Below are 144,179 nucleotides of genomic sequence, written 5' to 3' on the forward strand. Positions count from 1 at the left end.
CGGAATTAAATATAAGAGAGACAATGCCGACTTAAGTACAAGAGAACTGAGTCTTCTTAGGGTCTATGCTTTGAGCGTTTCCTGTGTCACCAGTTTTACATTCCGATGGTCCTCTGCAGGTTTTCTGTGTCCCGTGGACCTCCCCATCGACGACGAAACACAGAAAATGCATCGGAATTAGATCTAAGAGACACAATGTCGACTTAAGTACAGGAAGACTGAGTCTTCCTACTGTCTATGATTTGAGCGTTTTCTGTGTCACCAGTTTTACTTTCCGATGCACCTCTGCAGGTTTACTGTATCCATTGGACCTTCCCATTGACGATGAAACACAGAAATTGCATCGGATTTAAATATAAGAGACACAATGCCTACGTAAGTACAGGTAGACTGAGTCTTCCTACTGTCTATGTTTTGAGCGTTTCCTGTGTCACCAGTTTTACATTCCGATGCACCTCTGCAGTTTTACTGTATCGATTGGAATTTCCCATTGACGATGAAACACAGAAATTACATCGGAATTAAATATAAGAGACACAATACCGACTTAAGTACTACAAAACTGAGTCTCCCTAGGTCTATGTTTTGAGCGTTCCTGTGTCACCAGTTTTACATTCCGATGGACCTGTGCAGGTTTTCTGTATCCCTTGGACCTCCCCATCGACGATGAAACACAGAAATTGCATCGGAAATAGATGTAAGCGACACAATGTCAACTTAAGTACAAGAAAACTGATTCTTCTTAGGGTCTATGTTTTGACCGTTTCCTGTGTCCCCAGTTTTACATTCCGATGGACCTGAGCAGGTTTACTGTATCCATTGGACCTTCCCATTGACGATGAAACACAGAAATTGCATCGGATTTAAATATAAGAGACACAATGTCGAATTAAGTACTGGAAGACTGAGTCTTCCTACTGTCTATGTTTGAGCTATTCCTGTGTCACCAGTTTTACATTCCGATGCACCTCTGCAGGTTTACTGTATCCATTTGACTTTCCCATTGACGATGAAACACAGAAATTGCATCGGATTTAAATATAAGAGACACAATGCCGACTTAAGTACAGGTAGACTGAGTCTTCCTACTGTCTATGTTTTGAGCGTTTCCTGTGTCACCAGTTTTACATTCCGATGCACCTCTGCAGTTTTACTGTATCGATTGGACCTTCCCATTGAGGATGAAACACAGAAATTGCATCGGAATTAAATATAAGAAACACAATGCCGACTTAAGTACAGGAAGACTGAGTCTTCCAACTGTCTACGTTTTGAGCGTTTCCTGTGTCACCAGTTTTACATTCCGATGCATCTCTGCAGGTTTACTGTATCCATTGGACCTTCCCATTGACGATCAAACACAGAAATTGCATCGGATTTAAATATAAGAGACACAATGCCGACTTAAGTACAGGAAGACTGAGTCTTCCTACTGTCTATGTTTTGAGCGTTTCCTGTGTCACCAGATTCACATTCCGATGCACCTCTGCAGGTTTACTGTATCCCTTGGACCTTCACAGTGACGATGAAACACAGATATTGCATCGGAATTTAATATAAGAGACACAATGCCGATTTAAGTACAGGAAGACTGAGTCTTTATACTGTCTATGTTTTCAGCGTTTCCTGTGTAATCAGTCTTACATTCCGATGCAACTCTGCAGGTTTACTGTATTCCTTGGACCTTCCCATTGACGATGAAACACCGAAATTGCATCGGAATTAAATATAAGAGACACAATGGCGACTTAAGTACTACAAAACTGAGTCTCCTTAGGGTCTATGTTTTGAGCGTTTCCTGTGTCACCAGTTTTACATTCCGATGCACCTCTGCAGGTTTACTGTATCCATTGGACCTTCCCAGTGGCGATGAAACTCAGAAATTGCATCGGATTTAAATATAAGAGACACAATGTCGAATTAAGTACTGGAAGACTGAGTCTTCCTACTGTCTATGTTTGAGCTATTCCTGTGTCACCAGTTTTACATTCCGATGCACCTCTGCAGGTTTACTGTATCCATTTGACTTTCCCATTGACGATGAAACACAGAAATTGCATCGGATTTAAATATAAGAGACACAATGCCGACTTAAGTACTACAAAACTGAGTCTCCTTAAGGTCTATGTTTTGAGCGTTTCCTGTGTCACCAGTTTTACATTCCGACGCTCCTCTGCAGTTTTACTGTATCCATTGAACTTTCCTAGTGACGATGAAACACAGAAATTGCATCGGAATTAAATATAAGAGAAACAATGCCGACTTAAGTACAAGAAAACTGAGTCTTCTTAGGGTCTATGTTCTGAGCGTTTCCTGTGTCACCAGTTTTACATTCCGATGGACCTCTGCAGGTGTTCTGTATCCCTTGGACCTCCCCATCCACGATGAAACACAGAAATAGCATCGGAATTAAATCTAAGAGACACAATGTCGACTTAAGTACAGGAAGACTGAGTCTTCCTACTGTCTACGTTTTGAGCGATTCCTGTGTCACCAGTTTTACATTCCGATGCACCTCTGCAGGTTTACTGTATCACTTCGACCTTCGCAGTGACGATGAAAAACAGATATTGCATCGGAATTAAATATAAGAGACACAATGCCGACTTAAGTACAAGAAAACTGAGTCTTCTTAGGCCCTATGCTTTGAGCGTTTCCTGTGTCACCAGTTTTACATTCCGATGGACCTCTGCAGGTTTACTGTATCCCTTGGAGCTTCACAGTGACGATGAAACACAGATATTGCATCGGAATAAAATCTAAGAGGCACAATGTCGACTTAAGTACAGGAAGACTGAGTCTTCCTACTGTCTACGTTTTGAGCGTTTCCTGTGTCACCAGCTTTACATTGCGATGCACCTCTGCAGGTTTACTGTATCCATTGGACCTTCCCATTGACGATGAAACACAGAAATTGCATCGGATTTAAATATAAGAGACGCAATGCCGACTTAAATACAGGAAGACTGAGTCTTCCTACTGTCTATGTTTTGAGCGTTTCCTATGTCACCAGATTTACATTCCGATGCACTTCTGCAGGTTTACTGTATCCCTTGGACCTTCACAGTGACAACGAAACACAGATATTGCATCGGAATTTAATATAAGAGACACAATGGCGATTTAAGTACAGGAAGACTGAGTCTTTATACTGTCTATGCTTTGAGCGTTTCCTGTGTCACCAGTTTTACATTCCGATGCACCTCTGCAAGTTTACTCTATCGATTGGACCTTCCCATTGACGATGAAACACAGAAATTGCATCGGAATTAAATATAAGAGACACAAATCCGACTTAAGTACAGGAAGACTGAGTCTTCCTACTGTCTACGTTTTGAGCGTTTCCTGTGTCACCAGTTTTACATTCCGATGCACCTCTGCAGGTTTACTGTATCCATTGGACCTTCCCATTGACGATGAAACACAGAAATTGCATCGGATTTAAATATAAGATACACAATGCCGACTTAAGTACAGGAAGACTGAGTCTTCCTACTGTCTATGTTTTGAGCGCTTCCTGTGTCACCAGTTTTACATTCCGATGCACCTCTGCAGGTTTACTGTATTCCTCTGACCTTCCCAGTGACGATGAAACACAGATATTGCATCGGAATTAAATATAAGAGACACAATGCCGATTTAAGTACAGGAAGACTGAGTCTTTATACTGTCTATGTTTTCAGCGTTTCCTGTGTAATAAGTCTTACTTTCCGATGCAACTCTGCAGGTTTACTGTATTCCTTGGACCTTCCCATTGACGACGAAACACAGAAATTGCATCGGAATTAAATATAAGAGACGCAATGCCGACTTAAGTACTACGAAACTGAGTCTCCTTTGGGACTATGTTTTGAGCGTTTCCTGTTAAACCAGTTTTACATTCCGATGCACCTCTGCAGGTTTACTGTATCCATTGGACCTTCCCAGTGACGATGAAACACAGAAATTGCATCGGAATTCAATATAAGAGACACAATTGCGACTTAAGTACAGGAAGACTGAGTCTTCCGACTCTCTATGTTTTGAGCGTTTCCTGTGTCACTGGTTTTTCACTCCGATGCACCTCTGCAGGTTTACTGTATCCCTTGGACCTCCCCATCGACGATGAAACACAGAAATTACATCGGAATTAAATATAAGAGGCACAATGCTGACTTAAGAACAGGAAGACTGAGTCTTCCTACTGTCTACGTTTTGAGCGTTTTCTGTGTCACCAGTTTTACTTTCCGATGCACCTCTGCAGGTTTATTGTATCCATTGGACCTTCCCATTGACGATGAAACACAGAAATTGCATCGGATTTAAATATAAGAGACACAATGCCTACTTAAGTACAGGTAGACTGAGTCTTCCTACTGTCTATGTTTTGAGCGTTTCCTGTGTCACCAGTTTTACATTCCGATACACCTCTGCAGGTTTACTGTATCCATTGGACCTTCACAGTGATGATGAAACACAGAAATTGCATCGGAATTAAACATAAGAGAGACAATGCCGACTTAAGTACAAGAGAACTGAGTCTTCTTAGGGTCTATGTTTTGAGCGTTTCCTGTGTCACCAGTTTTACATTCCGATGGTCCCCTGCAGGTTTTCTGTGTCCCGTGGACCTCCCCATCGACGACGAAACGCAGAAAATGCATCGGAATTAGATCTAAGAGACACAATGTCGACTTAAGTACAGGAAGACTGAGTCTTCCTACTGTCTACGTTTTGAGCGTTTTCTGTGTCACCAGTTTTACTTTCCGATGCACCTCTGCAGGTTTACTGTATTAATTGGACCTTCCCATTGACGATGAAACACAGAAATTGCATCGGATTTAAATATTAGAGACACAATGCCTACGTAAGTACAGGTAGACTGAGTCTTCCTACTGTCTATGTTTTGAGCGTTTCCTGTGTCACCAGTTTTACATTCCGATGCACCTCTGCAGTTTTACTGTATCGATTGGAATTTCCCATTGACGATGAAACACAGAAATTACATCGGAATTAAATATAAGAGACACAATGCCGACTTAAGTACTACAAAACTGAGTCTCCCTAGGTCTATGTTTTGAGCGTTCCTGTGTCACCAGTTTTACATTCCGATGGACCTGTGCAGGTTTTCTGTATCCCTTGGACCTCCCCATCGACGATGAAACACAGAAATTGCATCGGAATTAGATGTAAGCGACACAATGTCAACTTAAGTACAAGAAAACTGATTCTTCTTAGGGTCTATGTTTTGAGCGTTTCCTGTGTCACCAGTTTTACATTCCGATGGACCTGAGCAGGTTTACTGTATCCATTGGACCTTCCCATTGACGATGAAACACAGAAATTGCATTGGATTTAAATATAAGAGACACAATGTCGAATTAAGTACTGGAAGACTGAGTCTTCCTACTGTCTATGTTTGAGCTATTCCTGTGTCACCAGTTTTACATTCCGATGCACCTCTGCAGGTTTACTGTATCCATTTGACTTTCCCATTAACGATGAAACACAGAAATTGCATCGGATTTAAATATAAGAGACACAATGCCGACTTAAGTACTACAAAACTGAGTCTCCTTAAGGTCTATGTTTTGAGCGTTTCCTGTGTCACCAGTTTTACATTCCGACGCTCCTCTGCAGGTTTACTGTATCCATTGGACTTTCCCAGTGACGATGAAACACAGAAATTGCATCGGAATTAAATATAAGAGAAACAATGCCGACTTAAGTACAAGAAAACTGAGTCTTCTTAGGGTCTATGTTCTGAGCGTTTCCTGTGTCACCAGTTTTACATTCCGATGGACCTCTGCAGGTGTTCTGTATCCCTTGGACCTCCCCATCCACGATGAAACACAGAAATTGCATCGGAATTAAATCTAAGAGACACAATGTCGACTTAAGTACAGGAAGACTGAGTCTTCCTACTGTCTACGTTTTGAGCGATTCCTGTGTCACCAGTTTTACATTCCGATGCACCTCTGCAGGTTTACTGTATCACTTCGACCTTCGCAGTGACGATGAAAAACAGATATTGCATCGGAATTAAATATAAGAGACACAATGCCGACTTAAGTACAAGAAAACTGAGTCTTCTTAGGCCCTATGCTTTGAGCGTTTCCTGTGTCACCAGTTTTACATTCCGATGGACCTCTGCAGGTTTACTGTATCCCTTGGACCTTCACAGTGACGATGAAACACAGATATTGCATCGGAATAAAATCTAAGAGGCACAATGTCGACTTAAGTACAGGAAGACTGAGTCTTCCTACTGTCTACGTTTTGAGGGTTTCCTGTGTCACCAGTTTTACATTGCGATGCACCTCTGCAGGTTTACTGTATCCATTGGACCTTCCCATTGACGATGAAACACAGAAATTGCATCGGATTTAAATATAAGAGACACAATGCCGACTTAAGTACAAGAAAACTGAGTCTTCTTAGGGTCTATGTTTTGAGCGTTTCCTGTGTCACAGGTTTTACATTCCGATGCACCTCTGCAGTTTTACTGTATCGATTGGAATTTCCCATTGACGATGAAACACAGAAATTGCATCGGAATTAAATATAAGAGACGCAATGCCGACTTAAATACAGGAAGACTGAGTCTTCCTACTGTCTATGTTTTGAGCGTTTCCTATGTCACCAGATTTACATTCCGATGCACTTCTGCAGGTTTACTGTATCCCTTGGACCTTCACAGTGACAACGAAACACAGATATTGCATCGGAATTTAATATAAGAGACACAATGGCGATTTAAGTACAGGAAGACTGAGTCTTTATACTGTCTATGCTTTGAGCGTTTCCTGTGTCACCAGTTTTACATTCCGATGCACCTCTGCAAGTTTACTCTATCGATTGGACCTTCCCATTGACGATGAAACACAGAAATTGCATCGGAATTAAATATAAGAGACACAAATCCGACTTAAGTACAGGAAGACTGAGTCTTCCTACTGTCTACGTTTTGAGCGTTTCCTGTGTCACCAGTTTTACATTCCGATGCACCTCTGCAGGTTTACTGTATCCATTGGACCTTCCCATTGACGATGAAACACAGAAATTGCATCGGATTTAAATATAAGATACACAATGCCGACTTAAGTACAGGAAGACTGAGTCTTCCTACTGTCTATGTTTTGAGCGCTTCCTGTGTCACCAGTTTTACATTCCGATGCACCTCTGCAGGTTTACTGTATTCCTCTGACCTTCCCAGTGACGATGAAACACAGATATTGCATCGGAATTAAATATAAGAGACACAATGCCGATTTAAGTACAGGAAGACTGAGTCTTTATACTGTCTATGTTTTCAGCGTTTCCTGTGTAATAAGTCTTACTTTCCGATGCAACTCTGCAGGTTTACTGTATTCCTTGGACCTTCCCATTGACGATGAAACACAGAAATTGCATCGGAATTAAATATAAGAGACGCAATGCCGACTTAAGTACTACAAAACTGAGTCTCCTTTGGGACTATGTTTTGAGCGTTTCCTGTTAAACCAGTTTTACATTCCGATGCACCTCTGCAGGTTTACTGTATCCATTGGACCTTCCCAGTGACGATGAAACACAGAAATTGCATCGGAATTCAATATAAGAGACACAATTGCGACTTAAGTACAGGAAGACTGAGTCTTCCGACTCTCTATGTTTTGAGCGTTTCCTGTGTCACCAGTTTTTCACTCCGATGCACCTCTGCAGGTTTACTGTATCCCTTGGACCTCCCCATCGACGATGAAACACAGATATTGCATCGGAATTAAATATAAGAAGCACAATGCTGACTTAAGTACAGGAAGACTGAGTCTTCCTACTGTCTACGTTTTGAGCGTTTTCTGTGTCACCAGTTTTACTTTCCGATGCACCTCTGCAGGTTTACTGTATCCATTGGACCTTCCCATTGACGATGAGACACAGAAATTGCATCGGATTTAAATATAAGAGACACAATGCCTACTTAAGTACAGGTAGACTGAGTCTTCCTACTGTCTATGTTTTGAGCGTTTCCTGTGTCACCAGTTTTACATTCCGATACACCTCTGCAGGTTTACTGTATCCATTGGACCTTCACAGTGACGATGAAACACAGAAATTGCATCGGAATTAAATATAAGAGAGACAATGCCGACTTAAGTACAAGAGAACTGAGTCTTCTTAGGGTCTATGTTTTGAGCGTTTCCTGTGTCACCAGTTTTACATTCCGATGGTCCCCTGCAGGTTTTCTGTGTCCCGTGGACCTCCCCATCGACGACGAAACGCAGAAAATGCATCGGAATTAGATCTAAGAGACACAATGTCGACTTAAGTACAGGAAGACTGAGTCTTCCTACTGTCTACGTTTTGAGCGTTTTCTGTGTCACCAGTTTTACTTTCCGATGCACCTCTGCAGGTTTACTGTATCCATTGGACCTTCCCATTGACGATGAAACACAGAAATTGCATCGGATTTAAATATTAGAGACACAATGCCTACGTAAGTACAGGTAGACTGAGTCTTCCTACTGTCTATGTTTTGAGCGTTTCCTGTGTCACCAGTTTTACATTCCGATGCACCTCTGCAGTTTTACTGTATCGATTGGAATTTCCCATTGACGATGAAACACAGATTTTACATCGGAATTAAATATAAGAGACACAATGCCGACTTAAGTACTACAAAACTGAGTCTCCCTAGGTCTATGTTTTGAGCGTTCCTGTGTCACCAGTTTTACATTCCGATGGACCTGTGCAGGTTTTCTGTATCCCTTGGACCTCCCCATCGACGATGAAACACAGAAATTGCATCGGAATTAGATGTAAGCGACACAATGTCAACTTAAGTACAAGAAAACTGATTCTTCTTAGGGTCTATGTTTTGAGCGTTTCCTGTGTCACCAGTTTTACATTCCGATGCACCTCTGCAGTTTTACTGTATCGATTGGAATTTCCCATTGACGATGAAACACAGATATTACATCGGAATTAAATATAAGAGACACAATGCCGACTTAAGTACTACAAAACTGAGTCTCCCTAGGTCTATGTTTTGAGCGTTCATGTGTCACCAGTTTTACATTCCGATGGACCTGTGCAGGTTTTCTGTATCCCTTGGACCTCCCCATCGACGATGAAACTCAGAAATTGCATCGGAATTAGATGTAAGCGACACAATGTCAACTTAAGTACAAGAAAACTGATTCTCCTTAAGGTCTATGTTTTGAGCGTTTCCTGTGTCACCAGTTTTACATTCCGACGCTCCTCTGCAGGTTTACTGTATCCATTGGACTTTCCCAGTGACGATGAAACACAGAAATTGCATCGGAATTAAATATAAGAGAAACAATGCCGACTTAAGTACAAGAAAACTGAGTCTTCTTAGGGTCTATGTTCTGAGCGTTTCCTGTGTCACCAGTTTTACATTCCGATGGACCTCTGCAGGTGTTCTGTATCCCTTGGACCTCCGCATCCACGATGAAACACAGAAATTGCATCGGAATTAAATCTAAGAGACACAATGTCGACTTAAGTACAGGAAGACTGAGTCTTCCTACTGTCTACGTTTTGAGCGTTTCCTGTGTCACCAGTTTTACATTGCGATGCACCTCTGCAGGTTTACTGTATCCATTGGACCTTCCCATTGACGATGAAACACAGAAATTGCATCGGATTTAAATATAAGAGACACAATGCCGACTTAAGTACAAGAAAACTGAGTCTTCTTAGGGTCTATGTTTTGAGCGTTTCCTGTGTCACAGGTTTTACATTCCGATGCACCTCTGCAGTTTTACTGTATCGATTGGAATTTCCCATTGACGATGAACCACAGAAATTGCATCGGAATTAAATATAAGAGACACAATGCCGACTTAAGTACAGGAAGACTGAGTCTTCCTACTGTCTACGTTTTGAGCGTTTCCTGTGTCACCAGTTTTACATTCCGATGCATCTCTGCAGGTTTATTGTATCCATTGGACCTTCCCATTGACGATGAAAACCAGAAATTGCATCGGATTTAAATATAAGGGACACAATACCGACTTAAGTACAGGAAAACTGAGTCTTCCCACTGTCTATTTTTTGAGTGTTTCCTGTGTCACCAGTTTTACATTCCGATGCATCTCTGCAGGTTTACTGTATCCCTTGGACCTTCACAGTGACGATGAAACACAGATATTTCATCGGAATTTAATATAAGAGACACAATGCCGATTTAAGTACAGGAAGACTGAGTCTTTATACTGTCTATGTTTTCAGCTTTTCCTGTGTAATCAGTTTTACATTCCGATGCAACTCTGCAGGTTTACTGTATTCCTTCGACCTTCCGATTGACGATGAAACACAGAAATTGCATCGGAATTAAATATAAGAGACACAATGCCGACTTAAGTACTACAAAACCTGAGTCTCCCTAGGTCTATGTTTTGAGCGTTCCTGTGTCACCAGTTTTACATTCCGATGGACCTGTGCAGGTTTTCTGCATCCCTTGGACCTCCCCATCGACGATGATACACAGAAATTGCATCGGAATTTGATGTAAGAGAGACAATGTCAACTTAAGTAAAAGAAAACTGATTCTTCTTAGGGTCTATGTTTTGAGCGTTTCCTGTGTCACCAGTTTTACATTCCGATGGACCTCAGCAGGTTTACTGTATCCCTTGGACCTTCACAGTGACGAAGAAACACAGATATTGCATCGGAATTTAATATAAGAGACACAATGCCGATTTAAGTACAGAAGACTGAGTCTTCCTACTGTCTACGTTTTGAGCGTTTCCTGTGTCACCAGTTTTACATTCCGATGCACCTCTGCAGGTTTACTGTATCCCTTGGACCTTCACAGTGACGAAGAAACACAGATATTGCATCGGAATTTAATATAAGAGACACAATGCCGATTGAAGTACAGGAAGACTGAGTCTTTATACTGTCTATGTTTTCAGCGTTTCCTGTGTAATCAGTTTTACATTCCGATGCAACTCTGCAGGTTTACTGTATTCCTTCGACCTTCCCATTGACGATGAAACACAGAAATTGCATCGGAATTAAATATAAGAGACACAATGCCGACTTAAGTACTACAAAACTGAGTCTCCTTAGGGTCTATGTTTTGAGCGTTTCCTGTGTCACCAGTTTTACATTCCGATGCTCCTCTGCAGGTTTACTGTATCCATTGGACTTTCCCAGTGACGATGAAACACAGAAATTGCATCGGAATTAAATAGAAGAGAAACAATGCCGACTTAAGTACAAGAAAACTGAGTCTTCTTAGGGTCTATGTTCTGAGCGTTTCCTGTGTCACCAGTTTTACATTCCGATGGACCTCTGCAGGTTTTCTGTATCCCTTGGACCTCCCCATCGACGATGAAACACAGAAATTGCATCGGAATTAGATCTAAGAGACACAATGTCAACTTAAGTACAAGAAAACTGACTCTTCTTAGGGTCTATGTTTTGAGCGTTTCCTGTGTCACCAGTTTTACATTCCAATGCACCTCTGCAAGTTTACTGTATCGATTGGACCTTCCCATTGACGATGAAACACAGAAATTGCATCGGAATTAAATATAAGAGACACAATGCCGACTTAAGTACAGGAAGACTGAGTCTTCCTACTGTCTACGTTTTGAGCGTTTCCGGTGTCATCAGTATTACATTCCGATGCAACTCTGCAGGTTTACTGTATCCATTGGACCTTCCCATTGACGATGAAACACAGAAATTGCATCGGATTTAAATATAAGAGACACAATGCCGACTTAAGTACAAGAAAACTGAGTCTTCTTAGGGTCTATGTTTTGAGCTTTTCCTGTGTCACCAGTTTTACATTCCGATGGACCTCTGCAGGTTTTCTGTATCTCTTGGACCTCCCCATCGACGATGAAACACAGAAATTGCTTTGGAATTAAATATAAGAGATACAATGCCAACTTAATTACAGGAAGACTGTGTCTTCCTACTGTCTATGTATTGAGCGTTTCCAGTGTCACCAGGTTTACATTCCGATGCACCTCTGCAGGTTTAGTGTATCGATTAGACCTTCCCATTGACGATGAAACACAGAAATTGCATCGGAATTAAATGTAAGAGACACAATGCCGACTTAAGTACTACAAAACTGAGTCTCCTTAGGGTCTATGTTATGAGCGTTTCCTGTGTCACCAGTTTTACATTCCGATGCACCTCTGCAGGTTTACTGTATCCATTGGACCTTCCCATTGACGATAAAACACAGAAATTGCATCGGATTTAAATATAAGAGACACAATGCCGACTTAAGTACAGGAAGTCTGAGTCTTCCTAATGTCTATGTTTTGAGCGTTTCCTGTGTCACCAGTTTTACATTCCGATGCACCTCTGCAGGTTTAGTGTATCGATTAGTACTTCCCATTGACGATGAAACACAGAAATTGCATCGGAATTAAATATAAGAGACACAATGCCGACTTAAGTACTACAAAACTGAGTCTCCTTAGGGTCTATGTTTTGAGCGTTTCCTGTGTCACCAGTTTTACATTCCGATGCACCTCTGCAGGTTTACTGTATCCATTGGACCTTCCCATTGACGATAAAACACAGAAATTGCATCGGATTTAAATATAAGAGACACAATGCCGACTTAAGTACAGGAAGAATGAGTCTTCCTAATGTCTATGATTTGAGCGTTTCCTGTGTCACCAGTTTTACATTCCGATGCACCTCTGCCGGTTTAGTGTATCGATTAGTACTTCCCATTGACGATGAAACACAGAAATTGCATGGGAATTAAATATAAGAGACACAATGCCGACTTAAGTACTACAAAACTGAGTCTCCTTAGGGTCTATGTTTTGAGCGTTTCCTGTGTCACCAGTTTTACATTCCGATGCACCTCTGCAGGTTTACTGTATCCCTTGGACCTTCGCAGTGACGATGAAACACAGATATTGCATCGGAATTTAATATAAGAGACACAATGCCAATTTAAGTACAGGAAGACTGAGTCTTTATACTGTCTATGTTTTCAGCGTTTCCTGGGTAATCAGTTTTACATTCCGATGCAACTCTGCAGGTTTACTGTATTCCTTGGACCTTCCCATTGACGAAGAAACACAGAAATTACATCGGAATTAAATATAAGAGACACAATGCCCACTTAAGTACTACAAAACTGAGTATCCTTAGGGTCTATGATTTGAGCGTTTCCTGTGTCACCAGTTTTACATTCCGATGCACCTCTGCAGGTTTACTGTATCCATTGGACCTTCTCAGTGACGATGAAACACAGAAATTGCATCGGAATTAAATATAAGAGAGACAATGCCGACTTAAGTACAAGAAAACTGAGTCTACTTAAGGTCTATGCTTTGAGCGTTTCCTGTGTCAACAGTTTTACAATCCGATGGACCTGTGCAGGTTTTCTGTATCCCTTGGACCTTCCCATTAACGATGAAACACAGAAATTGCATCAGATTTAAATATAAGAGACACAATGCCGACTTAAGTACAGGTAGACTGAGTCTTCGTACTGTCTATGTTTTGAGCGTTTCCTGTGTTACCAGTTTTACATTCCGATGCACCTCTGCAAGTTTACTGTATCGATTGGACCTTCCCATTGACGATGAAACACAGAAATTGCATCGGAATTAAATATAAGAGACACAATGCCGACTTAAGTACAGGAAGACTGTGTCTTCCTACTGTCTACGTTTTGAGCGTTTCCTGTGTCATCAGTTTTACATTCCGATGCAACTCTGCAGGTTTACTGTATCCATTGGACCTTCCCATTGACGAAGAAACACAGAAATTGCATCGGATTCAAATATAAGAGACACAATGCCGACTTAAGTACAGGAGGACTGAGTCTTCCTACTGTCCATGTTTTGAGCGTTTCCTGTGTCACCAGTTTTACATTGCGATGCACCTCTGCAGGTTTACTGTATCCCTTGGACCCTCTCAGTGACGATTAAACACAGATATTGCATCGGAATTAAATATAAGAGACACAATGCCGATTTAAGTACAGGAAGACTGAGTCTTTATACTGTCTATGCTTTCAGCGTTTCCTGTGTAATCAGTCTTACATTCCGATGCAACTCTGCAAGGGTTTACTGTATTCCTTGGACCTTCCCATTGACGATGAAACACAGAAATTGCATCGGAATTAAATATAAGTGACACAATGCCGACTTAAGTACTACAAAACTGAGTCTCCTTAGGGTCTATGTTTTGAGCGTTTCCTGTGTCACCAGTTTTACATTCCGATGCACCTCTGCAGGTTTACTGTATCCATTGGACCTTCCCAGTGACGATGAAACACAGAAATTGCATCGGAATTAAATATAAGAGACACAATGCCGACTTAAGTACAAGAAAACTGAGTCTTCTTAGGGTCTATGTTTTGAGCGTTTCCTGTGTCACCAGTTTTACATTCCGATGGACCTCAGCAGGTTTACTGTATCCCTTGGACCTTCACAGTGACGAAGAAACACAGATATTGCATCGGAATTTAATATAAGAGACACAATGCCGATTTAAGTACAGAAGACTGAGTCTTCCTACTGTCTACGTTTTGAGCGTTTCCTGTGTCACCAGTTTTACATTCCGATGCACCTCTGCAGGTTTACTGTATCCCTTGGACCTTCACAGTGACGAAGAAACACAGATATTGCATCGGAATTTAATATAAGAGACACAATGCCGATTGAAGTACAGGAAGACTGAGTCTTTATACTGTCTATGTTTTCAGCGTTTCCTGTGTAATCAGTTTTACATTCCGATGCCACTCTGCAGGTTTACTGTATTCCTTCGACCTTCCCATTGACGATGAAACACAGAAATTGCATCGGAATTAAATATAAGAGACACAATGCCGACTTAAGTACTACAAAACTGAGTCTCCTTAGGGTCTATGTTTTGAGCGTTTCCTGTGTCACCAGTTTTACATTCCGATGCTCCTCTGCAGGTTTACTGTATCCATTGGACTTTCCCAGTGACGATGAAACACAGAAATTGCATCGGAATTAAATAGAAGAGAAACAATGCCGACTTAAGTACAAGAAAACTGAGTCTTCTTAGGGTCTATGTTCTGAGCGTTTCCTGTGTCACCAGTTTTACATTCCGATGGACCTCTGCAGGTTTTCTGTATCCCTTGGACCTCCCCATCGACGATGAAACACAGAAATTGCATCGGAATTAGATCTAAGAGACACAATGTCAACTTAAGTACAAGAAAACTGACTCTTCTTAGGGTCTATGTTTTGAGCGTTTCCTGTGTCACCAGTTTTACATTCCAATGCACCTCTGCAAGTTTACTGTATCGATTGGACCTTCCCATTGACGATGAAACACAGAAATTGCATCGGAATTAAATATAAGAGACACAATGCCGACTTAAGTACAGGAAGACTGAGTCTTCCTACTGTCTACGTTTTGAGCGTTTCCGGTGTCATCAGTATTACATTCCGATGCAACTCTGCAGGTTTACTGTATCCATTGGACCTTCCCATTGACGATGAAACACAGAAATTGCATCGGATTTAAATATAAGAGACACAATGCCGACTTAAGTACAAGAAAACTGAGTCTTCTTAGGGTCTATGTTTTGAGCTTTTCCTGTGTCACCAGTTTTACATTCCGATGGACCTCTGCAGGTTTTCTGTATCTCTTGGACCTCCCCATCGACGATGAAACACAGAAATTGCTTTGGAATTAAATATAAGAGATACAATGCCAACTTAATTACAGGAAGACTGTGTCTTCCTACTGTCTATGTATTGAGCGTTTCCAGTGTCACCAGGTTTACATTCCGATGCACCTCTGCAGGTTTAGTGTATCGATTAGACCTTCCCATTGACGATGAAACACAGAAATTGCATCGGAATTAAATGTAAGAGACACAATGCCGACTTAAGTACTACAAAAGTGAGTCTCCTTAGGGTCTATGTTATGAGCGTTTCCTGTGTCACCAGTTTTACATTCCGATGCACCTCTGCAGGTTTACTGTATCCATTGGACCTTCCCATTGACGAAAAAACACAGAAATTGCATCGGATTTAAATATAAGAGACACAATGCCGACTTAAGTACAGGAAGTCTGAGTCTTCCTAATGTCTATGTTTTGAGCGTTTCCTGTGTCACCAGTTTTACATTCCGATGCACCTCTGCAGGTTTAGTGTATCGATTAGTACTTCCCATTGACGATGAAACACAGAAATTGCATCGGAATTAAATATAAGAGACACAATGCCGACTTAAGTACTACAAAACTGAGTCTCCTTAGGGTCTATGTTTTGAGCGTTTCCTGTGTCACCAGTTTTACATTCCGATGCACCTCTGCAGGTTTACTGTATCCATTGGACCTTCCCATTGACGATAAAACACAGAAATTGCATCGGATTTAAATATAAGAGACACAATGCCGACTTAAGTACAGGAAGAATGAGTCTTCCTAATGTCTATGATTTGAGCGTTTCCTGTGTCACCAGTTTTACATTCCGATGCACCTCTGCAGGTTTAGTGTATCGATTAGTACTTCCCATTGACGATGAAACACAGAAATTGCATCGGAATTAAATATAAGAGACACAATGCCGACTTAAGTACTACAAAACTGAGTCTCCTTAGGGTCTATGTTTTGAGCGTTTCCTGTGTCACCAGTTTTACATTCCGATGCACCTCTGCAGGTTTACTGTATCCCTTGGACCTTCGCAGTGACGATGAAACACAGATATTGCATCGGAATTTAATATAAGAGACACAATGCCAATTTAAGTACAGGAAGACTGAGTCTTTATACTGTCTATGTTTTCAGCGTTTCCTGTGTAATCAGTTTTACATTCCGATGCAACTCTGCAGGTTTACTGTATTCCTTGGACCTTCCCATTGACGAAGAAACACAGAAATTACATCGGAATTAAATATAAGAGACACAATGCCCACTTAAGTACTACAAAACTGAGTATCCTTAGGGTCTATGATTTGAGCGTTTCCTGTGTCACCAGTTTTACATTCCGATGCACCTCTGCAGGTTTACTGTATCCATTGGACCTTCTCAGTGACGATGAAACACAGAAATTGCATCGGAATTAAATATAAGAGAGACAATGCCGACTTAAGTACAAGAAAACTGAGTCTACTTAAGGTCTATGCTTTGAGCGTTTCCTGTGTCAACAGTTTTACAATCCGATGGACCTGTGCAGGTTTTCTGTATCCCTTGGACCTTCCCATTAACGATGAAACACAGAAATTGCATCAGATTTAAATATAAGAGACACAATGCCGACTTAAGTACAGGTAGACTGAGTCTTCGTACTGTCTATGTTTTGAGCGTTTCCTGTGTTACCAGTTTTACATTCCGATGCACCTCTGCAAGTTTACTGTATCGATTGGACCTTCCCATTGACGATGAAACACAGAAATTGCATCGGAATTAAATATAAGAGACACAATGCCGACTTAAGTACAGGAAGACTGTGTCTTCCTACTGTCTACGTTTTGAGCGTTTCCTGTGTCATCAGTTTTACATTCCGATGCAACTCTGCAGGTTTACTGTATCCATTGGACCTTCCCATTGACGAAGAAACACAGAAATTGCATCGGATTCAAATATAAGAGACACAATGCCGACTTAAGTACAGGAGGACTGAGTCTTCCTACTGTCCATGTTTTGAGCGTTTCCTGTGTCACCAGTTTTACATTGCGATGCACCTCTGCAGGTTTACTGTATCCCTTGGACCCTCTCAGTGACGATTAAACACAGATATTGCATCGGAATTAAATATAAGAGACACAATGCCGATTTAAGTACAGGAAGACTGAGTCTTTATACTGTCTATGCTTTCAGCGTTTCCTGTGTAATCAGTCTTACATTCCGATGCAACTCTGCAAGGGTTTACTGTATTCCTTGGACCTTCCCATTGACGATGAAACACAGAAATTGCATCGGAATTAAATATAAGTGACACAATGCCGACTTAAGTACTACAAAACTGAGTCTCCTTAGGGTCTATGTTTTGAGCGTTTCCTGTGTCACCAGTTTTACATTCCGATGCACCTCTGCAGGTTTACTGTATCCATTGGACCTTCCCAGTGACGATGAAACACAGAAATTGCATCGGAATTAAAAATAAGAGACACAATGCCGACTTAAGTACAAGAAAACTGAGTCTTCTTAGGGTCTATGTTTTGAGCGTTTCCTGTGTCACCAGTTTTACATTCCGATGGACCTCAGCAGGTTTACTGTATCCCTTGGACCTTCACAGTGACGAAGAAACACAGATATTGCATCGGAATTTAATATAAGAGACACAATGCCGATTTAAGTACAGAAGACTGAGTCTTCCTACTGTCTACGTTTTGAGCGTTTCCTGTGTCCCCAGTTTTACATTCCGATGCACCTCTGCAGGTTTACTGTATCCCTTGGACCTTCACAGTGACGAAGAAACACAGATATTGCATCGGAATTTAATATAAGAGACACATAGCCGATTGAAGTACAGGAAGACTGAGTCTTTATACTGTCTATGTTTTCAGCGTTTCCTGTGTAATCAGTTTTACATTCCGATGCAACTCTGCAGGTTTACTGTATTCCTTCGACCTTCCCATTGACGATGAAACACAGAAATAGCATCGGAATTAAATATAAGAGACACAATGCCGACTTAAGTACTACAAAACTGAGTCTCCTTAGGGTCTATGTTTTGAGCGTTTCCTGTGTCACCAGTTTTACATTCCGATGCTCCTCTGCAGGTTTACTGTATCCATTGGACTTTCCCAGTGACGATGAAACACAGAAATTGCATCGGAATTAAATAGAAGAGAAACAATGCCGACTTAAGTACAAGAAAACTGAGTCTTCTTAGGGTCTATGTTCTGAGCGTTTCCTGTGTCACCAGTTTTACATTCCGATGGACCTCTGCAGGTTTTCTGTATCCCTTGGACCTCCCCATCGACGATGAAACACAGAAATTGCATCGGAATTAGATCTAAGAGACACAATGTCAACTTAAGTACAAGAAAACTGACTCTTCTTAGGGTCTATGTTTTGAGCGTTTCCTGTGTCACCAGTTTTACATTCCAATGCACCTCTGCAAGTTTACTGTATCGATTGGACCTTCCCATTGACGATGAAACACAGAAATTGCATCGGAATTAAATATAAGAGACACAATGCCGACTTAAGTACAGGAAGACTGAGTCTTCCTACTGTCTACGTTTTGAGCGTTTCCGGTGTCATCAGTATTACATTCCGATGCAACTCTGCAGGTTTACTGTATCCATTGGACCTTCCCATTGACGATGAAACACAGAAATTGCATCGGATTTAAATATAAGAGACACAATGCCGACTTAAGTACAAGAAAACTGAGTCTTCTTAGGGTCTATGTTTTGAGCTTTTCCTGTGTCACCAGTTTTACATTCCGATGGACCTCTGCAGGTTTTCTGTATCTCTTGGACCTCCCCATCGACGATGAAACACAGAAATTGCTTTGGAATTAAATATAAGAGATACAATGCCAACTTAATTACAGGAAGACTGTGTCTTCCTACTGTCTATGTATTGAGCGTTTCCAGTGTCACCAGGTTTACATTCCGATGCACCTCTGCAGGTTTAGTGTATCGATTAGACCTTCCCATTGACGATGAAACACAGAAATTGCATCGGAATTAAATGTAAGAGACACAATGCCGACTTAAGTACTACAAAACTGAGTCTCCTTAGGGTCTATGTTATGAGCGTTTCCTGTGTCACCAGTTTTACATTCCGATGCACCTCTGCAGGTTTACTGTATCCATTGGACCTTCCCATTGACGATAAAACACAGAAATTGCATCGGATTTAAATATAAGAGACACAATGCAGACTTAAGTACAGGAAGTCTGAGTCTTCCTAATGTCTATGTTTTGAGCGTTTCCTGTGTCACCAGTTTTACATTCCGATGCACCTCTGCAGGTTTAGTGTATCGATTAGTACTTCCCATTGACGATGAAACACAGAAATTGCATCGGAATTAAATATAAGAGACACAATGCCGACTTAAGTACTACAAAACTGAGTCTCCTTAGGGTCTATGTTTTGAGCGTTTCCTGTGTCACCAGTTTTACATTCCGATGCACCTCTGCAGGTTTACTGTATCCATTGGACCTTCCCATTGACGATAAAACACAGAAATTGCATCGGATTTAAATATAAGAGACACAATGCCGACTTAAGTACAGGAAGAATGAGTCTTCCTAATGTCTATGATTTGAGCGTTTCCTGTGTCACCAGTTTTACATTCCGATGCACCTCTGCAGGTTTAGTGTATCGATTAGTACTTCCCATTGACGATGAAACACAGAAATTGCATGGGAATTAAATATAAGAGACACAATGCCGACTTAAGTACTACAAAACTGAGTCTCCTTAGGGTCTATGTTTTGAGCGTTTCCTGTGTCACCAGTTTTACATTCCGATGCACCTCTGCAGGTTTACTGTATCCCTTGGACCTTCGCAGTGACGATGAAACACAGATATTGCATCGGAATTTAATATAAGAGACACAATGCCAATTTAAGTACAGGAAGACTGAGTCTTTATACTGTCTATGTTTTCAGCGTTTCCTGTGTAAACAGTTTTACATTCCGATGCAACTCTGCAGGTTTACTGTATTCCTTGGACCTTCCCATTGACGAAGAAACACAGAAATTACATCGGAATTAAATATAAGAGACACAATGCCCACTTAAGTACTACAAAACTGAGTATCCTTAGGGTCTATGATTTGAGCGTTTCCTGTGTCACCAGTTTTACATTCCGATGCACCTCTGCAGGTTTACTGTATCCATTGGACCTTCTCAGTGACGATGAAACACAGAAATTGCATCGGAATTAAATATAAGAGAGACAATGCCGACTTAAGTACAAGAAAACTGAGTCTACTTAAGGTCTATGCTTTGAGCGTTACCTGTGTCAACAGTTTTACAATCCGATGGACCTGTGCAGGTTTTCTGTATCCCTTGGACCTTCCCATTAACGATGAAACACAGAAATTGCATCAGATTTAAATATAAGAGACACAATGCCGACTTAAGTACAGGTAGACTGAGTCTTCGTACTGTCTATGTTTTGAGCGTTTCCTGTGTTACCAGTTTTACATTCCGATGCACCTCTACAAGTTTACTGTATCGATTGGACCTTCCCATTGACGATGAAACACAGAAATTGCATCGGAATTAAATATAAGAGACACAATGCCGACTTAAGTACAGGAAGACTGTGTCTTCCTACTGTCTACGTTTTGAGCGTTTCCTGTGTCATCAGTTTTACATTCCGATGCAACTCTGCAGGTTTACTGTATCCATTGGACCTTCCCATTGACGAAGAAACACAGAAATTGCATCGGATTCAAATATAAGAGACACAATGCCGACTTAAGTACAGGAGGACTGAGTCTTCCTACTGTCCATGTTTTGAGCGTTTCCTGTGTCACCAGTTTTACATTGCGATGCACCTCTGCAGGTTTACTGTATCCCTTGGACCCTCTCAGTGACGATTAAACACAGATATTGCATCGGAATTAAATATAAGAGACACAATGCCGATTTAAGTACAGGAAGACTGAGTCTTTATACTGTCTATGCTTTCAGCGTTTCCTGTGTAATCAGTCTTACATTCCGATGCAACTCTGCAAGGGTTTACTGTATTCCTTGGACCTTCCCATTGACGATGAAACACAGAAATTGCATCGGAATTAAATATAAGTGACACAATGCCGACTTAAGTACTACAAAACTGAGTCTCCTTAGGGTCTATGTTTTGAGCGTTTCCTGTGTCACCAGTTTTACATTCCGATGCACCTCTGCAGGTTTACTGTATCCATTGGACCTTCCCAGTGACGATGAAACACAGAAATTGCATCGGAATTAAATATAAGAGACACAATGCCGACTTAAGTACAAGAAAACTGAGTCTTCTTAGGGTCTATGTTTTGAGCGTTTCCTGTGTCACCAGTTTTACATTCCGATGGACCTCCGCAGGTTTTCTGTATCTCTAGGACCTCCCCATCGACGATGAAACACAGAAATTGCATCGGAATTAGGTCTAAGAGACACAATGTCGACTTAAGTACAGGAAGACTGAGTCTTCCTACTGTCTACGTTTTGAGCGTTTCCTGTGTCACCAGTTTTACATACCGATGCACTTCTGCAGGTTTACTGTATCCATTGGACCTTCCCATTGACGATGAAACACAGAAATTGCTTTGGAATTAAATTTAAGAGATACAATGCCGACTTAATTACAGGAAGACTGTGTCTTCCTACTGTCTACGTTTTGAGCGTTTCCTGTGTCACCAGTTTTACATTCCGATGCACCTCTGCAAGTTTACTGTATCGATTGGACCTTCCCATTGACGATGAAACACAGAAATTGCATCGGAATTAAATATAAGAGACACAATGCCGACTTAAGTACAAGAAAACTGAGTCTACTTAGGGTCTATGTTTTGAGCGTTTCCTGTGTTACCAGTTTTACATTCCGATGCACCTCTGCAGGTTTACTGTATCCATTGGACCTTCTCAGTGACGATGAAACACAGAAATTGCATCGGAATTAAATATAAGAGACACAATGCCGACTTAAGTACAAGAAAACTGAGTCTTCTTAGGGTCTATGTTTTGAGCGTTTCCTGTGTCAACAGTTTTACATTCCGATGGACCTGTGCAGGTTTTCTGTATCCCTTGGACCTCCCCATCGACGATGAAACACAGAAATTGCATCGGATTTAAATATAAGAGACACAATGCCGACTTAAGTACAGGTAGACTGAGTCTTCCTACTGTCTATGTTTGAAGCGTTTCCTGTGTCACCAGTTTTACATTCCGATGCACCTCAGCAAGTTTACTGTATCGATTGGACCTTCCCATTGACGATGAAACACAGAAATTGCATCGGAATTAAATATAAGAGACACAATGCCGACTTAAGTACAGGAAGACTGAGTCTTCCTAATGTCTACGTTTTGAGCGTTTCCTGTGTCATCAGTTTTACATTCCGATGCAACTATGCATTTTTACTGTATCCATTGGACCTTCCCATTGACGAAGAAACACAGTAATTGCATCGGATTCAAATATAAGAGACACAATGCCGACTTAAGTACCGGAGGACTGAGCCTTCCTACTGTCCATGTTTTGAGCGTTTCCTGTGTCACCAGTTTTACATTGCGATGCACCTCTGCAGGTTTACTGTATCCCTTGGACCCTCACAGTGACGATGAAACACAGATATTGCATCGGAATTAAATATAAGAGACACAATGCCGATTTAAGTACAGGAAGACTGAGTCTTTATACTGTCTATGTTTTCAGCGTTACCTGTGTAATCAGTCTTACATTCCGATGCAACTCTGCAGGTTTACTGTATTCCGTGGACCTTCCCATTGACGATGAAACACAGAAATTGCATCGGAATTAAATATAAGTGACACAGTGCCGACTTAAGTACTACAAAACTGAGTCTCCTTAGGGTCTATGTTTTGAGCGTTTCCTGTGTCACCAGTTTTACATTCCGATGCACCTCTGCAGGTTTACTGTATCCATTGGACCTTCCCATTGACGATGAAACACAGAAATTGCATCGGATTTAAATATAAGAGACACAATGCCGACTTAAGTACAGGAAGACTGAGTCTTTCTACTGTCTATGTTTTGAGCGTTTCCTGTGTCACCAGATTTACATTCCGATGCACCTCTGCAGGTTTACTGTATCGCTTGGACCTTCACAGTGACGATGAAACACAGAAATTGCATCAGAATTAAATATAAGGGACACAATGTCGACTTAAGTACAGGAAGACTGAGTCTTCCATACTGTCTACGCTTTTGAGCGTTTCCTGTGTCACCAGTTTTACATTCCGATGCACCTCTGCAGGATTACTGTATCCATTTGACCTTCCCAGTGATGATGAAACACAGTAATTGCATCGGATTTAAATATAAGAGGCACAATGCCGTCTTAAGTACAGGAAGACTGAGTCTTCCTACTGTCTATGTTTTGAGCGTTTTCTGTGTCACCAGTTTTACATTCCGATGCACCTCTGCAGGTTTACATTATCCATTTAACCTTCACAGTGACGATGAAACACAGAAATTGCTTTGGAATTAAATATAAGAGATACAATGCCGACTTAATTACAGGAAGACTGTGTCTTCCAACTGTCTATGTATTGAGCGTTTCCTGTGTCACCAGGTTTACATTCCGATGCACCTCTGCAGGTTTAGTGTATCGATTAGACCTTCCCATTGACGATGAAACACAGAAATTGCATCGGAATTAAATATAAGTGACACAATGCCGACTTAAGTACTACAAAACGGAGTCTCCTTAGGGTCTATGTTTTGAGCGTTTCCTGTGTCACCAGTTTTACATTCCGATGCACCTCTGCAGGTTTACTGTATCCATTGGACCTTCCCATTGACGATGAAACACAGAAATTGCATCCGAATTTAATATAAGAGACACAATGCCAAATTAAGTACAGGAAGACTGAGTCTTTATACTGTCTATGTTTTCAGCGTTTCCTGTGTAATCAGTCTTACATTCCGATGCAACTCTGCAGGTTTACTGTATTCCGTGGACCTTCCCATAGACGATGAAACACAGAAAGTGCATCGGAATTAAATATAAGTGACACAATGCCGACTTAAGTACTACAAAACTGAGTCTCCTTAGGGTCTATGTTTTGAGCGTTTCCTGTGTCACCAGTTTTACATTCCGATGCACTTCTGCAGGTTTACTGTATCCTTTGGACCTTCCCATTGACGATGAAACACAGAAATTGCATCGGATTTAAATATAAGACACAATGCCGTCTTAAGTACAGGAAGACTGAGTCTTCCTACTGTCTATGTTTTGAGCGTTTTCTGTGTCACCAGTTTTACATTCCGATGCACCTCTGCAGGTTTACATTATCCATTTAACCTTCACAGTGACGATGAAACACAGAAATTGCTTTGGAATTAAATATAAGAGATACAATGCCGACTTAATTACAGGAAGACTGTGTCTTCCAACTGTCTATGTATTGAGCGTTTCCTGTGTCACCAGGTTTACATTCCGATGCACCTCTGCAGGTTTAGTGTATCGATTAGACCTTCCCATTGACGATGAAACACAGAAATTGCATCGGAATTAAATATAAGAGACACAATGCCGACTTAAGTACTACAAAACGGAGTCTCCTTAGGGTCTATGTTTTGAGCGTTTCCTGTGTCACCAGTTTTACATTCCGATGCACCTCTGCAGGTTTACTGTATCCATTGGACCTTCCCATTGACGATGAAACACAGAAATTGCATCCGAATTTAATATAAGAGACACAATGCCAAATTAAGTACAGGAAGACTGAGTCTTTATACTGTCTATGTTTTCAGCGTTTCCTGTGTAATCAGTCTTACATTCCGATGCAACTCTGCAGGTTTACTGTATTCTGTGGACCTTCCCATTGACGATGAAACACAGAAAGTGCATCGGAGTTAAATATAAGTGACACAATGCCGACTTAAGTACTACAAAACTGAGTCTCCTTAGGGTCTATGTTTTGAGAGTTTCCTGTGTCACCAGTTTTACATTCCGATCCACCTCTGCAGGTTTACTGTATCCATTGGACCTTCCCATTGACGATGAAACACAGAAATTGCATCGGAATTAAATATAAGAGACACAATGCCGACTTAAGTACAAGAAAACTGAGTCTTCTTAGGGTCTATGTTTTGAGTGTTTCCTGTGTCACCAGTTTTACATTCCGATGGACCTCTGCAGGTTTTCTGTATCTCTTGGACCTCCCCATCGACGATGAAACACAGAAATTGCATCGGAATTAGATCTAAGAGACACAATGTCGACTTAAGTACAGGAAGACTGAGTCTTCCTACTGTACGTTTTGAGCGTTTCCTGTGTCACCAGTTTTACATTCCGATGCACCTCTGCAGGTTTAGTGTATCCCTTCGACCTTCACAGTGACGATGAAAAACAGATATTGCATCGGAATTAAATCTAAGGGAGACAATGTCGACTTAAGTACAGGAAGACAGAGTCTTCCTACTGTCTACGCTTTGAGCGTTTCCTGTGTCACCAGTTTTACATTCCGATGCACTTCTGCAGGTTTACTGTATCCATTTAACCTTCTCAGTGACGATGAAACACAGAAATTGCTATGGAATTAAATATAAGAGATACAATGCCGACTTAATTACAGGAAGACTGTGTCTTCCTACTGTCTATGTATTGAGCGTTTCCTGTGTCACCAGGTTTACATTCCGATGCACCTCTGCAGGTTTAGTGTAGCGATTAGACCTTGCCATTGACGATGAAACACAGAAATTGCATCGGAATTAAATATAAGAGACACAATGCCGACTTAAGTACTACAAAACTGAGTCTCCTTAGGGTCTGTGTTTTGAGCGTTTCCTGTGTCACCAGTTTTACATTCCGATGCAGCTCTGCAGGTTTACTGTATCCATTGGACCTTCCCATTGACTATGAAACACAGAAATTGCATCGGATTTAAATATAAGAGACACAATGCCGACTTAAGTACAGGAAGAGTGAGTCTTCCTACTGTCTATGTTTTGAGCGTTTCCTGTGTCACCAGATTTACATTCCGATGCACCTCTGCAGGTTTACTGTATTCCTTGGACCTTCCCATTGACGAAGAAACACAGAAATTGCATCGGATTCAAATATAAGAGACACAATGCCGACTTAAGTACAGGAAGACTGAGTCTTCCTACTGTCCATGTTTTGAGCGTTTCCTGTGTCACCAGTTTTACATTGCGATGCACCTCTGCAGGTTTACTGTATCCTTTGGACCCTCACAGTGACGTAGAAAGACAGATATTGCATCGGAATTAAATATAAGAGACACAATGCCGATTTAAGTACAGGAAGACTGAGTCTTTATACTGTCTATGTTTTCAGCGTTTCCTGTGTAATCAGTCTTACATTCCGATGCAACTCTGCAGGTTTACTGTATTCCTTGGACCTTCCCATTGACGATGAAACACAGAAATTGCATCGGAATTAAATATAAGTGACACAATGCCGACTTAAGTACTACAAAAATGAGTCTCCTTAGGGTCTATGTTTTGTGCGTTTCCTGTGTCACCAGTTTTACATTCCGGTGCACCTCAGCAGGTTTACTGTATCCATTGGACCTTCCCAGTGACGATGAAACACAGAAATTGCATCGGAATTAAATATAAGAGACACAATGCCGACTTAAGTACAAGAAAACTGAGTCTTCTTAGGGTCTATGATTTGAGCGTTTCCTGTGTCACCAGTTTTACATTCCGATGGACCTCTGCAGGTTTTCTGTATGTCTTGGACCTCCCCATCGACGATGAAACACAGAAATTGCATCGGAATTATATCTAAGAGACACAATGTCGACTTAAGTACAGGAAGACTGAGTCTTCCTACTGTCTACGATTTGAGCGTTTCCTGTGTCACCAGTTTTACATTCCGATGCACCTCTGCAGGTTTACTGTATCCCTTCGACCTTCACAGTGACGATGGAAAACAGATATTGCATCGGAATTAAATATAAGAGACACAATGATGACTTAAGTACAAGAAAACTGAGTCTTCTTAGGGTCTATGTTTTGAGCGTTTCCTGTGTCACCAGTTTTACATTCCGATGGACCTCCGCAGGTTTACTGTATCCCTTGGACCTTCCCATTGTCGATGAAACACAGAAATTGCATCGGAATTATATCTAAGGGAGACAATGTCGACTTAAGTACAGGATGACAGAGTCTTCCTACTGTCTACGCTTTGAGCGTTTCCTGTGTCACCAGTTTCACATTCCGATGCACTTCTGCAGGTTTACTGTATCCATTGGACCTTCCCATTGACGATGAATTACAGAAATTGCATCGGATTTAAATATAAGAGGCACAATGTCGACTTAAGTACAGGAAGACTGAGTCTTCCTACTGTCTATGTTTTGAGCGTTTTCTGTGTCACCAGTTTTACATTCCGATGCACCTCAGCAGGTTTACTGTATCCATTTAACCTTCACAGTGACGATGAAACACAGAAATTGCTTTGGAATTAAATATAAGAGATACAATGCCGACTTAATTACAGGAAGACTGTGTCTTCCTACTGTCTATGTATTGAGCGTTTCCTGTGTCACCAGGTTTACATTCCGATGCACCTCTGCAGGTTTAGTGTATCGATTAGACCTTCCCATTGACGATGAAACACAGAAATTGCATAGGAATTAAATATAAGAGACACAATGCCGACTTAAGTACTACAAAACTGAGTCTCCTTAGGGTCTATGTTTTGAGCGTTTCCATTGTCACCAGTTTTACATTCCGATGCAGCTCTGCAGGTTTACTGTATCCATTGGACCTTCCCATTGACGATGAAACACAGAAATTGCATCGGATTTAAATATAAGAGACACAATGCCGACTTAAGTACAGGAAGAGTGAGTCTTTCTACTGTCTATGTTTTGAGCGTTTCCTGTGTCACCAGATTTACATTCCGATGCACCTCTGCAGGTTTACTGTATCCCTTGGACCTTCACAGTGACGATGAAACACAGATATTGCATCGGAATTTAATATAAGAGACACAATGCCGATTTAAGTACAGGAAGACTGAGTCTTTATACTGTCTATGTTTTCAGCGTTTCCTGTGTAATCAGTTTTACATTCCGATGCAACTCTGCAGGTTTAGTGTATTCCTTGGACCTTCCCATTGACGAAGAAACACAGAAATTACATCGGAATTAAATATAAGAGACACAATGCCCACTTAAGTACTACAAAACTGAGTATCCTTAGGGTCTATGATTTGAGCGTTTCCTGTGTCACCAGTTTTACATTCCGATGCACCTCTGCAGGATTACTGTATCCATTTGACCTTCCCAGTGACGATGAAACACAGTAATTGCATCGGAATTAAATATAAGAGAGACAATGCCGACTTAAGTACAAGAAAACTGACTCTTCTTAGGGTCTATGTTTTGAGCGTTTCCTGTGTCACCAGTTTTACATTCCGATGGACCTCAGCAGGTTTACTGTATCCCTTGGACCTTCCCATTGACGATGAAACACAGAAATTGCATCGGAATTAAATCTAAATGACACAATGTCGACTTAAGTACAGGAAGACTGAGTCTTCCTACTGTCTACGTTTTGAGCGTTTCCTGTGTCACCAGTTTTACATTCCGATGCACCTCTGCAGGTTTACTGTATCCATTGGACCTTCCCATTGACGATGAAACACAGAAATTGCATCGGATTTAAATATAAGAGACACAATGCCGACTTAAGTACAGGTAGACTGAGTCTTCCTACTGTCTATGTTTTGAGCGTTTCCTGTGTCACCAGTTTTACATTCCGATGCACCTCTGCAGGTTTACTGTATCCATTGAACCTTCCCATTGACGATGAAACACAGAAATTGCATCGGATTTAAATATAAGAGACACAATGCCGACTTAAGTACAGGTAGACTGAGTCTTCCTACTGTCTATGTTTTGAGCGTTTCCTGTGTCACCAGTTTTACATTCCGATGCAGCTCTGCAAGTTTACTGTATCGATTGGACCTTCCCATTGACGATGAAACACAGAAATTGCATCGGAATTAAATATAAGAGACACAATGCCGACTTAAGTACAGGAAGACTGAGTCTTCCTACTGTCCATGTTTTGAGCGTTTCCTGTGTCACCAGTTTTACATTGCGATGCACCTCTGCAGGTTTACTGTATCCCTTGGACCCTCACAGTGACGATGAAACACAGATTTTGCATCGGAATTAAATATAAGAGACACAATGCCGATTTAAGTACAGGAAGATTGAGTCTTTATACTGTCTATGTTTTCAGCGTTTCCTGTGTAATCAGTCTTACATTCCGATGCAACTCTGCAGGTTTACTGTATTCCTTGGACCTTCCCATTGACGATGAAACACAGAAATTGCATCGGAATTAAATATAAGTGACACAATGCCGACTTAAGTACTACAAAACTGTGTCTCCTTAGGGTCTATGTTTTGAGCGTTTCCTGTGTCACCAGTTTTACATTCCGGTGCACCTCAGCAGGTTTACTGTATCCATTGGACCTTCCCAGTGACGATGAAACACAGATATTGCATCGGAATTAAATATAAGAGACACAATGCCGACTTAAGTACAAGAAAACTGAGTCTTCTTAGGGTCAATGTTTTGAGCGTTTCCTGTGTCACCAGTTTTATATTCCGATGGACCTCTGCAGGTTTTCTGTATCTCTTGGACCTCATCATCGACGATGAAACAGAGAAATTGCATCGGAATTAGATCTAAGAGACACAATGTCGACTTAAGTACAGGAAGACTGAGTCTTCCTACTGTGTACGTTTTGAGCGTTTCCTGTGTCACCAGTTTTACATTCCGATGCACCTATGCAGGTTTACTGTATCCCTTCGACCTTCACAGTGACGATGAAAAACAGATACTGCATCGGAATTAAATATAAGAGACACAATGCCGACTTAAGTACAAGAAAACTGAGTCTTCTTAGGGTCTATGTTTTGAGCGTTTCCCGTGTCACCAGTTTTACATTCCGATGGACCTCTGCAGGTTTACTGTATCACTTGGACCTTCACATTGACGTTGAAACACAGAAATTGCATCGGAATTAAATCTAAGGGAGACAATGTCGACTAAAGTACAGGAAGACAGAGTCTTCCTACTGTCTACGCTTTGAGCGTTTCCTGTGTCACCAGTTTTACATTCCGATGCACTTCTGCAGGTTTACTGTATCCATTGGACCTTCCCATTGACGATGAAACACAGAAATTGCATCGGATTTAAATATAAGAGGCACAATGCCGACTTAAGTACAGGAAGACTGAGTCTTCCTACTGTCTATGTTTTGAGCGTTTTCTGTGTCACCAGTTTTACATTCCGATTCACCTCTGCAGGTTTACTGTATCCATTTAACCTTCACAGTGACGATGAAACACAGAAATTGCTTTGGAATTGAATATAAGAGATACAATGCCGACTTAATTACAGGAAGACTGTGTCTTCCTACTGTCTATGTTTGAGCGTTTCCTGTGTCACCAGGTTTACATTCCGATGCACCTCTGCAGGTTTAGTGTATCGATTAGACCTTCCCATTGACGATGAAACACAGAAATTGCATCGGAATTAAATATAAGAGACACAATGCCGACTTAAGTACAGGAAGACTGAGTCTTCCTACTGTCTATGTTATGAGCGTTTCCTGTGTCACCAGTTTTACATTCCGATGCACCTCTGCAGGTTTAGTGTATCGATTAGACCTTCCCATTGACGATGAAACACAGAAATTGCATCGGAATTAAATATAAGAGACGCAATGCCGACTTCAGTACTACACAACTGAGTCTCCTTAGGGTCTATGTTTTGAGCGTTTCCTGTGTCACCAGTTTTACATTCCGATGCACCTCTGCAGGTTTACTATATCCATTGGAGCTTCCCAGTGTCGATGAAACACAGAAATTGCATCGGAATTAAATATAAGAGAGATAATGCCAACTTAAGTACAAGAAAACTGAGTCTTCTTAGGGTCTATGTTTTGAGCGTTTCCTGTGTCACCAGTTTTACATTCCGATGGACCTCTGCAGGTTTTCTGTATCCCTTGGACCTCCCCATCGACGATGAAACACGGAAATTGCATCGGAATTAGATCTAAGAGACACAATGTCGTCTTAAGTACAGGAAGACTGAGTCTTCCTACTGTCTACGTTTTGAGCGTTTCCTGTGTCACCAGTTTTACATTCCGATGCACCTCTGCAGGTTTACTGTATCCCTTCGACCTTCACAGTGACGATGAAAAACAGATATTGCATCGGAATTAAATATAAGAGTCACAATGCTGACTTAAGTACAAGAAAACTGAGTCTTCGTAGGGTCTATGTTTTGAGCGTTTCCTGTGTCACCAGTTTTACATTCCGATGGACCTCTGCGGGTTTACTGTATCCATTGGACCTTCCCATTGACGATGAAACACAGAAATTGCATCGGAATTAAATCCAGGAGACACAATGTCGACTTAAGTACAGGAAGACTGAGTCTTCCTACTGTCTACGATTTGAGCGTTTCCTGTGTCACCAGTTTTACATTCCGATGCACCTCTGCAGGTTTACTGTATCCATTGGACCTTCCCATTGACGATGAAACACAGAAATTGCATCGGATTTAAATATGAGAGACACAATGCCGACTTAAGTACAGGAAGACTGAGTCTTCCTACTGTCTATATTTTGAGCGTTTCCTGTGTCACCAGTTTTACATTCCGATGCGCCTCTGCAGGTTTTCTGTATCCATTGGACCTTCCCATTGACGATGAAACACAGAAATTGAATCGTATTTAAATATAAGAGACACAATGCCGACTTAAGTACAGGAAGACTGAGTCTTCCTACTGTCTATGTTTTGAGCGTTTCCTGTGTCACCAGTTTTTCATTCCGATGCACCTCTGCAGGTTTACTGTATCCATTCGACCATCACAGTGACGATGAAACACATAAATTGCATCGGAATTAAATATAAGAGACACTATGCCGACTTAAGTACTACAAAACTGAGTCTCCTTAGGGTCTATTTTTTGAGCGTTTCCTGTGTCACCAGTTTTACATTCCGATGCACCTCTGCAGGTTTACTGTATCCATTGGACCTTCCCAGTGACGATGTAACACAGAAATTGCATCGGAATTAAATAGAAGAGACACAATGCCGACTTAAGTACAAGAAAACTGAGTCTTCTTAGGGTCTATGTTTTGAGCGTTTCCTGTGTCACCAGTTTTACATTCCGATGGACCTCTGCAGGTTTTCTGTATCCCTTGGACCTCCCCATCGACGATGAAACACAGAAATTGCATCGGAATACGATCTAAGAGACACAATGTCGAATTAAGTACAGGAAGACTGAGTCTTTATACTGTCTACGTTTTGAGCGTTTCCTGTGTCACCAGTTTTACATTCCGATTCACCTCTGCAGGTTTACTGTATCCATTGGACCTTCCCATTGACGATGAAACACAGAAATTGCATCGGATTTAAATATAAGAGACACAATGCCGACTTAAGTACAGGAAGACTGAGTCTTCCTACTGTCTATGTTTTGAGCGTTTCCTGTAACACCAGTTTTACATTCCGATGCACCTCTGCAGGTTTACTGTATCCATTGGACCTTCCCAGTGACGATGAAACACAGAAATTGCATCGGAATTAAATATAAGAGACACAATGCCGAATTAAGTACAAGAAAACTGAGTCTACTTAGGGTCTATCTTTTGAGCGTTTCCTGTGTCAACAGTTTTACATTCCGATGGACCTGTGCAGGTTTTCTGTATCCCTTGGACCTCCCCATCGACGATGAAACACAGAAATTGCGTCGGAATTAGATCTAAGAGACACAATGTTAACTTAAGTACAAGAAAACTGACTCTTCTTAGGGTCTATGTTTTGAGCGTTTCCTGTGTCACCAGTTTTACATTCCGATGGACCTCAGCAGGTTCACTGTATCCCTTGGACCTTCCCATTGACGATGAAACACAGAAATTGCATCGGAATTAAATCTAAGGGACACAATGTCGACTTAAGTACAGGAAGACTGAGTCTTCCTACTGTCTACGTTTTGAGCGTTTCCTGTGTCACCAGTTTTACATTCCGATGCACCTCTGCAGGTTTACTGTATCCATTGGACCTTCCCATTGACGATGAAACACAGAAATTGCATCGGATTTAAATATAAGAGACACAATGCCGACTTAAGTACAGGTAGACTGAGTCTTCCTACTGTCTATGTTTTGAGCGTTTCCTGTGTCACCAGTTTTACATTCCGATGCAGCTCTGCAAGTTTACTGTATCGATTGGACCTTCCCATTGACGATGAAACACAGAAATTGCATCGGAATTAAATATAAGAGACACAATGCCGACTTAAGTACAGGAAGACTGAGTCTTCGTACTGTCTACGTTTTGAGCGTTTCCTGTGTCATCAGTTTTACATTCCGATGCACCTCTGCAGGTTTACTGTATCCATTGGACCTTCCCATTGACGATGAAACACAGAAATTGCATCGGATTCAAATATAAGAGACACAATGCCGACTTAAGTACAGGAAGACTGAGTCTTCCTACTGTCCATGTTTTGAGCGTTTCCTGTGTCACCAGTTTTACATTGCGATGCACCTCTGCAGGTTTACTGTATCCCTTGGACCCTCACAGTGACGATGAAACACAGATTTTGCATCGGAATTAAATATAAGAGACACAATGCCGATTTAAGTACAGGAAGATTGAGTCTTTATACTGTCTATGTTTTCAGCGTTTCCTGTGTAATCAGTCTTACATTCCGATGCAACTCTGCAGGTTTACTGTATTCCTTGGACCTTCCCATTGACGATGAAACACAGAAATTGCATCGGAATTAAATATAAGTGACACAATGCCGACTTAAGTACTACAAAACTGTGTCTCCTTAGGGTCTATGTTTTGAGCGTTTCCTGTGTCACCAGTTTTACATTCCGGTGCACCTCAGCAGGTTTACTGTATCCACTGGACCTTCCCAGTGACGATGAAACACAGAAATTGCATCGGAATTAAATATAAGAGAAACAATGCCGACTTAAGTACAAGAAAACTGAGTCTTCTTAGGGTCTATGATTTGAGCGTTTCCTGTGTCACCAGTTTTATATTCCGATGGACCTCTGCAGGTTTTCTGTATCTCTTGGACCTCCCCATCGACGATGAAACAGAGAAATTGCATCGGAATTAGATCTAAGAGACACAATGTCGACTTAAGTACAGGAAGACTGAGTCTTCCTACTGTGTACGTTTTGAGCGTTTCCTGTGTCACCAGTTTTACATTCCGATGCACCTATGCAGGTTTACTGTATCCCTTCGACCTTCACAGTGACGATGAAAAACAGATACTGCATCGGAATTAAATATAAGAGACACAATGAGGACTTAAGTACAAGAAAACTGAGTCTTCTTAGGGTCTATGTTTTGAGCGTTTCCCGTGTCACCAGTTTTACATTCCGATGGACCTCTGCAGGTTTACTGTATCACTTGGACCTTCCCATTGACGTTGAAACACAGAAATTGCATCGGAATTAAATCTAAGGGAGACAATGTCGACTAAAGTACAGGAAGACAGAGACTTCCTACTGTCTACGCTTTGAGCGTTTCCTGTGTCACCAGTTTTACATTCCGATGCACTTCTGCAGGTTTACTGTATCCATTGGACCTTCCCATTGACGATGAAACACAGAAATTGCATCGGATTGAAATATAAGAGGCACAATGCCGACTTAAGTACAGGAAGACTGAGTCTTCCTACTGTCTATGTTTTGAGCGTTTTCTGTGTCACCAGTTTTACATTCCGATTCACCTCTGCAGGTTTACTGTATCCATTTAACCTTCACAGTGACGATGAAACACAGAAATTGCTTTGGAATTGAATATAAGAGATACAATGCCGACTTAATTACAGGAAGACTGTGTCTTCCTACTGTCTATGTTTTGAGCGTTTCCTGTGTCACCAGGTTTACATTCCGATGCACCTCTGCAGGTTTAGTGTATCGATTAGACCTTCCCATTGACGATGAAACACAGAAATTGCATCGGAATTAAATATAAGAGACACAATGCCGACTTAAGTACAGGAAGACTGAGTCTTCCTACTGTCTATGTTATGAGCGTTTCCTGTGTCACCAGTTTTACATTCCGATGCACCTCTGCAGGTTTAGTGTATCGATTAGACCTTCCCATTGACGATGAAACACAGAAATTGCATCGGAATTAAATATAAGAGACGCAATGCCGACTTAAGTACTACACAACTGAGTCTCCTTAGGGTCTATGTTATGAGCGTTTCCTGTGTCACCAGTTTTACATTCCGATGCACCTCTGCAGGTTTACTATATCCATTGGACCTTCCCAGTGTCGATGAAACACAGAAATTGCATCGGAATTAAATATAAGAGAGACAATGCCAACTTAAGTACAAGAAAACTGAGTCTTCTTAGGGTCTATGTTTTGAGCGTTTCCTGTGTCACCAGTTTTACATTCCGATGGACCTCTGCAGGTTTTCTGTATCCCTTGGACCTCCCCATCGACGATGAAACACGGAAATTGCATCGGAATTAGATCTAAGAGTCACAATGTCGTCTTAAGTACAGGAAGACTGAGTCTACCTACTGTCTACGTTTTGAGCGTTTCCTGTGTCACCAGTTTTACATTCCGATGCACCTCTGCAGGTTTACTGTATCCCTTCGACCTTCACAGTGACGATGAAAAACAGATATTGCATCGGAATTAAATATAAGAGTCACAATGCTGACTTAAGTACAAGAAAACTGAGTCTTCGTAGGGTCTATGTTTTGAGCGTTTCCTGTGTCACCAGTTTTACATTCCGATGGACCTCTGCGGGTTTACTGTATCCATTGGACCTTCCCATTGACGATGAAACACAGAAATTGCATCGGAATTAAATCCAGGAAACACAATGTCGACTTAAGTACAGGAAGACTGAGTCTTCCTACTGTCTACGATTTGAGCGTTTCCTGTGTCACCAGTTTTACATTCCGATGCACCTCTGCAGGTTTACTGTATCCATTGGACCTTCCCAACGACGATGAAACACAGAAATTGCATCGGATTTAAATAAAAGAGACACAATGCCGACTTAAGTACAGGAAGACTGAGTCTTCCTACTGTCTATATTTTGAGCGTTTCCTGTGTCACCAGTTTTACATTCCGATGCGCCTCTGCAGGTTTTCTGTATCCATTGGACCTTCCCATTGACGATGAAACACAGAAATTGAATCGTATTTAAATATAAGAGACACAATGCCGACTTAAGTACAGGTAGACTGAGTCTTCCTACTGTCTATGTTTTGAGCGTTTCCTGTGTCACCAGTTTTTCATTCCGATGCACCTCTGCAGGTTTACTGTATCCATTCGACCATCACAGTGACGATGAAACACATAAATTGCATCGGAATTAAATATAAGAGACACTATGCCGACTTAAGTACTACAAAACTGAGTCTCCTTAGGGTCTATTTTTTGAGCGTTTCCTGTGTCACCAGTTTTACATTCCGATGCACCTCTGCAGGTTTACTGTATCCATTGGACCTTCCCAGTGACGATGTAACACAGAAATTGCATCGGAATTAAATAGAAGAGACACAATGCCGACTTAAGTACAAGAAAACTGAGTCTTCTTAGGGTCTATGTTTTGAGCGTTTCCTGTGTCACCAGTTTTACATTCCGATGGACCTCTGCAGGTTTTCTGTATCCCTTGGACCTCCCCATCGACGATGAAACACAGAAATTGCATCGGAATACGATCTAAGAGACACAATGTCGAATTAAGTACAGGAAGACTGAGTCTTCCTACTGTCTACGTTTTGAGCGTTTCCTGTGTCACCAGTTTTACATTCCGATTCACCTCTGCAGGTTTACTGTATCCATTGGACCTTCCCATTGACGAGGAAACACAGAAATTGCATCGGAATTAAATATAAGAGACACAATGCCGACTTAAGTACAGGAAGACTGAGTCTTCCTACTGTCTATGTTTTGAGCGTTTCCTGTAACACCAGTTTTACATTCCGATGCACCTCTGCAGGTTTACTGTATCCATTGGACCTTCCCAGTGACGATGAAACACAGAATTTGCATCGGAATTAAATATAAGACACAATGCCGAATTAAGTACAAGAAAACTGAGTCTTCTTAGGGTCTATGTTTTGAGCGTTTCCTGTGTCACCAGTTTTATATTCCGATGCACCTCTGCAGGTTTACTGTATTCCTTGGACCTTCACAGTGACGATGAAACACAGATATTGCATCGGAATTAAATATAAGAGACACAATGCCGATTTAAGTACAGGAAGACTGAGTCTTTATACTGTCTATGTTTTCAGCGTTCCCTGTGTAATCAGTTTTACATTCCGATGCAACTCTGCAGGTTTACTGTATACCTTGGACCTTCCCATTGATGATGAAACACAGAAATTGCATCGGCATTAAATATGAGACGCAATGGCGACTTAAGTACAGGAAGACTGAGTCTTCCTACTATATATGTTTTGAGCGTTTCCTGTGTCACCAGTTTGTCATTCCGATGCACCTCTGCAGGTTTACTGTATCCATTCGACCTTCACAGTGACGATGAAACACAGAAATTGCATCGGAATTAAATATAAGAGACACAATGCCGAGTTAAGTACAAGAAAATTGAGTATCCTTGGGGTCTATGTTTTGAGCGTTTCCTGTGTCACCAGTTATACATTCCGATGCAATTCTGCAGGTTTACTGTATCCATTGGACCTTCACAGTGACGATGAAACACAGAAATTGCATCGGAATTAAATATAAGAGACACAATGCCGCCCTAAGTACTACAAAACTGAGTCTCCTTAGGGTCTATGTTATGAGCGTTTCCTGTGTCACCCGTTTTACATTCCGATGCACCTCTGCAGGTTTACTGTATCCATTGGACCTTCACAGTGACGATGAAACACAGAATTAAATATAAGAGACACAGTGCCGACTTAAGTACTACAAAACGGAGTCTCCTTAGGGTCTATGTTTTGAGCGTTTCCTGTGTCACCAGTTTTACATTCCGATGGACCTCTACAGGTTTACTGTATCCCTTGGACCTTCACAGTGACGATGAAACACAGATATTGCATCGGAATTTAATATAAGAGACACAATGCCGATTTAAGTACAGGAAGACTGAGTCTTTATACTGTCTATGTTTTCAGCGTTTCCTGTGTAATCAGTTTTACATTCCGATGCAACTCTGCAGGTTTACTGTATTCCTTGGACCGTCCCATTGACGAAGAAACACAGAAATTACATCGGAATTAAATATAAGAGACACAATGCCCACTTAAGTACTACAAAACTGAGTATCCTTAGGGTCTATGATTTGAGCGTTTCCTGTGTCACCAGTTTTACATTCCGATGCACCTCTACAGGTTTACTGTATCACGTGGACCTTCCCAGTGACGCGAAACACAGAAATTGCATCGGAATTAAATAAAAGAGAGACAATGCCGACTTAAGTACAGGAAGACTGAGTCTTCCTACTGTCTACGATTTGAGCGTTTCCTGTGTCACCAGTTTTACATTCCGATGCACCTCTGCAGGTTTACTGTATCCATTGGACCTTCCCATTGACGATGAAACACAGAAATTGCATCGGATTTAAATATAAGAGACACGATGCCGACTTAAGTACAGGTAGACTGAGTCTTCCTACTGTCTATGTTTTGAGCGTTTCCTGTGTCACCAGTTTTACATTCCGATGCACCTCTGCAGGTTTACTGTATCCATTGGACCTTCCCATTGACGATGAAACACAGAAATTGCATCGGATTTAAATATAAGAGACACAATGCCGACTTAAGTACAGGAAGACTGAGTCTTCCTACTGTCTATGCTTTGAGCGTTTCCTGTGTCACCAGTTTTACATTCCGATGCACCTCTGCAGGTTTAGTGTATCGATTAGACCTTCCCATTGACGATGAAACACATAAATTGCATCGGAATTAAATATAAGAGACACAATGCCGACTTAAGTACAGAAAGACTGAGTCTTCCTACTGTCTATGCTTTGAGCGTTTCCTGTGTCACTAATTTTACATTCCAGTGCACCCCTGCAGGTTTACTGAACCCATTGGACCTTCCCATTGACGATGAAACACAGAAATTGAATCGGATTTAAATATAAGAGACACAATGCCGACTTAAGTACAGGAAGACTGAGTCTTCCTACTGTCTATGTTTTGAGCGTTTCCTGTGTCACCAGTTTTTCATTCCGATGCACCTCTGCAGGTTTACTGTATCCATTCGACCATCACAGTGACGATGAAACACATAAATTGCATCGGAATTAAATATAAGAGACACTATGCCGACTTAAGTACTACAAAACTGAGTCTCCTTAGGGTCTATGTTTTGAGCGTTTCCTGTGTCACCAGTTTTACATTCCGATGCACCTCTGCAGGTTGACTGTATCCATTGGACCTTCCCAGTGACGATGAAACACAGAGATTGCATCGGAATTAAATAGAAGAGACACAATGCCGACTTAAGTACAAGAAAACTGAGTCTTCTTAGGGTCTATGTTTTGAGCGTTTCCTGTGTCGCCAGTTTTACATTCCGATGGACCTCTGCAGGTTTTCTGTATCCCTTGGACCTCCCCATCGACGATGAAACACAGAAATTGCATCGGAATAGGATCTAAGAGACACAATGCTGAATTAAGTACAGGAAGACTGAGTCTTCCTACTGTCTACGTTTTGAGCGTTTCCTGTGTCACCAGTTTTACATTCCGATGCACCTCTGCAGGTTTACTGTATCCATTGGACCTTCCCATTGACGATGAAACACAGAAATTGCATCGGATTTAAATAAAAGAGACACAATGCCGACTTAAGTACAGGAAGACTGAGTCTTCCTACTGTCTATGTTTTGAGCGTTTCCTGTAACACCAGTTTTACATTCCGATGCACCTCTGCAGGTTTACTGTATCCATTGGACCTTCCCAGTGACGATGAAACACAGAAATTGCATCGGAATTAAATATAAGAGACACAATGCCGACTTAAGTACAAGAAAACTGAGTCTTCTTAGGGTCTATGTTTTGAGCGTTTCCTGTGTCACCAGTTTACATTCCGATGGACCTCTGCAGGTTTTCTGTATCTCTTGGACCTCCCCATCGACGATGAAACACAGAAATTGCATCGGAATTAGATTTAAGAGACACAATGTCGACTTAAGTACAGGAAGACTGAGTCTTCCTACTGTCTACGTTTTGAGCGTTTCCTGTGTCACCAGTTTTACATTCCGATGCACCTCTGCAGGTTTACTGTATCCCTTCGACCTTCACAGTGACGATGAAAAACAGATATTGCATCGGAATTAAATATAAGAGACACAATGCCGACTTAAGTACAAGAAAACTGAGTCTTCTTAGGGTCTATGTTTTGAGCGTTTCCTGTGTCACCAGTTTTACATTCCGATGGACCTCTGCAGGTTTACTGTATCCCTTGGACCTTCCAATTGACGATGAAACACAGAAATTGCATCGGAATTATATCTAAGGGAGACAATGTCGACTTAAGTACAGGAAGACAGAGTCTTCCTACTGTCTACGCTTTGAGCGTTTCCTGTGTCACCAGTTTCACATTCCGATGCACTTCTGCAGGTTTACTGTATCCATTGGACCTTCCCATTGACGATGAAACACAGAAATTGCATCGGATTTAAATATAAGAGGCACAATGCCGACTTAAGTACAGGAAGACTGAGTCTTCCTACTGTCTATGTTTTGAGCGTTTTCTGTGTCACCAGTTTTACATTCCGATGCACCTCTGCAGGTTTACTGTATCCATTTAACCTTCACAGTGACGATGAAACACAGAAATTGCTTTGGAATTAAATATAAGAGATACAATGCCGACTTAATTACAGGAAGACAGTGTCTTCCTACTGTCTATGTATTGAGCGTTTCCTGTGTCACCAGGTTTACATTCCGATGCACCTCTGCAGGATTAGTGTATCGATTAGACCTTCCCATTGACGATGAAACACAGAAATTGCATCGGAATTAAATATAAGAGACACAATGCCGACTTAAGTACTACAAAACTGAGTCTCCTTAGGGTCTATGTTTTGAGCGTTTCCTGTGTCACCAGTTTTACATTCCGATGCAGCTCTGCAGGTTTACTGTATCCATTGGACCTTCCCATTGACGATGAAACACAGAAATTGCATCGGATTTAAATATAAGAGACACAATGCCGACTTAAGTACAGGAAGAGTGAGTCTTTCTACTGTCTATGTTTTGAGCGATTCCTGTGTCACCAGATTTACATTCCGATGCACCTCTGCAGGTTTACTGTATCCCTTGGACCTTCACAGTGACGATGAAACACAGATATTGCAACGGAATTAAATATAAGAGACACAATGCCGATTTAAGTACAGGAAGACTGAGTCTTTATACTGTCTATGTTTTCAGCGTTTCCTGTGTAATCAGTTTTACATTCCGATGCAACTCTGCAGGTTTACTGTATTCCTTGGACCTTCCCATCGACGAAGAAACACAGAAATTACATCGGAATTAAATATAAGAGACACAATGCCCACTTAAGTACTACAAAACTGAGTATCCTTAGGGTCTATGATTTGAGCGTTTCCTGTGTCACCAGTTTTACATTCCGATGCACCTCTGCAGGATTACTGTATCCATTTGACCTTCCCAGTGACGATGAAACACAGTAATTGCATCGGAATTAAATATAAGAGAGACAATGCCGACTTAAGTACAAGAAAACTGAGTCTACTTAGGGTCTATCTTTTGAGCGTTACCTGTGTCAACAGTTTTACATTCCGATGGACCTGTGCAGGTTTTCTGTATCCCTTGGACCTCCCCATCGACGATGAAACACAGAAATTGCATTGGAATTAGATCTAAGAGACACAATGTCAACTTAAGTACAAGAAAACTGACTCTTCTTAGGGTCTATGTTTTGAGCGTTTCCTGTGTCACCAGTTTTACATTCCGATGGACCTCAGCAGGTTTACTGTATCCCTTGGACCTTCCCATTGACGATGAAACACAGAAATTGCTTCGGAATTAAATCTAAGGGACACAATGTCGACTTAAGTACAGGAAGACTGAGTCTTCCTACTGTCTACGTTTTGAGCGTTTCCTGTGTCACCAGTTTTACATTCCGATGCACCTCTGCAGGTTTACTGTATCCATTGGACCTTCCCATTGACGATGAAACACAGAAATTGCATCGGATTTAAATATAAGAGACACAATGCCGACTTAAGTACAGGTAGACTGAGTCTTCCTACTGTCTATGTTTTGAGCGATTCCTGTGTCACCAGTTTTACATTCCGATGCAGCTCTGCAAGTTTACTGTATCGATTGGACCTTCCCATTGACGATGAAACACAGAAATTGCATCGGAATTAAATATAAGAGACACAATGCCGACTTAAGTACAGGAAGACTGAGTCTTCCTACTGTCTACGTTTTGAGCGTTTCCTGTGTCATCAGTTTTACATTCCGATTCACCTCTGCAGGTTTACTGTATCCATTGGACCTTCCCATTGACGATGAAACACAGAAATTGCATCGGATTCAAATATAAGAGACACAATGCCGACTTAAGTACAGGAAGACTGAGTCTTCCTACTGTCCATGTTTTGAGCGTTTCCTGTGTCACCAGTTTTACATTGCGATGCACCTCTGCAGGTTTACTGTATCCCTTGGACCCTCACAGTGACGATGAAACACAGATATTGCATCGGAATTAAATATAAGAGACACAATGCCGATTTAAGTACAGGAAGATTGAGTCTTTATACTGTCTATGTTTTCAGCGTTTCCTGTGTAATCAGTCATACATTCCGATGCAACTCTGCAGGTTTACTGTATTCCTTGGACCTTCCCAATGACGATGAAACACAGAAATTGCATCGGAATTAAATGTAAGTGACACAATGCCGACTTAAGTACTACAAAACTGAGTCTCCTTAGGGTCTATGTTTTGAGCGTTTCCTGTGTCACCAGTTTTACATTCCGGTGCACCTCAGCAGGTTTACTGTATCCATTGGACCTTCCCAGTGACGATGAAACACAGAAATTGCATCGGAATAAAATATAAGAGACACAATGCCGACTTAAGTACAAGAAAACTGAGTCTTCTTAGGGTCTATGTTTTGAGCGTTTCCTGTGTCACCAGTTTTACATTCCGATGGACCTCTGCAGGTTTTCGGTTACTCTTGGACCTCCCCATCGACGATGAAACAGAGAAATTGCATCGGAATTAGATCTAAGAGACACAATGTCGACTTAAGTACAGGAAGACTGAGTCTTCCTACTGTCTACGTTTTGAGCGTTTCCTGTGTCACCAGTTTTACATTCCGATATACCTCTGCAGGTTTACTGTATCCCTTCCACCTTCACAGTGACGATGAAAAACAGATATTGCATCGGAATTAAATATAAGAGACACAATGCCGACTTAAGTACAAGAAAACTGAGTCTTCTTAGGGTCTATGTTTTGAGCGTTTCCTGTGTCACCAGTTTTACATTCCGATGGACCTCTGCAGGTTTACTGTATCACTTGGACCTTCCCATTGACGTTGAAACACAGAAATTGCATCGGAATTAAATCTAAGGGAGACAATGTCGACTAAAGTACAGGAAGACAGAGTCTTCCTACTGTCTACGCTTTGAGCGTTTCCTGTGTCACCAGTTTTACATTCCGATGCACTTCTGCAGGTTTACTGTATCCATTGGACCTTCCCATTGACGATGAAACACAGAAATTGCATCGGATTTAAATATAAGAGGCACAATGCCGACTTAAGTACAGGAAGACTGAGTCTTCCTACTGTCTATGTTTTGAGCGTTTTCTGTGTCACCAGTTTTACATTCCGATTCACCTCTGCAGGTTTACTGTATCCATTTAACCTTCACAGTGACGATGAAACACAGAAATTGCTTTGGAATTGAATATAAGAGATACAATGCCGACTTAATTACAGGAAGACTGTGTCTTCCTACTGTCTATGTATTGAGCGTTTCCTGTGTCACCAGGTTTACATTCCGATGCACCTCTGCAGGTTTAGTGTATCGATTAGACCTTCCCATTGACGATGAAACACAGAAATTGCATCGGAATTAAATATAAGACACAATGCCGACTTAAGTACAGGAAGACTGAGTCTTCCTACTGTCTATGTTATGAGCGTTTCCTGTGTCACCAGTTTTACATTCCGATGCACCTCTGCAGGTTTAGTGTATCGATTAGACCTTCCCATTGACGATGAAACACAGAAATTGCATCGGAATTAAATATAAGAAACGCTATGCCGACTTAAGTACTACACAACTGAGTCTCCTTAGGGTCTATGTTTTGAGCGTTTCCTGTGTCACCAGTTTTACATTCCGATGCACCTCTGCAGGTTTACTATATCCATTGGACCTTCCCAGTGTCGATGAAACACAGAAATTGCATCGGAATTAAATATAAGAGATACAATGCCGACTTAAGTACAAGAAAACTGAGTCATCTTAGGGTCTATGTTTTGAGCGATTCCTGTGTCACCAGTTTTACATTCCGATGGACCTCTGCAGGTTTTCTGTATCCCTTGGACCTCCCCATCGACGATGAAACACAGAAATTGCATCGGAATACGATCTAAGAGACACAATGCCGAATTAAGTACAAGAAAACTGAGTCTTCTTAGGGTCTATGTTTTGAGCGTTTCCTGTGTCACCAGTTTTACATTCCGATGCACCTCTGCAGGTATACTGTATTCCTTGGACCTTCACAGTGACGATGAAACACAGAAATTGCATCGGAATTAAATATAAGAGACACAATGCCGATTCAAGTACTACAAAACTGAGTCTCCTTAGGGTCTATGTTATGAGCGTTTCCTGTGTCACCCGTTTTACATTCCGATGCACCTCTGCAGGTTTACTGTATCCATTGGACCTTCACAGTGACGATGAAACACAGAATTAAATATAAGAGACACAATGCCGACTTAAGTACTACAAAACGGAGTCTCCTTAGGGTCTATGTTTTGAGCGTTTCCTGTGTCACCAGTTTTACATTCCGATACACCTCTGCAGGTTTACTGTATCCATTGGACCTTCCCATTGACGATGAAACACAGAAATTGCATCGGATTTAAATAAAAGAGACACAATGCCGACTTAAGTACAGGAAGACTGAGTCTTTCTACTGTCTATGTTTTGAGCGTTTCCTGTGTCACCAGATTTACATTCTGATGCACCTCTGCAGGTTTACTGTATCCCTTGGACCTTCACAGTGACGATGAAACACAGATATTGCATCGGAATTTAATATAAGAGACACAATGCCGATTTAAGTACAGGAAGACTGAGTCTTTATACTGTCTATGTTTTCAGCGTTTCCTGTGTAATCAGTTTTACATTCCGATGCAACTCTGCAGGTTTACTGTATTCCTTGGACCGTCCCATTGACGAAGAAACACAGAAATTACATCGGAATTAAATATAATAGACACAATGCCCACTTAAGTACTACAAAACTGAGTATCCTTAGGGTCTATGATTTGAGCGTTTCCTGTGTCACCAGTTTTACATTCCGATGCACCTCTGCAGGATTACTGTATCCATTGGACCTTCCCAGTGACGCGAAACACAGAAATTGCATCGGAATTAAATATAAGAGAGACAATGCCGACTTAAGTACAAGAAAACTGAGTTTACTTAGGGTCTATGTTTTGAGCGTTTCCTGTGTCAACAGTTTTACATTCCGATGGACCTGTGCAGGTTTTCTGTATCCCTTGGACCTCCCCATCGATGATGAAACACAGAAATTGCATCGGAATTAGATCTAAGAGACACAATGTCAACTTAAGTACAAGAAAACTGACTCTTCTTAGGGTCTATGTTTTGAGCGTTTCCTGTGTCACCAGTTTTACATTCCGATGGACCTCAGCAGGTTTACAGTATCCCTTGGACCTTCCCATTGACGATGAAACACAGAAATTGCACCGGAATTAAATCTAAGGGACACAATGTCGACTTAAGTACAGGAAGACTGAGTCTACCTACTGTCTATGCTTTGAGCGTTTCCTGTGTCACCAGTTTTACATTCCGATGCACCTCTGCAGGTTTAGTGTATCGATTAGACCTTCCCATTGACGATGAAACACAGAAATTGCATCGGATTTAAATATAAGAGACACAATGCCGACTTAAGTACAGGAAGACTGAGTCTACCTACTGTCTATGCTTTGAGCGTTTCCTGTGTCACCAGTTTTACATTCCGATGCACCTCTGCAGGTTTAGTGTATCGATTAGACCTTCCCATTGACGATGAAACACATAAATTGCATCGGAATTAAATATAAGAGACACAATGCCGACTTAAGTACAGAAAGACTGAGTCTTCCTACTGTCTATGCTTTGAGCGTTTCCTGTGTCACTAGTTTTACATTCCGATGCACCCCTGCAGGTTTACTGTACCCATTGGACCTTCCCATTGACGATGAAACACAGAAATTGAATCGGATTTAAATATAAGAGACACAATGCCGACTTAAGTACAGGAAGACTGAGTCTTCCTACTGTCTATGTTTTGGGCGTTTCCTGTGTCACCAGTTTTTCATTCCGATGCACCTCTGCAGGTTTACTGTATCCATTCGATCATCACAGTGACGATGAAACACATAAATTGCATCGGAATTAAATATAAGAGACACTATGCCGACTTAAGTACTACAAAACCGAGTCTCCTTAGGGTCTATGTTTTGAGCGTTTCCTGTGTCACCAGTTTTACATTCCGATGCACCTCTGCAGGATTACTGTATCCATTGGACCTTCCCAGTGACGATGAAACACAGAGATTGCATCGGAATTAAATAGAAGAGACACAATGCCGACTTAAGTACAAGAAAACTGAGTCTTCTTAGGTTCTATGTTTTGAGCGTTTCCTGTGTCACCAGTTTTACATTCCGATGGACCTCTGCAGGTTTTCTGTATCCCTTGGACCTCCCCATCGACGATGAAACACAGAAATTGCATCGGAATAGGATCTAAGAGACACAATGCTGAATTAAGTACAGGAAGACTGAGTCTTCCTACTGTCTACGTTTTGAGCGTTTCCTGTGTCACCAGTTTTACATTCCGATGCACCTCTGCAGGTTTACTGTATCCATTGGACCTTCCCATTGACGATGAAACACAGAAATTGCATCGGATTTAAATATAGCAGACACAATGCCGACTTAAGTACAGGAAGACTGAGTCTTCCTACTGTCTATGTTTTGAGCGTTTCCTGTAACACCAGTTTTACATTCCGATGCACCTCTGCAGGTTAACTGTATCCATTGGACCTTCCCAGTGACGATGAAACACAGAAATTGCACCGGAATTAAATATAAGAGACACAATGCCGACTTAAGTACAAGAAAACTGAGTCTTCTTAGGGTCTATGTTTTGAGCGTTTCCTGTGTCACCAGTTTTACATTCCGATGGACCTCTGCAGGTTTTCTGTATCTCTTGGACCTCCCCATCGACGATGAAACACAGAAAATGCATCGGAATTAGATCTAAGAGACACAATTTCGACTTAAGTACAGGAAGACTGGGTCTTCCTACTGTCTACGTTTTGAGCGTTTCCTGTGTCACCAGTTTTACATTCCGATGCACCTCTGCAGGTTTACTGTATCCCTTCGACCTTCACAGTGACGATGAAAAACAGATATTGCATCGGAATTAAATATAAAAGACACAATGCCAACTTAAGTACAAGAAAACTGAGTCTTCTTAGGGTCTATGTTTTGAGCGTTTCCTGTGTCACCAGTTTTACATTCCGATGGACCTCTGCAGGTTTACTGTATCCCTTGGACCTTCCCATTGACGATGAAACACAGAAATTGCATCGGAATTATATCAAAGGGAGACAATGTCGACTTAAGTACAGGAAGACAGAGTCTTCCTACTGTCTACGCTTTGAGCGTTTCCTGTGTCACCAGTTTCACATTCCGATGCACTACTGCAGGTTTACTGTATCCATTGGACCTTCCTATTGACGATGAAACACAGAAATTGCATCGGATTTAAATATAAGATTCACAATGCCGACTTAAGTACAGGAAGACTGAGTCTTCCTACTGTCTATGTTTTGAGCGTTTTCTGTGTCACCAGTTTTACATTCCGATGCACCTCTGCAGGTTTACTGTATCCATTTAACCTTCACAGTGACGATGAAACACAGAAATTGCATCGGAATTAAATATAAGAGACACAATGCCGACTTAAGTACAGGAAGACTGAGTCTTCCTACTGTCTATGCTTTGAGCGTTTCCTGTGTCACCAGTTTTACATTCCGATGCAGCTCTGGAGGTTTACTGTATCCATTGGAGCTTCCCATTGACGATGAAACACAGAAATTGCATCGGATTTAAATATAAGAGACACAATGCCGACTTATGTACAGGAAGAGTGAGTCTTTCTACTGTCTATGTTTTGAGCGTTTCCTGTGTCACCAGATTTACATTCCGATGCACCTCTGCAGGTTTACTGTATCCCTTGGACCTTCACAGTGACGATGAAACACAGATATTGCATCGGAATTTAATATAAGAGACACAATGCCGATTTAAGTACAGGAAGACTGAGTCTTTATACTGTCTATGTTTTCAGCGTTTCCTGTGTAATCAGTTTTACATTCCGATGAAACTCTGCAGGTTTACTGTATTCCTTGGACCTTCCCATTGACGAAGAAACACAGAAATTACATCGGAATTAAATATAAGAGACACAATGCCCACTTAAGTACTACAAAACTGAGTATCCTTAGGGTCTATGATTTGAGCGTTTCCTGTGTCACCAGTTTTACATTCCGATGCACCTCTGCAGGTTTACTGTATCCATTGGACCTTCCCATTGACGATGAAACACAGAAATTGCATCGGATTTAAATATAAGAGACACAATGCCGACTTAAGTACAGGTAGACTGAGTCTTCCTACTGTCTATGTTTTGAGCGTTTCCTGTGTCACCAGTTTTACATTCCGATGCACCTCTGCAGGTTTACTGTATCCATTGGACCTTCCCATTGACGATGAAGCACAGAAATTGCATCGGATTTAAATATAAGAGACACAATGCCGACTTAAGTACAGGTAGACTGAGTCTTCCTACTGTCTATGCTTTGAGCGTTTCCTGTGTCACCAGTTTTACATTCCGATGCACCTCTGCAGTTTTAGTGTATCGATTAGACCTTCCCATTGACGATGAAACACATAAATTGCATCGGAATTAAATATAAGAGACACAATGCCGACTTAAGTACAGAAAGACTGAGTCTTCCTACTGTCTATGCTTTGAGCGTTTCCTGTGTCACTAGTTTTACATTCCAGTGCACCCCTGCAGGTTTACTGAACCCATTGGACCTTCCCATTGACGATGAAACACAGAAATTGAATCGGATTTAAATATAAGAGACACAATGCCGACTTAAGTACAGGAAGACTGAGTCTTCCTACTGTCTATGTTTTGAGCGTTTCCTGTGTCACCAGTTTTTCATTCCGATGCACCTCTGCAGGTTTACTGTATCCATTCGACCATCACAGTGACGATGAAACACATAAATTGCATCGGAATTAAATATAAGAGACACTATGCCGACTTAAGTACTACAAAACTGTGTCTCCTTAGGGTCTATGTTTTGAGCGTTTCCTGTGTCACCAGTTTTACATTCCGATGCACCTCTGCAGGTTTACTGTATCCATTGGACCTTCCCAGTGACGATGAAACACAGAGATTGCATCGGAATTAAATAGAAGAGACACAATGCCGACTTAAGTACAAGAAAACTGAGTCTTCTTAGGGTCTATGTTTTGAGCGTTTCCTGTGTCGCCAGTTTTACATTCCGATGGACCTCTGCAGGTTTTCTGTATCCCTTGGACCTCCCCATCGACGATGAAACACAGAAATTGCATCGGAATAGGATCTAAGAGACACAATGCTGAATTAAGTACAGGAAGACTGAGTCTTCCTACTGTCTACGTTTTGAGCGTTTCCTGTGTCACCAGTTTTACATTCCGATGCACCTCTGCAGGTTTACTGTATCCATTGGACCTTCCCATTGACGATGAAACACAGAAATTGCATCGGATTTAAATAAAAGAGACACAATGCCGACTTAAGTACAGGAAGACTGAGTCTTCCTACTGTCTATGTTTTGAGCGTTTCCTGTAACACCAGTTTTACATTCCGATGCACCTCTGCAGGTTTACTGTATCCATTGGACCTTCCCAGTGACGATGAAACACAGAAATTGCATCGGAATTAAATATAAGAGACACAATGCCGACTTAAGTACAAGAAAACTGAGTCTTCTTAGGGTCTATGTTTTGAGCGTTTCCTGTGTCACCAGTTTACATTCCGATGGACCTCTGCAGGTTTTCTGTATCTCTTGGACCTCCCCATCGACGATGAAACACAGAAATTGCATCGGAATTAGATCTAAGAGACACAATGTCGACTTAAGTACAGGAAGACTGAGTCTTCCTACTGTCTACGTTTTGAGCGTTTCCTGTGTCACCAGTTTTACATTCCGATGCACCTCTGCAGGTTTACTGTATCCCTTCGACCTTCACAGTGACGATGAAAAACAGATATTGCATCGGAATTAAATATAAGAGACACAATGCCGACTTAAGTACAAGAAAACTGAGTCTTCTTAGGGTCTATGTTTTGAGCGTTTCCTGTGTCACCAGTTTTACATTCCGATGGACCTCTGCAGGTTTACTGCATCCCTTGGACCTTCCCATTGACGATGAAACACAGAAATTGCATCGGAATTATATCTAAGGGATACAATGTCGACTTAAGTACAGGAAGACAGAGTCTTCCTACTGTCTACGCTTTGAGCGTTTCCTGTGTCACCAGTTTCACATTCCGATGCACTTCTGCAGGTTTACTGTATCCATTGGACCTTCCCATTGACGATGAAACACAGAAATTGCATCGGATTTAAATATAAGAGGCACAATGCCGACTTAAGTACAGGAAGACTGAGTCTTCCTACTGTCTATGTTTTGAGCGTTTTCTGTGTCACCAGTTTTACATTCCGATGCACCTCTGCAGGTTTACTGTATCCATTTACCCTTCACAGTGACGATGAAACACAGAAATTGCTTTGGAATTAAATATAAGAGATACAATGCCGACTTAATTACAGGAAGACTGTGTCTTCCTACTGTCTATGTATTGAGCGTTTCCTGTGTCACCAGGTTTACATTCCCATGCACCTCTGCAGGATTAGTGTATCGATTAGACCTTCCCATTGACGATGAAACACAGAAATTGCATCGGAATTAAATATAAGAGACACAATGCCGACTTAAGTACTACAAAACTGAGTCTCCTTAGGGTCTATGTTTTGAGCGTTTCCTGTGTCACCAGTTTTACATTCCGATGCAGCTCTGCAGGTTTACTGTATCCATTGGACCTTCCCATTGACGATGAAACACAGAAATTGCATCGGATTTAAATATAAGAGACACAATGCCGACTTAAGTACAGGAAGAGTGAGTCTTTCTACTGTCTATGTTTTGAGCGTTTCCTGTGTCACCAGATTTACATTCCGATGCACCTCTGCAGGTTTACTGTATCCCTTGGACCTTCACAGTGACGATGAAACACAGATATTGCAACGGAATTAAATATAAGAGACACAATGCCGATTTAAGTACAGGAAGACTGAGTCTTTATACTGTCTATGTTTTCAGCGTTTCCTGTGTAATCAGTTTTACATTCCGATGCAACTCTGCAGGTTTACTGTATTCCTTGGACCTTCCCATCGACGAAGAAACACAGAAATTACATCGGAATTAAATATAAGAGACACAATGCCCACTCAAGTACTACAAAATTGAGTATCCTTAGGGTCTATGATTTGAGCGTTTCCTGTGTCACCAGTTTTACATTCCGATGCACCTCTGCAGGATTACTGTATCCATTTGACCTTCCCAGTGACGATGAAACACAGTAATTGCATCGGAATTAAATATAAGAGAGACTATGCCGACTTAAGTACAAGAAAACTGAGTCTACTTAGGGTCTATCTTTTGAGCGTTACCTGTGTCAACAGTTTTACATTCCGATGGACCTGTGCAGGTTTTCTGTATCCCTTGGACCTCCCCATCGACGATGAAACACAGAAATTGCATTGGAATTAGATCTAAGAGACACAATGTCAACTTAAGTACAAGAAAACTGACTCTTCTTAGGGTCTATGTTTTGAGCGTTTCCTGTGTCACCAGTTTTACATTCCGATGGACCTCAGCAGGTTTACTGTATCCCTTGGACCTTCCCATTGACGATGAAACACAGAAATTGCATCGGAATTAAATCTAAGGGACACAATGTCGACTTAAGTACAGGAAGACTGAGTCTGCCTACTGTCTACGTTTTGAGCGTTTCCTGTGTCACCAGTTTTACATTCCGATGCACCCCTGCAGGTTTACTGTATCCATTGGACCTTCCCATTGACGATGAAACACAGAAATTGCATCGGATTTAAATATAAGAGACACAATGCCGACTTAAGTACAGGTAGACTGAGTCTTCCTACTGTCTATGTTTTGAGCGATTCCTGTGTCACCAGTTTTACATTCCCATGCAGCTCTGCAAGTTTACTGTATCGATTGGACCTTCCCATTGACGATGAAAAACAAAAATTGCATCGGAATTACATATAAGAGACACAATGCCGACTTAAGTACAGGAAGACTGAGTCTTCCTACTGTCTACGTTTTGAGCGTTTCCTGTGTCATCAGTTTTACATTCCGATGCACCTCTGCAGGTTTACTGTATCCATTGGACCTTCCCATTGACGATGAAACACAGAAATTGCATCGGATTCAAATATAAGAGACACAATGCCGACTTAAGTACAGGAAGACTGAGTCTTCCTACTGTCCATGTTTTGAGCGTTTCCTGTGTCACCAGTTTTACATTGCGATGCACCTCTGCAGGTTTACTGTATCCCTTGGACCCTCACAGTGACGATGAAACACAGATATTGCATCGGAATTAAATATAAGAAACACAATGCCGATTTAAGTACGGGAAGATTGAGTCTTTATACTGTCTATGTTTTCAGCGTTTCCTGTGTAATCAGTCATACATTCCGATGCAACTCTGCAGGTTTACTGTATTCCTTGGACCTTCCCATTGACGATGAAACACAGAAATTGCATCGGAATTAAATGTAAGTGACACAATGCCGACCTAAGTACTACAAAACTGAGTCTCCTTAGGGTCTATGTTTTGAGCGTTTCCTGTGTCACCAGTTTTACATTCCGGTGCACCTCAGCAGGTTTACTGTATCCATTGGACCTTCCCAGTGACGATGAAACACAGAAATTGCATCGGAATAAAATATAAGAGACACAATGCCGACTTAAGTACAAGAAAACTGAGTCCTCTTAGGGTCTATGTTTTGAGCGTTTCCTGTGTCACCAGTTTTACATTCCGATGGACCTCTGCAGGTTTTCTGTATCTCTTGGACCTCCCCATCGACGATGAAACAGAGAAATTGCATCGGAATTAGATCTAAGAGACACAATGTCGACTTAAGTACAGGAAGACTGAGTCTTCCTACTGTCTACGTTTTGAACGTTTCCTGTGTCACCAGTTTTACATTCCGATGCACCTCTGCAGGTTTACTGTATCCCTTCCACCTACACAGTGACGATGAAAAACAGATATTGCATCGGAATTAAATATAAGAGACACAATGCCGACTTAAGTACAAGAAAACTGAGTCTTATTAGGGTCTATGTTTTGAGCGTTTCCCGTGTCACCAGTTTTACATTTCGATGGACCTCTGCAGGTTTACTGTATCACTTGGACCTTCCCATTGACGTTGAAACACAGAAATTGCATCGGAATTAAATCTAAGGGAGACAATGTCGACTAAAGTACAGGAAGACAGAGTCTTCCTACTGTCTACGCTTTGAGCGTTTCCTGTGTCACCAGTTTTACATTCCGATGCACTTCTGCAGGTTTACTGTATCCATTGGACCTTCCCATTGACGATGAAACACAGAAATTGCATCGAATTTAAATATAAGAGGCACAATGCCGACTTAAGTACAGGAAGACTGAGTCTTCCTACTGTCTATGTTTTGAGCGTTTTCTGTGTCACCAGTTTTACATTCCGATTCACCTCTGCAGGTTTACTGTATCCATTTAACCTTCACAGTGACGATGAAACACAGAAATTGCATCGGATTTAAATATAAGAGACACAATGCCGACTTAAGTACAGGAAGAGTGAGTCTTTCTACTGTCTATGTTTTGAGCGTTTCCTGTGTCACCAGTTTTACATTCCGATGCACCTCTGCAGGTTTACTGTATCCCTTCCACCTACACAGTGACGATGAAAAACAGATATTGCATCGGAATTAAATATAAGAGACACAATGCCGACTTAAGTACAAGAAAACTGAGTCTTCTTAGGGTCTATGTTTTGAGCGTTTCCCGTGTCACCAGTTTTACATTCCGATGGACCTCTGCAGGTTTACTGTATCACTTGGACCTTCCCATTGACGTTGAAACACAGAAATTGCATCGGAATTAAATCTAAGGGAGACAATGTCGACTAAAGTACAGGAAGACAGAGTCTTCCTACTGTCTACGCTTTGAGCGTTTCCTGTGTCACCAGTTTTACATTCCGATGCACTTCTGCAGGTTTACTGTATCCATTGGACCTTCCCATTGACGATGAAACACAGAAATTGCATCGGATTTAAATATAAGAGGCACAATGCCGACTTAAGTACAGGAAGACTGAGTCTTCCTACTGTCTATGTTTTGAGCGTTTTCTGTGTCACCAGTTTTACATTCCGATTCACCTCTGCAGGTTTACTGTATCCATTTAACCTTCACAGTGACGATGAAACACAGAAATTGCTTTGGAATTGAATATAAGAGATACAATGCCGACTTAATTACAGGAAGACTGTGTCTTCCTACTGTCTATGTATTGAGCGTTTCCTGTGTCACCAGGTTTACATTCCGATGCACCTCTGCAGGTTTAGTGTATCGATTAGACCTTCCCATTGACGATGAAACACAGAAATTGCATCGGAATTAAATATAAGACACAATGCCGACTTAAGTACAGGAAGACTGAGTCTTCCTACTGTCTATGTTATGAGCGTTTCCTGTGTCACCAGTTTTACATTCCGATGCACCTCTGCAGGTTTAGTGTATCGATTAGACCTTCCCATTGACGATGAAACACAGAAATTGCATCGGAATTAAATATAAGAAACGCAATGCCGACTTAAGTACTACACAACTGAGTCTCCTTAGGGTCTATGTTTTGAGCGTTTCCTGTGTCACCAGTTTTACATTCCGATGCACCTCTGCAGGTTTACTATATCCATTGGACCTTCCCAGTGTCGATGAAACACAGAAATTGCATCGGAATTAAATATAAGAGATACAATGCCGACTTAAGTACAAGAAAACTGAGTCATCTTAGGGTCTATGTTTTGAGCGTTTCCTGTGTCACCAGTTTTACATTCCGATGGACCTCTGCAGGTTTTCTGTATCCCTTGGACCTCCCCATCGACGATGAAACACAGAAATTGCATCGGAATACGATCTAAGAGACACAATGTCGAATTAAGTACAGGGAGACTGAGTCTTCCTACTGTCTACGTTTTGAGCGTTTCCTGTGTCACCAGTTTTACATTCCGATTCACCTCTGCAGGTTTACTGTATCCATTGGACCTTCCCATTGACGATGAAACACAGAAATTGCATCCGATTTAAATATAAGAGACACAATGCCGACTTAAGTACAGGAAGACTGAGTCTTCCTACTGTCTATGTTTTGAGCGTTTCCTGTAACACCAGTTTTACATTCCGATGCACCTCTGCAGGTTTACTGTATCCATTGGACCTTCCCATTGACGATGAAACACAGAAATTGCATCGGATTTAAATATAAGAGACACAATGCCGATTCAAGTACTACAAAACTGAGTCTCCTTAGGGTCTATGTTATGAGCGTTTCCTGTGTCACCCGTTTTACATTCCGATGCACCTCTGCAGGTTTACTGTATCCATTGGACCTTCACAGTGACGATGAAACACAGAATTAAATATAAGAGACACAATGCCGACTTAAGTACTACAAAACGGAGTCTCCTTAGGGTCTATGTTTTGAGCGTTTCCTGTGTCACCAGTTTTACATTCCGATACACCTCTGCAGGTTTACTGTAGCCATTGGACCTTCCCATTGACGATGACACACAGAAATTGCATCGGATTTAAATATAAGAGACACAATGCCGACTTAAGTACAGGAAGACTGAGTCTTTCTACTGTCTATGTTTTGAGCGTTTCCTGTGTCACCAGATTTACATTCTGATGCACCTCTGCAGGTTTACTGTATCCCTTGGACCTTCACAGTGACGATGAAACACAGATATTGCATCGGAATTTAATATAAGAGACACAATGCCGATTTAAGTACAGGAAGACTGAGTCTTTATACTGTCTATGTTTTCAGCGTATCCTGTGTAATCAGTTTTACATTCCGATGCAACTCTGCAGGTTTACTGTATTCCTTGGACCGTCCCATTGACGAAGAAACACAGAAATTACATCGGAATTAAATATAATAGACACAATGCCCACTTAAGTACTACAAAACTGAGTATCCTTAGGGTCTATGATTTGAGCGTTTCCTGTGTCACCAGTTTTACATTCCGATGCACCTCTGCAGGATTACTGTATCCATTGGACCTTCCCAGTGACGCGAAACACAGAAATTGCATCGGAATTAAATATAAGAGAGACAATGCCGACTTAAGTACAAGAAAACTGAGTTTACTTAGGGTCTATGTTTTGAGCGTTTCCTGTGTCAACAGTTTTACATTCCGATGGACCTATGCAGGTTTTCTGTATCCCTCGGACCTCCCCATCGATGATGAAACACAGAAATTGCATCGGAATTAGATCTAAGAGACACAATGTCAACTTAAGTACAAGAAAACTGACTCTTCTTAGGGTCTATGTTTTGAGCGTTTCCCGTGTCACCAGTTTTACATTCCGATGGACCTCAGCAGGTTTACAGTATCCCTTGGACCTTCCCATTGACGATGAAACACAGAAATTGCACCGGAATTAAATCTAAGGGACACAATGTCGACTTAAGTACAGGAAGACTGAGTCTTCCCACTGTCTACGTTTTGAGCGTTTCCTGTATCACCAGTTTTACATTCCGATGCACCTCTGCAGGTATAGTGTATCGATTAGACCTTCCCATTGACGATGAAACACATAAATTGCATCGGAATTAAATATAAGAGACACAATGCCGACTTAAGTACAGGAAGACTGAGTCTACCTACTGTCTATGCTTTGAGCGTTTCCTGTGTCACCAGTTTTACATTCCGATGCACCCCTGCAGGTTTAGTGTATCGATTAGACCTTCCCATTGACGATGAAACACAGAAATTGCATCGGATTTAAATATAAGAGACACAATGCCGACTTAAGTACAGGAAGACTGAGTCTACCTACTGTCTATGCTTTGAGCGTTTCCTGTGTCACCAGTTTTACATTCCGATGCACCTCTGCAGGTTTAGTGTATCGATTAGACCTTCCCATTGACGATGAAACACATAAATTGCATCGGAATTAAATATAAGAGACACAATGCCGACTTAAGTACAGAAAGACTGAGTCTTCCTACTGTCTATGCTTTGAGCGTTTCCTGTGTCACTAGTTTTACATTCCGATGCACCCCTGCAGGTTTACTGTACCCATTGGACCTTCCCATTGACGATGAAACACAGAAATTGAATCGGATTTAAATATAAGAGACACAATGCCGACTTAAGTACAGGAAGACTGAGTCTTCCTACTGTCTATGTTTTGGGCGTTTCCTGTGTCACCAGTTTTTCATTCCGATGCACCTCTGCAGGTTTACTGTATCCATTCGATCATCACAGTGACGATGAAACACATAAATTGCATCGGAATTAAATATAAGAGACACTATGCCGACTTAAGTACTACAAAACCGAGTCTCCTTAGGGTCTATGTTTTGAGCGTTTCCTGTGTCACCAGTTTTACATTCCGATGCACCTCTGCAGGATTACTGTATCCATTGGACCTTCCCAGTGACGATGAAACACAGAGATTGCATCGGAATTAAATAGAAGAGACACAATGCCGACTTAAGTACAAGAAAACTGAGTCTTCTTAGGTTCTATGTTTTGAGCGTTTCCTGTGTCACCAGTTTTACATTCCGATGGACCTCTGCAGGTTTTCTGTATCCCTTGGACCTCCCCATCGACGATGAAACACAGAAATTGCATCGGAATAGGATCTAAGAGACACAATGCTGAATTAAGTACAGGAAGACTGAGTCTTCCTACTGTCTACGTTTTGAGCGTTTCCTGTGTCACCAGTTTTACATTCCGATGCACCTCTGCAGGTTTACTGTATCCATTGGACCTTCCCATTGACGATGAAACACAGAAATTGCATCGGATTTAAATATAGCAGACACAATGCCGACTTAAGTACAGGAAGACTGAGTCTTCCTACTGTCTATGTTTTGAGCGTTTCCTGTAACACCAGTTTTACATTCCGATGCACCTCTGCAGGTTAACTGTATCCATTGGACCTTCCCAGTGACGATGAAACACAGAAATTGCACCGGAATTAAATATAAGAGACACAATGCCGACTTAAGTACAAGAAAACTGAGTCTTCTTAGGGTCTATGTTTTGAGCGTTTCCTGTGTCACCAGTTTTACATTCCGATGGACCTCTGCAGGTTTTCTGTATCTCTTGGACCTCCCCATCGACGATGAAACACAGAAAATGCATCGGAATTAGATCTAAGAGACACAATGTCGACTTAAGTACAGGAAGACTGAGTCTTCCTACTGTCTACGTTTTGAGCGTTTCCTGTGTCACCAGTTTTACATTCCGATGCACCTCTGCAGGTTTACTGTATCCCTTCGACCTTCACAGTGACGATGAAAAACAGATATTGCATCGGAATTAAATATAAGAGACACAATGCCGACTTAAGTACAAGAAAACTGAGTCTTCTTAGGGTCTATGTTTTGAGCGTTTCCTGTGTCACCAGTTTTACATTCCGATGGACCTCTGCAGGTTTACTGTATCCCTTGGACCTTCCCATTGACGATGAAACACAGAAATTGCATCGGAATTATATCAAAGGGAGACAATGTCGACTTAAGTACAGGAAGACAGAGTCTTCCTACTGTCTACGCTTTGAGCGTTTCCTGTGTCACCAGTTTCACATTCCGATGCACTACTGCAGGTTTACTGTATCCATTGGACCTTCCCATTGACGATGAAACACAGAAATTGCATCGGATTTAAATATAAGATTCACAATGCCGACTTAAGTACAGGAAGACTGAGTCTTCCTACTGTCTATGTTTTGAGCGTTTTCTGTGTCACCAGTTTTACATTCCGATGCACCTCTGCAGGTTTACTGTATCCATTTAACCTTCACAGTGACGATGAAACACAGAAATTGCTTTGGAATTGAATATAAGAGATACAATGCCGACTTAATTACAGGAAGACTGTGTCTTCCTACTGTCTATGTATTGAGCGTTTCCTGTGTCACCAGGTTTACATTCCGATGCACCTCTGCAGGTTTAGAGTATCGATTAGACCTTCCCATTGACGATGAAACACAGAAATTGCATCGGAATTAAATATAAGAGACACAATGCCGACTTAAGTACAGGAAGACTGAGTCTTCCTACTGTCTATGTTTTGAGCGTTTCCTGTGTCACCAGTTTTACATTCCGATGCAGCTCTGCAGGTTTACTGTATCCATTGGAGCTTCCCATTGACGATGAAACACAGAAATTGCATCGGATTTAAATATAAGAGACACAATGCCGACTTATGTACAGGAAGAGTGAGTCTTTCTACTGTCTATGTTTTGAGCGTTTCCTGTGTCACCAGATTTACATTCCGATGCACCTCTGCAGGTTTACTGTATCCCTTGGACCTTCACAGTGACGATGAAACACAGATATTGCATCGGAATTTAATATAAGAGACACAATGCCGATTTAAGTACAGGAAGACTGAGTCTTTATACTGTCTATGTTTTCAGCGTTTCCTGTGTAATCAGTTTTACATTCCGATGAAACTCTGCAGGTTTACTGTATTCCTTGGACCTTCCCATTGACGAAGAAACACAGAAATTACATCGGAATTAAATATAAGAGACACAATGCCCACTTAAGTACTACAAAACTGAGTATCCTTAGGGTCTATGATTTGAGCGTTTCCTGTGTCACCAGTTTTACATTCCGATGCACCTCTGCAGGATTACTGTATCCATTTGATCTTCCCAGTGACGATGAAACACAGTAATTGCATCGGAATTAAATATAAGAGAGACAATGCCAACTTAAGTACAAGAAAACTGAGTCTACTTAGGGTCTATCTTTTGAGCGTTTCCTGTGTCAACAGTTTTACATTCCGATGGACCTGTGCAGGTTTTCTGTATCCCTTGGACCTCCCCATTGACGATGAAACACAGAAATTGCATCGGAATTAGATCTAAGAGACACAATGTCAACTTAAGTACAAGAAAACTGACTCTTCTTAGGGTCTATGTTTTGAGCGTTTCCTGTGTAACCAGTTTTACATTCCGATGCACCTCTGCAGGTTTACTGTATCCATTGGACCTTCCCATTGACGATGCAACACAGAAATTGCATCGGATTCAAATATAAGAGACACAATGCCGAATTAAGTAGAGGAAGACTGAGTCTTCCTACTGTCCATGTTTTGAGCGTTTCCTGTGTCACCAGTTTTACATTGCGATGCACCTCTGCATGTTTACTGTATCCCTTGGACCCTCACAGTGACGATGAAACACAGATATTGCATCGGTATTAAATATAAGAGACACAATGCCGATTTAAGTACAGGAAGATTGAGTCTTTATACTGTCTATGTTTTCAGCGTTTCCTGTGTAATCAGTCTTACATTCCGATGCAACTCTGCAGGTTTACTGTATTCCTTGGACCTTCCCATTGACGATGAAACACAGAAATTGCATCGGAATTAAATATAAGTGACACAATGCCGACTTAAGTACTACAAAACTGAGTCTCCTTAGGGTCTATGTTTTGAGCGTTTCCTGTGTCACCAGTTTTACATTCCGGTGCACCTCAGCAGGTTTACTGTATCCATTGGACCTTCCCAGTGACGATGAAACACAGAAATTGCATCGGAATTAAACATAAGAGACACAATGCCGACTTAAGTACAAGAAAACTGAGTCTTCTTAGGGTCTATGTTTTGAGCGTTTCCTGTGTCACCAGTTTTACATTCCGATGGACCTCTGCAGGTTTTCTGTATCTCTTGGACCTCCCCATCGACGATGAAACAGAGAAATTGCATCGGAATTAGATCTAAGAGACACAATGTCGACTTAAGTACAGGAAGACTGAGTCTTCCTACTGTCTACGTTTTGAGCGTTTCCTGTGTCACCAATTTTACATTCCGATGCACCTCTGCAGGTTTACTGTATCCCTTCGACCTTCACAGTGACGATGAAAAACAGATATTGCATCGGAATTAAATATAAGAGACACAATGCCGACTTAAGTACAAGAAAACTGAGTCTTCTTAGGGTCTATGTTTTGAGCGTTTCCCGTGTCACCAGTTTTACATTCCGATGGACCTCTGCAGGTTTACTGTATCACTTGGACCTTCCCATTGACGTTGAAACACAGAAATTGCATCGGAATTAAATCTAAGGGAGACAATGTCGACTAAAGTACAGGAAGACAGAGTCTTCCTACTGTCTACGCTTTGAGCGTTTCCTGTGTCACCAGTTTTACATTCCGATTCACTTCTGCAGGTTTACTGTATCCATTGGACCTTCCCATTGACGATGAAACACAGAAATTGCATCGGATTTAAATATAAGAGGCACAATGCCGACTTAAGTACAGGAAGACTGAGTCTTCCTACTGTCTATGTTTTGAGCGTTTTCTGTGTCACCAGTTTTACATTCCGATTCACCTCTGCAGGTTTACTGTATCCATTTAACCTTCACAGTGACGATGAAACACAGAAATTGCTTTGGAATTGAATATAAGAGATACAATGCCGACTTAATTACAGGAAGACTGTGTCTTCCTACTGTCTATGTATTGAGCGTTTTCTGTGTCACCAGGTTTACATTCCGATGCACCTCTGCAGGTTTAGTGTATCGATTAGACCTTCCCATTGACGATGAAACACAGAAATTGCATCGGATTTAAATATAAGACACAATGCCGACTTAAGTACAGGAAGACTGAGTCTTCCTACTGTCTATGTTATGAGCGTTTCCTGTGTCACCAGTTTTACATTCCGATGCACCTCTGCAGGTTTAGTGTATCGATTAGACCTTCCCATTGACGATGAAACACAGAAATTGCATCGGAATTAAATATAAGAAACGCAATGCCGACTTAAGTACTACACAACTGAGTCTCCTTAGGGTCTATGTCTTGAGCGTTTCCTGTGTCACCAGTTTTACATTCCGATGCACCTCTGCAGGTTTACTATATCCATTGGACCTTCCCAGTGTCGATGAAACACAGAAATTGCATCGGAATTAAATATAAGAGATACAATGCCGACTTAAGTACAAGAAAACTGAGTCATCTTAGGGTCTATGCTTTGAGCGTTTCCTGTGTCACCAGTTTTACATTCCGATGGACCTCTGCAGGTTTTCTGTATCCCTTGGACCTCCCCATCGACGATGAAACACAGAAATTGCATCGGAATACGATCTAAGAGACACAATGTCGAATTAAGTACAGGGAGACTGAGTCTTCCTACTGTCTACGTTTTGAGCGTTTCCTGTGTCACCAGTTTTACATTCCAATTCACCTCTGCAGGTTTACTGTATCCATTGGACCTTCCCATTGACGATGAAACACAGAAATTGCATCGGATTTAAATATAAGAGACACAATGCCGACTTAAGTACAGGAAGACTGAGTCTTCCTACTGTCTATGTTTTGAGCGTTTCCTGTAACACCAGTTTTACATTCCGATGCACCTCTGCAGGTTTACTGTATCCATTGGACCTTCCCAGTGACGATGAAACACAGAAATTGCATCGGAATTAAATATAAGAGACACAATGCCGAATTAAGTACAGAAAACTGAGTCTTCTTAGGGTCTATGTTTTGAGCGTTTCCTGTGTCACCAGTTTTACATTCCGATGCACCTCTGCAGGTTTACTGTATTCCTTGGACCTTCACAGTGACGATGAAACACAGATATTGCATCGGAATTAAATATAAGAGACACAATGCCGATTTAAGTACAGGAAGACTGAGTCTTTATACTGTCTATGTTTTCAGCGTTTCCTGTGTAATCAGTTTTACATTCCGATGCAACTCTGCAGGTTTACTGTATCCATTGGACCTTCCCATTGACGATGAAACACAGAAATTGCATCGGATTTAAATATAAGAGACACAATGCCGACTTAAGTACAGGAAGACTGAGTCTTCCTACTGTCTATGTTTACAGCGTTTCCTGTGTCACCAGTTTGTCATTCCGATGCACCTCTGCAGGTTTACTGTATCCATTCGACCTTCACAGTGACGATGAAACAGAAATTGCATCGGAATTAAATATAAGAGACACAATGCCGAGTTAAGTACAAGAAAATTGAGTATCCTTGGGGTCTATGTTTTGAGCGTTTCCTGTGTCACCAGTTATACATTCCGATGAAATTCTGCAGGTTTACTGTATCCATTGGACCTTTACAGTGACGATGAAACACAGAAATTGCATCGGAATTAAATTTAAGAGACACAATGCCGCCTTAAGTACTACAAAACTGAGTCTCCTTAGGGTCTATGTTATGAGCGTTTCCTGTGTCACCCGTTTTACATTCCGATGCACCTCTGCAGGTTTATTGTATCCATTGGACCTTCACAGTGACGATGAAACACAGAATTAAATATAAGAGACACAATGCCGACTTAAGTACTACAAAACGGAGTCTCCTTAGGGTCTATATTTTGAGCGTTTCCTGTGTCACCAGTTTTACATTCCGATACACCTCTGCAGGTTTACTGTATCCATTGGACCTTCCCATTGACGATGAAACACAGAAATTGCATCGGATTTAAATATAAGAGACACAATGCCGACTTAAGTACAGGAAGACTGAGTCTTTCTACTGTCTATGTTTTGAGCGTTTCCTGTGTCACCAGATTTACATTCCGGTGCACCTCTGCAGGTTTACTGTATCCATTGGACCTTCCCAGTGACGATGAAACACAGAAATTGCATCGGAATTAAATATAAGAGACACAATGCCGAATTAAGTACAAGAAAACTGAGTATTCTTAGGGTCTATGTTTTGAGCGTTTATTGTGTCACCAGTTTTACATTCCGATGCACCTCTGCAGGTTTACTGTATTCCTTGGACCTTCACAGTGACGATGAAACACAGATATTGCATCGGAATTAAATATAAGAGACACAATGCCGATTTAAGTACAGGAAGACTGAGTCTTTATACTGTCTATGTTTTCAGCGTTTCCTGTGTAATCAGTTTTACATTCCGATGCTCTCTGCAGGTTTACTGTATTCCTTGGACCGTCCCATTGACGAAGAAACACAGAAATTACATCGGAATTAAATATAATAGACACAATGCCCACTTAAGTACTACAAAACTGAGTATCCTTAGGGTCCATGATTTGAGCGTTTCCTGTGTCACCAGTTTTACATTCCGATGCACCTCTGCAGGATTACTGTATCCATTGGATCTTCCCAGTGACGCGAAACACAGAAATTGCATCGGAATTAAATATAAGAGAGACAATGCCGACTTAAGTACAAGAAAACTGAGTTTACTTAGGGTCTATGTTTTGAGCGTTTCCTGTGTCAACAGTTTTACATTCCGATGGACCTGTGCAGGTTTTCTGTATCCCTTGGACCTCCCCATCGACGATGAAACACAGAAATTGCATCGGAATTAGATCTAAGAGACACAATGTCAACTTAAGTACAAGAAAACTGACTCTTCTTAGGGTCTATGTTTTGAGCGTTTCCTGTGTCACCAGTTTTACATTCCGATGGACCTCAGCAGGTTTACTGTATCCCTTGGACCTTCCCATTGACGATGAAACACAGAAATTGCATCGGAATTAAATGTAAGGGACACAATGTCGACTTAAGTACAGGAAGACTGAGTCTTCCTACTGTCTACGTTTTGAGCGTTTCCTGTGTCACCAATTTTACATTCCGATGCACCTCTGCAGGTTTACTGTATCCATTGGACCTTCCCATTGACGATGAAACACAGAAATTGCATCGGATTTAAATATAAGAGACACAATGCCGACTTAAGTACAGGTAGACTGAGTCTTCCTACTGTCTACGTTTTGAGCGTTTCCTGTGTCACCAGTTTTACATTCCGATGCACCTCTGCAGGTTTACTGTATCCATTGGACCTTCCCATTGACGATGAAACACAGAAATTGCATCGGATTTAAATATAAGAGACACAATGCCGACTTAAGTACAGGAAGACTGAGTCTTCCTACTGTCTATGCTTTGAGCGTTTCCTGTGTCACCAGTTTTACATTCCGATGCACCTCTGCAGGTTTAGTGTATCGATTAGACCTTCCCATTGACGATGAAACACATAAATTGCATCGGAATTAAATATAAGAGACACAATGCCGACTTAAGTACAGAAAGACTGAGTCTTCCTACTCTCTATGCTTTGAGCGTTTCCTGTGTCACTAGTTTTACATTCCGATGCACCCCTGCAGGTTTACTGTACCCATTGGACCTTCCCATTGACGATGCTACACAGAAATTGAATCGGATTTAAATATAAGAGACACAATGCCGACTTAAGTACAGGAAGACTGAGTCTTCCTACTGTCTATGTTTTGGGCGTTTCCTGTGTCACCAGTTTTTCATTCCGATGCACCTCTGCAGGTTTACTGTATTCATTCGACCATCACAGTGACGATGAAACACATAAATTGCATCGGAATTAAATATAAGAGACACTATGCCGACTTAAGTACTACAAAACTGAGTCTCCTTAGGGTCTATGTTTTGAGCGTTTCCTGTGTCACCAGTTTTACATTCCGATGCACCTCTGCAGGTTTACTGTATCCATTGGACCTTCCCAGTGACGATGAAACACAGAGATTGCATAGGAATTAAATAGAAGAGACACAATGCCGACTTAAGTACAAGAAATCTGAGTCTTCTTAGGGTCTATGTTTTGAGCGTCTCCTGTGTCACCTGTTTTACATTCCGATGGACCTCTGCAGGTTTTCTGTATCCCTTGGACCTCCCCATCGACGATGAAACACAGAAATTGCATCGGAATAGGATCTAAGAGGCACAATGCTGAATTAAGTACAGGAAGACTGAGTCTTCCTACTGTCTACGTTTTGAGCGTTTCCTGTGTCACCAGTTTTACATTCCGATGCACCTCTGCAGGTTTACTGTATCCATTGGACCTTCCCATTGACGATGAAACACAGAAATTGCATCGGATTTAAATATAAGAGACACAATGCCGACTTAAGTACAGGAAGACTGAGTCTTCCTACTGTCTATGTTTTGAGCGTTTCCTGCAACACCAGTTTTACATTCCGATGCACCTCTGCAGGTTAACTGTATTCATTGGACCTTCCCAGTGACGATGAAATACAGAAATTGCATCGGAATTAAATATAAGAGACACAATGCCGACTTAAGTACAAGAAAACTGAGTCTTCTTAGGGTCTATGTTTTGAGCGTTTCCTGTGTCACCAGTTTTACATTCCGATGGACCTCTGCAGGTTTTCTGTATCTCTTGGACCTCCCCATCGACGATGAAACACAGAAAATGCATCGGAATTAGATCTAAGAGACACAATGTCGACTTAAGTACAGGAAGACTGAGTCCTCCTACTGTCTACGTTTTGAGCGATTCCTGTGTCACCAGTTTTACATTCCGATGCACCTCTGCAGGTTTACTGTATCCCTTCGACCTTCACAGTGACGATGAAAAACAGATATTGCATCGGAATTAAATATAAGAGACACAATGCCGACTTAAGTACAAGAAAACTGAGTCTTCTTAGGGTCTATGTTTTGAGCGTTTCCTGTGTCACCAGTTTTACATTCCGATGGACCTCTGCAGGTTTACTGTATCCCTTGGACCTTCCCATTGACGATGAAACACAGAAATTGCATCGGAATTATATCTAAGGGAGACAATGTTAACTTAAGTACAGGAAGACAGAGTCTTCCTACTGTCTACGCTTTGAGCATTTCCTGTGTCACCAGTTTCACATTCCGATGCACTTCTGCAGGTTTACTGTATCCATTGGACCTTCCCATTGACGATGAAACACAGAAATTGCATCGGATTTAAATATAAGAATCACAATGCCGACTTAAGTACAGGAAGACTGAGTCTTCCTACTGTCTATGTTTTGAGCGTTTTCTGTGTCACCAGTTTTACATTCCGATGCACCTCTGCAGGTTTACTGTATCCATTTAACCTTCACAGTGACGATAAAACACAGAAATTGCTTTGGAATTAAATATAAGAGATACAATGCCGACTTAATTACAGGAAGACTGTGTCTTCCTACTGTCTATGTATTGAGCGTTTCCTGTGTCACCAGGTTTACATTCCGACGCACCTCTGCAGGTTTAGGGTATCGATTAGACCTTCCCATTGACGATGAAACACAGAAATAGCATCGGAATTAAATATAAGAGACACAATGCCGACTTAAGTACTACAAAACTGAGTCTCCTTAGGGTCTATGTTTTGAGCGTTTCCTGTGTCACCAGTTTTACATTCCGATGCAGCTCTGCAGGTTTACTGTATCCATTGGAGCTTCCCATTGACGATGAAACACAGAAATTGCATCGGATTTAAATATAAGAGACACAATGCCGACTTATGTACAGGAAGAGTGAGTCTTTCTACTGTCTATGTTTTGAGCGTTTCCTGTGTCACCAGATTTACATTCCGATGCACGTCTGCAGGTTTACTGTATCCCTTGGACCTTCACAGTGACGATGAAACACAGATATTGCATCGGAATTTAATATAAGAGACACAATGCCGATTTAAGTACAGGAAGACTGAGTCTTTATACTGTCTATGTTTTCAGCGTTTCCTGTGTAATCAGTTTTACATTCCGATGCAACTCTGCAGGTTTACTGTATTCCTTGGACTTTCCCATTGGCGAAGAAACACAGAAATTACATCGGAATTAAATATAAGAGACACAATGCCCACGTAAGTACTACAAAACTGAGTATCCTTAGGGTCTATGATTTGAGCGTTTCCTGTGTCACCAGTTTTACATTCCGATGCACCTCTGCAGGATTACTGTATCCACTTGATCTTCCCAGTGACGATGAAACACAGTAATTGCATCGGAATTAAATATAAGAGAGACAATGCCGACTTAAGTACAAGAAAACTGAGTCTACTTAGGGTCTATCTTTTGAGCGTTTCCTGTGTCAACAGTTTTACATTGCGATGGACCTGTGCAGGTTTTCTGTATCCCTTGGACCTCCCCATCGACGATGAAACACAGAAATTGCATCGGAATTAGATCTAAGAGACACAATTTCAACTTAAGTACAAGAAAACTGACTCTTCTTAGGCTCTATGTTTTGAGCGTTTCCTGTGTCACCAGTTTTACATTCCGATGCACCTCTGCAGGTTTACTGTATCCCTTGGACCTTCCCATTGACGATGAAACACAGAAATTGCATCGGATTTAAATATAAGAGACATAATGCCGACTTAAGTACAGGTAGACTGAGTCTTCCTATTGTCTATGTTTTGAGCGTTTCCTGTGTCACCAGTTTTACATTCCGATGCAGCTCTGCAAGTTTACTGTATCGATTGGACCTTCCCATTGACGATGAAACACAGAAATTGCATCGGAATTAAATATAAGAGACACAATGCCGACTTAAGTACAGGAAGACTGAGTCTTCCTACTGTCTACGTTTTGAGCGTTTCCTGTGTCATCAGTTTTACATTCCGATGCACCTCTGCAGGTTTACTGTATCCATTGGACCTTCCCATTGACGATGAAACACAGAAATTGCATCGGATTCAAATATAAGAGACACAATGCCGACTTAAGTACAGGAAGACTGAGTCTTCCTACTGTCCATGTTTTGAGCGTTTCCTGTGTCACCAGTTTTACATTGCGATGCACCTCTGCAGTTTTACTGCATCCCTTGGACCCTCACAGTGACGATGAAACACAGATATTGCATCGGAATTAAATATAAGAGACACAATGCCGATTTAAGTACCGGAAGATTGAGTCTTTATACTGTCTATGCTTTCAGCGTTTCCTGTGTAATCAGTCTTACATTCTGATGCAACTCTGCAGGTTTACTGTATTCCTTGGACCTTCCCGTTGACGATGAAACACAGAAATTGCATCGGAATAAAATTTAAGTGACACAATGCCGACTTAAGTACTACAAAACTGAGTCTCCTTAGGGTCTATGTTTTTAGCGTTTCCTGTGTCACCAGTTTTACATTCCGGTGCACCTCAGCAGGTTTACTGTATCCGTTGGACCTTCCCAGTGACGATGAAACACAGAAATTGCATCGGAAATAAACATAAGAGACACAATGCCGACTTAAGTACAAGAAAACTGAGTCTTCTTAGGGTCTATGTTTTGAGCGTTTCCTGTGTCACCAGTTTTACATTCCGATGGACCTCTGCAGGTTTTCTGTATCTCTTGGACCTCCCCATCGACGATGAAACAGAGAAATTGCATCGGAATTAGATCTAAGAGACACAATGTCGACTTAAGTACAGGAAGACTGAGTCTTCCTACTGTCTACGTTTTGAGCGTTTCCTGTGTCACCAGTTTTACATTCCGATGCACCTCTGCAGGTTTACTGTATCCCTTCGACCTTCACAGTGACGATGAGAAACAGATATTGCATCGGAATTAAATATAAGAGACACAATGCCGACTTAAGTACAAGAAAACTGAGTCTTCTTAGGGTCTATGTTTTGAGCGTTTCCCGTGTCACCAGTTTTACATTCCGATGGACCTCTGCAGGTTTACTGTATCACTTGGACCTTCCCATTGACGTTGAAACACAGAAATTGCATCGGAATTAAATCTATGGGAGACAATGTCGTCTAAAGTACAGGAAGACAGAGTCTTCCTACTGTCTACGCTTTGAGCGTTTCCTGTGTCACCAGTTTTACATTCCGATGCACTTCTGCAGGTTTACTGTATCCATTGGACCTTCCCATTGACGATGAAACACAGAAATTGCATCGGATTTAAATATAAGAGGCACAATGCCGACTTAAGTACAGGAAGACTGAGTCTTCCTACTGTCTATGTTTTGAGCGTTTTCTGTGTCACCAGTTTTACATTCCGATTCACCTCTGCAGGTTTACTGTATCCATTTATCCTTCACAGTGACGATGAAACACAGAAATTGCTTTGGAATTGAATATAAGAGATACAATGCCGACTTAATTACAGGAAGACTGTGTCTTCCTACTGTCTATGTATTGAGCATTTCCTGTGTCACCAGGTTTACATTCCGATGCACCTCTGCAGGTTTACTGTATCGATTAGACCTTCCCATTGACGATGTAACACAGAAATTGCATCGGAATTAAATATAAGAGACACAATGCCGACTAAAGTACAGGAAGACTGAGTCTTCCTACTGTCTATGTTATGAGCGTTTCCTGTGTCACCAGTTTTACATTCCGATGCACCTCTGCAGGTTTAGTGTATCGATTAGACCTTCCCATTGACGATGAAACACAGAAATTGCATCGGAATTAAATATAAGAGACGCAATGCCGACTTAAGTACTACACAACTGAGTCTCCTTAGGGTCTATGTTTTGAGCGTTTCCTGTGTCACCAGTTTTACATTCCGATGCACCTCTGCAGGTTTACTATATCCATTGGACCTTCCCAGTGTCGATGAAACACAGAAATTGCATCGGAATTAAATATAAGAGAGACAATGCCGACTTAAGTACAAGAAAACTGAGTCTTCTTAGGGTCTATGTTTTGAGCGTTTCCTGTGTCACCAGTTTTACATTCCGATGGACCTCTGCGGGTTTACTGTATCCTTTGGACCTTCCCTTTGACGATGAAACACAGAAATTGCATCGGAATTAAATCCAGGAGACACAATGTCGACTTAAGTACAGGAAGACTGAGTCTTCCTACTGTCTACGATTTGAGCGTTTCCTGTGTCACCAGTTTTACATTCCGATGCACCTCTGCAGGTTTACTGTATCCATTGGACCTTCCCATTGACGATGAAACACAGAAATTGCATCGGATTTAAATATAAGAGACACAATGCCGACTTAAGTACAGGAAGACTGAGTCTTCCTACTGTCTATATTTTGAGCGTTTCCTGTGTCACCAGTTTTACATTCCGATGCGCCTCTGCAGGTTTTCTGTATCCATTGGACCTTCCCATTGACGATGAAACACAGAAATTGAATCGGATTTAAATATAAGAGACACAATGCCGACTTAAGTACAGGAAGACTGAGTCTTCCTACTGTCTATGTTTTGAGCGTTTCCTGTGTCACCAGTTTTACATTCCGATGCACCTCTGCAGGTTTACTGTATCCATTGGACCTTCCCAGTGACGATGAAACACAGAAATTGCATCGGAATTAAATAGAAGAGACACAATGCCGACTTAAGTACAAGAAAACTGAGTCTTCTTATTGTCTATGTTTTGAGCGTTTCCTGTGTCACCAGTTTTACATTCCGATGGACCTCTGCAGGTTTTCTGTATCCCTTGGACCTCCCCATCGACGATGAAACACAATGTCGAATTAAGTACAGGAAGACTGAGTCTTCCTACTGTCTACGTTTTGAGCGTTTCCTGTGTCACCAGTTTTACATTCCGATTCACCTCTGCAGGTTTACTGTATCCATTGGACCTTCCCATTGACGATGAAACACAGAAATTGCATCGGATTTAAATATAAGAGACACAATGCCGACTTAAGTACAGGAAGACTGAGTCTTCCTACTGTCTATGTTTTGAGCGTTTACTGTAACACCAGTTTTACATTCCGATGCACCTCTGCAGGTTTACTGTATCCATTGGACCTTCCCAGTGACGATGAAACACAGAAATTGCATCGGAATTAAATATAAGAGACACAATGCCGAATTAAGTACAAGAAAACTGAGTCTTCTTAGAGTCTATGTTTTGAGCGTTTCCTGTGTCACCAGTTTTACATTCCGATGCACCTCTGCAGGTTTACTGTATTCCTTGGACCTTCACAGTGACGATGAAACACAGATATTGCATCGGAATTAAATATAAGAGACACAATGCCGATTTAAGTACAGGAAGGCTGAGTCTTTATACTGTCCATGTTTTCAGCGTTTCCTGTGTAATCAGTTTTACATTCCGATGCAACTCTGCAGGTTTACTGTATACCTTGGACCTTCCCATTGACGATGAAACACAGAAATTGCATCGGCATTAAATATGAGACGCAATGTCGACTTAAGTACAGGAAGACTGAGTCTTCCTACTGTATATGTTTTGAGCGTTTCCTGTGTCACCAGTTTGTCATTCCGATGCACCTCTGCAGGTTTACTGTATCCATTCGACCTTCACAGTGACGATGAAACACAGAAATTGCATCGGAATTAAATATAAGAGACACAATGCCGAGTTAAGTACAAGAAAATTGAGTATCCTTGGGGTCTATGTTTTGAGCGTTTCCTGTGTCACCAGTTATACATTCCGATGCAATTCTGCAGGTTTACTGTATCCATTGGACCTTCACAGTGACGATGAAACACAGAAATTGCATCGGAATTAAATATAAGAGACACAATGCCGCCTTAAGTACTACAAAACTGAGTCTCCTTAGGGTCTATGTTATGAGCGTTTCCTGTGTCACCCGTTTTACATTCCGATGCACCTCTGCAGGTTTACTGTATCCATTGGACCTTCACAGTGACGATGAAACACAGAATTAAATATAAGAGACACAATGCCGACTTAAGTACTACAAAACGGAGTCTCCTTAGGGTCTATGTTTTGAGCGTTTCCTGTGTCACCAGTTTTACATTCCGATGCACCTCTGCAGGTTTACTGTATCCATTGGACCTTCCCATTGACGATGAAACACAGAAATTGCATCGGATTTAAATATAAGAGACACAATGCCGACTTAAGTACAGGAAGACTGAGTCTTTCTACTGTCTATGTTTTGAGCGTTTCCTGTGTCACCAGATTTACATTCCGATGCACCTCTGCAGGTTTACTGTATCCCTTGGACCTTCACAGTGACGATGAAACACAGATATTGCATCGGAATTTAATATAAGAGACACAATGCCGATTTAAGTACAGGAAGACTGAGTCTTTATACTGTCTATGTTTTCAGCGTTTCCTGTGTAATCAGTTTTACATTCCGATGCAACTCTGCAGGTTTACTGTATTCCTTGGACCGTCCCATTGACGAAGAAACACAGAAATTACATCGGAATTAAATATAAGAGACACAATGCCCACTTAAGTACTACAAAACTGAGTATCCTTAGGGTCTATGATTTGAGCGTTTCCTGTGTCACCAGTTTTACATTCCGATGCACCTCTGCAGGATTACTGTATCCATTGGACCTTCCCAGTGACGCGAACCACAGAAATTGCATCGGAATTAAATATAAGAGAGACAATGCCGACTTAAGTACAAGAAAACTGAGTCTACTTAGGGTCTATGTTTTGAGCGTTTCCTGTGTCAACAGTTTTACATTCCGATGGACCTGTGCAGGTTTTCTGTATCCCTTGGACCTCCCCATCGACGATGAAACACAGAAATTGCATCGGAATTTGATCTAAGAGACACAATGTCAACTTAAGTACAAGAAAACTGACTCTTCTTAGGGTCTATGTTTTGAGCGTTTCCTGTGTCACCAGTTTTACATTCCGATGGACCTCAGCAGGTTTACTGTATTCCTTGGACCTTCCCATTGACGATGAAACACAGAAATTGCATCGGAATTAAATCTAAGGGACACAATGTTGACTTAAGTACAGGAAGACTGAGTCTTCCTACTGTCTACGTTTTGAGCGTTTCCTGTGTCACCAGTTTTACATTCCGATGCACCTCTGCAGGTTTACTGTATCCATTGGACCTTCCCATTGACGATGAAACACAGAAATTGCATCGGATTCAAATATAAGAGACACCATGCCGACTTAAGTACAGGAAGACTGAGTCTTCCTACTGTCCATGTTTTGAGCGTTTCCTGTGTCACCAGTTTTACATTGCGATGCACCTCTGCAGGTTTACTGTATCCCTTGGACCCTCACAGTGACGATGAAACACAGATATTGCATCGGAAATAAATATAAGAGACACAATGCCGATTTATGTACAGGAAGATTGAGTATACTGTCTATGCTTTCAGCGTTTCCTGTGTAATCAGTCTTACATTCCGATGCAACTCTGCAGGTTTACTGTATTCCTTGGACCTTCCCATTGACGATGAAACACAGAAATTGCATCGGAATTAAATATAAGTGACACAATGCCGACTTAAGTACTACAAAACTGAGTCTCCGTAGGGTCTATGTTTTGAGCGTTTCCTGTGTCACCAGTTTTACATTCCGATGGACCTCTGTAGGTTTTCTGTATCTCTTGGACCTCCCCATCGACGATGAAACAGAGAAATTGCATCGGAATTAGATCTAAGAGACACAATGTCGACTTAAGTACAGGAAGACTGAGTCTTCCTACTGTCTACGTTTTGAGCGTTTCCTGTGTCACCAGTTTTACATTCCGATGCACCTCTGCAGGTTTACTGTATCCCTTCGACCTTCACAGTGACGATGAAAAACAGATATTGCATCGGAATTAAATATAAGAGACACAATGCCGACTTAAGTACAAGAAAACTGAGTCTTCTTAGGGTCTATGTTTTGAGCGTTTCCCGTGTCACCAGTTTTACATTCCGATGGACCTCTGCAGGTTTACTGTATCACTTGGACCTTCCCATTGACGTTGAAACACAGAAATTGCATCGGAATTAAATCTAAGGGAGACAATGTCGTCTAAAGTACAGGAAGACAGAGTCTTCCTACTGTCTACGCTTTGAGCGTTTCCTGTGTCACCAGTTTTACATTCCGATGCACTTCTGCAGGTTTACTGTATCCATTGGACCTTCCCATTGACGATGAAACACAGAAATTGCATCGGATTTAAATATAAGAGGCACAATGCCGACTTAAGTACAGGAAGACTGAGTCTTCCTACTGTCTATGTTTTGAGCGTTTTCTGTGTCACCAGTTTTACATTCCGATTCACCTCTGCAGGTTTACTGTATCCATTTATCCTTCACAGTGACGATGAAACACAGAAATTGCTTTGGTATTGAATATAAGAGATACAATGCCGACTTAATTACAGGAAGACTGTGTCTTCCTACTGTCTATGTATTGAGCGTTTCCTGTGTCACCAGGTTTACATTCCGATGCACCTCTGCAGGTTTAGTGTATCGATTAGACCTTCCCATTGACGATGTAACACAGAAATTGCATCGGAATTAAATATAAGAGACACAATGCCGACTTAAGTACAGGAAGACTGAGTCTTCCTACTGTCTATGTTATGAGCGTTTCCTGTGTCACCAGTTTTACATTCCGATGCACCTCTGCAGGTTTAGTGTATCGATAAGAAGTTCCCATTGACGATGAAACAAAGAAATTGCATCGGAATTAAATATAAGAGACGTAATGCCGACTTAAGTACTACACAACTGAGTCTCCTTAGTGTCTATGTTTTGAGCGTTTCCTGTGTCACCAGTTTTACATTCCGATGCACCTCTGCAGGTTTACTATATCCATTGGACCTTCCCAGTGTCGATGAAACACAGAAATTGCATCGGAATTAAATATAAGAGAGACAATGCCGACTTAGTACAAGAAAACTGAGTCTTCTTAGGGTCTATGTTTTGAGCGTTTCCTGTGTCACCAGTTTTACATTCCGATGGACCTCTGCGGGTTTACTGTATCCTTTGGACCTTCCCATTGACGATGAAACACAGAAATTGCATCGGAATTAAATCCAGGAGACACAATGTCGACTTAAGTACAGGAAGACTGAGTCTTCCTACTGTCTACGATTTGAGCGTTTCCTGTGTCACCAGTTTTACATTCCGATGCACCTCTGCAGGTTTACTGTATCCATTGGACCTTCCCATTGACGATGAAACACAGAAATTGCATCGGATTTAAATATAAGAGACACAATGCCGACTTAAGTACAGGAAGACTGAGTCTTCCTACTGTCTATATTTTGAGCGTTTCCTGTGTCACCAGTTTTACATTCCGATGCGCCTCTGCAGGTTTTCTGTATCCATTGGACCTTCCCATTGACGATGAAACACAGAAATTGAATCGGATTTAAATATAAGAGACACAATGCCGACTTAAGTACAGGAAGACTGAGTCTTCCTACTGTCTATGTTTTGAGCGTTTCCTGTGTCACCAGTTTTACATTCCGATGGACCTCTGCAGGTTTTCTGTATCCCTTGGACCTCCCCATCGACGATGAAACACAGAAATTGCATCGGAATACGATCTAAGAGACACAATGTCGAATTAAGTACAGGAAGACTGAGTCTTCCTACTGTCTACGTTTTGAGCCTTTCCTGTGTCACCAGTTTTACATTCCGATTCACCTCTGCAGGTTTACTGTATCCATTGCACCTTCCCATTGACGATGAAACACAGAAATTGCATCGGATTTAAATATAAGAGACACAATGCCGACTTAAGTACAGGAAGACTGAGTCTTCCCACTGTCTATGTTTTGAGCGTTTCCTGTAACACCAGTTTTACATTCCGATGCACCTCTGCAGGTTTACTGTATCCATTGGACCTTCCCAGTGACGATGAAACACAGAAATTGCATCGGAATTAAATATAAGAGACACAATGCCGAATTAAGTACAAGAAAACTGAGTCTTCTTAGAGTCTATGTTTTGAGCGTTTCCTGTGTCACCAGTTTTACATTCCGATGCACCTCTGCAGGTTTACTGTATTCCTTGGACCTTCACAGTGACGATGAAACACAGATATTGCATCGGAATTAAATATAAGAGACACAATGCCGATTTAAGTACAGGAAGACTGAGTCTTTATACTGTCTATGTTTTCAGCGTTTCCTGTGTAATCAGTTTTACATTCCGATGCAACTCTGCAGGTTTACTGTATACCTTGGACCTTCCCATTGACGATGAAACACAGAAATTGCATCGGCATTAAATATGAGACGCAATGTCGACTTAAGTACAGGAAGACTGAGTCTTCCTACTGTATATGTTTTGAGCGTTTCCTGTGTCACCAGTTTGTCATTCCGATGCACCTCTGCAGGTTTACTGTATCCATTCGACCTTCACAGTGACGATGAAACACAGAAATTGCATCGGAATTAAATATAAGAGACACAATGCCGAGTTAAGTACAAGAAAATTGAGTATCCTTGGGGTCTATGTTTTGAGCGTTTCCTGTGTCACCAGTTATACATTCCGATGCAATTCTGCAGGTTTACTGTATCCATTGGACCTTCACAGTGACGATGAAACACAGAAATTGCATCGGAATTAAATATAAGAGACACAATGCCGCCTTAAGTACTACAAAACTGAGTCTCCTTAGGGTCTATGTTATGAGCGTTTCCTGTGTCACCCGTTTTACATTCCGATGCACCTCTGCAGGTTTACTGTATCCATTGGACCTTGACAGTGACGATGAAACACAGAATTAAATATAAGAGACACAATGCCGACTTAAGTACTACTAAACGGAGTCTCCTTAGGGTCTATGTTTTGAGCGTTTCCTGTGTCACCAGTTTTACATTCCGATGCACCTCTGCAGGTTTACTGTATCCATTGGACCTTCCCATTGACGATGAAACACAGAAATTGCATCGGATTTAAATATAAGAGACACAATGCCGACTTAAGTACAGGAAGACTGAGTCTTTCTACTGTCTATGCTTTGAGCGTTTCCTGTGTCACCAGATTTACATTCCGATGCACCTCTGCAGGTTTACTGTATCCCTTGGACCTTCACAGTGACGATGAAACACAGATATTGCATCGGAATTTAATATAAGAGACACAATGCCGATTTAAGTACAGGAAGACTGAGTCTTTATACTGTCTATGTTTTCAGCGTTCCCTGTGTAATCAGTTTTACATTCCGATGCAACTCTGCAGGTTTACTGTATTCCTTGGACCGTCCCATTGACGAAGAAACACAGAAATTACATCGGAATTAAATATAAGAGACACAATGCCCACTTAAGTACTACAAAACTGAGTATCCTTAGGGTCTATGATTTGAGCGTTTCCTGTGTCACCAGTTTTACATTCCGATGCACCTCTGCAGGATTACTGTATCCATTGGACCTTCCCAGTGACGCGAAACACAGAAATTGCATCGGAATTAAATATAAGAGAGACAATGCCGACTTAAGTACAAGAAAACTGAGTCTACATAGGGTCTATGTTTTGAGCGTTTCCTGTGTCAACAGTTTTACATTCCGATGGACCTGTGCAGGTTTTCTGTATCCCTTGGACCTCCCCATCGACGATTATTATTATTATTATTATTAAGCATTACAATCCATGAAGGCTATTTGCTGCAGAATGGACAATGTTGAACCACTTTGCTCTGTCTTTACAAGTAATTTGCCACTGTCTGTCATGTCCTAGTTTTCTGAGACACAATGTCGACTTAAGTACAGGAAGACTGAGTCTTCCTACTGTCTACGTTTTGAGCGTTTCCTGTGTCACCAGTTTTACATTCCGATGCACCTCTGCAGGTTTACTGTATCCATTGGACCTTCCCATTGACGATGAAACACAGAAATTGCATCGGATTTAAATATAAGAGACACAATGCCGACTTAAGTACAGGTAGACTGAGTCTTCCTACTGTCTATGTTTTGAGCGTTTCCTGTGTCACCAGTTTTACATTCCGATGCACCTCTGCAGGTTTACTGTATCCATTGGACCTTAACATTGACGATGAAACACAGAAATTGCATCGGATTTAAATATAAGAGACACAATGCCGACTTAAGTACAGGAAGACTGAGTCTTCCTACTGTCTATGCTTTGAGCGTTTCCTGTGTCACCAGTTTTACATTCCGATGCACCTCTGCAGGTTTAGTGTATCGATTACACCTTCCCATTGACGATGAAACACATAAATTGCATCGGAATTAAATATAAGAGACACAATGCCGACTTAAGTACAGAAAGACTGAGTCTTCCTACTGTCTATGCTTTGAGCGTTTCCTGTGTCACTAGTTTTACATTCCGATGCACCCCTGCAGGTTTACTGTACCCATTGGACCTTCCCATTGACGATGAAACACAGAAATTGAATCGGATTTAAATATAAGAGACACAATGCCGACTTAAGTACAACAAGACTGAGTCTTCCTACTGTCTATGTTTTGAGCGTTTCCTGTGTCACTAGTTTTTCATTCCGATGCACCTCTGCAGGTTTACTGTATCCATTCGACCATCACAGTGACGATGAAACACATAAATTGCATCGGAATTAAATATAAGAGACACTATGCCGACTTAAGTACTACAAAACTGAGTCTCCTTAGGGTATATGTTTTGAGCGTTTCCTGTGTCACCAGTTTTACATTCCGATGCACCTCTGCAGGTTTACTGTATCCATTGGACCTTCCCAGTGACGATGAAACACAGAGATTGCATCGGAATTAAATAGAAGAGACACAATGCCGACTTAAGTACAAGAAAACTGAGTCTTCTTAGGGTCTATGTTTTGAGCGTTTCCTGTGTCACCAGTTTTACATTCCGATGGACCTCTGCAGGTTTTCTGTATCCCTTGGACCTCCCCATCGACGATGAAACACAGAAATTGCATCGGAATAGGATCTAAGAGGCACAATGCTGAATTAAGTACAGGAAGACTGAGTCTTCCTACGGTCTACGTTTTGAGCGTTTCCTGTGTCACCAGTTTTACATTCCGATGCACCCCTGCAGGTTTACTGTATCCATTGGACCTTCCCATTGACGATGAAACACAGAAATTGCATCGGATTTAAATATAAGAGACACAATGCCGACTTAAGTACAGGAAGACTGAGTCTTCCTACTGTCTATGTTTTGAGCGTTTCCTGTAACACCAGTTTTACATTCCGATGCACCTCTGCAGGTTTACTGCATCCATTGGACCTTCCCAGTGACGATGAAACACAGAAATTGCATCGGAATTAAATATAAGAGACACAATGCCGACTTAAGTACAAGAAAACTTAGTCTTCTTAGGGTCTATGTTTTGAGCGTTTCCTGTGTCACCAGTTTTACATTCCAATGCACCTCTGCAGGTTTACTGTATTCCTTGGACCTTCACAGTGACGATGAAACACAGATATTGCATAGGAATTAAATATAAGTGACACAATGCCGATTTAAGTACAGGAAGACTGAGTCTTTATACTGTCTATGTTTTCAGCGTTTCCTGTGTAATCAGTTTTACATTCCGATGCAACTCTGCAGGTTTACTGTATTCCTTGGACCTTCCCATTGACGATGAAACACAGAAATTGCATCGGCATTAAATATGAGACACAATGTCGATTTAAGTACAGAAAGACTGAGTCTTCCTACTGTCTATGTTTTGAGCGATTCCTGTGTCACCAGTTTTACATTCCGATGCACCCCTGCAGGTTTACTGTATCCATTGGACCTTCCCATTGACGATGAAACACAGAAATTGCATCGGATTTAAATATAAAAGACACAATGCCGACTTAAGTACAGGAAGACTGAGTCTTCCTACTGTATATGTTTTGAGCGTTTCCTGTGTCACCAGTTTGTCATTCCGATGCACCTCTGCAGGTTTACTGTATCCATTGGACCTTCACAGTGACGATGAAACACAGAATTAAATATAAGAGACACAATGCCGACTTAAGTACTACAAAACTGAGTCTCCTTAGGGTCTCTGTTTTGAGCGTTTCCTGTGTCACCAGTTTTACATTCCGATGCACCTCTGCAGGTTTACTGTATCCATTGGACCTTCCCATTGACGATGAAACACAGAAATTGCATCGGAATTAAATATAAGAGACACAATGCCGCCTTAAGTACTACAAAACTGAGTCTCCTTAGGGTCTATGTTAGGAGCGTTTCCTGTGTCACCCGTTTTACATTCCGATGCACCTCTGCAGGTTTACTGTATCCATTGGACCTTCACAGTGACGATGAAACACAGAATTAAATATAAGAGACACAATGCCGACTTAAGTACTACAAAACTGAGTCTCCTTAGGGTCTCTGTTTTGAGCGTTTCCTGTGTCACCAGTTTTACATTCCGATGCACCTCTGCAGGTTTACTGTATTCCTTGGACCTTCACAGTGACGATGAAACACAGATATTGCATCGGAATTAAATATAAGTGACACAATGCCGATTTAAGTACAGGAAGACTGAGTCTTTATACTGTCTATGTTTTCAGCGTTTCCTGTGTAATCAGTTTTACATTCCGATGCACCTCTGCAGGTTTACTGTATTCCTTGGACCTTCACAGTGACGATGAAACACAGAAATTGCAGCGGAATTAAATATAAGAGACACAATGCCGAGTTAAGTACAAGAAAATTGAGTATCCTTGGGGTCTATGTTTTGAGCGTTTCCTGTGTCACCAGTTATACATTCCCATGCAATTCTGCAGGATTACTGTATCCATTGGACCTTCACAGTGACGATGAAACACAGAATTAAATATAAGAGACACAATGCCGACTTAAGTACTACAAAACTGAGTCTCCTTAGGGTCTCTGTTTTGAGCGTTTCCTGTGTCACCAGTTTTACATTCCGATGCACTTCTGCAGGTTTACTGTATCCATTGGACCTTCCCATTGACGATGAAACACAGAAATTGCATCGGATTTAAATGTAAGAGACACAATGCCGACTTAAGTACAGGAAGACTGAGTCTTTCTACTGTCTATGTTTTGAGCGTTTCCTGTGTCACCAGATTTACATTCCGATGCACCTCTGCAGGTTTACTGTATCCCTTGGACCTTCACAGTGACGATGAAACACAGATATTGCATCGGAATTAAATATAAAAGAGACAATGCCGACTTAAGTACAAGAAAACTGAGTCTACTTAGGGTCTATGTTTTGAGCGTTTCGTGTGTCAACAGATTTACATTCCGATTGACCTGTGCAGGTTTTCTGTATCCCTTGGACCTCCCTATCGACGATGAAACACAGAAATTGCATCGGTATTAGATCTAAGAGACACAATGTCAACTTAAGTACAAGAAAACTGACTCTTCTTAGGGTCTATGTTTTGAGCGTTTCCTGTCACCAGTTTTACATTCCGATGGACCTCAGAAGGTTTACTGTATCCCTTGGACCTTCCCATTGACGATGAAACACAGAAATTGCATCGGAATTAAATCTAAGGGACACAATGTCGACTTAAGTACAGGAAGACTGAGTCTTCATACTGTCTACGTTTTGAGCGTTTCCTGTGTCACCAGTTTTACATTCCGATGCACCTCTGCAGGTTTACTGTATCCATTGGACCTTCCCATTGACGATGAAACACAGAAATTGCATCGGATTTAAATATAAGAGACACAATGCCGACTTAAGTACAGGTAGACTAAGTCTTCCTACTGTCTATGTTTTGAGCGTTTCCTGTGTCACCAGTTTTACATTCCGATGCGCCTCTGCAAGTTTACTGTATCGATTGGACCTTCCCATTGACGATGAAACACAGAAATTGCATCGGAATTAAATATAAGAGACACAATGCCGACTTAAGTACAGGAAGACTGAGTCTTCCTACTGTCTACGATTTGAGCGTTTCCTGTGTCATCAGTGTTACATTCCGATGCACCTCTGCAGGTTTACTGTATCCATTGGACTTTCCCATTGACGGTGAAACACAGAAATTGCATCGGATTCAAATATAAGAGACACAATGCCGACTTAAGTACAGGAAGACTGAGTCTTCCTACTGTCCATGTTTTGAGCGTTTCCTGTGTCACCAGTTTTACATTGCGATGCACCTCTGCAGCTTTACTGTATCCCTTGGACCCTCACAGTGACGATGAAACACAGATATTGCATCGGAATTAAATATAAGAGACACAATGCCGATTTAAGTACAGGAAGACTGAGTCATTATACTCTCTATGTTTTCAGCGTTTCCTGTGTAATCAGTCTTACATTCCGATGCAACTCTGCAGGTTTACTGTATTCCTCGGACCTTCCCATTGACGATGAAACACAGAAATTGCATCGGAATTAAATATAAGTAACACAATGCCGACTTAAGTACTAAGAAACTGAGTCTCCTTAGGGTCTATGTTTTGAGCGTTTCCTGTGTCACCAGTTTTACATTCCGATGCACCTCTGCAGGTTTACTGTATCCATTGGACCTTCCCATTGACGATGAAACACAGATATTGCATCGGAATTAAATGTAAGAGACACAATGCCGATTTAAGTACAGGAAGACTGAGTCTTTATACTGTCTATGTTTTCAGCGTTTCCTGTGTAATCAGTCTTACATTCCGATGCAACTCTGCAGGTTTACTGTATTCCTTGGACCTTCCCATTGACGATGAAACACAGAAATTGCATCGGAATTGAATATAAGTGACACAATGCCGACTTAAGTACTACAAAATTGAGTCTCCTTAGGGTCTATGTTTTAAGCGTTTCCTGTGTCACCAGTTTTACATTCCGATGCACCTCTGCAGGTTTACTGTATCCATTGGACCTTCCCAGTGACGATGAAACACAGAAATTGTATAGGAATTAAATATAAGAGAGACAATGCCGACTTAAGTACAAGAAAACTGAGTCTTCTTAGGGTCTATGTTTTGAACGTTTCCTGTGTCACCAGTTTTACATTCCGATGGACCTCTGCAGGTTTTCTGTATCTCTTGGACCTCCCCATCGACGATGAAACACAGAAATTGCATCGGAATTAGATCTAAGAGACACAATGTCGACTTAAGTACAGGAAGACTGAGTCTTCCTACTGTCTACGTTTTGAGCGTTTCCTGTGTCACCAGTTTTACATTCCGATGCACCTCTGCAGGTTTACTGTATCCCTTCGACCTTCACAGTGACGATGAAAAACAGATATTGCATCGGAATTAAATATAAGAGACACAATGCCGACTTAAGTACAAGAAAACTGATTCTTCTTAGGCTCTATGTTTTGAGCGTTTCCTGTGTCATCAGTTTTACATTCCGATGGACCTCTGCAGGTTTACTGAATCCCTTGGACCTTCCCATTGACGATGAAACACATAAATTGCATCGGAAATAAATATAAGAGACACTATGCCGACTTAAGTACTACAAAACTGAGTCTCCTTAGGGTCTATGTTTTGAGCGTTTCCTGTGTCACCAGTTTTACATTCCGATGCACCTCTGCAGGGTTACTGTATCCATTGGACCTTCCCAGTGACGCGAAACACAGAAATTGCATCGGAATTAAATATAAGAGAGACAATGCCGACTTAAGTACAAGAAAACTGAGTCTACTTAGGGTCTATGTTTTGAGCGTTTCGTGTGTCAACAGATTTACATTCCGATTGACCTGTGCAGGTTTTCTGTATCCCTTGGACCTCCCTATCGACGATGAAACACAGAAATTGCATCGGTATTAGATCTAAGAGACACAATGTCAACTTAAGTACAAGAAAACTGACTCTTCTTAGGGTCTATGTTTTGAGCGTTTCCTGTGTCACCAGTTTTACATTCCGATGGACCTCAGAAGGTTTACTGTATCCCTTGGACCTTCCCATTGACGATGAAACACAGAAATTGCATCGGAATTAAATATAAGGGACACAATGTCGACTTAAGTACAGGAAGACTGAGTCTTCATACTGTCTACGTTTTGAGCGTTTCCTGTGTCACCAGTTTTACATTCCGATGCACCTCTGCAGGTTTACTGTATCCATTGGACCTTCCCATTGACGATGAAACGCAGAAATTGCATCGGATTTAAATATAAGAGACACAATGCCGACTTAAGTACAGGTAGACTGAGTCTTCCTACTGTCTATGTTTTGAGCGTTTCCTGTGTCACCAGTTTTACATTCCGATGCGCCTCTGCAAGTTTACTGTATCGATTGGACCTTCCCATTGACGATGAAACACAGAAATTGCATCGGAATTAAATATAAGAGACACAATGCCGACTTAAGTACAGGAAGACTGAGTCTTCCTACTGTCTACGATTTGAGCGTTTCCTGTGTCATCAGTGTTACATTCCGATGCACCTCTGCAGGTTTACTGTATCCATTGGACTTTCCCATTGACGGTGAAACACAGAAATTGCATCGGATTCAAATATAAGAGACACAATGCCGACTTAAGTACAGGAAGACTGAGTCTTCCTACTGTCCATGTTTTGAGCGTTTCCTGTGTCACCAGTTTTACATTGCGATGCACCTCTGCAGCTTTACTGTATCCCTTGGACCCTCACAGTGACGATGAAACACAGATATTGCATCGGAATTAAATATAAGAGACACAATGCCGATTTAAGTACAGGAAGACTGAGTCATTATACTCTCTATGTTTTCAGCGTTTCCTGTGTAATCAGTCTTACATTCCGATGCAACTCTGCAGGTTTACTGTATTCCTCGGACCTTCCCATTGACGATGAAACACAGAAATTGCATCGGAATTAAATATAAGTAACACAATGCCGACTTAAGTACTAAGAAACTGAGTCTCCTTAGGGTCTATGTTTTGAGCGTTTCCTGTGTCACCAATTTTACATTCCGATGCACCTCTGCAGGTTTACTGTATCCATTGGACCTTCCCAGTGACGATGAAACACAGAAATTGCATCGGAATTAAATATAAGAGACACAATGCCGACTTAAGTAGAAGAAAACTGATAGGGTCTATGTTTTGAGCGTTTCCTGTGTCACCAGTTTTACATTCCGATGGACCTCTGCAGGTTTTCTGTATCTCTTGGACCTCCCCATCGACGATGAAACACAGAAATTGCATCGGTATTAGATCTAAGAGACACAATGTCGACTTAAGTACAGGAAGACTTAGTCTTCCTACTGTCTACGTTTTGAGCGTTTCCTGTGTCACCAGTTTTACATTCCGATGCACCTCTGCAGGTTTACTGTATCCCTTCGACCTTCACAGTGACGATGAAACACAGAAATTGCATCGGATTTAAATATAAGAGGCACAATGCCGACTTAAGTACAGGAAGACTGAGTCTTCCTACTGTCTATGTTTTGAGCGTTTTCTGTGTCACCAGTTTTACATTCCGATGCACCTCTGCAGGTTTACTGTATCCATTCGACCATCACAGTGGCGATGAAACACATAAATTGCATCGGAAATAAATATAAGAGACACTATGCCGACTTAAGTACTACAAAACTGAGTCTCCTTAGGGTCTATGTTTTGAGCGTTTCCTGTGTCACCAGTTTTACATTCCGATGCACCTCTGCAGGTTTACTGTATCCATTGGACCTTCCCATTGACGATGAAACACAGATATTGCATCGGAATTAAATGTAAGAGACACAATGCCGATTTAAGTACAGGAAGACTGAGTCTTTATACTGTCTATGTTTTCAGCGTTTCCTGTGTAATCAGTCTTACATTCCGATGCAACTCTGCAGGTTTACTGTATTCCTTGGACCTTCCCATTGACGATGAAACACAGAAATTGCATCGGAATTGAATATAAGTGACACAATGCCGACTTAAGTACTACAAAATTGAGTCTCCTTAGGGTCTATGTTTTGAGCGTTTCCTGTGTCACCAGTTTTACATTCCGATGCACCTCTGCAGGTTTACTGTATCCATTGGACCTTCCCAGTGACGATGAAACACAGAAATTGTATAGGAATTAAATATAAGAGAGACAATGCCGACTTAAGTACAAGAAAACTGAGTCTTCTTAGGGTCTATGTTTTGAACGTTTCCTGTGTCACCAGTTTTACATTCCGATGGACCTCTGCAGGTTTTCTGTATCTCTTGGACCTCCCCATCGACGATGAAACACAGAAATTGCATCGGAATTAGATCTAAGAGACACAATGTCGACTTAAGTACAGGAAGACTGAGTCTTCCTACTGTCTACGTTTTGAGCGTTTCCTGTGTCACCAGTTTTACATTCCGATGCACCTCTGCAGGTTTACTGTATCCCTTCGACCTTCACAGTGACGATGAAAAACAGATATTGCATCGGAATTAGATATAAGAGACACAATGCCGACTTAAGTACAAGAAAACTGATTCTTCTTAGGCTCTATGTTTTGAGCGTTTCCTGTGTCATCAGTTTTACATTCCGATGGACCTCTGCAGGTTTACTGTATCCCTTGGACCTTCCCATTGACGATGAAACACAGAAAATGCATCGGAATTAAATCTAAGGGACACAATGCCGACTTAAGTACGGGAAGACTGAGTCTTCCTACTGTATACGTTTTGAGCGTTTCCTGTGTCACCAGTTTTACACTCCGATGCACCTCTGCAGGTTTACTGTATCCATTGGACCTTCCCATTGACTATGAAACACAGAAATTGCATCCGATTTAAATATAAGAGACACAATGCCGACTTAAGTACAGGTAGACTGAGTCTTCCTACTGTCTATGTTTTGAGCGTTTCCTGTGTCACCAGTTTTACATTCCGATGCACCTCTGCAGTTTTACTCTATCGATTGGACCTTCCCATTGACGATGAAACACAGAAATTGCATCGGAATTAAATATAAGAGACACAATGCCGACTTAAGTACAGGAAGACTGAGTCTTCCTACTGTCTACGTTTTGAGCGTTTCCTGTGTCACTAGTTTTACATTCCGATGCACCTCTGCAGGTTTATTGTATCCATTGGGCCTTCCCATTGACGATGAAACACAGAAATTGCATCCTAATTAAATCTAAGGGACACAATGTCGACTTAAGTACGGGAAGACTGAGTCTTCCTACTGTCTACGTTTTGAGCGTTTCCTGTGTCACCAGTTTTACACTCCGATGCACCTCTGCAGGTTTACTGTATCCCTTGGACCTTCACAGTGACGATGAAACACAGATATTGCATCGGAATTTAATATAAGAGACACAATGCCGATTTAAGTACAGGAGGACTGAGTCTTTATACTGTCTATGTTTTCAGCGTTTCCTGTGTAATCAGTTTTACATTTCGATGCAACTCTGCAGGTTTACTGTATTCCTTCGATCTTCCCATTGACGATGAAACACAGAAATTGCATCGGAATTAAATATAAGAGACACAATGCCGACTTAAGTACTACAAAACTGAGTCTCCCTAGGTCTATGTTTTGAGCGTTCCTGTGTCACCAGTTTTACATTCCGATGGACCTGTGCAGGTTTTCTGTATCCCTTGGACCTCCCCATCGACGATGAAACACAGAAATTGCATCGAAATTAGATGTAAGAGACACAATGTCAACTTAAGTACAAGAAAACTAATTCTTCTTAGGGTCTATGTTTTCAGCGTTTCCTGTGTCACCAGTTTCACATTCCGATGGACCTCAGCCAGTTTACTGTATCCCTTGGACCTCCCCATCGACGATGAAACACAGAAATTGCATCGGAATTAGATCTAAGAGACACAATGTCGACTTAAGTACAGGAAGACTGAGTCTTCCTACTGTCTACGTTTTGAGCGTTTCCTGTGTCACCAGTTTTACATTCCGATGCACCCCTGCAGGTTTACTGTATCCATTGGACCTTCCCATTGACGACGAAACACAGAAATTAAATCGGATTTAAATATAAGAGACACAATGCCGACTTAAGTACAGGAAGACTGAGTCTTCCTACTGTCTATGTTTTGTGCGTTTCCTGTGTCACCAGTTTTTCATTCCGATGCACCTCTGCAGGTTTACTGTATCCATTCGACCATCACAGTGACGATGAAACACATAAATCGCATCGGAATTAAATATAAGAGACACTATGCCGACTTAAGTACTACAAAACTGAGTCTCCTTAGGGTCTATGTTTTGAGCGTTTCCTGTGTCACCAGTTTTACATTCCGATGCACCTCTGCAGGTTTACTGTATCCATTGAACCTTCCCATTGACGATGAAACACAGAAATTGCATCGGAATTAAATAGAAGAGACACAATGCCGACTTAAGTACAAGAAAACTGAGTCTTCTTAGGGTCTATGTTTTGAGCGTTTCCTGTGTCACCAGTTTTACATTCCGATGGACCTCTGCAGGCTTTCTGTATCCCTTGGACCTCCCCATCGACGATGAAACACAGAAATTGCATCGGAATAGGATCTAAGAGACACAATGTCGAATTAAGTACAGGAAGACTGAGTCTTCCTACTGTCTACGTTTTGAGCGTTTCCTGTGTCACCAGTTTTACATTCCGATGCACCTCTGCAGGTTTACTGTATCCATTGGACCTTCCCATTGACGATGAAACACAGAAATTGCATCGGATTTAAATATAAGAGACACAATGCCGACTTAAGTACAGGAAGACTGAGTCTTCCTACTGTCTATGTTTTGAGCGTTTCCTGTAACACCAGTTTTACATTCCGATGCACCTCTGCAGGTTTACTGTATCCATTGGACCTTCCCAGTGACGATGAAACACAGAAATTGCATCGGAATTAAATATAAGAGACACAATGCCGACTTAAGTACAAAAAAACTGAGTCTTCTTAGGGTCTATGTTTTGAGCGTTTCCTCTGTCACCAGTTTTACATTCCGATGCACCTCTGCAGGTTTACTGTATTCCTTGGACCTTCACAGTGACGATAAAACACAGATATTCCATCGGAATTAAATATAAGAGACACAATGCCGATTTAAGTACAGGAAGACTGAGTCTTTATACTGTCTATGTTTTCAGCGTTTCCTGTGTAATCAGTTTTACATTCCGATGCAACTTTGCAGGTTTACTGTATTCCTTGGACCAGCCCATTGACGATGAAACACAGAAATTGCATCGGCATTAAATATGATACACAATGTCGACATAAGTACAGAAAGACTGAGTCTTCCTATTGTCTATGTTTTGAGCGTTTCCTGTGTCACCAGTTTTACATTCCGATGCACCCCTGCAGGTTTACTGTATCCAATGGACCTTCCCATTGACGATGAAACACAGAAATTGCATCGGATTTAAATATAAAAGACACAATGCCGACTTAAGTACAGGAAGACTGAGTCTTCCTACTGTCTATGTTTTGAGCGTTTCCTGTGTCACCAGTTTGTCATTCCGATGCACCTTTGCAGGTTTACTGTATCCATTCGACCTTCACAGTGACGATGAAACACAGAAATTGCATCGGAATTAAATATAAGAGACACAATGCCGACTTAAGTACAAGATAATTGAGTATCCTTGGGGTCTATGTTTTGAGCGTTTCCTGTGTCACCAGTTTTACATTCCGATGCACTTCTGCAGGTTTACTGTATCCATTGGACCTTCACAGTGACGATGAAACACAGAAATTGCATCGGAATTAAATATAAGAGACACAATGCCGCCTTAAGTACTACAAAACTGAGTCTCCTTAGGGTCTATGTTATGAGCGTTTCCTGTGTCACCCGTTTCACATTCCGATGCACCTTTGCAGGTTTACTGTATCCATTGGACCTTCACAGTGACGATGAAACACAGAAATTGCATCGGAATTAAATCTAAGAGACACAATGTCGACTTAAGTACAGGAAGACTGAGTCTTCTTACTGTCTACGTTTTGAGCGTTTCCTGTGTCACCAGTTTTACATTCCGATACACCTCTGCAGGTTTACTGTATCCATTGGACCTTCCCATTGACGATGAAACACAGAAATTGCATCGGATTTAAATATAAGAGACACAATGCCGACTTAAGTACAGGTAGACTGAGTCTTCCTACTGTCTATGTTTTGAGCGTTTCCTGTGTCACCAGTTTTACATTCCGATGCACCTCTGCAGTTTTACTGTATCGATTGGACCTTCCCATTGACGATGAAACACAGAAATTGCATCGGAATTAAATATAAGAGACACAATGCCGACTTAAGTGCAGGAAGACTGAGTCTTCCTACTGTCTACGATTTTAGCGTTTCCTGTGTCACCAGTTTTACATCCCGATGCACCTCTGCAGGTTTACTGTATCCATTGGACCTTCACATTGACGATGAAACACAGAAATTGCATCGGATTTAAATATAAGAGACACAATGCCGACTTAAGTACAGGAAGACTGAGTCTTCCTACTGTCTATGCTTTCAGCGTTTCCTGTGTCACCAGATTTACATTCCGATGCACCTCTGCAGGTTTACTGTATCCCTTGGACCTTCACAATGACGATGAAACACAGATATTGCATCGGAATTTAATATAAGAGACACAATGCCGATTTAAGTACAGGAAGACTGAGTCTTTATACTGTCTATGTTTTCAGCGTTTCCTGTGTAATCAGTTTTACATTCCGATGCAATTCTGCACGTTTATTGTATTCCTTGGACCTTCCCATTGACAAAGAAACACAGAAATTACGTCGGAATTAAATATAAGAGACACAATGCTGACTTAAGTACTACAAAACTGAGTCTCCTTAGGGTCTATGTTTTGAGCGTTTCCTGTGTCACCAGTTTTACATTCCGATGCACCTCTGCAGGTTTACTGTATCCATTGGACCTTCCCAGTGACGATGAAACACAGAAATTGCATCGGAATTAAATATAAGAGAGACAATGCTGACTTAAGTACAAGAAAACTTGGTCTTCTTAGGGTCTATGTTTTGAGCGTTTCCTGTGTCACCAGTTTTACATTCCGATTGACCTCAGCAGGTTTACTGTATCCCTTGGACCTTCCCATTGACGATGAAACACAGAAATTGCATCGAAATTAATTCTAAGGGACACAATGTCGACGTAAGTACAGGAAGACTGAGTCTTCCTACTGTCTACGTTTTGAGCGTTTCCTGTGTCACCAGTTTTACATTCCGATGCACCTCTGCAGTTTTACTGTATCGACTGGACCTTCCCATTGACGATGAAACACAGAAATTGCATCGGAATTAAATATAAGAGACACAATGCCGACTTAAGTACAGGAAGAGTGAGTCTTCCTACTGTCTACGTTTTGAGCGTTTCCTGTGTCACTAGTTTTACATTAAGATGCACCTCTGCAGGTTTATTGTATCCATTGGACCTTCCCATTGACGATGAAACACAGAAATTGCATCGGATTTAAATATAAGGGACACAATACCAACTTAAGTACAGGAAAACTGAGTCTTCCTACTGTCTATGTTTTGAGTGTTTCCTGTGTCACCAGTTTTACATTCCGATGCACCTCTGCAGGTTTACTGTATCCCTTGGACCTTCACAGTGACGATGAAACACAGATATTGCATCGGAATTTAATATAAGAGACACAATGCCGATTTAAGTACAGGAGGACTGAGTCTTTATACTGTCTATGTTTTCAGCGTTTCCTGTGTAATCAGTTGTACATTCCGATGCAACTCTGCAGTTTTACTGTATTCCTTCGACCTACGCATTGACGATGAAACACAGAAATTGAATCGGATTTAAATATAAGAGACACAATGCCGACTTAAGTACAGGAAGACTGAGTCTTCCTACTGTCTATGCTTTGAGCGTTTCCTGTGTCACCAGTTTTTCATTCCGATGCACCTCTGTAGGTTTACTGTATCCATTCGACCATCACAGTGACGATGAAACACATAAATTGCATCGGAATTAAATATAAGAGACACTATGCCGACTTAAGTACTACAAAACTGAGTCTCCTTAGGGTCTATGTTTTGAGCGTTTCCTGTGCCACCAGTTTTACATTCCGATGCACCTGTGCAGGTTTACTGTATCCATTGGACCTTCCCATTGACGATGAAACACAGAAATTGCATCATAATTAAATATAAGAGACACAATGCCGCCTTAAGTACTACAAAACTGAGTCTCCTTAGAGTCTATGTTATGAGCGTTTCCTGTGTCACCCGTTTTACATTCCGATGCACCTCTGCAGGTTTACTGTATCCATTGGACCTTCACAGTGACGATGAAACACAGAAATTGCATCGGAATTAAATCTAAGAGACACAATGTCGACTTAAGTACAGGAAGACTGAGTCTTCTTACTGTCTACGTTTTGAGCGTTTCCTGTGTCACCAGTTTTACATTCCGATACACCTCTGCAGGTTTACTGTATCCATTGGACCTTCCCATTGACGATGTAACACAGAAATTGCATCGGATTTAAATATAAGAGACACAATGCAGACTTAAGTACAGGTAGACTGAGTCTTCCTACTGTCTATGTTTTGAGCGTTTCCTGTGTCACCAGTTTTACATTCCGATGCATCTCTGCAGTTTTACTGTATCGATTGGACCTTCCCATTGACGATGAAATACAGAAATTGCATCGGAATTAAATATAAGAGACACAATGCCGACTTAAGTACAGGAAGACTGAGTCTTCCTACTGTCTATGTTTTGAGCGTTTCCTGTGTCACCAGTTTTTCATTCCGATGCACCTCTGCAGGTTTACTGTATCCATTCGACCATCACAGTGACGATGAAACACATAAATTGCATCGGAATTAAAAATAAGAGACACTATGCCGACTTAAGTACTACAAAACTGAGTCTTCTTAGGGTCTATGTTTTGAGCGTTTCCTGTGTCACCAGTTTTACATTCCGATGCACCTCTGCAGGTTTACTGTATTCCTTGGACCTTCACAGTGACGATAAAACACAGATATTCCATCGGAATTAAATATAAGAGACACAATGCCGATTTAAGTACAGGAAGACTGAGTCTTTATACTGTCTATGTTTTCAGCGTTTCCTGTGTAATCAGTTTTACATTCCGATGCAACTTTGCAGGTTTACTGTATTCCTTGGACCAGCCCATTGACGATGAAACACAGAAATTGCATCGGCATTAAATATGATACACAATGTCGACTTAAGTACAGAAAGACTGAGTCTTCCTATTGTCTATGTTTTGAGCGTTTCCTGTGTCACCAGTTTTACATTCCGATGCACCCCTGCAGGTTTACTGTATCCAATGGACCTTCCCATTGACGATGAAACACAGAAATTGCATCGGATTTAAATATAAAAGACACAATGCCGACTTAAGTACAGGAAGACTGAGTCTTCCTACTGTCTATGTTTTGAGCGTTTCCTGTGTCACCAGTTTGTCATTCCGATGCACCTCTGCAGGTTTACTGTATCCATTCGACCTTCACAGTGACGATGAAACACAGAAATTGCATCGGAATTAAATATAAGAGACACAATGCCGACTTAAGTACAAGATAATTGAGTATCCTTGGGGTCTATGTTTTGAGCGTTTCCTGTGTCACCAGTTTTACATTCCGATGCACTTCTGCAGGTTTACTGTATCCATTGGACCTTCACAGTGACGATGAAACACAGAAATTGCATCGGAATTAAATATAAGAGACACAATGCCGCCTTAAGTACTACAAAACTGAGTCTCCTTAGGGTCTATGTTTTGAGCGCTTTCCTGTGTCACCCGTTTCACATTCCGATGCAGCTTTGCAGGTTTACTGTATCCATTGGACCTTCACAGTGACGATGAAACACAGAAATTGCATCGGAATTAAATCTAAGAGACACAATGTCGACTTAAGTACAGGAAGACTGAGTCTTCTTACTGTCTACGTTTTGAGCGTCTCCTGTGTCACCAGTTTTACATTCCGATACACCTCTGCAGGTTTACTGTATCCATTGGACCTTCCCATTGACGATGAAACACAGAAATTGCATCGGATTTAAATATAAGAGACACAATGCCGACTTAAATACAGGTAGACTGAGTCTTCCTACTGTCTATGTTTTGAGCGTTTCCTGTGTCACCAGTTTTACATTCCGATACACCTCTGCAGGTTTACTGTATCCATTGGACCTTCCCATTGACGATGAAACACAGAAATTGCATCGGAATTAAATATAAGAGACACAATGCCGACTTAAGTGCAGGAAGACTGAGTCTTCCTACTGTCTACGATTTTAGCGTTTCCTGTGTCACCAGTTTTACATCCCGATGCACCTCTGCAGGTTTACTGTATCCATTGGACCTTCCCATTGACGATGAAACACAGAAATTGCATCGGATTTAAATATAAGAGACACAATGCCGACTTAAGTACAGGAAGACTGAGTCTTCCTACTGTCTATGCTTTCAGCGTTTCCTGTGTCACCAGATTTACATTCCGATGCACCTCTGCAGGTTTACTGTATCCCTTGGACCTTCACAATGACGATGAAACACAGATATTGCATCGGAATTTAATATAAGAGACACAATGCCGATTTAAGTACAGGAAGACTGAGTCTTTATACTGTCTATGTTTTCAGCGTTTCCTGTGTAATCAGTTTTACATTCCGATGCAATTCTGCACGTTTATTGTATTCCTTGGACCTTCCCATTGACGAAGAAACACAGAAATTACGTCGGAATTAAATATAAGAGACACAATGCTGACTTAAGTACTACAAAACTGAGTCTCCTTAGGGTCTATGTTTTGAGCGTTTCCTGTGTCACCAGTTTTACATTCCGATGCACCTCTGCAGGTTTACTGTATCCATTGGACCTTCCCAATGACGATGAAACACAGAAATTGCATCGGAATTAAATATAAGAGAGACAATGCCGACTTAAGTACAAGAAAACTTGGTCTTCTTAGGGTCTATGTTTTGAGCGTTTCCTGTGTCACCAGTTTTACATTCCGATTGACCTCAGCAGGTTTACTGTATCCCTTGGACCTTCCCATTGACGATGAAACACAGAAATTGCATCGAAATTAATTCTAAGGGACACAATGTCGACGTAAGTACAGGAAGACTGAGTCTTCCTACTGTCTACGTTTTGAGCGTTTCCTGTGTCACCAGTTTTACATTCCGATGCACCTCTGCAGTTTTACTGTATCGATTGGACCTTCCCATTGACGATGAAACACAGAAATTGCATCGGAATTAAATATAAGAGACACAATGCCGACTTAAGTACAGGAAGACTGAGTCTTCCTACTGTCTACGTTTTGAGCGTTTCCTGTGTCACTAGTTTTACATTAAGATGCACCTCTGCAGGTTTATTGTATCCATTGGACCTTCCCATTGACGATGAAACACAGAAATTGCATCGGATTTAAATATAAGGGACACAATACCAACTTAAGTACAGGAAAACTGAGTCTTCCTACTGTCTATGTTTTGAGTGTTTCCTGTGTCACCAGTTTTACATTCCGATGCACCTCTGCAGGTTTACTGTATCCCTTGGACCTTCACAGTGACGATGAAACACAGATATTGCATCGGAATTTAATATAAGAGACACAATGCCGATTTAAGTACAGGAGGACTGAGTCTTTATACTGTCTATGTTTTCAGCGTTTCCTGTGTAATCAGTTGTACATTCCGATGCAACTCTGCAGTTTTACTGTATTCCTTCGACCTACGCATTGACGATGAAACACAGAAATTGAATCGGATTTAAATATAAGAGACACAATGCCGACTTAAGTACAGGAAGACTGAGTCTTCCTACTGTCTATGCTTTGAGCGTTTCCTGTGTCACCAGTTTTTCATTCCGATGCACCTCTGCAGGTTTACTGTATCCATTCGACCATCACAGTGACGATGAAACACATAAATTGCATCGGAATTAAATATAAGAGACACTATGCCGACTTAAGTACTACAAAACTGAGTCTCCTTAGGGTCTATGTTTTGAGCGTTTCCTGTGTCACCAGTTTTACACTCCGATGCACCTGTGCAGGTTTACTGTATCCATTGGACCTTCCCATTGACGATGAAACACAGAAATTGCATCGGAATTAAATATAAGAGACACAATGCCGCCTTAAGTACTACAAAACTGAGTCTCCTTAGAGTCTATGTTATGAGCGTTTCCTGTGTCACCCGTTTTACATTCCGATGCACCTCTGCAGGTTTACTGTATCCATTGGACCTTCACAGTGACGATGAAACACAGAAATTGCATCGGAATTAAATCTAAGAGACACAATGTCGACTTAAGTACAGGAAGACTGAGTCTTCTTACTGTCTACGTTTTGAGCGTTTCCTGTGTCACCAGTTTTACATTCCGATACACCTCTGCAGGTTTACTGTATCCATTGGACCTTCCCATTGACGATGTAACACAGAAATTGCATCGGATTTAAATATAAGAGACACAATGCAGACTTAAGTACAGGTAGACTGAGTCTTCCTACTGTCTATGTTTTGAGCGTTTCCTGTGTCACCAGTTTTACATTCCGATGCACCTCTGCAGTTTTACTGTATCGATTGGACCTTCCCATTGACGATGAAACACAGAAATTGCATCGGAATTAAATATAAGAGACACAATGCCGACTTAAGTACAGGAAGACTGAGTCTTCCTACTGTCTATGTTTTGAGCGTTTCCTGTGTCACCAGTTTTTCATTCCGATGCACTTCTGCAGGTTTACTGTATCCATTCGACCATCACAGTGACGATGAAACACATAAATTGCATCGGAATTAAAAATAAGAGACACTATGCCGACTTAAGTACTACAAAACTGAGTCTCCTTAGGGTCTATGTTTTGAGCGTTTCCTGTGTCACCAGTTTTACATTCCGATGCACCTCTGCAGGTTTACTGTATCCCTTGGACCTTCCCATTGACGATGAAATACAGAAATTGCATCGAAATTAATTCTAAGGGACACAATGTCGACGTAAGTACAGGAAGACTGAGTCTTCCTACTGTCTACGTTTTGAGCGTTTCCTGTGTCACCAGTTTTACATTCCGATGCACCTCTGCAGTTTTACTGTATCGATTGGACCTTCCCATTGACGATGAAACACAGATATTGCATCGGAATTAAATATAAGAGACACAATGCCGACTTAAGTACAGGAAGACTGAGTCTTCCTACTGTCTACGTTTTGAGCGTTTCCTGTGTCATTAGTTTTACATTAAGATGCACCTCTGCAGGTTTATTGTATCCATTGGACCTTCCCATTGACGATGAAACACAGAAATTGCATCGGATTTAAATATAAGGGACACAATACCAACTTAAGTACAGGAAAACTGAGTCTTCGTACTGTCTATGTTTTGAGTGTTTCCTGTGTCACCAGTTTTTCATTCTGATGCACCTCTGCAGGTTTACTGTATCCCTTGGACCTTCACAGTGACGATGAAACACAGATATTGCATCGGAATTTAATATAAGAGACACAATGCCGATTTAAGTACAGGAGGACTGAGTCTTTATACTGTCTATGTTTTCAGCGTTTCCTGTGTAATCAGTTGTACATTCCGATGCAACTCTGCAGTTTTACTGTATTCCTTCGACCTTCCCATTGACGATGAAACACAGAAATTGAATCGGATTTAAATATAAGAGACACAATGCCGACTTAAGTACAGGAAGACTGAGTCTTCCTACTGTCTATGTTTTGAGCGTTTCCTGTGTCACCAGTTTTTCATTCCGATGCACCTCTGCAGGTTTACTGTATCCATTCGACCATCACAGTGACGATGAAACACATAAATTGCATCGGAATTAAATATAAGAGACACTATGCCGACTTAAGTACTACAAAACTGAGTCTCCTTAGGGTCTATGTTTTGAGCGTTTCCTGTGTCACCAGTTTTACATTCCGATGCACCTCTGCAGGTTTACTGTATCCATTGGACCTTCCCATTGACGATGAAACACAGAAATTGCATCGGAATTAAATATAAGAGACACAATGCCGACTTAAGTACAGGAAGACTGAGACTTCCTACTGTCTATGTTTTGAGCGTTTCCTGTGTCACCATTTTTACATTCCGATGCACCCCTGCAGGTTTACTGTATCCATTGGACCTTCCCATTGACGATGAAACACAGAAATTGCATCGGATTTAAATATAAAAGACTCAATGTCGACTTAAGTACAGGAAGACTGAGTCTTCCTACTGTCTATGTTTTGAGCGTTTCCTGTGTCACCAGTTTGTCATTCCGATGCACCTCTGCAGGTTTACTGTATCCATTCGACCTTCACAGTGACGATGAAACACAGAAATTGCATCGGAATTAAATATAAGAGACACAATGCCGACTTAAGTACAAGAAAATTGAGTATCCTTGGGGTCTATGTTTTGAGCGTCTCCTGTGTCACCAGTTTTACATTCCGATGCACTTCTGCAGGTTTACTGTATCCATTGGACCTTCACAGTGACGATGAAACACAGAAATTGCATCGGAATTAAATATAAGGGACACAATGCCGCCTTAACTACTACAAAACGGAGTCTCCTTAGAGTCTATGTTATGAGCGTTTCCTGTGTCACCCGTTTTACATTCCGATGCACCTCTGCAGGTTTACTGTATCCATTGGACCTTCACAGTGACGATGAAACACAGAAATTGCATCGGAATTAAATATAAGAGACACAATGCCGACTTAAGTACAAGAAAATTGAGTATCCTTGGGGTCTATGTTTTGAGCGTCTCCTGTGTCACCAGTTTTACATTCCGATGCACTTCTGCAGGTTTACTGTATCCATTGGACCTTCACAGTGACGATGAAACACAGAAATTGCATCGGAATTAAATCTAAGGGACACAATGTCGGCTTAAGTACAGGAAGACTGAGTCTTCCTACTGTCTACGTTTTGAGCGTTTCCTGTGTCACCAGTTTTACACTGCGATGCACCTCTGCAGATTTACTGTATCCATTGGACCTTCCCATTGACGATGAAACACAGAAATTGCATCGCATATAAATATTAGAGACACAATGCCGACTTAAGTACAGGAAGACTGAGTCTTCCTACTGACTATGTTTTGAGCGTTTCCTGTGTCACCAGATTTACATTCCGATGCACCTCTGCAGGTTTACTGTATCCCTTGGACCTTCACAATGACGATGAAACACAGATATTGCATCGGACTTTAATATAAGAGACACAATGCCGATTTAAGTACAGGAAGACTGAGTCTTTATACTGTCTATGTTTTCAGCGTTTCCTGTGTAATCAGTTTTACATTCCGATGCAACTCTGCACGTTTATTGTATTCCTTGGACCTTCCCATTGACGAAGAAACACAGAAATTACATCGGAATTAAATATAAGAGACACAATGCCGACTTAAGTACTACAAAACTGAGTCTCCTTAGGGTCTATGTTTTGAGCGTTTCCTGTGTCACCAGTTTTACATTCCGATGCACCTGTGCAGGTTTACTGTATCCATTGGACCTTCCCAGTGACGATGAAACACAGAAATTGCATCGGAATTAAATATAAGAGAGACAATGCCGACTTAAGTGAAAGAAAACTTGGTCTTCTTAGGGTGTATGTTTTGAGCGTTCCCTGTGTCACCAGTTTTACATTCCGATGGACCTCAGCAGGTTTACTGTATCACTTGGACCTTCCCATTGACGATGAAACACAGAAATTGCATCGGAATTAAATCTAAGGGACACAATGTCGACGTAAGTAAAGGAAGACTGAGTCTTCCTAATGTCTACGTTTTGAGCGTTTCCTGTGTCACCAGTTTTACATTCCGATGCACCTCTGCAGGTTTACTGTATCCATTGGACCTTCCCATTGACGAAGAAACACAGAAATTACATCGGAATTAAATATAAGAGACACAATGCCGACTTAAGTACTACAAAACTGAGTCTCCTTAGGGTCTATGTTTTGAGCGTTTCCTGTGCCACCAGTTTTACATTCCGATGCACCTGTGCAGGTTTACTGTATCCATTGGACCTTCCCATTGACGATGAAACACAGAAATTGCATCGGAATTAAATATAAGAAACACAATGCCGCCTTAAGTACTACAAAACTGAGTCTCCTTAGAGTCTATGTTATGAGCGTTTCCTGTGTCACCCGTTTTACATTCCGATGCACCTCTGCAGGTGTACTGTATCCATGGGACCTTCACAGTGACGATGAAACACAGAAATTGCATCGGAATTAAATCTAAGAGACACAATGTCGACTTAAGTACAGGAAGACTGAGTCTTCTTACTGTCTACGTTTTGAGCGTTTCCTGTGTCACCAGTTTTACATTCCGATACACCTCTGCAGGTTTACTGTATCCATTGGACCTTCCCATTGACGATGTAACACAGAAATTGCATCGGATTTAAATATAAGAGACACAATGCAGACTTAAGTACAGGTAGACTGAGTCTTCCTACTGTCTATGTTTTGAGCGTTTCCTGTGTCACCAGTTTTACATTCCGATGCATCTCTGCAGTTTTACTGTATCGATTGGACCTTCCCATTGACGATGAAATACAGAAATTGCATCGGAATTAAATATAAGAGACACAATGCCGACTTAAGTACAGGAAGACTGAGTCTTCCTACTGTCTATGTTTTGAGCGTTTCCTGTGTCACCAGTTTTTCATTCCGATGCACCTCTGCAGGTTTACTGTATCCATTCGACCATCACAGTGACGATGAAACACATAAATTGCATCGGAATTAAAAATAAGAGACACTATGCCGACTTAAGTACTACAAAACTGAGTCTTCTTAGGGTCTATGTTTTGAGCGTTTCCTGTGTCACCAGTTTTACATTCCGATGCACCTCTGCAGGTTTACTGTATTCCTTGGACCTTCACAGTGACGATAAAACACAGATATTCCATCGGAATTAAATATAAGAGACACAATGCCGATTTAAGTACAGGAAGACTGAGTCTTTATACTGTCTATGTTTTCAGCGTTTCCTGTGTAATCAGTTTTACATTCCGATGCAACTTTGCAGGTTTACTGTATTCCTTGGACCAGCCCATTGACGATGAAACACAGAAATTGCATCGGCATTAAATATGATACACAATGTCGACTTAAGTACAGAAAGACTGAGTCTTCCTATTGTCTATGTTTTGAGCGAGCGTTTCCTGTGTCACCAGTTTTACATTCCGATGCACCCCTGCAGGTTTACTGTATCCAATGGACCTTCCCATTGACGATGAAACACAGAAATTGCATCGGATTTAAATATAAAAGACACAATGCCGACTTAAGTACAGGAAGACTGAGTCTTCCTACTGTCTATGTTTTGAGCGTTTCCTGTGTCACCAGTTTGTCATTCCGATGCACCTCTGCAGGTTTACTGTATCCATTCGACCTTCACAGTGACGATGAAACACAGAAATTGCATCGGAATTAAATATAAGAGACACAATGCCGACTTAAGTACAAGATAATTGAGTATCCTTGGGGTCTATGTTTTGAGCGTTTCCTGTGTCACCAGTTTTACATTCCGATGCACTTCTGCAGGTTTACTGTATCCATTGGACCTTCACAGTGACGATGAAACACAGAAATTGCATCGGAATTAAATATAAGAGACACAATGCCGCCTTAAGTACTACAAAACTGAGTCTCCTTAGGGTCTATGTTTTGAGCGCTTTCCTGTGTCACCCGTTTCACATTCCGATGCACCTTTGCAGGTTTACTGTATCCATTGGACCTTCACAGTGACGATGAAACACAGAAATTGCATCGGAATTAAATCTAAGAGACACAATGTCGACTTAAGTACAGGAAGACTGAGTCTTCTTACTGTCTACGTTTTGAGCGTCTCCTGTGTCACCAGTTTTACATTCCGATACACCTCTGCAGGTTTACTGTATCCATTGGACCTTCCCATTGACGATGAAACACAGAAATTGCATCGGATTTAAATATAAGAGACACAATGCCGACTTAAATACAGGTAGACTGAGTCTTCCTACTGTCTATGTTTTGAGCGTTTCCTGTGTCACCAGTTTTACATTCCGATGCACCTCTGCAGTTTTACTGTATCGATTGGACCTTCCCATTGACGATGAAACACAGAAATTGCATCGGATTTAAATATAAGAGACACAATGCCGACTTAAGTACAGGAAGACTGAGTCTTCCTACTGTCTATGCTTTCAGCGTTTCCTGTGTCACCAGATTTACATTCCGATGCACCTCTGCAGGTTTACTGTATCCCTTGGACCTTCACAATGACGATGAAACACAGATATTGCATCGGAATTTAATATAAGAGACACAATGCCGATTTAAGTACAGGAAGACTGAGTCTTTATACTGTCTATGTTTTCAGCGTTTCCTGTGTAATCAGTTTTACATTCCGATGCAATTCTGCACGTTTATTGTATTCCTTGGACCTTCCCATTGACGAAGAAACACAGAAATTACGTCGGAATTAAATATAAGAGACACAATGCTGACTTAAGTACTACAAAACTGAGTCTCCTTAGGGTCTATGTTTTGAGCGTTTCCTGTGTCACCAGTTTTACATTCCGATGCACCTCTGCAGGTTTACTGTATCCATTGGACCTTCCCAATGACGATGAAACACAGAAATTGCATCGGAATTAAATATAAGAGAGACAATGCCGACTTAAGTACAAGAAAACTTGGTCTTCTTAGGGTCTATGTTTTGAGCGTTTCCTGTGTCACCAGTTTTACATTCCGATTGACCTCAGCAGGTTTACTGTATCCCTTGGACCTTCCCATTGACGATGAAACACAGAAATTGCATCGAAATTAATTCTAAGGGACACAATGTCGACGTAAGTACAGGAAGACTGAGTCTTCCTACTGTCTACGTTTTGAGCGTTTCCTGTGTCACCAGTTTTACATTCCGATGCACCTCTGCAGTTTTACTGTATCGATTGGACCTTCCCATTGACGATGAAACACAGAAATTGCATCGGAATTAAATATAAGAGACACAATGCCGACTTAAGTACAGGAAGACTGAGTCTTCCTACTGTCTACGTTTTGAGCGTTTCCTGTGTCACTAGTTTTACATTAAGATGCACCTCTGCAGGTTTATTGTATCCATTGGACCTTCCCATTGACGATGAAACACAGAAATTGCATCGGATTTAAATATAAGGGACACAATACCAACTTAAGTACAGGAAAACTGAGTCTTCCTACTGTCTATGTTTTGAGTGTTTCCTGTGTCACCAGTTTTACATTCCGATGCACCTCTGCAGGTTTACTGTATCCCTTGGACCTTCACAGTGACGATGAAACACAGATATTGCATCGGAATTTAATATAAGAGACACAATGCCGATTTAAGTACAGGAGGACTGAGTCTTTATACTGTCTATGTTTTCAGCGTTTCCTGTGTAATCAGTTGTACATTCCGATGCAACTCTGCAGTTTTACTGTATTCCTTCGACCTACGCTTTGACGATGAAACACAGAAATTGAATCGGATTTAAATATAAGAGACACAATGCCGACTTAAGTACAGGAAGACTGAGTCTTCCTACTGTCTATGCTTTGAGCGTTTCCTGTGTCACCAGTTTTTCATTCCGATGCACCTCTGCAGGTTTACTGTATCCATTCGACCATCACAGTGACGATGAAACACATAAATTGCATCGGAATTAAATATAAGAGACACTATGCCGACTTAAGTACTACAAAACTGAGTCTCCTTAGGGTCTATGTTTTGAGCGTTTCCTGTGTCACCAGTTTTACATTCCGATGCACCTGTGCAGGTTTACTGTATCCATTGGACCTTCCCATTGACGATGAAACACAGAAATTGCATCGGAATTAAATATAAGAGACACAATGCCGCCTTAAGTACTACAAAACTGAGTCTCCTTAGAGTCTATGTTATGAGCGTTTCCTGTGTCACCCGTTTTACATTCCGATGCACCTCTGCAGGTTTACTGTATCCATTGGACCTTCACAGTGACGATGAAACACAGAAATTGCATCGGAATTAAATCTAAGAGACACAATGTCGACTTAAGTACAGGAAGACTGAGTCTTCTTACTGTCTACGTTTTGAGCGTTTCCTGTGTCACCAGTTTTACATTCCGATACACCTCTGCAGGTTTACTGTATCCATTGGACCTTCCCATTGACGATGTAACACAGAAATTGCATCGGATTTAAATATAAGAGACACAATGCAGACTTAAGTACAGGTAGACTGAGTCTTCCTACTGTCTATGTTTTGAGCGTTTCCTGTGTCACCAGTTTTACATTCCGATGCACCTCTGCAGTTTTACTGTATCGATTGGACCTTCCCATTGACGATGAAACACAGAAATTGCATCGGAATTAAATATAAGAGACACAATGCCGACTTAAGTACAGGAAGACTGAGTCTTCCTACTGTCTATGTTTTGAGTGTTTCCTGTGTCACCAGTTTTTCATTCCGATGCACTTCTGCAGGTTTACTGTATCCATTCGACCATCACAGTGACGATGAAACACATAAATTGCATCGGAATTAAAAATAAGAGACACTATGCCGACTTAAGTACTACAAAACTGAGTCTCCTTAGGGTCTATGTTTTGAGCGTTTCCTGTGTCACCAGTTTTACATTCCGATGCACCTCTGCAGGTTTACTGTATCCCTTGGACCTTCCCATTGACGATGAAATACAGAAATTGCATCGAAATTAATTCTAAGGGACACAATGTCGACGTAAGTACAGGAAGACTGAGTCTTCCTACTGTCTACGTTTTGAGCGTTTCCTGTGTCATTAGTTTTACATTAAGATGCACCTCTGCAGGTTTATTGTATCCATTGGACCTTCCCATTGACGATGAAACACAGAAATTGCATCGGATTTAAATATAAGGGACACAATACCAACTTAAGTACAGGAAAACTGAGTCTTCGTACTGTCTATGTTTTGAGTGTTTCCTGTGTCACCAGTTTTTCATTCCGATGCACCTCTGCAGGTTTACTGTATCCCTTGGACCTTCACAGTGACGATGAAACACAGATATTGCATCGGAATTTAATATAAGAGACACAATGCCGATTTAAGTACAGGAGGACTGAGTCTTTATACTGTCTATGTTTTCAGCGTTTCCTGTGTAATCAGTTGTACATTCCGATGCAACTCTGCAGTTTTACTGTATTCCTTCGACCTTCCCATTGACGATGAAACACAGAAATTGAATCGGATTTAAATATAAGAGACACAATGCCGACTTAAGTACAGGAAGACTGAGTCTTCCTACTGTCTATGTTTTGAGCGTTTCCTGTGTCACCAGTTTTTCATTCCGATGCACCTCTGCAGGTTTACTGTATCCATTCGACCATCACAGTGACGATGAAACACATAAATTGCATCGGAATTAAATATAAGAGACACTATGCCGACTTAAGTACTACAAAACTGAGTCTCCTTAGGGTCTATGTTTTGAGCGTTTCCTGTGTCACCAGTTTTACATTCCGATGCACCTCTGCAGGTTTACTGTATCCATTGGACCTTCCCATTGACGATGAAACACAGAAATTGCATCGGAATTAAATATAAGAGACACAATGCCGACTTAAGTACAGGAAGACTGAGACTTCCTACTGTCTATGTTTTGAGCGTTTCCTGTGTCACCATTTTTACATTCCGATGCACCCCTGCAGGTTTACTGTATCCATTGGACCTTCCCATTGACGATGAAACACAGAAATTGCATCGGATTTAAATATAAAAGACTCAATGTCGACTTAAGTACAGGAAGACTGAGTCTTCCTACTGTCTATGTTTTGAGCGTTTCCTGTGTCACCAGTTTGTCATTCCGATGCACCTCTGCAGGTTTACTGTATCCATTCGACCTTCACAGTGACGATGAAACACAGAAATTGCATCGGAATTAAATATAAGAGACACAATGCCGACTTAAGTACAAGAAAATTGAGTATCCTTGGGGTCTATGTTTTGAGCGTCTCCTGTGTCACCAGTTTTACATTCCGATGCACTTCTGCAGGTTTACTGTATCCATTGGACCTTCACAGTGACGATGAAACACAGAAATTGCATCGGAATTAAATATAAGAGACACAATGCCGCCTTAACTACTACAAAACGGAGTCTCCTTAGAGTCTATGTTATGAGCGTTTCCTGTGTCACCCGTTTTACATTCCGATGCACCTCTGCAGGTTTACTGTATCCATTGGACCTTCACAGTGACGATGAAACACAGAAATTGCATCGGAATTAAATCTAAGAGACACAATGTCGACTTAAGTACAGGAAGACTGAGTCTTCTTACTGTCTACGTTTTGAGCGTTTCCTGTGTCACCAGTTTTACATTCCGATACACCTCTGCAGGTTTACTGTATCCATTGGACCTTCCCATTGACGATGAAACACAGAAATTGCATCGGAATTAAATATAAGAGACACAATGCCGACTTAAGTACAGGAAGACTGAGTCTTCCTACTTTCTACGTTTTGAGCGTTTCCTGTGTCACCAGTTTTACATTCCGATGCACCTCTGCAGGTTTACTGTATCCATTGGACCTTCCCATTGACGATGTAACACAGAAATTGCATCGGATTTAAATATAAGAGACACAATGCAGACTTAAGTACAGGTAGACTGAGTCTTCCTACTGTCTATGTTTTGAGCGTTTCCTGTGTCACCAGTTTTACATTCCGATGCACCTCTGCAGTTTTACTGTATCGATTGGACCTTCCCATTGACGATGAAACACAGAAATTGCATCGGAATTAAATATAAGAGACACAATGCCGACTTAAGTACAGGAAGACTGAGTCTTCCTACTGTCTATGTTTTGAGCGTTTCCTGTGTCACCAGTTTTTCATTCCGATGCACCTCTGCAGGTTTACTGTATCCATTCGACCATCACAGTGACGATGAAACACATAAATTGCATCGGAATTAAAAATAAGAGACACTATGCCGACTTAAGTACTACAAAACTGAGTCTTCTTAGGGTCTATGTTTTGAGCGTTTCCTGTGTCACCAGTTTTACATTCCGATGCACCTCTGCAGGTTTACTGTATTCCTTGGACCTTCACAGTGACGATAAAACACAGATATTCCATCGGAATTAAATATAAGAGACACAATGCCGATTTAAGTACAGGAAGACTGAGTCTTTATACTGTCTATGTTTTCAGCGTTTCCTGTGTAATCAGTTTTACATTCCGATGCAACTTTGCAGGTTTACTGTATTCCTTGGACCAGCCCATTGACGATGAAACACAGAAATTGCATCGGCATTAAATATGATACACAATGTCGACTTAAGTACAGAAAGACTGAGTCTTCCTATTGTCTATGTTTTGAGCGTTTCCTGTGTCACCAGTATTACATTCCGATGCACCCCTGCAGGTTTACTGTATCCAATGGACCTTCCCATTGACGATGAAACACAGAAATTGCATCGGATTTAAATATAAAAGACACAATGCCGACTTAAGTACAGGAAGACTGAGTCTTCCTACTGTCTATGTTTTGAGCGTTTCCTGTGTCACCAGTTTGTCATTCCGATGCACCTCTGCAGGTTTACTGTATCCATTCGACCTTCACAGTGACGATGAAACACAGAAATTGCATCGGAATTAAATATAAGAGACACAATGCCGACTTAAGTACAAGATAATTGAGTATCCTTGGGGTCTATGTTTTGAGCGTTTCCTGTGTCACCAGTTTTACATTCCGATGCACTTCTGCAGGTTTACTGTATCCATTGGACCTTCACAGTGACGATGAAACACAGAAATTGCATCGGAATTAAATATAAGAGACACAATGCCGCCTTAAGTACTACAAAACTGAGTCTCCTTAGGGTCTATGTTATGAGCGTTTCCTGTGTCACCCGTTTCACATTCCGATGCACCTTTGCAGGTTTACTGTATCCATTGGACCTTCACAGTGACGATGAAACACAGAAATTGCATCGGAATTAAATCTAAGAGACACAATGTCGACTTAAGTACAGGAAGACTGAGTCTTCTTACTGTCTACGTTTTGAGCGTTTCCTGTGTCACCAGTTTTACATTCCGATACACCTCTGCAGGTTTACTGTATCCATTGGACCTTCCCATTGACGATGAAACACAGAAATTGCATCGGATTTAAATATAAGAGACACAATGCCGACTTAAGTACAGGTAGACTGAGTCTTCCTACTGTCTATGTTTTGAGCGTTTCCTGTGTCACCAGTTTTACATTCCGATGCACCTCTGCAGTTTTACTGTATCGATTGGACCTTCCCATTGACGATGAAACACAGAAATTGCATCGGAATTAAATATAAGAGACACAATGCCGACTTAAGTGCAGGAAGACTGAGTCTTCCTACTGTCTACGATTTTAGCGTTTCCTGTGTCACCAGTTTTACATCCCGATGCACCTCTGCAGGTTTACTGTATCCATTGGACCTTCCCATTGACGATGAAACACAGAAATTGCATCGGATTTAAATATAAGAGACACAATGCCGACTTAAGTACAGGAAGACTGAGTCTTCCTACTGTCTATGCTTTCAGCGTTTCCTGTGTGACCAGATTTACATTCCGATGCACCTCTGCAGGTTTACTGTATCCCTTGGACCTTCACAATGACGATGAAACACAGATATTGCATCGGAATTTAATATAAGAGACACAATGCCGATTTAAGTACAGGAAGACTGAGTCTTTATACTGTCTATGTTTTCAGCGTTTCCTGTGTAATCAGTTTTACATTCCGATGCAATTCTGCACGTTTATTGTATTCCTTGGACCTTCCCATTGACGAAGAAACACAGAAATTACGTCGGAATTAAATATAAGAGACACAATGCTGACTTAAGTACTACAAAACTGAGTCTCCTTAGGGTCTATGTTTTGAGCGTTTCCTGTGTCACCAGTTTTACATTCCGATGCACCTCTGCAGGTTTACTGTATCCATTGGACCTTCCCAGTGACGATGAAACACAGAAATTGCATCGGAATTAAATATAAGAGAGACAATGCCGACTTAAGTACAAGAAAACTTGGTCTTCTTAGGGTCTATGTTTTGAGCGTTTCCTGTGTCACCAGTTTTACATTCCGATTGACCTCAGCAGGTTTACTGTATCCCTTGGACCTTCCCATTGACGATGAAACACAGAAATTGCATCGAAATTAATTCTAAGGGACACAATGTCTACGTAAGTCAGGAAGACTGAGTCTTCCTACTGTCTACGTTTTGAGCGTTTCCTGTGTCACCAGTTTTACATTCCGATGCACCTCTGCAGTTTTACTGTATCGACTGGACCTTCCCATTGACGATGAAACACAGAAATTGCATCGGAATTAAATATAAGAGACACAATGCCGACTTAAGTACAGGAAGACTGAGTCTTCCTACTGTCTACGTTTTGAGCGTTTCCTGTGTCACTAGTTTTACATTAAGATGCACCTCTGCAGGTTTATTGTATCCATTGGACCTTCCCATTGACGATGAAACACAGAAATTGCATCGGATTTAAATATAAAGGACACAATACCAACTTAAGTACAGGAAAACTGAGTCTTCCTACTGTCTATGTTTTGAGTGTTTCCTGTGTCACCAGTTTTACATTCCGATGCACCTCTGCAGGTTTACTGTATCCCTTGGACCTTCACAGTGACGATGAAACACAGATATTGCATCGGAATTTAATATAAGAGACACAATGCCGATTTAAGTACAGGAGGACTGAGTCTTTACACTGTCTATGTTTTCAGCGTTTCCTGTGTAATCCGTTGTACATTCCGATGCAACTCTGCAGTTTTACTGTATTCCTTCGACCTACGCATTGACGATGAAACACAGAAATTGAATCGGATTTAAATATAAGAGACACAATGCCGACTTAAGTACAGGAAGACTGAGTCTTCCTACTGTCTATGCTTTGAGCGTTTCCTGTGTCACCAGTTTTTCATTCCGATGCACCTCTGCAGGTTTACTGTATCAGTTCGACCATCACAGTGACGATGAAACACATAAATTGCATCGGAATTAAATATAAGAGACACTATGCCGACTTAAGTACTACAAAACTGAGTCTCCTTAGGGTCTATGTTTTGAGCGTTTCCTGTGTCACCAGTTTTACATTCCGATACACCTCTGCAGGTTTACTGTATCCATTGGACCTTCCCATTGACGATGTAACACAGAAATTGCATCGGATTTAAATATAAGAGACACAATGCAGACTTAAGTACAGGTAGACTGAGTCTTCCTACTGTCTATGTTTTGAGCGTTTCCTGTGTCACCAGTTTTACATTCCGATGCACCTCTGAAGTTTTACTGTATCGATTGGACCTTCCCATTGACGATGAAACACAGAAATTGCATCGGAATTAAATATAAGAGACACAATGCCGACTTAAGTACAGGAAGACTGAGTCTTCCTACTGTCTATGTTTTGAGCGTTTCCTGTGTCACCAGTTTTTCATTCCGATGCACCTCTGCAGGTTTCTGTATCCATTCGACCATCACAGTGACGATGAAACACATAAATTGCATCGGAATTAAAAATAAGAGACACTATGCCGACTTAAGTACTACAAAACTGAGTCTCCTTAGGGTCTATGTTTTGAGCGTGTCCTGTGTCACCAGTTTTACATTCCGATGCACCTCTGCAGGTTTACTGTATCCCTTGGACCTTCCCATTGACGATGAAATACAGAAATTGCATCGAAATTAATTCTAAGGGACACAATGTCGACGTAAGTACAGGAAGACTGAGTCTTCCTACTGTCTACGTTTTGAGCGTTTCCTGTGTCACCAGTTTTACATTCCGATGCACCTCTGCAGTTTTACTGTATCGATTGGACCTTCCCATTGACGATGAAACACAGATATTGCATCGGAATTAAATATAAGAGACACAATGCCGACTTAAGTACAGGAAGACTGAGTCTTCCTACTGTCTACGTTTTGAGCGTTTCCTGTGTCACTAGTTTTACATTAAGATGCACCTCTGCAGGTTTATTGTATCCATTGGACCTTCCCATTGACGATGAAAGACAGAAATTGCATCGGATTTAAATATAAGGGACACAATACCAACTTAAGTACAGGAAAACTGAGTCTTCCTACTGTCTATGTTTTGAGTGTTTCCTGTGTCACCAGTTTTACATTCCGATGCACCTCTGCAGGTTTACTGTATCATTTGGACCTTCACAGTGACGATGAAACACAGATATTGCATCGGAATTTAATATAAGAGACACAATGCCGATTTAAGTACAGGAGGACTGAGTCTTTATACTGTCTATGTTTTCAGCGTTTCCTGTGTAATCAGTTGTACATTCCGATGCAACTCTGCAGTTTTACTGTATTCCTTCGACCTTCCCATTGACGATGAAACACAGAAATTGAATCGGATTTAAATATAAGAGACACAATGCCGACTTAAGTACAGGAAGACTGAGTCTTCCTATTGTCTATGTTTTGTGCGTTTCCTGTGTCACCAGTTTTTCATTCCGATGCACCTCTGCAGGTTTACTGTATCCATTCGACCATCACAGTGACGATGAAACACATAAATTGCATCGGAATTAAATATAAGAGACACTATGCCGACTTAAGTACTACAAAACTGAGTCTCCTTAGGGTCTATGTTTTGAGCGTTTCCTGTGTCACCAGTTTTACATTCCGATGCACCTCTGCAGGTTTACTGTATCCATTGGACCTTCCCATTGACGATGAAACACAGAAATTGCATCGGAATTAAATATAAGAGACACAATGCCGACTTAAGTACAGGAAGACTGAGACTTCCTACTGTCTATGTTTTGAGCGTTTCCTGTGTCACCATTTTTACATTCCAATGCACCCCTGCAGGTTTACTGTATCCATTGGACCTTCCCATTGACGATGAAACACAGAAATTGCATCGGATTTAAAAATAAAAGACTCAATGTCGACTTAAGTACAGGAAGACTGAGTCTTCCTACTGTCTATGTTTTGAGCGTTTCCTGTGTCACCAGTTTGTCAATCCGATGCACCTCTGCAGGTTTACTGTATCCATTCGACCTTCACAGTGACGATGAAACACAGAAATTGCATCGGAATTAAATATAAGAGACACAATGCCGACTTAAGTACAAGAAAATTGAGTATCCTTGGGGTCTATGTTTTGAGCGTCTCCTGTGTCACCAGTTTTACATTCCGATGCACTTCTGCAGGTTTACTGTATCCATTGGACCTTCACAGTGACGATGAAACACAGAAATTGCATCGGAATTAAATCTAAGGGACACAATGTCGGCTTAAGTACAGGAAGACTGAGTCTTCCTACTGTCTACGTTTTGAGCGTTTCCTGTGTCACCAGTTTTACACTGCGATGCACCTCTGCAGATTTACTGTATCCATTGGACCTTCCCATTGACGATGAAACACAGAAATTGCATCGGAATTAAATATAAGTGACACAATGCCGACTTAAGTACAACAAAACTGAGTCTCCTTAGGGTCTATGTTTTGAGCGTTTCCTGTGTCACCAGTTTTACATTCCGATGCACCTCTGCAGGTTTACTGTATCCCTTGGACCTTCACAATGACGATGAAACACAGATATTGCATCGGACTTTAATATAAGAGACACAATGCCGATTTAAGTACAGGAAGACTGAGTCTTTATACTGTCTATGTTTTCAGCGTTTCCTGTGTAATCAGTTTTACATTCCGATGCAACTCTGCACGTTTATTGTATTCCTTGGACCTTCCCATTGACGAAGAAACACAGAAATTACATCGGAATTAAATATAAGAGACACAATGCCGACTTAAGTACTACAAAACTGAGTCTCCTTAGGGTCTATGTTTTGAGCGTTTCCTGTGTCACCAGTTTTACATTCCGATGCACCTGTGCAGGTTTACTGTATCCATTGGACCTTCCCAGTGACGATGAAACACAGAAATTGCATCGGAATTAAATATAAGAGAGACAATGCCGACTTAAGTGAAAGAAAACTAGGTCTTCTTAGGGTGTATGTTTTGAGCGTTCCCTGTGTCACCAGTTTTACATTCCGATGGACCTCAGCAGGTTTACTGTATCACTTGGACCTTCCCATTGACGATGAAACACAGAAATTGCATCGGAATTAAATCTAAGGGACACAATGTCGACGTAAGTAAAGGAAGACTGAGTCTTCCTACTGTCTACGTTTTGAGCGTTTCCTGTGTCACCAGTTTTACATTCCGATGCACCTCTGCAGGTTTACTGTATCCATTGGACCTTCCCATTGACGATGAAACACAGAAATTGCATCGGATTTAAATATAAGAGACACAATGCCGACTTAAGTACAGGTAGACTGAGTCTTCCTTTTGTCTATGTTTTGAGCGTTTCCTGTGTCATCGGTTTTACATTCCGATGCACCTCTGCAGGTTTACTGTATCCATTGGACCTTCCCATTGACGATGAAACACAGAAATTGCATCGGAATTAAATATAAGAGACACAATGCCGACATAAGTTCAGGAAGACTGAGTCTTCATATTGTCTACGTTTTGAGCGTTTCCTGTGTCACCAGTTTTACATTCCGATGCACCTCTGCCGGTTTACTGTATCCATTGGACCTTCCCATTGACGATTAAACACAGAAATTGCATCGGATTTAAATATAAGAGACACAATGCCGATTTAAGTACAGGAAGACTGAGTCTTTATACTGTCTATGTTTTCAGCGTTTCCTGTGTAATCAGTCTTACATTCCGATGCAACTCTGCAGGTTTACTGTGTTCCTTCGACCTTCCCATTGACGATGAAACTCAGAAATTGCATCGGAATTAAATATAAGTGACACAATGCCGACTTAAGTACAACAAAACTGAGTCTCCTTAGGGTCTATGTTTTGAGCGTTTCCTGTGTCACCAGTTTTACATTCCGATGCACCTCTGCAGGTTTACTGTATCCATTGGACCTTCCCAGTGACGATGAAACACAGAAATTGAATCGGATTTAAATATAAGAGACACAATGCAGACTTAAGTACAGGAATACTGAGTCTTCCTACTGTCTATGTTTTGAGCGTTCCCTGTGTCACCAGCTTTACATTCCGATGCACCTCTGCAAGTTAACTGTATCCATTGGACCTTCCCATTGACGATGAAACACAGAAATTGCATCGGATTTAAATATAAGAGACACAATGCCGACTTAAGTACAGGAAGACTGAGTCTTCCTACTGTCTATGTTTTGAGCGTTTCCTGTGTCACCAGTTTTTCTCTCCGATGCACCTCTGCAGGTTTACTGTATCCCTTAGACCCTCACAGTGACGAATAAACACAGATATTGCATCGGAATTAAATATAAGAGACACAATGCCGACTTAAGTACTACAAAACTGAGTCTCCTTAGGGTCTATGATTTGAGCGTTTCCTGTGTCACCAGTTTTACATTCCGATGCACCTTTGCAGGTTTACTGTATACATTGGACCTTCCCAGTAACGATGAAACACAGAAATTGCAACGGAATTAAATATAAGAGACACAATGCCGACTTAAGTACAAGTAAACTTGGTCTTCTTAGGGTCTATGTTTTGAAAGTTTCCTGTGTCACCAGTTTTACATTCCGATGGACCTCAGCAGGTTTACTGTATCCCTTGGACCTTCCCATTGACGATGAAACACAGAAAGTGCATCGGAATTAAATCTAAGGGACACAATGTCGACGTAAGTACAGGAGGACTGAGTCTTCCTACTGTATACGTTTTAAGCGTTTCCTGTGTCACCAGTTTTACATTCCGATGCACCTCTGCAGGTTTACTGTATCCATTGGACCTTCCCATTGACGATGAAACACAGAAATTGCATCGGATTTAAATATAAGAGACACAATGCCGACTTAAGTACAGGTAGACTGAGTCTTCCTACTGTCTATGTTTTGAGCTTTTCCTGTGTCACCAGTTTTACATTCCGATGCACCTCTGCAAGTTTACTGTATCGATTGGACCTTCCCATTGACGATGAAACACAGAAATTGCATCGGAATTAAATATAAGAGACACAATGCCGACATAAGTACAGGAAGACTGAGTCTTCCTACTGTCTACGTTTTGAGCGTTTCCTGTGTCACCAGTTTTACATTCCGATGCACCTCTGCAGGTTTACTGTATCTATTGGACCTTCCCATTGATGATGAAACACAGAAATTGCATCGGATTTAAATATAAGAGACACAATGCCGACTTAAGTACACGAAGACTGCGTCTTCCTACTGTCTATGTTTTGAGCGTTTCCTGTGTCACCAGTTTTTCTCTCCGATGCACCTCTGCAGGTTTACTGTATCCCTTGGACCCTCACAGTGACGAATAAACATAGATATTGCATCGGAATTAAATATAAGAGACACAATGCCGATTTAAGTACAGGAAGACTGAGACTTTATACTGTCTACGTTTTCAGCGTTTCCTGTGTAATCAGTCTTACATTCCGATGCAACTCTGCAGGTTTACTGTATTCCTTGGACCTTCCCATTGACGATGAAACACAGAAATTGCATCGGAATTAAACATAAGTGACACAATGCCGACTTAAGTACAACAAAACTGAGTCTCCTTAGGGTCTATGTTTTGAGCGTTTCCTGTGTCACCAGTTTTACATTCCGATGCACCTTTGCAGGTTTACTGTATCCATTGGACCTTCCCACTGACGATGAAACACAGAAATTGAATCGGAATTAAATATAAGAGAGACAATGCCGACTTAAGTACAAGAAAACTTGGTCTTCTTAGGGTCTATGTTTTGAACGTTTCCTGTGTCACCAGTTTTACATTCCGATGGACCTCAGCAGGTTTACTGTATCCCTTGGACCTTCCCATTGACGATGAAACACAGAAAGTGCATCGGAATTAAATCTAGGGGACACAATGTCGACGTAAGTACAGGAAGACTGAGTCTTCCTACTATCTATGTTTTGAGCGTTTCCTGTGTCACCAGTTTTACATTCCGATGCACCTCTGCAAGTTTACTGTATCGATTGGACCTTCCCATTGACGATGAAACACAGAAATTACATCGAAATTAAATATAAGAGACACAATGCCGACATAAGTACAGGAAGACTGAGTCTTCCTACTGTCTACGTTTTGAGCGTTTCCTGTGTCACCAGTTTTACATTCCGATGCACCTCTGCAGGTTTACTGTATCACTTGGACCTTCCCATTGACGATGAAACACAGAAATTGCATCGGAATTAAATCTAAGGGACACAATGTCGACGTAAGTAAAGGAAGACTGAGTCTTCCTACTGTCTACGTTTTGAGCGTTTCCTGTGTCACCAGTTTTACATTCCGATGCACCTCTGCAGGTTTACTGTATCCATTGGACCTTCCCATTGACGATGAAACACAGAAATTGCATCGGATTTAAATATAAGAGACACAATGCCGACTTAAGTACAGGTAGACTGAGTCTTCCTTTTGTCTATGTTTTGAGCGTTTCCTGTGTCATCGGTTTTACATTCCGATGCACCTCTGCAGGTTTACTGTATCCATTGGACCTTCCCATTGACGATGAAACACAGAAATTGCATCGGAATTAAATATAAGAGACACAATGCCGACATAAGTTCAGGAAGACTGAGTCTTCATATTGTCTACGTTTTGAGCGTTTCCTGTGTCACCAGTTTTACATTCCGATGCACCTCTGCCGGTTTACTGTATCCATTGGACCTTCCCATTGACGATTAAACACAGAAATTGCATCGGATTTAAATATAAGAGACACAATGCCGATTTAAGTACAGGAAGACTGAGTCTTTATACTGTCTATGTTTTCAGCGTTTCCTGTGTAATCAGTCTTACATTCCGATGCAACTCTGCAGGTTTACTGTGTTCCTTCGACCTTCCCATTGACGATGAAACTCAGAAATTGCATCGGAATTAAATATAAGTGACACAATGCCGACTTAAGTACAACAAAACTGAGTCTCCTTAGGGTCTATGTTTTGAGCGTTTCCTGTGTCACCAGTTTTACATTCCGATGCACCTCTGCAGGTTTACTGTATCCATTGGACCTTCCCAGTGACGATGAAACACAGAAATTGAATCGGATTTAAATATAAGAGACACAATGCAGACTTAAGTACAGGAATACTGAGTCTTCCTACTGTCTATGTTTTGAGCGTTCCCTGTGTCACCAGCTTTACATTCCGATGCACCTCTGCAAGTTAACTGTATCCATTGGACCTTCCCATTGACGATGAAACACAGAAATTGCATCGGATTTAAATATAAGAGACACAATGCCGACTTAAGTACAGGAAGACTGAGTCTTCCTACTGTCTATGTTTTGAGCGTTTCCTGTGTCACCAGTTTTTCTCTCCGATGCACCTCTGCAGGTTTACTGTATCCCTTAGACCCTCACAGTGACGAATAAACACAGATATTGCATCGGAATTAAATATAAGAGACACAATGCCGACTTAAGTACTACAAAACTGAGTCTCCTTAGGGTCTATGATTTGAGCGTTTCCTGTGTCACCAGTTTTACATTCCGATGCACCTTTGCAGGTTTACTGTATACATTGGACCTTCCCAGTAACGATGAAACACAGAAATTGCAACGGAATTAAATATAAGAGACACAATGCCGACTTAAGTACAAGTAAACTTGGTCTTCTTAGGGTCTATGTTTTGAAAGTTTCCTGTGTCACCAGTTTTACATTCCGATGGACCTCAGCAGGTTTACTGTATCCCTTGGACCTTCCCATTGACGATGAAACACAGAAAGTGCATCGGAATTAAATCTAAGGGACACAATGTCGACGTAAGTACAGGAGGACTGAGTCTTCCTACTGTATACGTTTTAAGCGTTTCCTGTGTCACCAGTTTTACATTCCGATGCACCTCTGCAGGTTTACTGTATCCATTGGACCTTCCCATTGACGATGAAACACAGAAATTGCATCGGATTTAAATATAAGAGACACAATGCCGACTTAAGTACAGGTAGACTGAGTCTTCCTACTGTCTATGTTTTGAGCTTTTCCTGTGTCACCAGTTTTACATTCCGATGCACCTCTGCAAGTTTACTGTATCGATTGGACCTTCCCATTGACGATGAAACACAGAAATTGCATCGGAATTAAATATAAGAGACACAATGCCGACATAAGTACAGGAAGACTGAGTCTTCCTACTGTCTACGTTTTGAGCGTTTCCTGTGTCACCAGTTTTACATTCCGATGCACCTCTGCAGGTTTACTGTATCTATTGGACCTTCCCATTGATGATGAAACACAGAAATTGCATCGGATTTAAATATAAGAGACACAATGCCGACTTAAGTACACGAAGACTGCGTCTTCCTACTGTCTATGTTTTGAGCGTTTCCTGTGTCACCAGTTTTTCTCTCCGATGCACCTCTGCAGGTTTACTGTATCCCTTGGACCCTCACAGTGACGAATAAACATAGATATTGCATCGGAATTAAATATAAGAGACACAATGCCGATTTAAGTACAGGAAGACTGAGACTTTATACTGTCTACGTTTTCAGCGTTTCCTGTGTAATCAGTCTTACATTCCGATGCAACTCTGCAGGTTTACTGTATTCCTTGGACCTTCCCATTGACGATGAAACACAGAAATTGCATCGGAATTAAACATAAGTGACACAATGCCGACTTAAGTACAACAAAACTGAGTCTCCTTAGGGTCTATGTTTTGAGCGTTTCCTGTGTCACCAGTTTTACATTCCGATGCACCTTTGCAGGTTTACTGTATCCATTGGACCTTCCCACTGACGATGAAACACAGAAATTGAATCGGAATTAAATATAAGAGAGACAATGCCGACTTAAGTACAAGAAAACTTGGTCTTCTTAGGGTCTATGTTTTGAACGTTTCCTGTGTCACCAGTTTTACATTCCGATGGACCTCAGCAGGTTTACTGTATCCCTTGGACCTTCCCATTGACGATGAAACACAGAAAGTGCATCGGAATTAAATCTAGGGGACACAATGTCGACGTAAGTACAGGAAGACTGAGTCTTCCTACTATCTATGTTTTGAGCGTTTCCTGTGTCACCAGTTTTACATTCCGATGCACCTCTGCAAGTTTACTGTATCGATTGGACCTTCCCATTGACGATGAAACACAGAAATTACATCGAAATTAAATATAAGAGACACAATGCCGACATAAGTACAGGAAGACTGAGTCTTCCTACTGTCTACGTTTTGAGCGTTTCCTGTGTCACCAGTTTTACATTCCGATGCACCTCTGCAGGTTTACTGTATCACTTGGACCTTCCCATTGACGATGAAACACAGAAATTGCATCGGAATTAAATCTAAGGGACACAATGTCGACGTAAGTAAAGGAAGACTGAGTCTTCCTACTGTCTACGTTTTGAGCGTTTCCTGTGTCACCAGTTTTACATTCCGATGCACCTCTGCAGGTTTACTGTATCCATTGGACCTTCCCATTGACGATGAAACACAGAAATTGCATCGGATTTAAATATAAGAGACACAATGCCGACTTAAGTACAGGTAGACTGAGTCTTCCTTTTGTCTATGTTTTGAGCGTTTCCTGTGTCATCGGTTTTACATTCCGATGCACCTCTGCAGGTTTACTGTATCCATTGGACCTTCCCATTGACGATGAAACACAGAAATTGCATCGGAATTAAATATAAGAGACACAATGCCGACATAAGTTCAGGAAGACTGAGTCTTCATATTGTCTACGTTTTGAGCGTTTCCTGTGTCACCAGTTTTACATTCCGATGCACCTCTGCCGGTTTACTGTATCCATTGGACCTTCCCATTGACGATTAAACACAGAAATTGCATCGGATTTAAATATAAGAGACACAATGCCGATTTAAGTACAGGAAGACTGAGTCTTTATACTGTCTATGTTTTCAGCGTTTCCTGTGTAATCAGTCTTACATTCCGATGCAACTCTGCAGGTTTACTGTGTTCCTTCGACCTTCCCATTGACGATGAAACTCAGAAATTGCATCGGAATTAAATATAAGTGACACAATGCCGACTTAAGTACAACAAAACTGAGTCTCCTTAGGGTCTATGTTTTGAGCGTTTCCTGTGTCACCAGTTTTACATTCCGATGCACCTCTGCAGGTTTACTGTATCCATTGGACCTTCCCAGTGACGATGAAACACAGAAATTGAATCGGATTTAAATATAAGAGACACAATGCAGACTTAAGTACAGGAATACTGAGTCTTCCTACTGTCTATGTTTTGAGCGTTCCCTGTGTCACCAGCTTTACATTCCGATGCACCTCTGCAAGTTAACTGTATCCATTGGACCTTCCCATTGACGATGAAACACAGAAATTGCATCGGATTTAAATATAAGAGACACAATGCCGACTTAAGTACAGGAAGACTGAGTCTTCCTACTGTCTATGTTTTGAGCGTTTCCTGTGTCACCAGTTTTTCTCTCCGATGCACCTCTGCAGGTTTACTGTATCCCTTAGACCCTCACAGTGACGAATAAACACAGATATTGCATCGGAATTAAATATAAGAGACACAATGCCGACTTAAGTACTACAAAACTGAGTCTCCTTAGGGTCTATGATTTGAGCGTTTCCTGTGTCACCAGTTTTACATTCCGATGCACCTTTGCAGGTTTACTGTATACATTGGACCTTCCCAGTAACGATGAAACACAGAAATTGCAACGGAATTAAATATAAGAGACACAATGCCGACTTAAGTACAAGTAAACTTGGTCTTCTTAGGGTCTATGTTTTGAAAGTTTCCTGTGTCACCAGTTTTACATTCCGATGGACCTCAGCAGGTTTACTGTATCCCTTGGACCTTCCCATTGACGATGAAACACAGAAAGTGCATCGGAATTAAATCTAAGGGACACAATGTCGACGTAAGTACAGGAGGACTGAGTCTTCCTACTGTATACGTTTTAAGCGTTTCCTGTGTCACCAGTTTTACATTCCGATGCACCTCTGCAGGTTTACTGTATCCATTGGACCTTCCCATTGACGATGAAACACAGAAATTGCATCGGATTTAAATATAAGAGACACAATGCCGACTTAAGTACAGGTAGACTGAGTCTTCCTACTGTCTATGTTTTGAGCTTTTCCTGTGTCACCAGTTTTACATTCCGATGCACCTCTGCAAGTTTACTGTATCGATTGGACCTTCCCATTGACGATGAAACACAGAAATTGCATCGGAATTAAATATAAGAGACACAATGCCGACATAAGTACAGGAAGACTGAGTCTTCCTACTGTCTACGTTTTGAGCGTTTCCTGTGTCACCAGTTTTACATTCCGATGCACCTCTGCAGGTTTACTGTATCTATTGGACCTTCCCATTGATGATGAAACACAGAAATTGCATCGGATTTAAATATAAGAGACACAATGCCGACTTAAGTACACGAAGACTGCGTCTTCCTACTGTCTATGTTTTGAGCGTTTCCTGTGTCACCAGTTTTTCTCTCCGATGCACCTCTGCAGGTTTACTGTATCCCTTGGACCCTCACAGTGACGAATAAACATAGATATTGCATCGGAATTAAATATAAGAGACACAATGCCGATTTAAGTACAGGAAGACTGAGACTTTATACTGTCTACGTTTTCAGCGTTTCCTGTGTAATCAGTCTTACATTCCGATGCAACTCTGCAGGTTTACTGTATTCCTTGGACCTTCCCATTGACGATGAAACACAGAAATTGCATCGGAATTAAACATAAGTGACACAATGCCGACTTAAGTACAACAAAACTGAGTCTCCTTAGGGTCTATGTTTTGAGCGTTTCCTGTGTCACCAGTTTTACATTCCGATGCACCTTTGCAGGTTTACTGTATCCATTGGACCTTCCCACTGACGATGAAACACAGAAATTGAATCGGAATTAAATATAAGAGAGACAATGCCGACTTAAGTACAAGAAAACTTGGTCTTCTTAGGGTCTATGTTTTGAACGTTTCCTGTGTCACCAGTTTTACATTCCGATGGACCTCAGCACGTTTACTGTATCCCTTGGACCTTCCCATTGACGATGAAACACAGAAAGTGCATCGGAATTAAATCTAGGGGACACAATGTCGACGTAAGTACAGGAAGACTGAGTCTTCCTACTATCTATGTTTTGAGCGTTTCCTGTGTCACCAGTTTTACATTCCGATGCACCTCTGCAAGTTTACTGTATCGATTGGACCTTCCCATTGACGATGAAACACAGAAATTACATCGAAATTAAATATAAGAGACACAATGCCGACATAAGTACAGGAAGACTGAGTCTTCCTACTGTCTACGTTTTGAGCGTTTCCTGTGTCACCAGTTTTACATTCCGATGCACCTCTGCAGGTTTACTGTATCTATTGGACCTTCCCATTGACGATGAAACACAGAAATTGCATCGGAATTAAATATAAGAGACACAATGCCGACTTAAGTACAGGTAGACTGAGTCTTCCTACTGTCTATGTTTTGAGCGTTTCCTGTGTCACCAGTTTTACATTCCGATGCACCTCTGCAAGTTTACTGTATCGATTGGACCTTCCCATTGACGATGAAACACAGAAATTGCATCGGAATTAAATATAAGAGACACAATGCCGACATAAGTACAGGAAGACTGAGTCTTCCTACTGTCTACGTTTTGAGCGTTTCCTATGTCACCAGTTTTACATTCCGATGCACCTCTGCAGGTTTACTGTATCTATTGGACCTTCCCATTGACGATGAAACACAGAAATTGCATCGGATTTAAATATAAGAGACACAATGCTGACTTAAGTACAGGAAGACTGGGTCTTCCTTTTGTCTATGTTTTGAGCGGTACCTGTGTCACCAGTTTTTCTCTCCGATGCACCTCTGCAGGTTTACTGTATCCCTTGGATCCTCACAGTGACGAATAAACATAGATATTGCATCGGAATTAAATATAAGAGACACAATTCCGATTTAAGTACAGGAAGACTGAGACTTTATACTGTCTACGTTTTCAGCGTTTCCTGTGTAATCAGTCTTACATTCCGATGCAACTCTGCAGGTTTACTGTATTCCTTGGACCTTCCCATTGACGATGAAACACAGAAATTGCATCGGAATTAAATATAAGAGACACAATGCCGACTTAAGTACAGGAAGACTGAGCCTTCCTACTGTCTACGTTTTGAGAGTTTCCTGTGTCACCAGTTTTACACTGCGATGCACTTCTGCAGGTTTACTGTATCCATTGGACCTTCCCATTGACGATGAAACACAGAAATTGCATCGGATTTAAATATTAGAGACACAATGCCGACATAAGTACAGGTAGACTGAGTCTTCCTACTGTCTATGTTTTGAGCGTTTCCTGTGTCACCAGTTTTACATTCCATGCACCTCTGCAAGTTTACTGTATCCATTGGACCTTCCCATTGACGATGAAACACGAAATTGCATCGGAATTAAATATAAGAGACACAATGCCGACTTAAGTACAGGAAGACTGAGTCTTCCTACTGTCTATGTTTTGAGCGTTTCCTGTGTCATCAGTTTTACATTCCGATGCACCTCTGCAGGTTTACTGTATCGATTGGACCTTCCCATTGCCGATGAAACACAGAAATTGCATCGGAATTAAATATAAGAGACACAATGCCGACTTAAGTACAGGAAGACTGAGCCTTCCTACTGTCTACGTTTTGAGCGTTTCCTGTGTCACCAGTTTTACATTCCGATACACCTCTGCAGAATTTCTGTATCCATTGGACCTTCCCATTGACGATGAAACACAGAAATTGCATCGGATTTAAATATAAGAGGCACAATGCCGAATTAAGTACAGGAAAACTGAGTCTTCCTACTGTCTATGTTTTGAGCGTTTTTTGTGTCACCAGTTTTACATTCCGATGCACCTCTGCAGGTTTACTGTATCCCTTGGACACTCACAGTGACGAATAAACATAGATATTGCATCGGAATTAAATATAAGAGACACAATGCCGATTTAAGTACAGGAAGACTGAGACTTTATACTGTCTACGTTTTCAGCATTTCCTGTGTAATCAGTCTTACATTCCGATGCAACTCTGCAGGTTTACTGTATTCCTTGGACCTTCCCATTGACGATGAAACACAGAAATTGCATCGGAATTAAATATAAGTGACACAATGCCGACTTAAGTACAGGAAGACTAAGCCTTCCTACTGTCTACGTTTTGAGAGTTTCCTGGGTCACCAGTTTTACACTGCGATGACTTCTGCAGGTTTACTGTATCCATTGGACCTTCCCATTGACGATGAAACATAGAAATTGCATCAGATTTAAATATTAGAGACACAATGCCGACTTAAGTACAGGTAGACTGAGTCTTCCTACTGTCTATGTTTTGAGCGTTTCCTGTGTCACCAGTTTTACATTCCATGCACCTCTGCAAGTTTACTGTATCCATTGGACCTTCCCATTGACGATGAAACACAAAATTGCATCGGATTTAAATACATGAGACACAATGCCGACTTAAGTACAGGAAGACTGAGTCTTCCTACTGTCTATGTTTTGAGCGTTTCCTGTGTCACCAGTTTTACATTCCGATGCACCTCTGCAGGTTTACTGTATCGATTGGACCTTCCCATTGACGATGAAACACAGAAATTGCATCGGAATTAAATATAAGAGACACAATGCCGACTTAAGTACAGGAAGACTGAGCCTTCCTACTGTCGACGTTTTGAGCGTTTCCTGTGTCACCAGTTTTACATTCCGATACACCTCTGCAGAATTTCTGTATCCATTGGACCTTCCCATTGACGATGAAACACAGAAATTGCATCGGATTTAAATATAAGAGGCACAATGCCGAATTAAGTACAGGAATACTGAGTCTTCCTACTGTCTATGTTTTGAGCGTTTTTTGTGTCACCAGTTTTACATTCCGATGCACCTCTGCAGGTTTACTGTATCCATTGGACCTTCACAGTGACGATGATACACAGAAATTGCCTCGGATTTAAATATAAAAGACACAATGCCGACTTAAGCACAGGAAGACTGAGTCTTCCCACTGTCTATGTTTTGATCGTTTCCTGTGTAATCAGTTTTACATTCCGATGCAACTCTGCACGTTTATTGTATTCCTTGGACCTTCCCATTGACGAAGAAACACAGAAATTACATCGGAATTAAATATAAGAGACACAATGCAGACTTAAGTACTACAAAACTGAGTCTCCTTAGGGTCTATGTTTTGAGCGTTTCCTGTGTCACCAGTTTTACATTCCGATGCACTTGTGCAGGTTTACTGTATCCATTGGACCTTCCCAGTGACGATGAAACACAGAAATTGCATCGGAATTAAATGTAAGAGAGACAATGCCGACTTAAGTGAAAGAAAATTTGGTCTTCTTAGGGTGTATGTTTTGAGCGTTCCCTGTGTCACCTGTTTTACATTCCGATGGACCTCAGCAGGTTTACTGTATCCCTTGGACCTTCCCATTGACGATGAAACACAGAAATTCCATCGGAATTACATCTAAGGGACACAATGTCGACGTAAGTACAGGAAGACTGAGTCTTCCTACTGTCTACGTTTTGAGCGTTTCCTGTGTCACCAGTTTTACATTCCGATGCACCTCTGCAGGTTTACTGTATCCATTGGACCTTCCCATTGACGATGAAACACAGAAATTGCATCGGATTTAAATATAAAAGACACAATGCCGACTTAAGTACAGGTAGACTGAGTCTTCCTACTGTCTATGTTTTGAGCGTTTCCTGTGTCATCGGTTTTACATTCCGATGCACCTCTGCAGGTTTACTGTATCCATTGGACCTTCCCATTGACGATGAAACACAGAAATTGCATCGGAATTAAATATAAGAGACACAATGCCGACACAAGTACAGGAAGACTGAGTCTTCCTACTGTCTACGTTTTGAGCGTTTCCTGTGTCACCAGTTTTACATTCCGATGCACCTCTGCAGGTTTACTGTATCCATTGGACCTTCCCAGTGACGATGAAACACAGAAATTGAATCGGATTTAAATATAAGAGACACAATGCCGACTTAAGTACAGGAAGACTGAGTCTTCCTACTGTCTATGTTTTGAGCGTTTCCTGTGTCACCAGTTTTACATTCCGATGGACCTCTGCAGGTTTTCTGTATCCCTTGGACCTCCCCATCGACGATGAAACACAGAAATTGCATCGGAATTAGATCTAAGAGACACAATGTCGGCTTAAGTACAGGAAGACTGAGTCTTCCTACCGTCTACGTTTTGAGCGTTTCCTGTGTCACCAGTTTTACATTCCGATGCACCTCTGCAGGTTTACTGTATCCATTGGACCTTCCCATTGACGATGAAACACAGAAATTGCATCGGATTTAAATATTAGAAACACAATGCCGACTTAAGTACAGGTAGACTGAGTCTTCCTACTGTCTATGTTTTGAGCGTTTCCTGTGTCACCAGTTTTACATTCCGATGCGCCTCTGCAGGTTTACTGTATCTATTGGACCTTCCCATTGACTATGAAACACAGAAATTGCATCGGATTTAAATATAAGAGACACAATGCCGACTTAAGTAAAGGAAGACTGGGTCTTCCTACTGTATATGTTTGGAGCGTTTCCCAATGCCACCAGTTTTTCTCTCCGATGCACCTCTGCAGGTTTACTGTATCACTTGGACCCTCACAGTGACTAATAAACATAGATATTGCATCGGAATTAAATATAAGAGACACAATGCCGATTTAAGTACAGGAAGACTGAGACTTTATACTGTCTACGTTTTCAGCGTTTCCTGTGTAATCAGTCTTACATTCCGATGCAACTCTGCAGGTTTACTGTATTCCTTGGACCTTCCCATTGACGATGAAACACAGAAATTGCATCGGAATTAAATATAAGTGACACAATGCCGACTTAAGTACAACAAAACTGAGTCTCCTTAGGGTCTATGTTTTGAGCGTTTCCTGTGTCACCAGTTTTACATTGCGATGGACCTCTGCAGATTTTCTGTATCCCTTGGACCTCCCCATCGACGATGAAACACAGAGATTGCATCGGAATTACATCTAAGAGACACAATGTCGACTTAAGTACAGGAAGACTGAGTCTTCCTACTGTCTACGTTTTGAGCGTTTCCTGTGTCACCAGTTTTACACTGCGATGCACCTCTGCAGGTTTACTGTATCCATTGGACCTTCCCATTGACGATGAAACACAGAAATTGCATCGGATTTAAATATTAGAGACACAATGCCGACTTATGTACAGGTACACTGAGTCTTCCTACTGTCTATGTTTTGAGCGTTTCCTGTGTCACCAGTTTTACATTCCGATGCACCTCTGCAAGTTTACTGTATCCATTGGACCTTCCCATTGACGATGAAACACAGAAATTGCATCGGATTTAAATATAAGAGACACAATGCCGACTTAAGTACAGGAAGACTGAGTCTTCCTACTGTCTATGATTTGAGCGTTTCCTGTGTCACCAGTTTTACATTCCGATGCACCTCTGCAGGTTTACTGTATCGATTGGACCTTCCCATTGACGATGAAACACAGAAATTGCATCGGAATTAAATATAAGAGACACAATGCCGACTTATGTACAGGAAGACTGAGCCTTCCTACTGTCTACGTTTTGAGCGTTTCCTGTGTCACCAGTTTTACATTCCGATACACCTCTGCAGAATTTCTGTATCCATTGGACCTTCCCATTGACGATGAAACACAGAAATTGCATCGGATTTAAATATAAGAGGCACAATGCCGAATTAAGTACAGGAATACTGAGTCTTCCTACTGTCTACGCTTTGAGCGTTTCCTGTTTCACCAGTTTTACACTCCGATGCACCTCTGCAGGTTTACTGTATCCATTGGACCTTCCCATTGACGATGAAACACAGAAAGTGCATCGGAATTAAATCTAAGGGACACAATGTCGACGTAAGTACAGGAAGACTGAGTCTTCCTACTGTCTACGTTTTGAGCGTTTCCTGTGTCACCAGTTTTACATTCCGATGCGCCTCTGCAGGTTTACTGTATCTATTGGACCTTCCCATTGACGATAAAACACAGAAATTGCATCGGATTTAAATATAAGAGACACAATGCCGACTTAAGTACAGGAAGACTGGGTCTTCCTACTGTCTATGTTTTGAGCGTTTCCTGTGTCACCAGTTTTTCTCTCCGATGCACCTCTGCAGGTTTACTGTATCCCTTGGACCCTCACAGTGACTAATAAACATAGATATTGCATCGGAATTAAATATAAGAGACACAATGCCGATTTAAGTACAGGAAGACTGAGACTTTATACTGTCTACGTTTTCAGCGTTTCCTGTGTAATCAGTCTTACATTCCGATACAACTCTGCAGGTTTACTGTATTCCTTGGACCTTCCCATTGACGATGAAACACAGAAATTGCATCGGAATTAAATATAACTGACACAATGCCGACTTATGTACAACAAAACTGAGTCTCCTTAGGGTCTATGTTTTGAGCGTTTCCTGTGTCACCAGTTTTACATTCCGATGCACCTCTGCAGGTTTACTGCATCCATTGGACCTTCCCAGTGACGATGAAACACAGAAAATGTATCGGAATTAAATATAAGAGAGACAATGCCGACTTAAGTACAAGAAAACTGAGTCATCTTAGGGTCTATGTTTTGAGCGTTTCCTGTGTCACCAGTTTTTCATTGCGATGGACCTCTGCAGATTTTCTGTATCCCTAGGACGTCCCCATCGACGATGAAACACAGAAATTGCATCGGAATTTCATCTAAGAGACACAATGTCGACTTAAGTACAGGAAGACTGAGTCTTCCTACTGTCTACGTTTTGAGCGTTTCCTGTGTCACCAGTTTTACACTGCGATGCACCTCTGCAGGTGTACTGTATCCATTGGACCTTCCCATTGACGATGAAACACAGAAATTGCATCGGATTTAAATATTAGAGACACAATGCCGACTTAAGTACAGGTAGACTGAGTCTTCCTACTGTCTATGTTTTGAGCGTTTCCTGTGTCACCAGTTTTACATTCCGATGCACCTCTGCAAGTTTACTGTATCCATTGGACCTTCCCATTGACGATGAAACACAGAAATTGCATGGGATTTAAATATAAGAGACACAATGCCGACTTAAGTACAGGAAGACTGAGTCTTCCTACTGTCTATGATTTGAGCGTTTCCTGTGTCACCAGTTTTACATTCCGATGCACCTCTGCAGGTTTACTGTATCGATTGGACCTTCCCATTGACGATGAAACACAGAAATTGCATCGGAATTAAATATAAGAGACACAATGCCGACTTATGTACAGGAAGACTGAGCCTTCCTACTGTCTACGTTTTGAGCGTTTCCTGTGTCACCAGTTTTACATTCCGATACACCTCTGCAGAATTTCTGTATCCATTGGACCTTCCCATTGACGATGAAACACAGAAATTGCATCGGATTTAAATATAAGAGGCACAATGCCGAATTAAGTACAGTAATACTGAGTCTTCCTACTGTCTATGTTTTGAGCGTTTTTTGTGTCACCAGTTTTACATTCCGATGCACCTCTGCAGGTTTACTGTATTCATTGGACATTCACAGTGACGATGAAACACAGAAATTGCCTCGGATTTAAATATAAGAGACACAATGCCGACTTAAGCACAGGAAGACTGAGTCTTCCTACTGTCTATGCTTTGATCGTTTCCTGTGTAATCAGTTTTACATTCCGATGCAACTCTGCAGGTTTACTGTATTCTGTGGACCTTCCCATTGACGATGAAACACAGAAATTGCAACGGAATTAAATATAAGAGAGACAATGCCGACTTAAGTACAAGAAAACTTGGTCTTGTTAGGGTCTATGTTTTGAGCGTTTCCTGTGTCTCCAGTTTTACATTCCGATGGACCTCAGCAGGTTTACTGTATCCCTTGGACCTTCCCAATGACGATGAAACACAGAAATTGCATCGGAATTAAATCTAAGGGACACAATTTCGACGTAAGTACAGGAAGACTGAGTCTTCCAACTGTCTACGTTTTGAGCGTTTCCTGTGTCACCAGTTTTACATTCCGATGCGCCTCTGCAGGTTTACTGTATCTATTGGACCTTCCCATTGACTATGAAACACAGAAATTGCATCGGATTTAAATATAAGAGACACAATGCCGACTTAAGTACAGGAAGACTGGGTCTTCCTACTGTATATGTTTGGAGCGTTTCCCAATGCCACCAGTTTTTCTCTCCGATGCACCTCTGCAGGTTTACTGTATCCCTTGGACCCTCACAGTGACTAATAAACATAGATATTGCATCGGAATTAAATATAAGAGACACAATGCCGATTTAAGTACAGGAAGACTGAGACTTTATACTGTCTACGTTTTCAGCGTTTCCTGTGTAATCAGTCTTACATTCCGATGCAACTCTGCAGGTTTACTGTATTCCTTGGACCTTCCCATTGACGATGAAACACAGAAATTGCATCGGAATTAAATATAAGTGACACAATGCCGACTTAAGTACAACAAAACTGAGTCTCCTTAGGGTCTATGTTTTGAGCGTTTCCTGTGTCACCAGTTTTACATTGCGATGGACCTCTGCAGATTTTCTGTATCCCTTGGCCCTCCCCATCGACGATGAAACACAGAAATTGCATCGGAATTACATCTAAGAGACACAATGTCGACTTAAGTACAGGAAGACTGAGTCTTCCTACTGTCTACGTTTTGAGCGTTTCCTGTGTCACCAGTTTTACACTGCGATGCACCTCTGCAGGTTTACTGTATCCATTGGACCTTCCCATTGACGATGAAACACAGAAATTGCATCGGATTTAAATATTAGAGACACAATGCCGACTTAAGTACAGGTAGACTGAGTCTTCCTACTGTCTATGTTTTGAGCGTTTCCTGTGTCACCAGTTTTACATTCCGATGCACCTCTGCAAGTTTACTGTATCCATTGGACCTTCCCATTGACGATGAAACACAGAAATTGCATGGGATTTAAATATAAGAGACACAATGCCGACTTAAGTACAGGAAGACTGAGTCTTCCTACTGTCTATGATTTGAGCGTTTCCTGTGTCACCAGTTTTACATTCCGATGCACCTCTGCAAGTTTACTGTATCGATTGGACCTTCCCATTGACGATGAAACACAGAAATTGCATCGGAATTAAATATAAGAGACACAATGCCGACTTATGTACAGGAAGACTGAGCCTTCCTACTGTCTACGTTTTGAGCGTTTCCTGTGTCACCAGTTTTACATTCCGATACACCTCTGCAGAATTTCTGTATCCATTGGACCTTCCCATTGACGATGAAACACAGAAATTGCATCGGATTTAAATATAAGAGGCACAATGCCGAATTAAGTACAGTAATACTGAGTCTTCCTACTGTCTATGTTTTGAGCGTTTTTTGTGTCACCAGTTTTACATTCCGATGCACCTCTGCAGGTTTACTGTATTCATTGGACATTCACAGTGACGATGAAACACAGAAATTGCCTCGGTTTTAAATATAAGAGACACAATGCCGACTTAAGCACAGGAAGACTGAGTCTTCCTACTGTCTATGCTTTGATCGTTTCCTGTGTAATCAGTTTTACATTCCGATGCAACTCTGCAGGTTTACTGTATTCTGTGGACCTTCCCATTGACGATGAAACACAGAAATTGCAACGGAATTAAATATAAGAGAGACAATGCCGACTTAAGTACAAGAAAACTTGGTCTTGTTAGGGTCTATGTTTTGAGCGTTTCCTGTGTTTCCAGTTTTACATTCCGATGCACCCCTGCAGGTTTACTGTATCCATTGGACCTTCCCATTGACGATGAAACACAGAAATTGCATCGGATTTAAATATAAGATACACAATGCCGACTTAAGTACAGGAAGACTGGGTCTTCCTACTGTCTATGATTTGAGCGTTTCCTGTGTCACCAGTTTTACATTCCGATGCACCTCTGCAGGTTTACTGTATCGATTGGACCTTCCCATTGACGATGAAACACAGAAATTGCATCGGAATTAAATATAAGAGACACAATGCCGACTTATGTACAGGAAGACTGAGCCTTCCTACTGTCTACGTTTTGAGCGTTTCCTGTGTCACCAGTTTTACATTCCGATACACCTCTGCAGAATTTCTGTATCCATTGGACCTTCCCATTGACGATGAAACACAGAAATTGCATCGGATTTAAATATAAGAGGCACAATGCCGAATTAAGTACAGGAATACTGAGTCTTCCTACTGTCTACGTTTTGAGCGTTTCCTGTTTCACCAGTTTTACACTCCGATGCACCTCTGCAGGTTTACTGTATCCATTGGACCTTCCCATTGACGATGAAACACAGAAATTGCATCGGATTTAAATATTAGAGACACAATGCCGACTTAAGTACAGGTAGACTGAGTCTTCCTACTGTCTATGTTTTGAGCGTTTCCTGTGTCACCAGTTTTACATTCCGATGCACTTCTGCAAGTTTACTGTATCCATTGGACCTTCCTATTGACGATGAAACACAGAAATTGCATCGGATTTAAATATAAGATACACAATGCCGACTTAAGTACAGGAAGACTGAGTCTTCCTACTGTCTATGTTTTGAGCGTTTCCTGTGTCACCAGTTTTTCTCTCCGATGCACCTCTGCAGGTTTACTGTATCCCTTGGACCCTCACAGTGACCAACAAAAACAGATATTGCATCGGAATTAAATATAAGAGACACAATGCCGATTTAAGTACAGGAAGACTGAGTCTTTATACTGTCTATGTTTTCAGCGTTTCCTGTGTAATCAGTCTTACATTCCGATGCAACTCTGCACGTTTATTGTATTCCTTGGACCTTCCCATTGACGAAGAAACACAGTAATTACATCGGAATTAAATATAAGAGACCCAATGCCGACTTAAGTACTACAAAACTGAGTCTCCTTAGGGTCTATGATTTGAGCGTTTCCTGTGTCACCAGTTTTACATTCCGATGCACCTTTGCAGGTTTACTGTATCCATTGGACTTTCCCATTGACGATGAAACACAGAAAGTGCATCGGAATTAAATCTAAGGGACACAATGTCGACGTAAGTACAGGAAGACTGAGTCTTCCTACTGTCTACGTTTTGAGCGTTTCCTGTGTCACCAGTTTTACATTCCGATGCGCCTCTGCAGGTTTACTGTATCTATTGGACCTTCCCATTGACGATAAAACACAGAAATTGCATCGGATTTAAATATAAGAGACACAATGCCGACTTAAGTACAGGAAGACTGGGTCTTCCTACTGTCTATGTTTTGAGCGATTCCTGTGTCACCAGTTTTTCTCTCCGATGCACCTCTGCAGGTTTACTGTATCCCTTGGACCCTCACAGTGACTAATAAACATAGATATTGCATCGGAATTAAATATAAGAGACACAATGCCGATTTAAGTACAGGAAGACTGAGACTTTATACTGTCTTCGTTTTCAGCGTTTCCTGTGTAATCAGTCTTACATTCCGATACATCTCTGCAGGTTTACTGTATTCCTTGGACCTTCCCATTGACGATGAAACACAGAAATTGCATCGGAATTAAATATAACTGACACAATGCCGACTTATGTACAACAAAACTGAGTCTCCTTAGGGTCTATGTTTTGAGCGTTTCCTGTGTCACCAGTTTTACATTCCGATGCACCTCTGCAGGTTTACTGCATCCATTGGACCTTCCCAGTGACGATGAAACACAGAAAATGTATCGGAATTAAATATAAGAGAGACAATGCCGACTTAAGTACAAGAAAACTGAGTCATCTTAGGGTCTATGTTTTGAGCGTTTCCTGTGTCACCAGTTTTTCATTGCGATGGACCTCTGCAGTTTTTCTGTATCCCTAGGACGTCCCCATCGACGATGAAACACAGAAATTGCATCAGAATTACATCTAAGAGACACAATGTCGACTTAAGTACAGGAAGACTGAGTCTTCCTACTGTCTACGTTTTGAGCGTTTCCTGTGTCACCAGTTTTACACTGCGATGCACCTCTGCAGGTTTACTGTATCCATTGGACCTTCCCATTGACGATGAAACACAGAAATTGCATCGGATTTAAATATTAGAGACACAATGCCGACTTAAGTACAGGTAGACTGAGTCTTCCTACTGTCTATGTTTTGAGCGTTTCCTGTGTCACCAGTTTTACATTCCGATGCACCTCTGCAAGTTTACTGTATCCATTGGACCTTCCCATTGACGATGAAACACAGAAATTGCATCGGATTTAAATATAAGAGACACAATGCCGACTTAAGTACAGGAAGACTGAGTCTTCCTACTGTCTATGATTTGAGCGTTTCCTGTGTCACCAGTTTTACATTCCGATGCACCTCTGCAGGTTTACTGTATCGATTGGACCTTCCCATTGACGATGAAACACAGAAATTGCATCGGAATTAAATATAAGAGACACAATGCCGACTTATGTACAGGAAGACTGAGCCTTCCTACTGTCTACGTTTTGAGCGTTTCCTGTGTCACCAGTTTTACATTCCGATACACCTCTGCAGAATTTCTGTATCCATTGGACCTTCCCATTGACGATGAAACACAGAAATTGCATCGGATTTAAATATAAGAGGCACAATGCCGAATTAAGTACAGTAATACTGAGTCTTCCTACAGTCTATGTTTTGAGCGTTTTTTGTGTCACCAGTTTTACATTCCGATGCACCTCTGCAGGTTTACTGTATTCATTGGACATTCACAGTGACGATGAAACACAGAAATTGCCTCGGATTTAAATATAAGAGACACAATGCCGACTTAAGCACAGGAAGACTGAGTCTTCCTACTGTCTATGCTTTGATCGTTTCCTGTGTAATCAGTTTTACATTCCGATGCAACTCTGCAGGTTTACTGTATTCCCTGGACCTTCCCATTGACGATGAAACACAGAAATCGCAACGGAATTAAATATAAGAGAGACAATGCCGACTTAAGTACAAGAAAACTTGGTCTTGTTAGGGTCTATGTTTTGAGCGTTTCCTGTGTCTCCAGTTTTACATTCCGATGGACCTCAGCAGGTTTACTGTATCCCTTGGACCTTCCCAATGACGATGAAACACAGAAATTGCATCGGAATTAAATCTAAGGGACACAATGTCGACGTAAGTACAGGAAGACTGAGTCTTCCTACTGTCTACGTTTTGAGCGTTTCCTGTGTCACCAGTTTTACATTCCGATGCAACTCTGCAGGTTTACTGTATCCATTGGACCTTCCCATTGACGATGAAACACAGAAATTGCAACGGATTTAAATATAAGAGACACAATGCCGACTTAAGTACAGGTAGACTGAGTCTTCCTACTGTCTATGTTTTGAGCGTTTCCTGTGTCACCAGTTTTACATTCCGATGCACCTCTGCAAGTTTACTGTATCGATTGGACCTTCCCATTGACGATGAAACACAGAAATTGCATCGAAATTAAATATAAGAGACACAATGCCGACATAAGTACAGGAAGACTGAGTCTTCCTACTGTCTACGTTTTGAGCGTTTCCTGTGTCACCAGTTTTACATTCCGATGCACCTCTGCAGGTTTACTGTATCCATTGGACCTTCCCATTGACGATGAAACACAGAAATTGCATCGGATTTAAATATAAGAGACACAATGCCGACTTAAGTACAGGAAGACTGAGTCTTCCTACTGTCTATGATTTGAGCGTTTCCTGTGTCACCAGTTTTACATTCCGATGCACCTCTGCAGGTTTACTGTATCGATTGGACCTTCCCATTGACGATGAAACACAGAAATTGCATCGGAATTAAATATAAGAGACACAATGCCGACTTATGTACAGGAAGACTGAGCCTTCCTACTGTCTACGTTTTGAGCGTTTCCTGTGTCACCAGTTTTACATTCCGATACACCTCTGCAGAATTTCTGTATCCATTGGACCTTCCCATTGACGATGAAACACAGAAATTGCATCGGATTTAAATATAAGAGGCACAATGCCGAATTAAGTACAGTAATACTGAGTCTTCCTACTGTCTATGTTTTGAGCGTTTTTTGTGTCACCAGTTTTACATTCCGATGCACCTCTGCAGGTTTACTGTATTCATTGGACATTCACAGTGACGATGAAACACAGAAATTGCCTCGGATTTAAATATAAGAGACACAATGCCGACTTAAGCACAGGAAGACTGAGTCTTCCTACTGTCTATGCTTTGATCGTTTCCTGTGTAATCAGTTTTACATTCCGATGCAACTCTGCAGGTTTACTGTATTCTGTGGACCTTCCCATTGACGATGAAACACAGAAATTGCAACGGAATTAAATATAAGAGAGACAATGCCGACTTAAGTACAAGAAAACTTGGTCTTGTTAGGGTCTATGTTTTGAGCGTTTCCTGTGTCTCCAGTTTTACATTCCGATGGACCTCAGCAGGTTTACTGTATCCCTTGGACCTTCCCAATGACGATGAAACACAGAAATTGCATCGGAATTAAATCTAAGGGACACAATTTCGACGTAAGTACAGGAAGACTGAGTCTTCCAACTGTCTACGTTTTGAGCGTTTCCTGTGTCACCAGTTTTACATTCCGATGCGCCTCTGCAGGTTTACTGTATCTATTGGACCTTCCCATTGACTATGAAACACAGAAATTGCATCGGATTTAAATATAAGAGACACAATGCCGACTTAAGTACAGGAAGACTGGGTCTTCCTACTGTATATGTTTGGAGCGTTTCCCAATGCCACCAGTTTTTCTCTCCGATGCACCTCTGCAGGTTTACTGTATCCCTTGGACCCTCACAGTGACTAATAAACATAGATATTGCATCGGAATTAAATATAAGAGACACAATGCCGATTTAAGTACAGGAAGACTGAGACTTTATACTGTCTACGTTTTCAGCGTTTCCTGTGTAATCAGTCTTACATTCCGATGCAACTCTGCAGGTTTACTGTATTCCTTGGACCTTCCCATTGACGATGAAACACAGAAATTGCATCGGAATTAAATATAAGTGACACAATGCCGACTTAAGTACAACAAAACTGAGTCTCCTTAGGGTCTATGTTTTGAGCGTTTCCTGTGTCACCAGTTTTACATTGCGATGGACCTCTGCAGATTTTCTGTATCCCTTGGCCCTCCCCATCGACGATGAAACACAGAAATTGCATCGGAATTACATCTAAGAGACACAATGTCGACTTAAGTACAGGAAGACTGAGTCTTCCTACTGTCTACGTTTTGAGCGTTTCCTGTGTCACCAGTTTTACACTGCGATGCACCTCTGCAGGTTTACTGTATCCATTGGACCTTCCCATTGACGATGAAACACAGAAATTGCATCGGATTTAAATATTAGAGACACAATGCCGACTTAAGTACAGGTAGACTGAGTCTTCCTACTGTCTATGTTTTGAGCGTTTCCTGTGTCACCAGTTTTACATTCCGATGCACCTCTGCAAGTTTACTGTATCCATTGGACCTTCCCATTGACGATGAAACACAGAAATTGCATCGGATTTAAATATAAGAGACACAATGCCGACTTAAGTACAGGAAGACTGAGTCTTCCTACTGTCTATGATTTGAGCGTTTCCTGTGTCACCAGTTTTACATTCCGATGCACCTCTGCAGGTTTACTGTATCGATTGGACCTTCCCATTGACGATGAAACACAGAAATTGCATCGGAATTAAATATAAGAGACACAATGCCGACTTATGTACAGGAAGACTGAGCCTTCCTACTGTCTACGTTTTGAGCGTTTCCTGTGTCACCAGTTTTACATTCCGATACACCTCTGCAGAATTTCTGTATCCATTGGACCTTCCCATTGACGATGAAACACAGAAATTGCATCGGATTTAAATATAAGAGGCACAATGCCGAATTAAGTACAGGAATACTGAGTCTTCCTACTGTCTACGTTTTGAGCGTTTCCTGTTTCACCAGTTTTACACTCCGATGCACCTCTGCAGGTTTACTGTATCCATTGGACCTTCCCATTGACGATGAAACACAGAAATTGCATCGGATTTAAATATTAGAGACACAATGCCGACTTAAGTACAGGTAGACTGAGTCTTCCTACTGTCTATGTTTTGAGCGTTTCCTGTGTCACCAGTTTTACATTCCGATGCACTTCTGCAAGTTTACTGTATCCATTGGACCTTCCTATTGACGATGAAACACAGAAATTGCATCGGATTTAAATATAAGATACACAATGCCGACTTAAGTACAGGAAGACTGAGTCTTCCTACTGTCTATGTTTTGAGCGTTTCCTGTGTCACCAGTTTTTCTCTCCGATGCACCTCTGCAGGTTTACTGTATCCCTTGGACCCTCACAGTGACCAACAAAAACAGATATTGCATCGGAATTAAATATAAGAGACACAATGCCGATTTAAGTACAGGAAGACTGAGTCTTTATACTGTCTATGTTTTCAGCGTTTCCTGTGTAATCAGTCTTACATTCCGATGCAACTCTGCACGTTTATTGTATTCCTTGGACCTTCCCATTGACGAAGAAACACAGTAATTACATCGGAATTAAATATAAGAGACCCAATGCCGACTTAAGTACTACAAAACTGAGTCTCCTTAGGGTCTATGATTTGAGCGTTTCCTGTGTCACCAGTTTTACATTCCGATGCACCTTTGCATGTTTACTGTATCCATTGGACTTTCCCATTGACGACGAAACACAGAAAGTGCATCGGAATTAAATCTAAGGGACACAATGTCGACGTAAGTACAGGAAGACTGAGTCTTCCTACTGTCTACGTTTTGAGCGTTTCCTGTGTCACCAGTTTTACATTCCGATGCGCCTCTGCAGGTTTACTGTATCTATTGGACCTTCCCATTGACGATAAAACACAGAAATTGCATCGGATTTAAATATAAGAGACACAATGCCGACTTAAGTACAGGAAGACTGGGTCTTCCTACTGTCTATGTTTTGAGCGATTCCTGTGTCACCAGTTTTTCTCTCCGATGCACCTCTGCAGGTTTACTGTATCCCTTGGACCCTCACAGTGACTAATAAACATAGATATTGCATCGGAATTAAATATAAGAGACACAATGCCGATTTAAGTACAGGAAGACTGAGACTTTATACTGTCTTCGTTTTCAGCGTTTCCTGTGTAATCAGTCTTACATTCCGATACATCTCTGCAGGTTTACTGTATTCCTTGGACCTTCCCATTGACGATGAAACACAGAAATTGCATCGGAATTAAATATAACTGACACAATGCCGACTTATGTACAACAAAACTGAGTCTCCTTAGGGTCTATGTTTTGAGCGTTTCCTGTGTCACCAGTTTTACATTCCGATGCACCTCTGCAGGTTTACTGCATCCATTGGACCTTCCCAGTGACGATGAAACACAGAAAATGTATCGGAATTAAATATAAGAGAGACAATGCCGACTTAAGTACAAGAAAACTGAGTCATCTTAGGGTCTATGTTTTGAGCGTTTCCTGTGTCACCAGTTTTTCATTGCGATGGACCTCTGCAGTTTTTCTGTATCCCTAGGACGTCCCCATCGACGATGAAACACAGAAATTGCATCAGAATTACATCTAAGAGACACAATGTCGACTTAAGTACAGGAAGACTGAGTCTTCCTACTGTCTACGTTTTGAGCGTTTCCTGTGTCACCAGTTTTACACTGCGATGCACCTCTGCAGGTTTACTGTATCCATTGGACCTTCCCATTGACGATGAAACACAGAAATTGCATCGGATTTAAATATTAGAGACACAATGCCGACTTAAGTACAGGTAGACTGAGTCTTCCTACTGTCTATGTTTTGAGCGTTTCCTGTGTCACCAGTTTTACATTCCGATGCACCTCTGCAAGTTTACTGTATCCATTGGACCTTCCCATTGACGATGAAACACAGAAATTGCATCGGATTTAAATATAAGAGACACAATGCCGACTTAAGTACAGGAAGACTGAGTCTTCCTACTGTCTATGATTTGAGCGTTTCCTGTGTCACCAGTTTTACATTCCGATGCACCTCTGCAGGTTTACTGTATCGATTGGACCTTCCCATTGACGATGAAACACAGAAATTGCATCGGAATTAAATATAAGAGACACAATGCCGACTTATGTACAGGAAGACTGAGCCTTCCTACTGTCTACGTTTTGAGCGTTTCCTGTGTCACCAGTTTTACATTCCGATACACCTCTGCAGAATTTCTGTATCCATTGGACCTTCCCATTGACGATGAAACACAGAAATTGCATCGGATTTAAATATAAGAGGCACAATGCCGAATTAAGTACAGTAATACTGAGTCTTCCTACAGTCTATGTTTTGAGCGTTTTTTGTGTCACCAGTTTTACATTCCGATGCACCTCTGCAGGTTTACTGTATTCATTGGACATTCACAGTGACGATGAAACACAGAAATTGCCTCGGATTTAAATATAAGAGACACAATGCCGACTTAAGCACAGGAAGACTGAGTCTTCCTACTGTCTATGCTTTGATCGTTTCCTGTGTAATCAGTTTTACATTCCGATGCAACTCTGCAGGTTTACTGTATTCCCTGGACCTTCCCATTGACGATGAAACACAGAAATCGCAACGGAATTAAATATAAGAGAGACAATGCCGACTTAAGTACAAGAAAACTTGGTCTTGTTAGGGTCTATGTTTTGAGCGTTTCCTGTGTCTCCAGTTTTACATTCCGATGGACCTCAGCAGGTTTACTGTATCCCTTGGACCTTCCCAATGACGATGAAACACAGAAATTGCATCGGAATTAAATCTAAGGGACACAATGTCGACGTAAGTACAGGAAGACTGAGTCTTCCTACTGTCTACGTTTTGAGCGTTTCCTGTGTCACCAGTTTTACATTCCGATGCAACTCTGCAGGTTTACTGTATCCATTGGACCTTCCCATTGACGATGAAACACAGAAATTGCAACGGATTTAAATATAAGAGACACAATGCCGACTTAAGTACAGGTAGACTGAGTCTTCCTACTGTCTATGTTTTGAGCGTTTCCTGTGTCACCAGTTTTACATTCCGATGCACCTCTGCAAGTTTACTGTATCGATTGGACCTTCCCATTGACGATGAAACACAGAAATTGCATCGAAATTAAATATAAGAGACACAATGCCGACATAAGTACAGGAAGACTGAGTCTTCCTACTGTCTACGTTTTGAGCGTTTCCTGTGTCACCAGTTTTACATTCCGATGCACCTCTGCAGGTTTACTGTATCCATTGGACCTTCCCATTGACGATGAAACACAGAAATTGCATCGGATTTAAATATAAGAGACACAATGCCGACTTAAGTACAGGAAGACTGAGTCTTCCTACTGTCTATGATTTGAGCGTTTCCTGTGTCACCAGTTTTACATTCCGATGCACCTCTGCAGGTTTACTGTATCGATTGGACCTTCCCATTGACGATGAAACACAGAAATTGCATCGGAATTAAATATAAGAGACACAATGCCGACTTATGTACAGGAAGACTGAGCCTTCCTACTGTCTACGTTTTGAGCGTTTCCTGTGTCACCAGTTTTACATTCCGATACACCTCTGCAGAATTTCTGTATCCATTGGACCTTCCCATTGACGATGAAACACAGAAATTTCATCGGATTTAAATATAAGAGGCACAATGCCGAATTAAGTACAGGAATACTGAGTCTTCCTACTGTCTACGTTTTGAGCGTTTCCTGTTTCACCAGTTTTACACTCCGATGCACCTCTGCAGGTTTACTGTATCCATTGGACCTTCCCATTGACGATGAAACACAGAAATTGCATCGGATTTAAATATTAGAGACACAATGCCGACTTAAGTACAGGTAGACTGAGTCTTCCTACTGTCTATGTTTTGAGCGTTTCCTGTGTCACCAGTTTTACATTCCGATGCACTTCTGCAAGTTTACTGTATCCATTGGACCTTCCTATTGACGATGAAACACAGAAATTGCATCGGATTTAAATATAAGATACACAATGCCGACTTAAGTACAGGAAGACTGAGTCTTCCTACTGTCTATGTTTTGAGCGTTTCCTGTGTCACCAGTTTTTCTCTCCGATGCACCTCTGCAGGTTTACTGTATCCCTTGGACCCTCACAGTGACCAACAAAAACAGATATTGCATCGGAATTAAATATAAGAGACACAATGCCGATTTAAGTACAGGAAGACTGAGTCTTTATACTGTCTATGTTTTCAGCGTTTCCTGTGTAATCAGTCTTACATTCCGATGCAACTCTGCACGTTTATTGTATTCCTTGGACCTTCCCATTGACGAAGAAACACAGTAATTACATCGGAATTAAATATAAGAGACCCAATGCCGACTTAAGTACTACAAAACTGAGTCTCCTTAGGGTCTATGATTTGAGCGTTTCCTGTGTCACCAGTTTTACATTCCGATGCACCTTTGCAGGTTTACTGTATCCATTGGACTTTCCCATTGACGATGAAACACAGAAAGTGCATCGGAATTAAATCTAAGGGACACAATGTCGACGTAAGTACAGGAAGACTGAGTCTTCCTACTGTCTACGTTTTGAGCGTTTCCAGTGTCACCAGTTTTACATTCCGATGCGCCTCTGCAGGTTTACTGTATCTATTGGACCTTCCCATTGACGAT

Source organism: Schistocerca nitens, chromosome 6 (assembly GCF_023898315.1).
Source record: "Schistocerca nitens isolate TAMUIC-IGC-003100 chromosome 6, iqSchNite1.1, whole genome shotgun sequence".
Lineage (NCBI taxonomy): Eukaryota > Metazoa > Arthropoda > Insecta > Orthoptera > Acrididae > Schistocerca > Schistocerca nitens.